The 144,179-nt window shown below is 33.7% G+C and overlaps 7 protein-coding genes and 1 pseudogene across 13 annotated transcripts; 4 read left to right on the top strand and 4 right to left on the bottom strand.

The window, feature by feature from the left end:
- Positions 1–7,704: 7,704 nt before the first annotated feature.
- LOC142617434 (uncharacterized) lies at positions 7,705–24,236 on the bottom strand. 2 transcript variants are annotated; one of them, XM_075790306.1, is made up of 9 exons: positions 24,029–24,234; positions 23,777–23,926; positions 21,371–21,404; positions 21,188–21,239; positions 15,346–15,441; positions 9,177–9,230; positions 9,010–9,075; positions 8,227–8,305; positions 7,705–8,149 (listed from the first exon to the last, which is right to left on the bottom strand). In XM_075790306.1, exons 1-9 carry the CDS (start codon positions 24,179–24,181, stop codon positions 8,072–8,074), a joined length of 762 nt encoding a protein of 253 aa, XP_075646421.1. In that variant the 5' UTR covers positions 24,182–24,234; the 3' UTR covers positions 7,705–8,071. The 2 variants fall into 2 exon arrangements, with proteins under 2 accessions (XP_075646421.1, XP_075646422.1); XM_075790307.1 differs by lacking the exon at positions 15,346–15,441 and having other exon boundaries at positions 24,029–24,236.
- A 2,630-nt stretch (positions 24,237–26,866) lies between these two features.
- Positions 26,867–30,357, top strand: LOC142616767 (uncharacterized). The gene is made up of 3 exons (XM_075789551.1): positions 26,867–27,456; positions 29,269–29,362; positions 30,313–30,357. Exons 1-3 carry the CDS (start codon positions 26,867–26,869, stop codon positions 30,355–30,357), a joined length of 729 nt encoding a protein of 242 aa, XP_075645666.1.
- Positions 30,358–46,455: 16,098 nt separating this feature from the next.
- Positions 46,456–48,189, bottom strand: LOC142616766 (F-box protein CPR1-like; annotated as a pseudogene).
- An 832-nt stretch (positions 48,190–49,021) lies between these two features.
- Positions 49,022–55,320, bottom strand: LOC142614449 (transcription factor MYB33-like). Of its 3 annotated transcripts, XM_075786968.1 has the most exons (6): positions 55,010–55,320; positions 54,619–54,698; positions 53,172–53,308; positions 52,655–53,046; positions 49,954–50,968; positions 49,022–49,640 (listed from the first exon to the last, which is right to left on the bottom strand). In XM_075786968.1, the coding sequence occupies exons 3-6, from the start codon at positions 53,290–53,292 to the stop codon at positions 49,333–49,335; spliced, it is 1,836 nt and encodes a 611-aa protein (XP_075643083.1). In that variant the 5' UTR covers positions 53,293–53,308; positions 54,619–54,698; positions 55,010–55,320; the 3' UTR covers positions 49,022–49,332. The 3 variants fall into 3 exon arrangements, with proteins under 3 accessions (XP_075643083.1, XP_075643085.1, XP_075643084.1); XM_075786970.1 differs by lacking the exon at positions 53,172–53,308; XM_075786969.1 differs by lacking the exons at positions 54,619–54,698; positions 55,010–55,320 and having other exon boundaries at positions 53,172–53,992.
- An 18,693-nt stretch (positions 55,321–74,013) lies between these two features.
- On the top strand, positions 74,014–76,077 carry LOC142614646 (putative pentatricopeptide repeat-containing protein At1g02420). Its single transcript, XM_075787208.1, has one exon. It carries the CDS (start codon positions 74,302–74,304, stop codon positions 75,850–75,852), a length of 1,551 nt encoding a protein of 516 aa, XP_075643323.1. The 5' UTR covers positions 74,014–74,301; the 3' UTR covers positions 75,853–76,077.
- On the top strand, positions 75,994–79,446 carry LOC142614647 (peroxisomal fatty acid beta-oxidation multifunctional protein AIM1-like). Its single transcript, XM_075787209.1, has 6 exons — positions 75,994–77,101; positions 77,338–77,459; positions 77,548–77,669; positions 77,864–78,012; positions 78,706–78,821; positions 79,195–79,446. Exons 2-5 carry the CDS (start codon positions 77,369–77,371, stop codon positions 78,719–78,721), a joined length of 378 nt encoding a protein of 125 aa, XP_075643324.1. The 5' UTR covers positions 75,994–77,101; positions 77,338–77,368; the 3' UTR covers positions 78,722–78,821; positions 79,195–79,446.
- A 14,847-nt stretch (positions 79,447–94,293) lies between these two features.
- Positions 94,294–124,722, top strand: LOC142615797 (uncharacterized). 2 transcript variants are annotated; one of them, XM_075788631.1, is made up of 29 exons: positions 94,294–94,535; positions 94,789–95,042; positions 95,149–95,309; positions 97,877–97,942; positions 99,562–99,679; positions 99,816–99,925; positions 100,029–100,124; positions 106,592–106,715; positions 107,527–107,594; positions 109,380–109,466; positions 109,577–109,729; positions 109,828–109,923; positions 110,097–110,156; positions 110,268–110,386; positions 110,517–110,604; positions 111,463–111,567; positions 111,647–111,748; positions 111,827–111,879; positions 112,015–112,078; positions 112,201–112,335; positions 112,803–112,915; positions 113,001–113,094; positions 115,515–115,734; positions 117,437–117,567; positions 120,141–120,287; positions 120,495–120,623; positions 121,697–121,795; positions 123,391–123,429; positions 124,083–124,722. In XM_075788631.1, the coding sequence occupies exons 2-29, from the start codon at positions 94,805–94,807 to the stop codon at positions 124,218–124,220; spliced, it is 3,153 nt and encodes a 1,050-aa protein (XP_075644746.1). In that variant the 5' UTR covers positions 94,294–94,535; positions 94,789–94,804; the 3' UTR covers positions 124,221–124,722. The 2 variants fall into 2 exon arrangements, with proteins under 2 accessions (XP_075644746.1, XP_075644744.1); XM_075788629.1 differs by having other exon boundaries at positions 111,644–111,748.
- A 4,731-nt stretch (positions 124,723–129,453) lies between these two features.
- LOC142618002 (SAC3 family protein C) lies at positions 129,454–137,534 on the bottom strand. 3 transcript variants are annotated; one of them, XR_012841133.1, is made up of 9 exons: positions 137,053–137,428; positions 136,697–136,797; positions 135,157–135,378; positions 132,371–132,589; positions 132,180–132,265; positions 131,884–131,980; positions 131,149–131,241; positions 130,904–131,051; positions 129,454–129,795 (listed from the first exon to the last, which is right to left on the bottom strand). XR_012841133.1 is itself a non-coding variant. In XM_075790980.1 (9 exons), the coding sequence occupies exons 1-9, from the start codon at positions 137,288–137,290 to the stop codon at positions 129,792–129,794; spliced, it is 1,215 nt and encodes a 404-aa protein (XP_075647095.1). In that variant the 5' UTR covers positions 137,291–137,534; the 3' UTR covers positions 129,454–129,791. The 3 variants fall into 3 exon arrangements, 2 of the variants coding, with proteins under 2 accessions (XP_075647095.1, XP_075647096.1); XM_075790980.1 differs by having other exon boundaries at positions 130,904–131,058; positions 137,053–137,534; XM_075790981.1 differs by lacking the exon at positions 130,904–131,051.
- Between the last annotated feature and the right edge of the window lie 6,645 nt (positions 137,535–144,179).

Below are 144,179 nucleotides of genomic sequence, written 5' to 3'. Positions count from 1 at the left end.
CTAATGCATGGGGAATGCATGAGCATGTGACATGCAAAATAAAAACATCATGGGCTCAGCCCAATCCAATCCTACCAGCACACAAACAATTTGCACACATCTAAATGCATGAGAATACAGTTAGAATGCTAATGTGATGCAATGCATGGAGTTTTTAAGATCAAATCTACAAAACCCATCCCAAAAATTGCAATAATAACTCATCAATTTTGAAAAACCCCAAAACCTAGATTTCAAAACATGAAATGCATATAAATGAAAAAGATTAGATGCTTACCAAGTGAAGAAAAACTTGAATAGGCGTGAGGAAACCTTGGGTAGAGGTTTGGAGTGAGAGAAAGAGGTTTGGGAGGTGAAGAGACAGAGCTATCGAGAGAGAGAGATCGAGAGAAAAGAAGAATTGGATCGCACAGAAGCTATATATTGATCCTTAGTAAATCTCGATAGATACAAGTATCGAGAGGTGTCGAGACATCTGTCGAGGAAGGTGTCGAGGAACACAACGTCGATAGATAGAGCTATCGAGGAGGTGTCGAAGAACAAGGCAAAGACATGAGAACAGATGCTCGATCGATCCACCAGGTGTCGAGAAGCTATCGAGAGGACAAGAGGTTTCTCGATCGATCCAAAAAGTGTCGAGATTACGATAAGAAAAAGCTGAGAAGCTCGACAAACAGCCAGGTGTCGAGGAGGTATCGAGGAGATGTCGAGCTAGCTTTTAAAAACAGTTTTTTAAAGAGGAGAAAAACACAAACATGAATGCAATCATGCATGCAACTCAACCAAAGATCGAAACACCTATAAGACTCTCAAAATCATCTCTTAACAACAAAGAGTTAAGCATTTAGCTCCCAAAAAGAAAACACACTCACACCCTAAACAAGTCTAACCAATTTTATATTTAAAAAACAAGTCAAGACAGTTTAGTGAGTATACATTAACACATGTAAACCTTCTGATGGCCAAATCACATTGTACCTGCACATGTATCAAGAGTAGCAAAGAATATTGCGTATTGTGTGTGTAAAACATCACAAGATTGCATAAGTATTTCTATGTTATGGCGATTTGAGATATGAGAAAATCACTTTAACTCACACACAATCATAACTGTTTGATAGGGACTATCACTTTCGAGGTACATCCTATAACTCTCACATCTCCTAGAAAACACGCTTACATTCATATTTAAAACATTTTTGTTCTTTTTGCTTTTATTTCTTTGCATATTTTCTTTTTATTAAGCAAACCATTCATGGGTATACAAATGAGAGAAAAGAAATGCTCAATTATGTTAAGCTTTTGACATTGCACTTTTGCTATGCCGAAGCATACAGATGTCATATCATGATTGGCGGGTAACATTGGTGAGATGTTATTAATGCCTTTCTCTTAGGATTTTCTAGTCCTACCCGTCAAAAAGAGTGATACGAGTGTTAAGTACAAGAGATCACTTAACCTTATTCATCACAAACAAAGAGCCACAAAACTCACTTGCTTAGTTGTGCATAGGAATGCTCATTTAAGCTACAAGAGATACAAAGTTTGGAAAACTCTGTTTCAAAGGCCATTTTAAGGTTCACAAGAACCGATGTACACAAGCACACACTGTTTTTGTATTTTTCAATTTTTTTCAATTTTTATCTGAAAAACAAAATAAAACAAAAACTGAAAGTAAGCAGACAAAAACATGCTAATCAAAGCAAAACAATGCATAAAACTAGACTGACTCAAAACTGTAAAGCAACACACACAAGTAATGCAAAATAAAACAAGAAGGGCAAAGAGAGAAAAAGTGATTAAATCACTTGGAACCCTTTTCTTTCCACACCTTGGAAGAACCTTTCCTTTTTGCAAACCCTTGAACCGGTGATGAGGGGGAATGATTGAAACCGTTCAAGTTCGAAAGGAACATGAGGGCTTTGTAAATATCTCCAAGTGGAGCAAGAGAGGTTTGAAGTTGATTCTGGTTCCCAGATGCTATCATGCCATTGCTTGGTTGAGTGGCTAACTACTTATAGCAATTTGGTCGAGTATGACCGGCAATACCACAATGATGACAAAGATGCTGCTTCTTCTGTTTAGGCTTTTGAGAGTTAGCCTTCTTAGTCCTAGGGTTTTGAGTTTCCTTCTTCTTAAGCTTAGGGTGTGCTCTTAAGATGGATTTACCCTTGTCTAGGTTCTCACTGGCTAATTCAGTTTTGAAATCATTGTTCTCAACATTAATATTATTAGCAGGAGGAACAAAAACAATAGTACTAGCAGAAGCAAGATTAGAGGAAGAGAATTCATACCCCAATCCTATTCGATCAGAAGCAGATTTCTGAATGTTGAGCATCTCATCCAGCTTTGCACTTGATGTTCTCTCCAATTGAGCTCTAACTTGAAATAGCTCCACTTTAAGCTCCTTGGTCTTCTCAGCCAAAAAATTGTTCTCGAATCTCAGTGCCTCAATAGTCTGATTAGCTTCATCAAACTTAATGGAAATCTCTTCACAGTCAAGTTCCACATCACTGAGTTCCTTGGTGGCTAACCTATAGAGTTTCTCATGCTTCTCAGAAAGCTTGTACAGTTTCTCATAGGCTGTATGGATATCATCTTGATCATCCATCTTTTCAAACTTAGATTCCACTAGTTCCTCTTCTTCATCCACATCTTCAACAATCCCTTCAGTAGGATTGATAGTGGCAGTGAAGGCATTCAAAATTCCGTCATCCTCATTGTTAGAATCATCCACAGGCTCAATGTTGCTCAAAGTAGCAGCAAATGTCTTGCTCTTCCCAATGCTCTTGAGATATGTGAGACACTCCTGTTTCATGTGACTGAAGCCCTGACACCCGAAGCACTTAGGTCCTATAGGAACAGTGTACTGACCGTCATCCCTAGCATCCTTCTTCCCTTTATCTTGGCTCTTGAACTGAGAAGAACTGGATTGCCTACGGCCTTTGTCGAACCCTTTTCCATTGGCATTTTTCATGAATTTCTTGAATTGCCTGGTGATGTAGGACTTCATCTTAGAATCTTCATCGTCTGAAGACTCATCTGTCTCATTGCTCTTGGCCTTCAGTGCCATGCTCTTGCCTTTACCCGACTTGCCAATTCTCGTCAACCCTAGCTCGTAGGTTTGTAGATTACTAACCAGCTCAGTCAGAGGAATCTTGTCAATATCTTTTGATTCCTCTATTGCCGTGATCTTGGCATGGAATCTCTCGGGCAGAGATCTGAGCACTTTTCTCACAATTTTGGGTTCAGGAATGGTTTCCCCAAGATTGAAAGCTGAGTTCACTATGTCCTTGAGCTTGGCATATAACTCATCAAACGACTTATCCTCCTCCATCTTAATTTCTTCGAAGCTAGTAGTGAGCCTCTGTAGTTTCAAATCTTTGACAGCCTTTGTTCCCTCATAGGTTGTCTGAAGGATGGTCCATGCTTTCTTAGCAGTTTTAGTGAAAGATATCTTCTTGAACTCCTCATTTGTGACCACACTGAATAAGACATTCAATGCTCTGTTGTTGAAGTTTTCCGCCTTGAGCTTAGCTTCATCCCAGTCGACCGGCGCTTCTTTAGGCTTGGTTCAGCCTATCTTCACAGCTTGCCACACCTTCTCATCTAGTGACTACAAGAAAGTTTTCATGCGTACTTTCCACTATGCATAGTTAGTACCATCAAACAATGGAGGTATAATAAGAGACTGACCTCTATCCATGACAAACAGGGGTTAATGGATCACTCACAAAGATTAACCCTAATCAGAGTGTGCCTGCTCTGATACCACTTGATAGGCCAAAAACGTATTAACCCTTTGTGATGAATTAAGTTGATTAATTAGCCAAGTTATTAATTAATCAAATTAACATGCAAAGCGTGGTAGCACAAACAAATCACCAATTAAACTAAGCATGCAGCGGAAATTAAATGACACGGTAATTTGTTTACGAATGGGGAAAACCTACACGGCAAAAACCCCACCAGGTGATTTTAAGGTCACCACTCCCGAAAATTTCACTATTATCACAACAAGCGGTTACAAGTAAAGGAATCTCAAGTACCTTACCAACCTACAGTTGAACCCTTACCCCAATACCCAATTAGACTTGTTCTGTAGTGACAATTTCTCCTTTCAATGCACGGCTCCCAAGTACGTGACTAACCAATTGCGCGGATCCCAGTACGCGACTTCAATCACCAACTAGAGAAGATTTTTGGCTACAAAGTTCTTCAATTCATCCACACGATGAAGATCAAGAAGATGCTTGGTTACAAAACCCTACGGTGCAAAGACACAGCAACTTCTTCACAAGAGAGATGAACTAGGGCAAGAACTTTATCTCAAGTCACAATTTGCATGAACAAGGATTTCTCAATGCTTGTGCAACTTGCGTCCACTTTGACGGCCCTTAAAATAATCCTTTTATATGTCTAGGGTTAGGAGAAAAGAAGGTCCAAAGACACATCCACGGATTGGAATCAAAACAGAACTCATAATCTGTTTTTCTTAAATCTCGACAAATAGAAATATCGAGAATCTGTCGAGCAGCTGTCGAGCCACGGGGCTGGAACAGCTCTTTAAACCTCGACACATGCTAGCTGTCGAGATTTAATGAAATTGCACTTTTCAGCTTATTTCTTGGACAAACTTGATGATTTCAACACTTGATCTTGAAACACAGTTTCTTGAAGTATAAATCTCATCCTAATTCTACCAAATTACAAGTAAAGTGCGTTTTGTCAAAAGATTAGCCAATTACATAAATAATGAATGACATATGATCTTAACAAGTGAAACACATATGTCCTAACATATTCAAAATAAAACTTTTTAAAACTCACTATTTTTTTTTTTTTGAGAAACCACTATTTTTTTTTTCTAGCTACACCTTTTTCCAAACAATAGATTTTCAAAAAGTTGAAAAAAATATAGGAAATTCCGAATGGACTCTTAACCAGCATTGATTATCTCACACAAACACACTACTTGAGCCTTGCCACAAGTCCAAAAAAAAACTATTAAATTTTATCTAATCAGCTATTACAATTTCACACCCAACTATTTTTCCTTTTAACCATGAATGTGCTAATCATGTAACCAAACACACATTGATTTCAACTTCCTATTTTCCACTTCCTTCCCTTTTCCCCAAGGGTCGGGAAGAAAGGCTCCCATTGCAGTTAAAGAGATGGGGTTTTATGGAAGGATATTTGATATTAAAGACAGCATCAAGACTAAAGCATGTCATTTGGGTTCTCTTTTTTTCCTAGGGGTGATAGTCGATTCATCTTTGTTAATAGAGTTGTTGCTTTTGTATTTGATTTTTTTTTTTTTGTTGCTAAACTGCTTTTATATTTGATATATGATATGGTTGGGATGCATTTTCATTACATTAATGTTGTGGATTTTTTTTTTTGGAAAGAACATTTGGGGTTCATGTTGATTTGGTTTATGATGTGCTTTTTTTTAATGAATATGGTTCTTTGATTTTCTAAGTGATTTTGAATGTCTAGAAAATCTGGACATTCTTTAGAAGGTTTGGACGTCAAATATCCAAACCACCTTATAATACTCAAATTATGTATAAATTACGAAAATCGTGGATGTGATATTCAAAAATGTGGATATTTATTGGAAGGTCTAAATGTCATATGTCCAAACCTCTAGGATTTTCTATCACCTAACAAAATTGTGAATGTTAATGTACACAACTTTGAATATTCTCTAGAAGGTCCAGATGTTAGATGTCCCAACCTCTTTAGAATTGTGTATCACCTAACCAAATTGTAGATTTAGATGTCCAAACCACATTATGATACTCAAATTGTGCATAAGAAACGTGGATGATAATAAGTCTGATATTCACAAATATGAATATTCGTTGGAAGGTTTGGATGTCAAATATGCAAACCTCCTTTGGTTTGTGTACCACCTAACCAAATGGTGGAAGTTGATGTACAAAATTCTGGATATTCTCTAGAAGGTTTGGATATTATACGTCCAAACTACCTTATGATACTTAGGTTATGTATAACTTAACCGTCAAAGAATGCACTCATAGACTCAGAGTGTTGATTTGTAAAAAAGATTTGCTCATTAAGTCAACCTAGATGGGACTATAATTTCATAAATAAGTTAAATAACCCTTAATTTAAAATAAAAATAAAAAAACAATTAAATTATAGATATTGGTTAATTATACTAGTTACCTAACCTTTTCCCTTTTAAGAATAAAGTATATGCGTGAGAAAAAAAAATTGCAATTTGTATATGCTATGAAATATAGGGATTTTTTTTTTTTATTGGAAATATAGGGAGTTAAATTGGTGGCTAGTTGGGGATTTCATGATTTGTGGACTATCCATCAATCATTTTTTTTTTCTTTTGATTTTATTATCAAACCTAGCTTAAGTATAGTCTCGAGGTCTCCTAGCCTAATTGAGAGTCAAAATCATGACTATAACAAGAAATATGAGTTTTAAGGTTTGATTATGTATAGAAAATGTGTTGGGAACTCTTACAGTGCCCGTCTTAAAATTGTATGTCATTTACTTAGTGGAACATAAAATAAATTTGGCTTTTGGTTTTTGGTTCTTGGGGTAAAATGTCACATTGTGATGTATCTGAATTTCTGCATTATGAATAATGCATAAGGATGAAATGGATTAAGTGAAGTGTGTTTTTGAAAATTAGAAAAAACGTGTTTTCTAAGTTTGGGAAATAATTTTGAGAAAACCAAAGACTGTTGCAATGTAACCTATAACGACCACATGATTACTTTACCATCTGGATCTTATCAAATTATAGGCAATATATTCTATTGCTTGGTGAGGGCATAAGCATAAGGATAAACAAATAAAAATTGGAAATGTGAAGCTATCTATATAATATCTAAAAGTTGAAATGTAGCATTTATAGTTGCTATGTTCTAAACTTCTTTCTATCCACTTCGGCCCATTCAACTTATTTCGGTCTACTTCCACCCATTCTACTCACTTCCGTCCGTTTCAGTTTACTTTGGTTCAATAGATCCATTTCAGTCTATTTAGTCCATTTCAATCCACTTGAGTCCATTCGGTTCAGTTCAGTCCATTTCAATCCTTTCAGTCCTATTGTACTTCATCTCTTTTTTGGAACTGTGAAGAGCAAACAACTCCTCACTTCCTAGCTATCAAGTATACCCGTTGTGTCCAAGATATAGTAAAAGATCACATGGAGTACTAATTTCGATGGTGAAAATCAGCAGTTTACCAAATTAAATTTCAGCACTGCCTTTCATTTACAAACTGATGGCCAATATGCACGAATCACTCATATTTTATCAGTTCATAAAAGAAAGTATTACATCTAGTTAACTCTAATGGTAAAATCTCAACTATAATTTAGTTACTAATTATTAGTATAGATTTGTGAAGAGTTAAAGATTTTAATTACGTTGGTTACTTCATATAAGAATAGAATAAGCAATTAGCCTAGGAACAAGTTCAAGCTTTTTCGATAAGAAAATGAAACAAGTTTGAACATATAATCTAGCTTGATGATGAACACAAACTTAACTCATATTCAAAATAAAATTAAGTGAACCAAACCTGAACTTTTAAGGGAAAAACCAAAAATGCCAATGTTGAAAGAGAACTAGAGTAGGCTCTGTCAACCTAACCTAGTGAGAACAAACATCAAGAATAGCTTTAGCCCCAAATCATCACAACTAAAAATAGTAAATGTCTCCAGGCTTTAAGAACATTTTTAATGCATCATCAAAAGACAAGGGAAAATCACTTTCCTGAGGTTTTCGGACACCATCGTACATTGTAGTGTACTCATTTATGACAACGTACTCATATCTATAGTTGTATAATATCTTTTTTTGCAACAAAATCTACGCTGTACAACAAAATTTGATTTAACAAGAGGCTGAATTTATTCTGCAACAGCAGCAAATAATGATATAGAAAACTAATTGGGACATGAACTACATATAGATGGTGTGATTTAAAGGAAAAACAAAAATGAAAATATTTAAAGAGAACTAGAGAAGGCTCTGTTGTATTAGCCAGGCGAGAACAAACAAGAGCAATAGCTTCAGGCCCAAAGCAATGTCACAACCAAAAAAAGGATGATAGCCAGTGCAAAACAGAACCCAACAATTGCCATGAAAGCCTGGAAACAGTTCAAGGAATGAGATACTTGTAATTGAACAAAACAAGAATTTAAAAAAAAAATTTAGTGTCGCTTACCTTCCCCTGAGTCTCAAACTTAAATTTCACAGTGAACCATGACAATCCTGTGTCTACAAAAGGTGCAAGGGCAAGCGCTCTGCATAAAAAGAACCTCTATAGAATCAAAAGACTGTTAAATTTAACACAAAAAGAACTTCTATTCAATAAGAGCGATTACAATGGCATTTAAATGAAATCAGCAGTTAAACAATATCATTATGAAATAAAAGATGGGAAAAACCTAGAACAATGTTCAAAACCTATAGATAAAATTTGTTTTTTTTACTGAATATAATATGCCAGTATCTAAAGTAGAAATTTTAAAACAATTTTTTCAGCAATAACATTTTTGCCTTGGAATCATCGTATTATCATATACTACATTCTCACAATGTTGATCATGAGATTTACAGCTAAGATTGAAAAGAAACAATCCCTTCTACTGCATCAAAGAGACAACTTATTTCAACAGCACTAGATATAGATTTAACAATTTATTACACGTGGCTTTCCCTTTTTCTCCCATTATTGTGTTCTTGTATCTGCTTCAACCAACAGTATAGTTGAGCAATTATAACTTCAACAAGCATATATTCCAAACAGCTCATATATATATATATATTGACCAATGGTTCACATGACTCAACTTAAAACAATATCATTTTGTTCCATTTTTAGTAAAATAGTAAAGGATATTCCATTATCATACCAGCTGAATTGCTTATTCAAGAATCAAGAAACATCATGATGTCCATACAAATTACTAAATTATTGAATAAAATTTGAGTACTGGCAGCTCACCCGCCAGCTCTTATAAGCTTAGTAACTTGGCTTCCGGCCCACACCATGGCCATTACTTTGAGGAATCTGAAAATGGCCAAAAGATTCACGACATCTATTAATTTTTTTCTATACAACTTCTTGATCATTTATGCTTCAGAAAATAATAATAATATATTAGTAGTCACCTTTCAACAGCCGCAAGATAACCCATCCTTCCAGGTACCGGAGCAACATAAAACCTAAAAGCAAGTGTAGGTTGTAGTTATGACGAGATATATTCAGAACACCTTCCTGAGTACCGTAGATTCTAAACAAAAGAGGTGAGATCCCTACATTTTCCTATTAAGTCTTCAAAAAAATTTCTACTCCTAGAATCAACATAAGTTAAATTTATTCCTCAAAAATATAGGATTCAATAAGATCTTCAGTATTAACAAAATTCCCAGTGAATGGAGGAAGAGTATTTTAACACCTATATCTAAGAACAAAGAAGATATTTAAAACAATACAAATTGCTCTAAGAACAAAGAAGATATTTAAAACTATAAAAAATTGCTGTGAAAATAAACTTATAAGTCACACTATGAAACTTTAGGAGATAATGATCAAACAAAGGTTTTTTTTATTTATAGGTAATCAGAAAGCTTCTATAAATGATAGAAAAAAGAGACGTACAAGAAGTTCATGATGATGAACAACAAGAAATAAAAGGAAAAAAACAGAACAATAAACCGAAGGGATTCAGGAACTAAGCTAAGGGAGGACAAAAATTCAGAGATAGAAGAACAATTAGTAAAACCCCAACAACAAGACCACTCCAAAAAACTACGATGGCATAAAAGCTTTAACTCAACCAATGTCTTCTCTTTGTCCTCAAAGGATCGACGATTTCGTTCCAACCACACAATCCACATTAAGCACCCTGGAACCAAGTTCCAAATGTCCGACTTATGCTTCCCATGCCACTGATACTAGCAAGATAACAAACCCGCCACCGATTCTGGCATAACCCAAGAATACCAAAGGCCTGAAGCATACAAGTCCATAGGGAATGAGTAACAAGGCAATGAAGAAGAAGGTGGTTAACCGACTCCCCATCACTACAACACATACAACACCTATTAGCCAAAGGGCATCCCTTAAGCATTAGATTATCCAAAGTGAGGATCCAACCATGAGCAACAGACCATAGAAAGAACACCACGCGCTTAGGAATCTTTGGTTTCCAAACCCCCTTCCAAAGAGGCCCAGAATTCGAAACACCCCGAATCACAAGGTAGTAAGAACAAGTGTCAAACTTACCATCCCCTTTAAGCCGCCAGTTAAGGGTATCTCTCCTACTACCCTAAGGAATACAAGTTTGGATAAGCCGAAGAAGAGAATACGAAGCAGCCAACTCCCAATCTTCAAAAGCTCTATAAAACGTTAAATTTCACACTCTAACAGTACCCCCTTCTGGAATCCATAAAACCTCAGAGATACAGGCATCCTTGACCGCTGAACACACATAGAGCTCAAGATAGAGATCTTTTAGAGTAGCGTCACCAATCCACCTATCATGCTGAAAGCGGATACGAGTGCCTTCCCCCACTACAAAAAACAGATGCTTAGAAAAGCTCTCCCAACCTTCGGTAATGCTTCTCCATAGGCCAAACCCATGGGACCTCCTGCAAACATTAGTACTCTACCCCCCTTGACACTCACCATATTTTGAGGAGATAACACGACGCCATAGGTGGGTAACTTCATGGCCATATTTCCACAGCCACTTCCCTAATAAAGCTTGATTAAACAGCACCACCTTTCTTATCCCCAAACCACCCATCTCAACGGGTAAACACACCTTATCCCATGCCTCCAAAGGATATTTGAAGCCCCCCTCAGAATACCCCCAAAGGAAATTCCTCTAAATACTTTCCAATCTAGTCGCCACCGCTTTAGGAATAGTAAAAAGAGATAAGAAATACGTTGGGAGACTTGAGAGAGTACTTTTTAGTAACATGAGCCTACCACCCTTAGATAAATAGAGATGCTTCCACCCAGAAAGCCTTTTCTCCATCTTCTCTAAAATAGGATTCCAAATCGAAGCTATCTTAAAAGAAGATCCCAACGGCATCCCCAAACATTTCATAGGTGCAAACTGATTTTTGTTCCACTTGGAGGAATTAAATTCAAAGCAATCACCTGGTCATTATGCAAGGACGTTTAGAGAAGGTGATGCTGTGTTCATCCTTCAATTGGGGTCGAACACACATGGCAAGTTTTTTATGGTTTTTGAACTTCTTCATGATCAACGGAAGGGTAACATTGTGATACCTGAGGGAAGGTTGGGTTGTGGCTAGCACTACTTTGGCCTAAACCTGAGGAAAATAGTAAAACCAGACTCTCTTTTTAGTCAGGGATCATCTCAGAGAATTCAGAGTGCACCAAAGGCTGAGGCGGCGGTGGTGGGTGACAGACCTCATAACCAAGGCAATGCAAAAGATAAAGGTAAACCAACCACAGGTATTCCCAATAGAGATGCCTCATCTTCCTATGTGTCAGTGGTGGCAGGGAATCAGAAAAACACCAGTAGTGGAAGGGTTGAAGGAAAGAAGAACTCTGAATTGGGTGAGGTGAAGACTTTGTCAGATCCCAATCGCTCTACCTGTAAGAAAAGTGTCCTAGGACAAAGGGAGCAAGTTAGAGCGAAGCCTGTGTCAGATCCAAGCTGTGATTACCGTGATTCCTGCAAGGCAAGTACTCTCGGTCAGAGGGAGCTTCTCAAGGCGAAGGTTTTGTCAACGTTATAGGTAATTGAAAGTGATGGGATGAAATCAGAGCTATCCTTGGACCTTCTTATGCGTTTGGAGCGTAAGTTAGATGGGAATTGGGCTATTGTGTGGTCTGAGGTAAATGAAGTGGGCCCAAAATCTTTAAATCCCTCAAAGCCCATTAGACATAATGTTACTCCCTCCAGCCCTTTTATTTCAGCCAAGCCCAAATTAGTGTGGAGGCCACGCCAAACCCCAACAATGTTAAGCCCGGCCCACTGCCAGAGCTCTAAACCTGATCTCGTAGCCCACGTTTTGGGGTCTCAACTTCAGACGCCGATGGAGATCCAGCTTCCGATAGTGAGACAAGAGGGCGCGAGCTCAAGGGGTGAAGAGTTGAGGTCGGTGAGTGCTTGCGGTGACCCAATGACCGAAAAAGATGACTGAGTCTAGTCCACCCTCAGATTGGGTGTCCAAGTTGATGAAAAAATTCTGTAAAATGGTGGGTTTCCCTATTGTGAGACATGAAGCTCAATGTTTGGCTCTTTTTCGCATCCTGAAACAGGTATGTCTCAAAGTGAATGACGAAGGAGTGTCTAAGAGACTTGCTAACCCAAGGGCACGAGGCCTCAGGGAGCTTAAGGGGCTGATTTCTTTTGTTAATTATGATGGTGCCTCTACTAGGAGTAGGATCAGAGTTTCTTTGACTGATTTGGGGGTTGTTAGTAGTTTTAAATGACACTACGACTACTTTCTTGGAATGTAAGGGGGCTTAACAATCCCTAGAAGAGAGAGGTGTGTAAGAATCTTCTAAAAGAGTGGAAGTGCGATATTGTTTGTCTTCAAGAAACGAAAGTATCTTTTATCGACGGGGCGTTTGTTCGGAGTTTATGGGGTAGACCGTTCACTGATTGGACTGTTTTGGATGCTGTGCAGTCTTCAGGTGGGGTCTTGCTGATTTGGGATAAGAGGGTTTTTGAGAAGTTGGATGTTATTGTTGGTCAGTTTTCAGTCAGTGTATTATTGAGAGGAGTGGTGGATGATTTTGTTTGGGCTTGTACAGGTGTGTATGGCCCTAATGACAATGGACAGCGGCCTACTTTGTGGGAGGAGTTATCGCAGGTGCGCGCCAGGTGGCCCATGGCAAGGTGTCTAGTAGGTGATTTTAATATTATCAAGTACCCAAGTGAGAGACTTGGTTGTGAGTCTTTTAGCCCTACTATGTTCGCATTCTCAAATTTTATAGAGAATAATTCTTTAGTTGATTTACCTTTAGAGGGGGCCTCCTTCACTTGGTTTAGAGATTCTGGTCTTCCCTCTATGTCAAGAATTGACAAGGCTTTGGTTTCTCTTGATTGGGAGGAGCACTTTGAGAATGTATCCCAACAGGTGCTTCCTCGTGTTCTTCAAGACCACCGCCCTCTTCTGTTGGAAGCTGGTGTTGTTCGACGTGGTCAAAGTGCCTTTAAATTTGAGAACATGTGGTTAAAAGATGAGGGCTTTGTTGATAGACTTAAGCAATGGTGGGATGGTTACAGTTTTGAGGGCTCTCCAAGTTTCATCTTGGCTCAAAAATTGAAGGCTTTGAAAGCAGACTTAAAAAAGGGGAATAGGGGAGAGTTTGGTGATTTGGCTTTTAGAAAGAAGAACAAGCTGACTGAGCTGATGGGGTTAGATGCGAGAAAGGAGCTAGTGGGTCTTTCAAATGAGGATCAAATTCGGTGCCTTCAACTCAAAGGAGACATTGAACAGTTGGCTTATCTTGAGGAGACTTCTTGGAGGCAAAAGTCTCGGGCCTTGTTTGTGAAGGAGTGAGATAATAATACAGGGTTTTTTCATAGATTAGCAAACTCTCATAGAAATGCTAATCAAATTAAAAGGATTGACGTGGATGGTGTTCTTTATGAGGATGAGCTTGATGTGCACTCTCAGATAGTCCTCTTTTATCAAGGGTTGTATAAGGAAACTGAGGTGGAGCGTCCTACTATGGATGGGTTAGATTTTGCTTGTATTGAAGAGGATGAGTGGGTGTCCTTAGAGAAGGAGTTCACGAAGGAGGAAGTCATCCAGGTACTAAAGGAAATAGAGGGTGATAAAGCCCCTGGTCCTGACGGCTTCACCATGGCTTTCTTTCAGAAATGTTGGAGTGTCGTGGAAAGGGATGTAATGGATTTTTTTGATGATTTCCATCGCCACTCTATGTTTGAACGGTCTTTGAATGCTTCATTCCTCACTTTAATTCCTAAGAAGTGTAATGCCGTTAACATTAAAGACTTTCGCCCCATCAGTTTAGTGGGTAGTGTGTATAAGCTGCTATCCAAGGTGTTGGCTAATAGGATGAGGGTGGTTTTGGATAATCTCATATCTGAGACTCAAAATTCGTTTATTGGCAAAAGGCAGATTCTGGATTCAGTGCTCATTGCAAATGAATGCTTGGATAGCAGGTTAAAGAGCAGAATTCTAGGTGTGGTTTGCAAGCTGGATATTGAAAAAGCTTATGACCATGTGAACTGGGAAGCCCTGTTTTATTTGTTGGGCCGGATGGGTTTTGGGGTGAAATGGAGGGGGTGGATTAAGGCTTGTGTTAAGACACTAAGAAGCACAGACATTCCAAAATCCTCAGCATGTTTGTGTTGAGCATCCCTATCTGACACATGTCCATGTCAGCCATGCCAAGAACACTTCTACACACATGTCCTCATTGTGTTGTGAGGGAAAATAATTTTTTTTTATTAAAAAAAATATTCCTTTGATTTTAGATATGCTTTTAAAGATTTTTATAGTTATTATTTATTTTAAAAACTTGAAATAAACATAAAATATAACTAAGAATGTATATAAATTACATAATTAATTGTCATATCCCCTATACCGAACAAAAAAAAAAAAAATTAATTGTCATATTCCCATTGTGTCATGTGCTAATTTTTCAAGAATTTTCATGCCGTTGTGTTTGGTGTCATGTCATGACTATGTCCATACTTCTTAGTTAAGACACGAAACAATAATATTGGATAATTAATTTAGGGTATGTTTGGATACTGCTTATTTTGCTAAAACTGAAAAATTATTGCTGAAAGTACTGTGGATAAAGGTAAAAATTAGTTGAAATAGTACAATGGGACCCATGAATAGTGCCAAAAAGTGCAGTGAAACCCATGAATGGTAGCAAAAAAAAGCTAAATAATGAAATAACTTTCATTTTTAATCTCTACCCAAACGCACACTTAGTTTTATGTTAGGTTAGTCTACCACAAAAGCAATTTTCTTAGATATCTAATGGAGGATATAAAGAATCCTAGAAAGATCTCCATATGGTTTTGTTGATATAAGGAAAGCATATGATAGAATAGCTAGAGAGATTGTGGTAGGTTTTTGAAAAGAAAAGAATTCCTCTAAAGTATATTAAAGTGATTAAGAATATGTATGATGGAGTTGTCATTAGTGTGAGAACAAAGGAAGTCATTACAAATGAGTTTCCTAGATTTCAAACTAATCAAAGCAATGAATAGGATTTATGCATGTTTTGTATTTTCTGATGTTACTGTGCACACTGAAAGAAAATGGCTAGATATTAATTAAAAATTATAATTTGACTCACCAAACCAAGAGAAACGTTGTAAGATAGTAGGCAGTATTCAACAGCCCATAGGACAATATTCCCGAAATTCCATATCTCTTTAATTTCCTCAATATCCTGCCAAATTGAACTAACAAGATTAAGCTCTTGCTGGCATGCTACACCATAAAGAAACCAAAGAAATTAAACATATATCGAAATATGTATTCCATTTCTTTGTAGTTTTAATTTGTTGTCTTTTTGGGCACTTTCTTCATTATAATGTTCACTGCTCAAAGAAAAGAAGAGAGAGAGAGAGAGGGGCCATTCTCATTCAAAGCAAGCTATAGAATAACACACAGAGCCATAGGAGTTATCATGCACTTAAGAGGACAAGGGGAAGGGAGGAGATATTATGGTCCTCGGAGAATTTCTTCTCAAGCATCTTCCCCCCATGCTAGCAAATGATGTTGACATAATATAATTACAATTGGATTAAGACTAACAAATTGCAAATAATTAGGGGTGATCACAGATCAATCGGGCTCAGATTAAGTGTCAACCTATCAACCAACCCACATCAGGCTTGAAGACATCCCACCCACTATCAACCAAGAAGGCACAGGTCAGCAACCGATCCAAGAAGGTTATGTCACTACCATGATAGGAATATAAAACTATGGTCATGCTTTAAGATGTGTAGGAAAATGAGAGGTTGATCATGAGAAGGAAAACAAACAAAATAGTCATCATAGATCCTTAAAAACAAGACCACCCTTTTTAGATATAAGGCCCCGTCATTTTTTCTTAACCACTAGATTCAAAAGATTCAATATAGGTATACCCTCGAAGACCTTTAGAGAACAAAAGTGCAATAAATTGTCATTGATGAGTTCCAACAATATGTAGAGAGTAATAAGTATAACAAATCAATGCTAAGGAAAATGTATTTTCTAAACATAGAGTGCACTTCCACCTTTTACAAGCACCAGTTTAGTTCTACAAGAGGGAAGAAACAGAAGTATGCCAAATTGCCACATGCTGTACTAGACACAGTTCAGAACAAATTAAATCTACAAACAAGCAAACCCTGGCAATTTTTCCAAGCCAAGAATGTTGCAAATCAACAATTCCAGAATGTGGAAGCCAACAACAAGGAGTTCATCATATTTAAGGTTAAAAAAGAAGGAGAAACAAGGAGTGCAGTTTAACCCAAATCTAAAGTCCCATAGCAAAATTTGAAGAGAATCAATTTTTTTTTTTTTAATAAGTAAAATTTGAGGAGAATTTGTTATGTTTTTCAATCATTCTACTCTTTTACAAATGGATCTGATTGGAAATTTTTTTTTCTTATTACAATATACCAATGAAACAAAACTAATTATTGTGATGAGATGCATTATTGGAAATGGGGGAATCAGCATACCTTTCATGGCAATCAGTTGTACCCTGCTATAACTTGACCTGATAATTTTCCAATTTGCTTTTTTAGTCAACAATTAAGACACTATCATTCTTGAAAAATAAAAGGAAAAAAATGGTCACAAAAATTTATAAAAAAAAAAAAAACCAAAAGTGATTCAAAGGATTCTCTATCAATTTTAAATATAATATGGGTAGTTATTGACAAATAAGACTTTCCCTTGGAAAAGTATTTGGAAGGTGAAAGCTCATTCTAAGGTTGATTTCTTTACTTGGACAACTGCTAAGGAAAAGATCCTCACTTTGGATTATTAGAGGAAGAGGAATATTTGTGTTGTTAACAGGTGTTGTGTGTGTAAGAATGATTGGGAACCGGTGGATCACCTAGTCCTTCATTGCTCTTATGCATATGACCTTGGGACTTTTGTGTTTAGCTTGTTTGGTATTTCTCGGGTTATGCCAAAACAAGTGGTTGAGATGCTAGCTTGTTGGCATAGAGGCACTGGGCAGCATCAAGCAGCAACTGTTTGGGGGGCTATTCCAGTGTATTATGTGAACTACTTGGAGGGAACAGAACAACTGGAACTTACGAAGGGGAGAAGCATTCTATCAAAATACAAATTCCTGGGGTGACTCATGTTCAGAATTTGTTAGTTCCTTAAGGAGTGAGCCTTTGGCAGCATATTAGAAATGGATGGGTACATTTGCTAGTTTCTTTGTTTTGAGGTCAGGTATGGACCTAAGATCCACTTCTGGCATAACCATAGTTGTGGGCATCTCTCAAACTATTTTTCATAGCTGTTTACAATAGCTAGAAATAGAAAAACAACAGAGTCAGATTATCATATGGATTTCTTGGGAGGCACTGTTAAGTGAATCTGTTTTTTTTTTTTTTCATAGCAGTTCAGAGCTGAATATGGGTCCATTCAGCTTCTTGGATGTTTTTTTGATAAGTAATAAGACTTTTATTAAAAGAATTGAACATCATGTTCACGATGGTGAACACTTTGAACAATGACCCAAATACAAGAAAGTCAAGGCCTAAAGGAAATAGAAACTAAAAAATCAGATACAGCAGTACAGTTCGTACACCCCCAAACACGAGACCAAAGAAACAAAGTACGAAAAAGTAAACATTTTAGATGTTCCAAAGTTCTCATCTTATCTTCAAAAATGCGGGCATTACGTTCCTGCCAGGCTAACCACATTACACGTTGGGACCATATTCCAAATGGTGGAACGATGCTTTCCAAACCAGTTTCTCCAAATAAAGAAAAAAGAGTTCACTGACCTTGGCATTACCCATTGAATCCCAAACACTGCAAAAACTTCACACCATAAGGCATGAGAGAACTTACAATGAAGAAGAAGGTGGTCCACTGATTCCCCATCACAGCAACATAAGCAACACCTATTAACCAAAAACTGACCTTTCTTAATAAGGTTGTCAATGGTGAGTATCCCATCATTAGCTGTTGTCCATAAAAAGAAAGACACCATCTCAAGGATCATGCCCACTAGAATAAACCATGAAGGTGAAGATAGTTGGTTTGGACCATCTCAAGGATTCATGGCTTTCGTGTGCACAATTACTACAAGACTTTGAGGGATGGATAAGACAGTAGATTTCCTTGGAAAGCTATACGGCGAGTTATAGTTCCTCAACGTGTTGCTGTATTTACTCGGACAGCAGCCAAAGGTAGACTGTTAACAATTGACAATTTGAGGAAGCTGGAAATTGTGAATACTGATAGGTGCTGCATGTGTAAATATGAGGAATCAGTTGATCATCTTTTCCTGCACTGTCAGGTATATCAAGATCTGTGGTCTCTGATTCTTTTCTTCTTTGGCTTGGGCTGGGTTATGCCTAGATCAGTAGTTGATTATTGACATGTAGGGGAGGGCATTTTAGAAAGAATGACAACAATGCAGCAACATGGAGGACAATTTCTTTGTGTTTGATGTGGAGTATTTATAGGGAGAGGAATGCACACACACTTTGAAGGAGAAGAACACTCAATATTTCAGTTGAAGTACCTGTTTCTACAGTCCTTATATAAGTGGGAGAGGATTGCCTGCCCCTCTACATCAGAACATCTTTTTTTAGATTTTCTAGATAAGCTGAACTTAAATTGATTTTGTTTTCTTTTTGGCTCTTTGCTTGGATACTTCTCATATGCTAAGGTAGCACCCCCTTTTGTGCTTTTTAATGCATCGATATACTTATCAATATATATATATATATATATATATATATATATATATATATATATATATATATATATATGATTAAAGGTTTAAGCGCCACCATCATATATAATGGTGAATTAAACAAACAAATCGATGCATGTAAAACCTTCCTATCGTACTTCAGCAGTAAAATGTACATCTAACCCATTCCATTCCAGTACTTATGGTGATTATTCCTAGTACTTTTTTTGCTTTATTATGACTTAGTAATGCATTCTATTTGCATACTACAACATTACGGTCAATACAAGTTATCCTGCTAGTACCTGATTATAGAACTATCAATAGCAATATGGAAATCACCATTCAAAACATGTTGGAGGAAACCCGTCCCATCAATGCAAATCATAGGAGAGGCAAGAATTTCCTGTATGAGATTGCCAAAGAAGAATCAACTGATCAGCACACTTGTGCTCAATTTATTTGGGAAAAAGAAGAAAAAAAAGTCTCTTGGTAAAGCCATCCAGCTAAGCATTACTGAAGTGTTTCTCTTTCTTTTCACTGCTGTAGATTTCTTTGGATTTATCATCCTTGCCTTTTGTTTTTCACTCTCTTTATCTCTTTTAAGGCAGCACCCCTTTTTTCTGTCTTCTTCAAATAAGTTTTTTTAAACTATCAGAAGGGAAATCTCTCTCTCTCTCTCTCTCTCTCTCTCTCTCTCTCTCAATTAACAGTATTCTTTGTCTTTTCTTTTTTGCCTATATCCTATTCATACAGAAGTATGCACCACCACCATAACAGCAAAGCCCAAGGTGTCACCACGTTGAAATGAAGAAAGAAAGGTTAATAGTCACCACCTACTCAAATTGATTGCCAATATGCTATCTATTATGCAAAAGTAATATTAAGAAACTTTATAAGAACTTTATAAGCTTATACACCTTTAATACATATGCAACTTTGCTCATGTATTGGAAAGATTATAATTTTAAGATTTCATTAGAATAATAAACAGAACCTCCCTCCACTTGAGTTTGGATATCAATACATCAATTGATAAGCACTCCTTTAGGGTCTTACCAGTTCTTTGACTTGTACCTTACCATGCAGGCCCCTCTATCCAAACTTTTGTGTACCAGAATAAACAATGAAATTTCTAATCATTCTGTCTCTTGGCAACCCACCTACCAAAAACATAAGATAAGACATCAACTGCCTCAGGGACCCAGTTGACATCACCATTACCTAGAGAAATCTCCAATGTAAGTACTTCATTTTTCACAGCTCAAAGCAATCCTAGGATCCCAATCTCCTGCTTTAAATCAATCAACTTTCATGGTAGCTCATAAAAGAGAACAATCAAGCCTTTTGGACTAAAGAGTGGGATTTTTTAAGCTATCATAGGATAAAAAGATCTGGTTTCCTTCCATGCATTTTGACTACTAATTATTACGATTGCACCATTTCTAATTCACTTTTTCTTTCATTAATGAATTTACCAGGTCCATTTTGAAGAACTACACTGCTTGTATTTTAATTGTAGGCACAATATTAAAAAGAAAAAAACTCTTCAACATATAAAATTGGTCACGACCTGAGGAAAGTACTAGCCACATCTACGCTAGACCTCAAAAGACTAGTAAACTTACAATTAGGGCTTCTCATAATCAATTATATAGCCCAATTCAACCTAGTAAATGCCTTATGTGTGACTCAACGCATGCTCACACAACACACACTAATCCAATCCAATCAAATCAAATCCACACAATCTAGGGTAGCACAACATGCAATTAGGGAATAAAAATCAACACAATCACCTACCAGCGTGCAATCTGCTTTCTTTTTCTTTTTTTAAGATACAATCTGCTTTCTTTTTCCATGAAGGAAGATTATATAATACTATTAAACATATTGAAGTTCATTGAGTATTCTTATCAAAATCAAGGGGCGAATTTGCTCTAGGTTGTTAATTGTAACATCTTTTCAACAACAACTAAGCTTAAGATATATGGCTCTCTACAAAAATTTATTGGATTGATTTACAAATTCCAGTATGCACTCTGTCCCTTAGGCACATGGAAAACCTCTTGCAACATTTGCCTGCAACTACGTTGACAAGGCATGAAGGTTAAACTATGTATTCAACTCATGAGGTTAGATAAATTTGACCCAAAACACAATAGACTCACCATCATCATGCCATCAACAAAAATCAGTACTCAGTAGTATTCTATTGATCCAAAGAGATTGAAAGGCAAGTAGTAAGTACGTGTTGGATGAGAGTGATCCTCCTTGACTACTTTCATTTCTTTCCTTGGAACCTAAAAAACAAATGCAAAGTTGTGAATTGTTGAGAATTTAATTTTGTAGGAATGAAACAGAAATATCAAGCATCATAATATACATATAAATTTGTCTATCTCAAGTTGAATTAGTTGAAAATGTTAATTACCTTCATCGTTGGGTGGATCCGATACACCATAAGCCTAACCTCACAAAAGAAGAAAACAAAAGTGCATTCTTTTATCAGAATAGGGGCAAACTCGTGAAATCATAATATTACCACCTGAGTGTTAGGGTTGAATATTGTGTAGTCAAAATTGTTTCTTAAAATCTGCACTTATCAAACCATTTGGCATTCTACGGTAGTCTTGGGATATGCCTTCAAAACATGATTAGGTCTAACTAACAACATTGGCATGGCAAGTTTAGAAGAAAGGTGCCTCATTGTGATCGTGGCACAAAGGCACAATTTCATGTTTTAAGTGAAATAATACCTTGAAGCCCTAATTTCAAGACAAATTCACCTGGAATACAATTAAATAGTAAAGTACTACACATCCTAAGTAAATAAATAGCATAAAAGTGCCTTGTCTACTTCACCAGAAATACAATCTAGCTCAAGTTGAAACAGTGTCTTCATATCTTATGTGAGATTGTGTCTTCTGTGTTCAAGACATTGTTTCAACTTAGGTTTAGTGAAACCATATATGATACCTTTTTTTTTTTAACTTGCCATCTCATCACTGCCAGTTAGGCATAAAATCGTGTCTTGAACTCACTGTTTCAGGTGAAATAACGAGTTCAAGACACTAAGGACTGAAATCCAACTTCAAATCTATGATTGAATACAAACAGTCTTAAAAGGGCAATAAGTTTAAGAGTAGTTTTTTAAAACACAATATTTAGCCAAATGAGTCATTAACACCATGTTCAACTCCTTTTCATAGATAAAATCAAAACACGCAAGGGAAGCATACAATCACTACTGGCATACAATAATGCAGATATGGAGAGAGATTTAATCATTGTTTGTACGTATGTCTCAATCTTGGTAAGATCATTTGCTGTGTGGAACCCTTGTGCAATGCCTAATGGGTGAAAGAATTGCAAGTTTAACAGGTTGATTCTTAAATACCATTGGATTAACTCAATTATTGATTTTGGTTTTTTTTTTTTTTTCTTTTTTTTTTTTTTTGAGTCATGATCAATTTTGTAACAAAAGGTAGATGTGTAATTTTATTAAACACTTGCAAATTAAGGGCATTTTGACAAAAGGGATATGTAGACATTGTTGTAATACCAGAATGTGTATTTTACGTAGTTAAGAGGCAAATTTAAAAGCAACCTCAAACCTAAAGGGTGCAAGTAGTATTTTAACCTTTTTTTTTTGCAAGATAGTCTTTTATTAGGTCTTTTGATTAATCATAATAAGTTAAGAGTCAATGAGTCTACTATGCCAAAAGCCTTGTAGCACAACTAGCACTTCATAGCATTTCCAATGGAAACATCCAAGGTTCAAATTCTCCCTCCCCCAACACTAAAAAATATATATAAATAAATAAGTCAATAAGTCCATGAGTCGACATAATAAAGGAATACTTGGTTCACTCTAACAATCACTGTCCACACAGCCATCATCAACAACAAACTTTTCCCTTTTCTCTCTTCTTTACAACTCCAAATCAAGCTCTTCTCCTTACTTAACAAACCTCATATATTTCCCACATTCTATTATTTGCTGCTGCCCAAGAAATCCTACCCTTCTTTGTCAGTCAATCCTCTCTTTCCAAACCCTAACCCCCAACTCTAAAACCCAAAGTCTCAAACCCTAAGCCCACCACAACCAAACGTAACATTAAGACGGATTTAGCATTCCAATCAGCAGTCTTATAAAAACCCTCAAAAACCAATGCTTCATAAACAAATATTAGGCTACAATTACAAATAACACCCTCTAACTTTAATCTATTTTCAATCAAATCCATTAGGTTTCATTATTTTTCATTTATTTCCAGTCTTTTAAATTTTACTCCATTTTCAATTTGTCGCTCCATCTAGTTCCGTCCAATCTCGCCCTTATTTTTTTTTTTTTTTTCACTTTCCAAAACAATGACATGTATATATATATACACAACACACACGATAGAATTCCAACATACAGCATCCGCACCTAATAATTGCTATTTATCATCTGGTCATGACACTAATTAGTATTTGGTGTACAATTACAAATTACACCCTCTAATTTTAATCTATTTCCAGTCTTTTAACTTCACTCCATTTCCATTTTCAATTTGCCATTCCGTCTAGTCCCATCCATTCTTGCCCATAGTTTTTGAATTTTCCACATGACATTTACTACATTGTTTTATATATATACACTAGATAAAATTTCAACATATGACCTCCACTTCTGATAATTGCTCTGTCTTCGTGCCAAGACAACAATTGTGTTTTAGTGCGGGCGGGCGGGTTTGAAACCCAAATCTCTTATTTGACGCCAACAGAACAACAACAACAACAAAAACAGTGGAGATAAAGCGATGAGTTCTTCATAGTTAGGAGGAGAACTTACAGGGTTATCGCCATTGATTGAGCAGGCTGTGGAAATGGATGGTGATGATGAACGGTTGAGATTAAGCGATGAGTAATTCGATTTTTGCAAGCAATAGAGCCTGGAAGGCCTTGGAATTCTAGTCACTGAGGAAAACTCATCGACGAAACCCTTAAAAAAAGTATAGATAAAAGTATGACAAATATAAATAAATAAAGAATGAAAAAATTGAAGCGTAGAGGAGAGTCAATAGAGCGGTTGTATTTTGTTTACCGAGCGGTGATAGTGATGAAGGAGGAGTGAAGGGTGAGCGGTGAGCTTGAGTGAAGCTGAAGCAGACATGAGGATGAGAGAGAGAGAGAGAGAGAGATTTTGTGTGAAAGAATCAACTATGGGCATATAATTAGGCGGGAGGAAAGAAAACATTCCACGGATTTTTCATTTTTTTAGGAAGGTTAGCCAATTAAGACGCGGCAACGCCTGCAAATACACATGTGCATTTTGCGGAAAACTTATATTTAAATGAAGACTTCTATGTTAATATTGAACCAAATGATCAATTGACACATGTTCATTTTGCAGAAATTACTGTAACTTAATTTGCTACAAATTCTTGTCTAATTAGGAAAAAGTAAAATGAATGTAAAATACTTAAATATCATCAAATTTACATAATTAAGTTAGAATAATTAAATAATTAAACATTATAACATGTGTATGTGTGTTACTTCAAATTTAGTTGAGGCTTGATTCTCTGCTTCAACCCTACAATTGCAAGATTGCTACTATCGACACATACGGACAAAATTGTTGCTGAAATCATTGTTGCTGCCTATAACCAAATTGCTAAAGTTATTATTATTGTTACCTGACATGAACTATTCATCTACAGTATTTCCCTCGTGAGATGAATGGTAAAAAAGTCAAATTTACCATTTGCTATTCATATGTGATTCTTACTACTCAAATAGTGACTATTTTTGCCTATAAATAGCCTATTTCCCTTTGTTTGTAATTAAAACTTAATTTTTAACTTTCATATTCTCCCTTACTTTCCCAGTTATTTGCTATTATAATCTTCATTTTTTTCTGCTTGGAAATACTTATTTTTACCACTATTTCCTGTAAGTGTTTATTTTGATAATAATATTTAGTATTCAGGATTTCTTGTAAGTATTTATCAAAATGCCAGTTCATATTGGACTGTTGATTCAAGTGAAGAGTGAGCCTATTTAGGACTTTGGGACCATTTTGTGATTCGAGCTTTGAGCTCATTCTTCAAATTGAGGAAAAATGGTAACCTATGAGCTCAATTAATTTTATAAGGAAAATAGAGATTTTATGTGCAATCCGTGAAGTCAACAAATAATGTGGGCTATAAATTTATTATATAATGTAGAGATAATATAGGTCGTGAGCCCATCTCATAGAGTGAAGAAGTTTATGAACCATGAGCCCAATTCAAAAAAATGTGGATCCTTAATACTAAAATCCAACCCATGTAATTGTATCAAATTTGGGTATGTTGGAACTTCAAAGAAATTTCAAGATCCATTATTTGTTGCTTGAATAAAATAGGTAATGCTAATGTGGGTGTCCAATAAAATTGTGGGAAAAAGGGACCCTAAAGACACATTAATATAATCAAAGGAAAATGGACCTTTATCTAAATGGTGGATTAACTAATGCATGAGGTATCTTAAAAATGAACCTTTATCCAAATAATGGACTAATAATGCATTAGATGAACTTTTATCCTAACAATAGTCAAATTCATATAATATGTTGAAGTCTCCTTGTCTTCGTTTAGGAATCAAGGCAAAGAACCTTTGTCCAAATAAAGTAATAATAATAATTCGTACAAGTATGCTGAATTTTGTTTTTTGTTCTAATTAGTTTATAAAACCAAGGGAAATGAACATTCATGTATTATTGGAAGAATTCATCTTCTTAAAATTCTCTAGAATCCCCGCCCTTGCAAAGCTATTGGATAGTTTATGCTTCACCAATGCCTCTCACAAGCTATTAAATAGTTTAGACATGAATCTATTGGATTGACAATTCAAATGGATAATATTATTTTGCATAAGAAATATTCTATATTGGAGACGATTACTGACATCTTGAACATAATAATGTTTTTTTGGTGAAAAAATCGAAGCCGATTACTGACATCTTTTCCCTCATCAACTTTTTGTCTATTTCGGTTGACTATTCTTTCAATTTTAGCAGTTGGACACTTGTTATCCTAGTATCATCAACAAAGAGTACGCAACTCTAAGATACAAGTACTAGTTTGCTATTCAAGTATTCATACTAGGACTGAGGATGCGAAGTTAGTTTTACTTTGTTGCACATTAATATCATACTACTAGCATAAAGGAAAACCTATTTGGTTATCTTGAATTAGAGCATTATCAGCTCGTGCGAAAACTATTGTTTATTTTAGCATAAAAATCTATTTTTTCTAATATACATAAGGTAAGACATGAGAGCAAGAGGTGAGGAAAAAAAATTAAAATAATAAAATACAAAACTACAATAATCGTAGATATTTACATGGTTATTATCGAGAAAATGGATTTTTGCACAATTTTACATTGATTGATGTAAAAGGTTTTGAGAGTTAATTGGGTAAAATGTGGATTTTTTTTTTTTTTTAAATTTTACATAGACTGATGCAAATGCTCTTACAACGATGTGATAATCTCTCATCTTATCATTACCAGGTCGATACTATACAAGAGAGAAGAGTATATTCCTATAGCTTTGGGGGAGCGTGGTGACCAAAAGCTTATATATTTAACTATTCCTAGTACAATGTAAACTTATTAATAAAAGTCCTTTTATCATTAAAAACCAAAAGCTTATATCCCTATCACTCACACACGGATCTTTGAGTTAGATTCCTCTCAAGAAAAAATGACATACTAACGTACATGAAATACAAAATAAAACGAATTAAATATCATGGCCTGGCATTCTTTGTAATACTTAATGATTTATAATATAGCTAAAGTGATGCTGTCAAATTATTAAACATGAATTATCTATTTCAATTATTATAGGAAAATCACAACTGACCCGATCTGTGAGAGGTGTTTTTCTGTTATGGAGGAGACCGAGCATGCTCTTTGGTCATGCCCGGAGTTGGAAGTGGTTTGGGGAGATTGTGAAGAATGGAGTTTCAGGTCCGAGGTTCAGTTGGTAGATATGAAGGAACTGCTGTCATGGCTGATGGCTGAAGGAAAATCAATAGAGCTGTTTGCATATACGGCTTGGATGGTGTGGAATCAAAGAAATAAAGTCCGTGTGAACCAACTAGCTGTTCCGCTCCATCAAGTGGCTGAACAAGCGAAACAAATGTTGGCACAATTTAGAACTAATCTGCAGAATTCTGTAGTGCAGGTCACGGACAGCAGCTATGGAGTTTCAAGATGGAGAAATCCGCAAGTTGGTTTGGTGAAAATAAACTTTGACGGTGCTGTCTTCAATGATTCTAATCAGTCCGGAATTGGAGTGGTAATCAGGGATAATAATGGAGCTGTGTTGTCTTCTTGTTCAGAAAAAATCCATCAAGCTTACAAGCCTGATGAGGTTGAGGCGCTGGCTGCCTTGAAGGCTGTGTCCTTTGCGCTTGAATTGGGTTTTCGAAGTGCTATTCTTGAAGGGGATTCTCTTAGTCTTATAAATGCTTTGAAGTTAGTGGCGTGTAGCCTATCTCCAACGGGTTTGCTGATAGAAGATGTGAAAAGAGTTGCTAATAGTTATGTAAGATTGTTGTATTCTCATGTTAAGAGAAGCGGCAATAGGGTAGCTCATAGTCTAACAAAAAATGCATTACGCATACCAAATTTTCAAGTATGGATGGAAGATGTCCCATCGCATATTGTTTCGATTTTACAAATGGATGTAGTTGATTTAAATTAATAAAACCAAGTCAGCTTCTTTCTCAAAAAAAAAAAAAAAAAGTACTTTTAAACGTGGCTACTAGTATATCATGATGAAGTAATGATTGAATTACCTGCATTGCTATTCACATCTCAGCCATCTTGCTCATATAAAACATTTACTAAAGACAGCTAATTTTGCCAAATAATATAATTTTTGGAACAAAATTTAAGAGAAATGCTCTTGGCCAAATTTAATTAGTTATGTACTACTTTTTTGAAACTCGAATTTGTCAAACTCAAGTTTCAAGCATTATGTTTGATCAAATTACCTAATATGCATGAAACTCGAGTTTGACAAACTCAAATTCAAAAAAAGTACTACATAACTAATTAAGTTTGATCGGATGCATTTCTCCCAATTTTTTTCTAAAATTATGCTATTTGCGAAAAAGACCGCTAAAGACAAAGGAAGATACACAAATTTTATTACAATGTCCAGCTGATTGATAACCAATGTTCCTAGCTGTCTATCATTGCATAAAAAATCCATCCAATGAACATTATAATAAAACTCACATTCCCACAAGGACAGCTTTCTTAGAGCTTTGTTTTCATCAACCTCTTCATTTTTTCTTGCATAGGACTTGGGCACCATATAAACAAAGGCTAAATTGGATCTCCTTTCAACAGAAGAAACTCCCAGGGTCCATTTTCGGATATCCGAATATGCGCTCAAACTAACATTAGAGAAGCTTTGCATGGATTCACCAGTCACCACCACTATTTTCTCTTATATTTCCTCTAAGCTTTCTATTTATCTGAATCTGTGAAACATTAACAAAATCTTCTGTCTTCTTTGTTTATCTTTTGCATAAAATATCCTCGATCATTTTCCTTTCATGTTAATTTATTCTTGACTTTTTTTTACAAGATTTGAATGAACTCATACCTGCTCAAATTGATAATTGTCAGATATTTATAGCCTTATTGGTTCTATGCTTCTTCTCAGTTAGTGCACATGCATATACCTAGCTAGTAGCTATAAATATGGAGGAATATATGGAGCCATAATGGCATTTCATGCAAGAGAAATTTAGAAGATAGATAAAAAGCGTGTAGTGCAGGACTAAATAATCAAGTGAAACCACTGCATATAAATCTTTGTAGTACTAAGCTAAGTTCTCTTAAGCACTGTATCATATGAAGAATAAATCATGTCTGAAGAGTCTCAGAGGGTACTGGTGATCCAAGATGCATCAAGGGATGTTAGTTATAGCGCAATCAAATGGACCCTGCAAGGCTTATCACTTAAGCCTGGAGATGTGGTTACACTTCTCGGAGTTCTTCACCATGTTAATAACCCTAGTACGTTTTCTTTCATGAGAGGGAAGCTGTGTAAGCATTCCTGCTTCTTCTTTTTCTTCTTGCCAATCATCATCATCAAGCACAATAATTAAAATGATATGAAAGTATATATGAAAAATCACAGCTATATATCACAAAGAACTGATGTTTCTAATATTTCTGTACCCTTTTCTTTTCTCTCTCTCTCTCTCTCTCTCTCTCTTCAGTGGGATACAAGAACAAGACGGATATCAATTCAATGTTTGGAGCCAACAGGAGAATTGTTGAGGAAGAACTTACCAGAAGGAGTGAAGAGTACCATAATGCTGAGGAGATCCAGAAAATTGCTAAGCAGTTTGAAACAGAAAAGGTCAGATTAAAAAGTTGCAGCCAGGCTTCATATTTTCTAGTCCTAACTCATGAAACTAGAAAGCTGTATTATATTGGTATCAGAATCTACCCATAAACTCGAAACAGGAATTTACCCATAAACCCTACCTTCCAAAGGAATATATGGTCATTTACATGTAGTACATGTACTGGCACACATTACTATAACAAACCAACACTATCCACAGTATTCCAACACATTCAAGAATAGAATAGAAGCAGTAAAATTAAGGAAATAATAGAAGTATGAATTACTTTGTAGCAGCCAACCATCATATCATGTTACGTAAGTTTCATTTATGCACATGACACTATACCTTCTGAAATCTCATCATGTATCATAGGTTTATAACCTCAATCTGCAAGCTTCAACAGATTTAAGTGACAAATATTGTCCATAATCATCTTTTAGTGTTGATTGATAGATGGGGTGACCACCATCCTCACAGGACTACTCTGTTCGTAATGGGACCTATAATAATTACGAAACAAGCACCCAAAATAAGGATAATTATTGGGTGCTCCTGAATAACATAAATAACATAAATGTGTACTCCTCTCTTTTACATAATAATGAGTTTCACTAATTAAATTTATGGTGGAACTCATCATTCATGTAAGAAGGGAGAGTACGCATTTATAGTACTCGCAGAGTATTTAATAATTTTCTCTCGAAACATATAGTTAAAAAGTAAACAGCAGCACAATTATTTTTTGAGTTTCCTAAAATATATCACAACTCTACGTCTTTCTGATTTTGAGCAAGATTGTCTATTTTTTTTTTTTTAATAAGTAAGGTTGTCTATTGGTTTCTTTAGAATCTTATATTGTTCCTTCAAAATCTTGTGCAATGGTTTCCGTTTCTATATATCAACAGATAATCAAGTTTGAAATTCAAAACATCTATGATGCTTTATTTCAACTATGCAGGTTCCTGAAAACCTAAGAACTATGTTGGATCATCCTCAAGGCTGATCCAGTGCATCAAATAATTAACTTTCCACTGAAACAAAGTACCTTTAGTAGTCGTAGTAAATCAAATTATTTGGGCCTTTTATGAGCACATGGTAAAGATTGCCAAAAAGGATTCCATAAACTACACAGGCCAATGAGACATGATTGCAAAGAATTAAATTATGTTGCCTCATCTGGATTGCAAATGAGACATGATTGATAATCATGTTCCTGCATAATATGAGTGATAAACTTCCTGCATAATATGAGAACGTGATTGAATGAATAATCATGTTCCTGCATAATATGAGTGATAAACTTCTAATATATTATTAACAGTTCAATAAAGTACTGCCCACATGATTCTTAGTATAGCAGCTTATAGGAAAAGTTTGTTACTTGATCCCCTATTAATCTAAAGGTTGGTTGGATTATTTTTGCACATGAAATTTCAGAGTGAATTCAATATAAAGGTGCATGCTGGACCTTGTCCAAGGACAGTTGCTATAAACGCTGCCACAAAGTTGAGGACCACATGGGTGATACTCGACAGGTCAGTCATATCAAAACTGTTGATCTTAAGCTGATGATTACCCAACCCTGTGTAAGTGATGAAATTGAACTTTAAAATCAACTTCTAAAAGTTATTTCATGGAATTCCAAAAGAGTTTGTACATGCATTAATTACGTAGAAGGTAAATGGTGCAGACACCGAATGATAGCACATATGTGGAGATTACTTTTATTATTTATGTTATCTTTACTTGGGTTTATCTTTAGTATTGGACTAGTCGCAAACCCGCACATTGCGCGAGATAATTTTTTTAGGGTGATCTTATTAAATATATTTGGAGTAATAAGTAATAACACCCTCTCATTTTGTTTATATTGATAACAAAATATTTTAAATTTATTTAAGAATCTGTTTATAAACTTTTAACCATAGTTAGTAAAGACATTACTCATAACTTTAGAATTCAAATTCAAATTTATAAAATACCAAAACATTTGAAATGACAAATCTCCCCATAACTCATTGGGAAAAGAAAAGGGCAAAAAAAGAAGCAAAAGACATTACTTAATATTTTGAAATACACTTTAATTTAAAATTTTAAAATAAAAGAATTTAATTTTAAAATTAAGGATAATTTTGGAACTTGCCTTAAGCACAGACAGGTTAGTACACAATATTTTAATATTAATCTAACAAATTTTAGTCAAACAAATGTAAAGTATGAAAATATTTTTTCCTTTTAAGTTTGGGGTAGAGTGTCATTTCTTCAAACCACAAGGAAGGAGAATGTAATTACCCCTATATTATTATTATTATTATTATCATAGTTGTTGTTGTTGTTGTTATTAATAATAATTGATTTTTCATTTTATTTTAAGTTAATAAAAACCTTACATATACCTTTTTATTTATTTATAAAATATACATTTTTTTAACCTTTACATATCTTTTTAATATGAATCTTTACATATACCTTAAGTAAACTCTATATATTCCACTTCTTTAAATGTGTAAAATCATAAACTACTGCTTCATAATAATAGTAGCTAATTAGTTTTATCACTTTTTTTCATAATTTCATTTATAAAGTTTTTTACTATAATCATATATTTACTGACTAATGATTTTCATAACAAATGTGTTAAATGAGATGTAACATTGTTTATAAGTTTTTTAAATGTAATTGTGTATGAAGATTATATATATATATATATATATATATATATATATATATATATATAAAGTTAAATGAAATGTCAAAAAAGGGGTTTTAAAATTTTCTAACTTTATTTCTTATGTAATTTCTATTATTACATGAGAACGTCTCCTTTTAGTTATGAATTAGAGTTTGATTAGTTTGAAGTTTAAATATATTGCTATGATTGTGTTTAATTATTTATTATTGATTCAATTTTTTAAGTGAATGTAACAATTGATTTTATTGTACTGTAAAGTTTTCAATGTTCTCCATATTGGTCATATTTATTTTGTATTTTTACTTCTCCTTACAACCTCTTTGTTTTCCAATTAATAGTTACTAATTAACATTTGATTTTTTTTCTTTGCCATCTCTCTCTCTCTCTCTCTCTCTCTCTCTCTCTCTCTCTCTCTCTCTCTCTCTCTCTCTCTCTCTCTCTCTCTCTCTCTCTCTCTCTCTCTCTCCATAGGCAACTTACTGTTTTCCAAAATTTGATGATGATTTTATTGCATTAAATATGCATTGTAGTTTTTTTTTCATATAATTTTGCTACTCTTAAGTTAGTATATATAACTATTAGTTTCTTTATATTATATTTGGTTTGATATCCTCACTATTATTATTTTTAATTTATAGTGTTTCCCAATTGGCATTTGTTTCGCACTATATTTTTTCTTTGATGTATTGGGTTTGAGAATGAGTGTGTCCCTAGTATTACTCCACTTTATAAGGACACTTTTATTTATTGAATTTAAGTAAAATTTTAATTTATTTTAAATAAAAAGGAGAGAAAAATATAAATAATTTAATGATATAGAAGATGTGGGGAGATGAATAGTGATATTAAGGTAGAAGGCAGTAGAGAGATGAAAAAGTAAAGATAAGGAAAAAGTTTGGAAAAAGTGTAAATGTAAAATTTAAATTTAAAAAAAAAAGTACAATTTTTTAAGGATAATTTTATTGATTTGAATTTAAATAAAATATTCCATGTTTAATTATTAAAAAAAAAGAGAAAATATAAATAATTTAATGATGTGGAAGATGTGACTGAATTTAAATGTTGAATAACATAAGATGAGAAGAAAAAAAAAGTAAAAATAAAATATATAACAATAAATACCAATAAAGAGAACAATTGCGCATAAAAGATTTTTGTTCTTTCTTATAACTCTAATTAAGATTGATAGTTTTTTTTTATATGTGTTTTAGTATTGTGTTTTTTTAATTTCCCATCAGAAAGTCTTTTCTTTCTCTTTTATAATTTTGGTTTGGATTAATACTTAAGCTACGTTTGGATATGGATGGTGTGTCTAGCGTTTCACGTTTCTGGGTTTTCCTTTTTCTTTTTTTCTTTTTATTGAGAAGAGCTTCATCACATGGGATGTTGTCTGTCAATGGGTCTCGTGCACTGTGCACGGGGACCCACTACCTATTTGACAAGCTTCCACCTCCACTGAAATGTGTTTGTTAGTGAGTACTGTGCACTGTTCACGAAACCCACAAACCTCTTTTTTTACAAAAACTTTCATTTAAAATGAGTTTCACGACACTATTCACACATTTAAAAATTATTTTGCTACAATATTTTCAGTTTTCAGTTTTCAGCAAAATAAGTGGTATCCAAACGCACTCTTAGTTGTTTTTGGAAATAGGAATTTGAATATGTCTACCAATTTTTTGACTAATAAATTATTATAAAATCTATTTTTTATTTCTTTAGTTTTATTTTAATTTTGGTTAAGTTAACATTGTAATTTTGTGATGATTTTTTATTATTATGATAATTTTCTTATTCCTTAAGAGATGAGTTGTATATTAAGCAAATGTAACACACTACAACAAAGTTAGAAGAATATGGTTCACCTTAAAAAATATTAATGAAATACACAAAAAAATATTAAAATGATATATTTGTAGAGATAAAAAGATTTAAAAAAAAGTGTAAAAATCTTCTTCTTCTTTTTTTGAAAAAAAGACAATGCTTGAAGTAATTGTTAATTTTTATATATTACACTTCATTGCATAAAATTTATATTTCCACATATCGCGCGAGTCTGCGGCTAGTTTCCTATAAAAATTGAATGATTCTACAAGTCTTCTATTGGGAATAAATTCTAATCTTAGGCTGCTAAATGCAAATGTAGTAGAAACATGGTGAGAGAGAATAATGAGTTGAACTCATGGTTAGTGTAATAAGCATGTGATATGATTGTGGGCTTCCTTTATAATAAGATCTTTTGTTACTCTTAGAGCAAACAAAATCACGCCCTTATCCCCACCCAAAATGTTTTCCTATAATGACAAGCTTTATCTTTTAACCTCCAAGAAATGCAATGCAATGGCCAAAGGATATGTCCCTTTAATATATTGTCTCTAATCAAATAAACAAAGGCTCTTGTCCCCTTTAGGTACAAGTTTATACGGAATTCAATTGTTTTCATTTTTTTCTTCTTTTCTCTGTAAGAAAGAATCATCAACCTTAACTAACCAAAAAAAAAAAATCATCAACATTAATTAGAGTAATAAGAAAGAACAAAAATAGGATAACATTTAACAATTAAAGAGAAAAAATAAACAATTTTTTAAAAAAATCTAAATGGCATTAACCAATGTGGAGTTTTAAAGAACTCTTGATTTACCTAGAATATAATAGAGAAAATAAAAATGAGACTAATACTAATTCTAGGAAACATATATAGAGAAATAGAAATAAGAATGCTAATTAAAGAACATTGACAATACCATCAATCCCGTTTGAAGCTTAATCATAGCTCCACTAATTTGCTGACTTTCAACTTTTGGCTGATATATATTCAGGCATTCTCCAATGCCGTAAAATTCATTATTGTCTAGTTTTACTTGAATTCCGGCAAACTACCAGATTAAATTAAGTAAGAAAATGAGCATAATGATTCTAGTGTTGAAAAAAAAAAGGAAAAAAAAAAAAGAATTCCCAAAGATTAAATTTTTTTGGCATAAATAGAAGAATGTATAAAAAATTCATCGAAAAATTGAGAGAGAAAGAGAGAGAGAACCTTTTTTTGAATTCCAGCAAACTACCCGATTAAATTAAGTGAGAAAATGAGCATAATGATTCTAGTGTTGAAAAAAGAAAAAAGAAGAAGAAGAAAGGATTCCCAAAGATTAGTAATTTGGCATAAATAGAAGAATGTATAAAAAATTCATCAAAAAATTGAGAGAGAGAGATAGAGAGAGAGAGAAAGAGAACCTTGCACAAAGCGAATGAAGGATGGTGTTTGGAAAAACATTAAATGATATGTTATTCAATATAACATGTTGGGTAACCAATTTGTCCATCGCACTCTTATCTTTCTTTTTGTACATCTCTAAAATGGCAGTCTGACGCAAATCATTTGACATTGAAGTTGACATTTTTTTTTGCTCTTTTCCACGTTGCTTGAATTGGATGCAATCTTAAGCTTTTTACTATGCCCTCCAATTGCTAAATAAGCTTCAACTTGAACTTCATCAGGAACTTTTGTACAAATATCAATATCACGACCTTTAACTCCGGCTAAGTGTGATTTAATCCTTGGAGCACCTCCATCAAAATCTCATTCACAAAAATTACACTTAAAATGACTTTTTTTTTTTTTTTTTTTGAGAAGACCATCTAATCCTTCAACATACTCCCAAAAGTGATCTTTTTTTTCTAACCATATTTCTTTTTCTTGCAATAAATATATAACCAGTATAACATAATTAGAATTAAATATATCAAATTTTGATTTCTTTTAGATTTTTACTATTCAATCCGTCAACAAATTACAGATAACATAAATTGATGACCTTATTTACCCTCACTTTTCAATTGAAATTCTTATTTTATCCTTCAATTCCATTGTCACCACCAATGACATGTTTTCCTTCTCTCTCTCTCTCTCTCTCTCTCTCTCTCTCATCATAATTGAACCCATGATTTAGCTTATACTAGCTCATAATCCATGCTTACGCTACGCAGGGGTGTGTGTGTATCCATTTGATATGCATATTCATGTAGACAACATAACATTTTAAAGAATAAGAAAAAAAAAAAAAAAAAAACCTTAGAGTTTTGCGAAGAAGTAATGAAACATAGATCTAACTTTGGATCTGAAGCACAACTATCAAACGAAGATATGAGGCTTGAAGCATATTAACATCAATTAGAAGTATATAATGACATTTGTATTATTTTTTAAAGAACTATTACATTAGTTCTTTTTCCTATATGACATATATATGAACAATAAACGACACACACATTTTTGTAAGGTTCTCATGCTAAGAATAGTTGAGTAATAAGTATTGTATTAAGATTGAAGTACTGTCATTATTGTGGTTCACTAAAATTAAGAAAGTTCAATTGAACACTTGATGCAAAATTAGACTCCAATTGAAATCCAATTTGGGTTCTAATTTGATTTTTCTCTAAGTTTTGGCTTTAAATATATATATCTAGATTGGTGCTCGTCTGATACTTACAAGAGCAAATGATTTAGTGGTTTGGTGCAATTGAAAACCAATTAGGAGTCTTCTTGTGGATTTTGGAAGGAGGTAACTAACTCTATTCTGGTCATAAAAAGATTATCAAAATGTTCATTCAGGTTATTTTAGATACAAAAGCATAAAGGATATCCATTAGTTATGAAAACTCAATTTCTTATTCATTTTTCAAGAAACAATCAACCTCCCTATGTTCTACTCCAACATACACGCTATCAATACCTATGTTCCTCAGTTTACTGCTATATTTCGAGGTACATGTATCATTGTTATTCCGAAACTTATTTCGAAGTACTCCATGTACCAAGGATGATTAATCTTGACTATCTAGGTTCTCCTTCATTCAGAGCTCTATCTAGAGATGAGCTTGCCACATGCTTTTGTGAGCATCACATGTCTTGGGGTGACACCCTTAACTTTGTCACCCGTGATTTTGCTAAGAGTCCATGGATTCTTAATATGATGATGACTTTTGTTCTCATACCATGGTCTCACTATAACACTATTACTCAACCTCATGCTCATTTTCTTTTTTCTCTCCTAGAGGGTTTTTCTATAGACTTTCCCTCACACATGATAGTATCCATACTAGATATCTATCAAGACATTGCCACATGTGATAAGCTAATTTTTCTTTTAGCTATCACTTGCATTCTCATGCATGCACATATTCCTATTCCTTCTTCTACTCCTTTCTATATGATGGGTGTTGTTAGTAAGGAATCTCTGGTTAGGAGTTTTGCACAACTGGTAGCCAAGACCAAGCAGCCTCGACAAGAATCTGCTCCCACTCAATGGGAAGTGGCTGAGTTTTGTGTTGTGGACGGTGTTGCCTATACTTCTTGACCCACCTTATTGTTTGCTCCACCATTTTCTTCCGGAGTAGAAGAGCCTCTTGCTACCATCCTTGATTAGCTTCAGCTTATTAGGGGTGATATTGGTGATATTCAAGACACTCAAGCCTCTTTTGGTGATCATCTTGACCATCTTATTGATGAGATGTGTTAGATGAACACTCAAATTGGTCAGATAGCTCGTCTTCAATCTCACCTTGGTGGCTTTATTCGCTCACTAGAGTGTGAGCCTTTTGTTGCTTCTTTTGCTAGTGAAGATGATGATAATGATGATGCTTTCGGCTTAGACTTTGATGATGATATGAAACCCTCTTAGTGATTCACTCTTTTTCACTCGTGATAAAAAGAGGGAGTAGTTTTGACTATGAGAGTGCTAGGTGTTAGGGTTAGGGGAAGAGCTAGACTAGTTGGTAAGGAGAGAGGTTGAGGAATGTAGTGAGGATTTTGATATATTGTTTACTCACTACTTGTACTTTTGGTGTTGTAACCATTTTACGTACATTATGCTTTATTTGATATATATATGATGATAATGTATGTGTTTCACTCTTTATCTCACATGTTCTGTTTTTTTTCTTTTTTTATACACATGTTTCTTGGTTTATATAACTTGTCTCTATTTCAAACTTGATGCCTTCATGGATCTTGTTTAGTGTTTCAATTAAGACAAGTTGCAAGTCTTTCATACATTGATCTCTCCTCTTTCAAAGTTTTTCAAGAGCTCATAGAATTTGTTAGACTTATGTACTTTCTGTGTAATCAATTAGGGAGATTGTTTGTTTAATTTTATCTCATAATTGTTTTTATGGTTTTGTCATGGATTGCCAAAGGAGAAGATTGTTAGGATCATATTTTCCATGCATTGGCTTATCCTTTGAAAAAAATGCATGTGGATGCAAGGGAAGTCGAAATGGAGTCACCACCTAGTTTTTGCAATGGCTTAAGAATTATGTATATAGCATCCTTTCAAGGAAGGACCTTTTGATTTTACTACCAAAGATGTGAGTTCTGAGTTAAGGTATGGTCTTGGCAAGGTGTTAGGCACCCAAAACCACCCAATCCTAAGGTTGGCTTCCTATCATTGTGTCTTATGTCTTAATCCTATTAAAGGCGCACTTACTTGTATCTAACTCACGCACAAACTAGCATACATCTAGCAATCAACATGGCATTAAACATCCCTAATCATACATCTATCAAGCTTGCAAACAAAGCCTTACCATTCATCTAATCATGCCATCACATATCCAAGGTCCTAACATACATCTAGCATGACATCAAAGCATAGATCATAAACCCTAGCATTCATCTAAGCATGCTTCATCATATTATCATCATCAAATAGCAACATGTACAATTAAATCAAAGCAAGGATAAATTAAGAGTTAAACAAACGAACGAGTTAAACAATTCAGATAAACTATGCTCGTTAGACAAGTCGAGCTTGTGGTTTCTATTCTCTAAAGCTGACTGGTAAAGCTAACTAGTAGAGCTAACTGATGAAAATATTCCCCATTAATTAGCATGTAGGTAACGAATGAGCATTTATGTGAGGAATGAGCATGTAGGTGATGGGTGCGATTGTAGGTAATGAGTACTTTGTAGAAATATTCCTTATCAACAAATAAGAGTAAAGTTTTCTCAATAGTAGAAGGACTATTAAAGGTAGAAGGGTTGGAATCTTTTCTAGATTCTCCAGGCTTGTGCCACAAAACTGCTTCTTTAAAGCTCTTCTATGGTGAATTGTTGGAGGCAATTGCACACTTGGACTTTGAACTTTGTGGAATATTGCTTATGGAGGCAATTGGACACTTATTTTGAACTTTCTAGAATACTTGAACACTTGGAGTGCCTATGGGGACAATTGGACTCTTGTAGTATTGCTATCGCGAAAATGATTATCACATGAACACTTGGAGTGCTTGTGGGCAATACTTGGAGTTTCGCTTTCATGAAAATGACTTCTCCAATTCACATGGTGACATGGAAATGCAAATATGGGAAAGGATTCTTCGCATTACATGCACACTAGGGATTTTTTGCGTAGGAAATACACATACTTACGTGGGAAAAAATTCTTCTTCACATTTTGGAATAGTATAGGACTACAGGAGCATTTTTTTTTTTTTTTGGAAAGGTATTCTCACTTGAAAATGTTATTAAAAAGTGGTGAAAATCCTTGAGTCCCATATAGAAAAGGAACAAGATAATATATGAGTTTATATGCTCATGGGCTAAACATTAGGTTGGGTTTCAGCATATGTGGACTGCGCCTTCTTGTCCAAATAATAATTTTTTATTTTTTTATTTTTTGAGTCAGTCTATGCACAACAGTTTTTCCTTGGACAATGTGTCTGTTCAGTTTTTTCTTGAACAGTGTGTCTATTCACTAACGTGTGTGTATATATATATATATATTTATAATCCCTCAATCATAAAAAAAATACTTTTTTTTAAGAAACTCTTCTAGAGAGAATATTTTGTGCATTATCATTTGAGTCAAAGAGAGAGAAAGAGACATATTTTAGATTACAAAACACAGACTTTGTGTGCTTCTTCTTCATGCTGTAAATCATTTTACCCTATGAGATAGACGTTCATGAATCTTAAAGCAGCACAAATTGTGTGAGGGGAAAAATCTATTTTAAGGAGATTGTGTCTAACTCAAGACTTAATCTATATCATTCATCCTTTACGCATTTAATCTGTGAGTTTTTTCAATTATCTTGCAAATTTCTTCATATATATAAAGTATCTATTTATTGATTTTGCCTATTACATGTATTTGTGTTATTGCTTATAATTAGATTTGTATGTTACTCCTTTTTGCTTAATCACAAAAGTAAATTGTTGAAATATATCCAACAATTAATTGTAAATGATACCTACTCAACCATAGTGAAAAATATTGTTGTTTTAGTAGAATTACTCAATAAAGAATATCCTATCATAATATAAATTCTACTAACAATTCATCCAATACTACTTCTAAAAATACAACAAATTACTTTTCATATCATCTAGCACCCAAAAAAAAAAATCTTTCATATCAATCATAGATTTTACCAGTCTCAAATTAAGACCATATTTTTCCCAACTATAACAAAATATCACGATAGAATCTCAATCCCACAATAAGGTCACGTTTCCTGACTTGCAGAATAAGATCCCTGTTGTACTTGTGTCGCACTTTGATCTCTAGCACCACTAAACATGTCTCCAGACTAAAAGAAAAAACAAATAACTCCAATTAACATTTTAACACAAATCTAAAAACTACATAAAGAAATACATTTATTTAAAAAATCACATAATTTATGTATAACAAAAAACATAACAAAGTAATAACTTGTCCCCTTAATTGTTGAATCAAAATGGCCAATTGTGATTTTAAAGTGACCATTTTCTTTGTCTGCCATGCCATTTCCTCTCTTTGCTGCTTTAATATTGTATCCTGCTTCTTTAATATTATCTCCTGCTGCTGTAGTAATTTCTTCTGTTGGCATACTCTCTCTTCAAGCTGGGTCTTCTGTTGGCATACTCTCTCTTCATCAAAAGCTATGAAGCACGGGTGCGTTTCCGGATTCAGGCGCAAGTGCAGGTAAAGGTGCAGGACTCGGCAATTTTTGAAAAAATAGGGGGCGGATGCGGCGATTAAAAATTATTTAAAATATTTTTATTTATATTTTCTATATATTGCTAAGCATACCTTTTCATATTATATAAACATATACTAAATGTAAGAGCAATAATAAATAATAACTAAAACATGATGTTCATAAATTTAAACCCAAGTCACAACTCACAACATTACAGGCAGCTTATATAAAAAAAAAATTTTTAAAATCAAATCACAATGAGTAATAGAGTGTGTGAGAGTGTAATGGAGGGTGAGAAACTGAGAAGAAAGCTTTGATACCTGAGTTGAGAGTTGGGTCAGTGAGCTTGAGAGTTGAAACTTGAAACCGAGTGATGCTGGAGACAGAGAGCAGAGGTTGTGAGTGAGTGTGATGCAGGAGACGCAAGGAAATTTTATTTAGTATTATTTATGTTTGCAATTCAATAGTATTTTTTATGTTTTAGGTCCTAGTAGTTTATTAGGCTAGTAATACTTTAATTTGGAAGCAGGGTTATTTTCATAATAAGGCAATTAGGGTTTCCTAACCAATTAGAACTAGGGTTTAGTAGTCCTTTATAAGCAACCTATTATACTCCTTAAGGAGTTGATATTTTGATGAATCAAAAAATGGTCGTTTGGTCTTTCTTTGGTCTGGTGTTGACTCTAGGTCTACCCTAAGTGTTGACTCCTAGTGGTTTCCCCGCTTAGTGCTAACTCCAAGCCAGACCTAGGTTCTGACTCCTAAGTCATATCTTTTATTTCATTGTTGTTTTAATTTTTTTCTGGTTGTCCTGGGTCAATTTTGATATCAGAGCAAACATTGATCTATCTGAAGCATCCCCGCAGTCAATCCAAAACCAGAAAAATCACAAAAAAAAAACCCATCACTGTCTTGTTTTCCACCACTAGAAAGTTATCTTTGTCATTTCCCTACTTAGTACCAAAAAGTTGTCCTATAGTTGTGCTATCCATCAGAAGACTAAATATTCAAGCAATCCAAAGACTCCAATCCAAAAACCCACAATTAAGTCTCCAAATCCCTGGCAACCACGGACAGCTTTGATACCTGAGTTGAGAGTTGAGTCGGTGAGCTTGAGGGTTGAAACTTGAAACCGAGTGATGGTGGAGATGGAGAGCAAAGTTTGTGAGTGAGTGTGAGAGTAAGACTTTGAAATTGTCTTAGGCTCTGAGTATGGGTCTGTGAGAGAGAAGGGAGATGGAGAGCAGAGAGGGGAGGCGGAGAGCATAGAATCGAGAGGGAGAGGAGAGCAAAGATCGAAAAACAAAAGGGTAGAGATTTTAGAGTTTTCCGTTTAAAGCTTGGGTTGAAACGGTGCGTTTCACACCCTTTTTTATGTTTAACTTGAATTTCGGTCTGAATCAACCGTATAGGCGCGGGTATGGACCAAGGTTACCGATACCGTACCGGTACCGGCCGTACCGACCGGTACATACCGTACCGGCCAGTGCACCCGTACCGGTACACTTTTATTTTGTACCGAAAAAAATACCGGCCGTACCGACTGCGTACCGGCCATACCGGCCAATTTCGGGCAATACCGGGCGTACCGGCCGGTACAGAAAAAAGCATTTTTTTTTTTTTTGTAAGAGCATAATGGTAACTTATTTACATTAACTTATTAGTATTATTTGTTTTTTTAGTATGCAATGAACAACTAAGCTTTCTATTTTTTATATTGTGTTTTTTTTTCCTTTTAATTGATACTAAAGTTTAAAATTATGAATAATTTGTTCTGAATTGAGGTAATGTTTTATGATAAACTTTTATATTTACTATAATATAAGTGAAATATTATATGCTTATAAACATAGTTCTAGAGATTTTGGTGTGTGTGTGTGTATAAAATAGCGGTAAACCCGAAACGGTACACCGGTATTGACCGGTATCCGAAATATATTGTACCGGTGGCCAAACCGGTACAGCCTCCGGTACGGTATTGACTTCCTTGGTATGGACTGAATCGGCCTATTTTGGCGGTTTCAGCAGATATGACCCGATTCGGCGCGAATTGGCGCATATCGGGAAACGAAAAAAGCGACGTGGCACCGATGCGTGGGCAGCGGTGTCGCCCACCACACGCCGCATTGAGCAGCGTCGGACTCCGGTGCAGCGGCTCTATAGCTGTGTCAGTGCTTCATAGATCAGAAGTTGACTTAGAAATTCAGTAGCAATATATGCAACAAAAAGCTTAGATAGTTGAGATAAAAAAATGAATTGAACAAATAAGTAAAACTAACCAATATCATTTTAGAAAGCAACCCATTATAGAAAATCCACACAATCAACCATTTAAACCAGAGAAAAAGGAAGTTATGAATATGGATGCAAATAAGTTGTCAAATTTCGTGCAGATTAAGCTGCTAAAGTACAGACATATGAAGGGATGAGGGACTTTACCTCATAGTGAATTCAAAGGAAGAACCTCTCAATCTTTTGGGCATAGAGAAGAGTCAAATTTAGGTTTCAGTTAAAGTAAATTCAGAGAGAGAATCCTCTGACTCTTATGGGCATGAAGAAGAATTTTTTTAAAAAAATGGTATAAAAGCCTACTACAAAAAATAACTAGAAACCCAAGCCCAAAAAGAAATACATCTCTCTACCATCAACTTAACAAATCTCAGAAAACCCACTAAAACCAAGTCGAGGCACTTGATAAAAGAAGAAAGAAAACCTAGGGATAAAAGGTAGCTAAAAAGCCCTATGTGGCTAGTGAGAATTGAACCTAATCATAAAAAATAGAAAATAAAAATAATGCATGAATCAATAAAAAGAATTTGGAAGAAAACTATGTGAAATGAATGTTTAAAAGAAAGAAAAATGCAGATCATTGAGGGTGATGGATTGGCTTCCATACCTTTCATCTGGGGACCTAAATTTGAAGCAAAGAAATAATAAGTAAATGTGCAATGCGACCACTAGACAGAGAAGAGTAAGATAAATTGTCTTGCTACGAGAGATGGTCACCGGAGACTAAGAGTTAGAGAACAATGAAAAACAAAATAAGGTTATTACTGAAGCGATAGAGTGGATTTTGTGGAAATGGAGCCCTACAATAACTTCAAGTTTGGCAGCTCCTTATTTGGTGTTTATTGCCCATGAAATGTCTTGATAGCAAACTCAGTAGCATTGTTTTTGGAGTACTTTGAAAGTTGAACACTGAAATGATATAAGATCATGTTAACTGGGCTATTTTTATATATGTAGACAGACACGATTTTGGTGAAAATGGAGGAAGTCGGTTTGGTTTTCTATTTGGACAATTGGTTCTCAAACATGGTTAATAGAAACAGAATTGGCTTTCCCAATAGTTCAAGAGAACTAAGACAAGGAGATCCTTTCTCCATGCTTTTTTAATTTTGGTTATGAAAGTACACAATGGGATGTTACATAATGTTGTGGGCTGCATTTCAAGTTGGGAAAGAGTAAAAGGGTTATGGAAACTCTCCTCTCTTTTTTTGTTCATGATACAATACTATACAGAGGTAGTGTACATGGGTTGTTAAAGTCATTGAAAAGTACAAGTCTAAAAAAATCTAGCATAGTAGAAAATGAAGACTGCTTAAAGCAGTTAATTTCTTATTTTATATCACTGCCCTCTATGCACTCCCTCAATTCCCCACTATCTATCCCAACATGACCATTCAAGTCTGCTCCAATAAAAACCTTTATCCTTTTTGATATCCCTTGAATATACTCTTTTGTATCGCCCAAAATTATTTCTTAATGGAGTCTTCTAAATCTATTTGAGGAACATAAATGCTAACTGAGTTTGTTGTCACTTCCCCTAGACGAGTTATATTAAAAAAGGTATATCTCCTATTTTCTTAATTTGACAACTTCCACTTTAAAGCTTTTCTCTACAACCATCCCTACCTGAAATCTATTGCTATCATTCCCTGTATCTCACAATTTATACTTAGTATGCTCAATTTCTCAAGATTTGTCACCTACCCACTTAGTCTTCGAGACTATCTTCTTTATATACAACCCTAAATTAAAGTGTGGGAGCATTTGCCCACTTCTCATTGCACCTACATCCAATGTCCATTCAGCAAGGAGGTTTGGGTATTTGAAGCTTGGTTCATTTCAATCAAGCCTTGCTTGGGAAGAGGCTTTGGCGATATTTGACTGAGAAGAATGCCAACTGGTGTATAGTAATTGCTACGAAATATGGAGCATGTGGGGTAATTGGATGACGGATGACTCAACAGTGTCGGTGTCCCCTGAAATTAGCTTAGGGAAATACATTTGAAGTGCGTGGAATAGGCTGGCCCCCTTTTTAAAGTTCGTCGTGGGGAGTGGTGCTAATATTCTTTTTTGGTTCAATTGTTGGTGTGGGGACATGATGCTTTTCCAAACCTATTCTGGTTGGCCAGGGATAAAAATGCTGCAGTGGCAGAGATGTAATGCAGTCACAGGATGGGTCTGTTTTTTGAAATGTCATATTTACAAGGTCCTGTCAAGACTGGGAGTTGGAATCTATGCAGTCTTTCTTCAACTATTTGTATTCTGTGAAAATAGGAGCTGAAGAGGATCTTTTAAGATGGCCCCTGACTACAAGTGGAGCTTTTGAGGTTAAATCTTATTATAAAGCTCTATCTCCTACTGGTTATTATTCTTTTCCATGGAAGCCTATATGCAAGGCAAAGGTCTCAAGGAAGATAGCTTTCTTTGCGTGGACAATTACTAAGAGGAAAATTTTAACCATGGATAATCTCCATAAGCAGGGATTGTGTGTGGTAAATTGGTGTTCCATGTGTAAACGGAGTGGTGAGTCTGCTTATCACTTGTTACTCCATTTTTGTTTTGCTTAAGATATTTAGTCTATGGTGTTTAGTATGTTTGGGTTAGCTTGGGCGATGCCTCAGAGTGTTCTGGCCTTCCTAGTGTGCTGGACAGGAAGTTTTGGCCGTCATCAAAATGCAGTTATTTGGGGTGCTATACCATCATGTGTCATCAAATTGCATCATGCTATACTTTGTTTAATCTTACATTAAAGCAAAACATGTCATGTACAAAACAGAGTATCAAAAGGCAAACGCAGATCATATCAGACAAATCTTAGCATGTCTAGTGAAATGGAAAGAGTAAAACACATTTGATATTAAAAAGGGATTAGATGTGACAAGTTCAGCGTATGAAAAAGGGAATAACACCAGCCTTTCATTTATATTTACCGATTCCAGCTTGCAAATGTTTAATCTCATCATGAACGACAACCAAAAAATTGTAATTAACAATTCTGCCCACTCTTTATAGCAAGCCGACAACAAATGAACATCCAAGAGCAGTATATTAACTTCACGTTTACTAATAAGTTATAACCACACAACAATATCTAGTATACATAAAGAATAAGATCAAACTGATAAAAGTAAAATGCTGAAATTTTGAGTTGAATCAAGCTTATACCTGCATTTCCTCTTCCTGCACTCCCCTTTCAGAAACTGCATCATTCGGTTTGTTAAGTAAGACAAGGTTCTCCACATAATTATCAACATGAAAATAGTATGGCCTTCCACCTATCCCCAAATTCTCAACTTGTTGGCTCTTAGGGTCATATGAAGAGAGCCCCCAACCTCTTGTCAATTCTGCCTCCACTAATATACTGCCATTCTTCCGGAGACCTAAAAGCCGTATAATTTCTTTGTTGACATCAACGGCGAACAGTTTAGTCCAAGAATCAACGACGCCATAATCTTTCATCACCCAAATGGCACAACAGTTGTCTACATGCCTATCATCAGCAAAAAATAATAGAGAAAGCGACCCCCCAATTACTGAGGTCTGAACAACACTGTCTCAATGCAGCATTTGGCAATGATATCAAGCGAAAAATCTCGTCACCCAAATCAAACGACAAAACTTATTGACAACTACTTTTGCACTCATCATATACCCCAAAATAGACAGCCCCATTTAAAGAAGTTGCCGGTCTACGCCAAAAGAAAAGAGGCATTGGTAATTCTCCAACAGCCCTCATTGAGAGAGTAAATCTCAATTAGAATTTAGAGGTGGTTTGTCCTCTTCAGACATATAGTTTCTACAAGGAAATGCAATCCTCACCACCTTATAATCATTAGTCCGCGAATCAAACCCGAATGCCGGACGACACGTAACGCGGCCGTGTGTCTTGACAGTAATGCAAGGCTTTGGAAGGGTGATACATTTTCTAATAGAGGGATTCCAGAGAACAGAGCGCTCTTGTTCGAAAAGACTGAACAAGCCATTGGCGGATACAATTAGCATAAAATGCTGGATACGGCGACTCGTGAGCGGGAACTCAATGTTTTGAATCTGATCAAACGAGTCGTTGTTGTCTTCAATTAATTTGTAGTGCTCTACGTAGGGACTATCGACGCAGTGCCTAACAAATAATTTGTTGGAGTTGGAGGGAAGTGAAAGCGATTGAGTGTGAGTGAGGTGGGAATCGATGAAGGCAGAGCTTGTGATTAGAGAGTTCCATGATTTTGAAACGCTCCTGAATTGAATTAAGGATTTGACGGGAAGTCTGTGCAGAATTTCCAGCACCACTTCCTCTGGGACATGACATGCTCCTTTTGGTTCGGACTGTCTCTGCTTTTCTGCGCAGCGGTTTTGTTTTGTTGTATCTGTAACAGGCAAAAATCAAATCAATTACCATATCTTGTATTTTTAGACTTTCCCACTCAAATGAAATAGTTTAGTGCCATGTTTTTCTAGTTAATACAAGTTATACTATATTCCGTTTTTAAACAAACGTGTAGGGGTATCTCATGGGTCAGTCTAAGTCGGGTTTGTGCCTAATCCGCGATTGACCCAACCAAGTCAAGTGGACATCTTTCAAACTCGCCACTAATCGGTGAGAGAGTCAGTTCGGATTGGTCGGATCTTCGTCAAATGACAATCAGAGGAGATTTGGCCGAAACTCAGTGGATTTGGGCAAAATCCAGCTGTGTCTGGTAAGATCTCCTGGATCTATACAAGATCTCGATGGATCTCAACAAGATATGACCAAGGAATTCCTCAGACAGTGGAGAATGGCAGCCTTTTGGTGGTGGAATTGATCGAGTTGATTGAAATTGAGTTTCAATGGAATGACTCGCCAACTGACGACTTGTCGGAATCAGGTTTTGGATGTCGAAAACTGCCGCCAACCATCACAGGAGTCGAATCGGGAAGTTTTCAGATTTGGTCGATCAAATTGGGCGGGTGGGTCGAGTCCATGGGCAATTTGGACCACCCTACTTATGTGTCATTGTCTTTGCATGGGTGAGGTCTTTATTTAAACTAAATAACCCGTTTCCAAACAATACATCAAACAATATTCAATCTCACATTTTAAAGATGCAATTTTAAAAAGTGTCAAATTATCTTTCTAACTCTTGGGTATTTTTACATTTTTATATTTATAATACTATGTCTTGTCAAATTAACCCATGAGAGTGGATTAAGATGAGCTTATTTTCGCCTTATTTTTTTTGGTTAATGTTGTTTAAGAAATAAGTTGGTAGCTTATAATTGTGCCTAAAAAAAGGTTTAACAGCATAAACAAAAATAAGTGGGAAAATAGAATGTGCTTCCTATATTACTCTTAACCCGCAATAAATATTAATGTGCTTCCTCATAAATGTCCAGGAGGTTGCCATGCCAATAGGGCATTATCACTTAGTTGAAATATTTTAATAAACGTTCAACTGAAAATTCATTCACTAGAACTCACGTTTAGAATGAAATAACTTCTAACTCTCATGTATATGCGGATCATTGGATCCTTCAGGCTTCAACATGTCTTCAATTGATGAAATAATAGCACCATTTTGAACCACTTTTTGACATCTCTCTCGCCTACTGGCAATAGATATTTGATCCACAATTTCTATGACAGATAAAAAAAGAGGTAATAATTAAGAATATTTTCCACAAAATATGTTAAAACAATTGGTAGCATGAAGAGGAAGTGAGACCACAGAGAAATCCATGCAAATTGACGTTGACAAATAAGAAACAAACAGGATTACAATGTTCCACACTTGACATGCGTAGTTACTTTACAATTCTAAAAAAGAAAGCCTTGATGCATTTTGTATACCTCATATAGTTCAATATTGGCATACATGCACTGCACTACTTGAAAGACAAAGAAATACAAAGCCACAAACAAAACACCCACAACACAAGTGATTCATAAATTTGAAGTTATCCGCTAGAGACATTTCTCAGTAGCCTTAAACCCACATTAAACAAATCAACAACATGAATGAAGAGACAAAAGTTTCAAGTTCATAAAATTGACAGCATTTTTCAAGGACGATCAGACATTTGACAGACAGCAGGCATGTTATTCCACGGACAAGAATTAAGCCCCCATCCTTGACTTGATATAGAAGTTCCAGAAGCCAGGTGCTTGTAGTCAGTAGCAAGATCATCACCAAGAAGTGTTGCAATAGCATCCGACATTATGCTTTGTTCCTTAATATAACCAGAACTCTGCTGAAGCCAGTCTGATGCAAGTAAAACATCCGGCCGACTAAAATTCAACCTAGTTGTGGTTTCTTTTTCCATATCTAGTGTCGACGCTGGGTCCACTGGTTCTGATTTCACAGCAATACCTGGGGAACAATCAAATGTAACATAAGAAACTATAAACAAAATAAGTAAAATATTCCGAAGAGATCTATCCTGCTTTGGAAGAAGTTTGGAAATCAGGTGTTCAAAGCTTTAACGTATATATTTTTTTTCATATAATTGTCTTGGAGGACACCAATTATGGATTCCAATTTTCAACTGCTTAGACCGGGGTGGGGTGTGGGAGATGAATTTAATAATATCAAGAATAATTCAAACATACATTTCCTCACAGTTTTGCACCAAATATAGATATGATGAACTTTGTCACATTTAAGACCACGTAGAGATGCTCACCAGTAAAGGTCTCAGCAGGCTGTTGCTCATCCAATGAACTTCCACATGCACTGATAGGAGTGCGCTCACTGAAAAGTGAAGTTGCAGAATGACCAAGTGGAGAAATAGGATCCCCACAATCTTCCCATTCTGTCTCACAAATGTTCAAAGTGGAACTGTCCGCTTTATCACCAGGAGTAGCACTGGATGAGTTTGAACTCTTGTCAGATGATCGATTCTTTACACTTCTCAAAGTCTTTGACTCATGAAGTAAAGCATCCAGCAGACCACTATTACGTGGGGAAGAACAATCTGCCTCAAATGCACCAGATGGTGGAGGAGACTGAATAAAAGCATCAACTGACTCGAGCAAAGGACGTGGGAGAGACGTGCCCCAGCTACCTAAATCAGTTTCTGGATATTGGAGTGAAGGGAGCTCCAACTTCAAAGCCCCATAAGTGGGCTCAGAAGCAGAGGAATTGCCATTTGAGAGGGAATGGCTACCCTGAATTACATCAAAAGATTGTGAGTTCTTAGTGGTAGGATCAGAATCAAGAGGAGAAGACAATCCAATTGATCGAGCAACTTTATGACAAGTGTCATCACGAAACTGCTCAAACGAGTGGAACCCATTTCCAACACTACCACTTGAACCATGGAATAAATCAGTTGATTCTCGAAAACGCTTCTGCCGAGGCAACATTGGTGGCAGGGTACAGTAAGGAGAAGAACCAACACCCTTTAACAGCATGTTACTCACAGAGATATCAGGAAGTTCAGGGACATAAGGTAAGATACCCTGATTGGCCGACAAATTGTCAAATATGACATCAGGTATGTCATAACCATTACTTTGCAAAGGATCATGCTGTCCTCTATCCTCACCATCAACTCCACCAGTGTTTTGGTCATGTTGACCCTCCTGAAATGCTTGCACATTAACTTCAGGAGGATAAAGAGGTAAGCCAGCCCGTTGACGTCTCTTAATTCGAGTATTCCAGTAGTTCTTTATCTCATTATCTGTACGACCAGGCAACTAAAAAGAGAAAAAGAGACCATGGATTATGTTAGATGAGAATTTTACATTTTTAAAGAACAAAACTTGAAAAACCTATAAACCATTCATGGTGACAACAAGATCATGTTGGATATGCAAGACTAACTGGTGAACACGCCAAACAAATCACATATGCAAAACATATAGTGAGAACAACGATTTTATAATTGAACTAACAGACCGTGGGTGTATTACATGTATATCCAAACAGAAAAGTTCCTAAATTTTCAGTACTCACTGATTATTTTGGATTAGATGAAAGGATTTAGATACATTAATCATTATTTTTTATTTTTACTGTTTGACTATATGCTCAATTTTTTACATATATAAAGAAGATGAGACAAATGAATCCACAGATGCAGAATAGACTATCATGATATCATCAGCTCTAGCAATAACACAAAACCAGGATAAGTCATTCACCATTGTATCCGCCACAGGACTAAAGTTGGTGTGCATCCTTCATCTAGGTTTGGGTCATGAAATTTACAATACAAACCCGCCTAACCCAACCTGACCCACCTATATTTAATTTATATTTAAATTTAAAAATATATATTAAAAAATATATTATATAATTTTGTTATTTATTTTTTTCCCCTCTTCCTAAATAAAACCCAAGCCCTAAGTGTTTCTCATATAGTTTGTGTTTATTTGGCGTTATGCTCATGTTTATTTGGTTATAAATTTGCACTTGTGGTGGTGTTGTTCTAATTCTCAATTTAATAATAATATTAGTATTTTTTTAAAAAAAAAATGAAACCCATGGGTCCAACCCGATCCACGAGGGTTGGGTTGGGTTGAGTTGGGTTGGGTTGGATTTTTTTAACCCACCATGGTGGGTTGGGTTGAAAAAACTTCTCAACCCGACCCGACCCGACCCAACCCAACCCATGCACACCCCTACGCATGACTATGTGACCACTTCATCTAGGCAAAGTCAACTGCTATTACTCTTACTCAAGTCCCAAATTGACATATCCTATCTATCATAGTTTTCCATGAAGCATAAATTAACGGTATCTATGAAGTTTTCAAATTATTATTGAGATAAACAACAGTAAACTGTAGTAATTAAAGACACTTGTTGATATTTTTGAATTAATAATTTTTATTTTATTTTATTGATAGGTAAATCGAGGGAGGGGACTGATGGGGTTTGAACCCCAATGCCCAAGCATCACCAAAGGTGTTGTAACCACTGGGGTATCCCTATGGTTTGAAATTGAAAATAGCCCAACTCTCAGTATTTTGGGTTTTATCACTACTTAGGGTTAACGAATACACAAAATTAATTGGGTTAGATTAAGATGTGTGTGTGTATATGTACATATAACTGAGGAGGAGGGTGGGGGAAAGATGATGTGGATAAACTAAATAAACATATCACATGAAAAGTAACATGTAATTATGCATGATGGAGGATTAAACTAGAGTTCACCAAACAAATCAAAAAAATATTTATCAATACCATTAGGAGCATAGCATATATCCTTATAATGTCTAGAAACAAACATGTGATATAAGCATTTCCCTTGTTAGGAATCTCTACATGCAAAAAGTACAAATATATTAAACCCCCCCCCCCCCCCCAAAAAAAAAAAAGAGTGAAAAAGGCACAGTTATACCATATCAAAAACAAGAGAAACATATTACGCTTACATGTGCCGCCATCCGTGCCCATTTGTTTCCCATCTTGGCATGGAGTTCAATAATCACTTGTTCTTCTTCTGCTGTAAATGCGCCTTTCCTCAAGTTTGGCCTGAGGTGATTTGCCCATCGCAATCGACAACTTTTGCCACATCGGAACAACCCAGAATGCTTTTGAACAGCATTCCAATTCCCCTCCCCATGCTTCTTGACATAGTCCACCAAAATTGCATCTTCAGCAGATGTCCATGGCCCTTTTTTCAGAACAGATCCTCCACCAGAACTTCCTCCACTACTTTCATTAATCAACGGAGACTCAGCCTGATCCGTAGGGAGCATCTCATCATCACTGTCATCTCTTTTGCAAGTCATTTCTCCAATGGTGACAAAACACCAAAACCCGCCTTTCCTTCCACAAAAAGGGTATGATGAGAACCAGAACAAAAAGGGAGGATAAGAAACAAAATTTAACACAAAAGTGTATCATCTATATCCTTTTTCCACTTTACAATACTTGCACTCCTCCTACCACACGCTCTATTTTTGCTGTACTCTCTTTGCCAAGCAGGACAAACTACAAGTCGAGCTAACATAAAAGCACTGCTTTGAATGAAAAGCACTTTCATATCATAAAAACAACTGAACATCATTCATGGATAATCACAGCTGGAAATGGAAACAAAAATAGTTGTTATGATTGCAAAAGCAAATTTAGGTGGAAAGAGTCGAAATAAGACTAGAAGACATGGCAAAGAGAAGGTCAAAACAGAAACATTAAAAACTAATGCAGAGTAATAACTCAGGAAGCATTCATTATGAGTAATTAAGCCAACATTGTAATACGAATCAATGATGGCATCATAAACCACAAAAGTAAGAAAAAGATCTCTAAAACCCAAAACAACAACAAACTCATCTCCAAAATCATGAAAAAACCAACATAATTCTTAGTAGAAGTCAATTTTGTTCAACAACCTAAACTCCCTTTTTTTTTTGGCAAAGAGAAGGTCAAAACAGTAACATAAAAAGCTAATGCAGAATGATCACTCAGCAAACATTCATTATGAGCTAACAATTCTAATATGAATCAATGATGGCATCATGAACCACAAAAGAAAGAAAAAAAAAATTCTGTAAAACCTAAAACAAATACAAAACCATCTCCAAAATCTTGGAAAATCCAACATACTCCATAGTAGAAGTCCATTTTGTTCAACAACCTAAATTCCCATTTTTTTGGCAAAGAGAAAGTCACAACAGTAACATTAAAGACTAATGCAGAGTAATAACTCAACATGCATTCATTCTGAGTAATTAAAGTTAAGATTCTATTATTGAATCAATGATGGCATCATGAACCACAAAAAATTAAAATAATAATAAAATAATAATAATAATAATTTTTTTTTTTTTTAAATCTGTAAAACCCAAAAAAAAACAAACCCATCTCCAAAAATCATGAAAAAAACCAACATACCCCTTAGTAGAAGTCAATTTTGTTCAACAACCCAAACTCCCATTTTTTGGCAAAGAGAAGGCCATAACAGCAACATTAAAAACTAATGCAGATTAACAACTCAGCAAGCATTCATCATGAGTAATTAAGCTAACAATTCTAATACGAATCAATGATGGCATCACGAACTGCAAAAGAAAGAAAGAAAAAATCTGCAAAACCCAAAACAAAAACAAACCCATCTCCAAAAATCATGAAAAAAAAAAACCAACATACTCCTTATTAGAATTCAATTTTGTTAAACAGACTAAACTCCCATCTTTAATTACACAATAAATAAAGTCAGAAAAAAGTGAATTGCACTCTGATTTATATAAGATCATATAATACAAACAAAGAAGTTAACAAGTTCAAAGATCCGAATTCTCATATAAATTGCCCAATATATCATTTTAGCATTTTACAAATCCAATTCCACCAAAAGGGTATCGAAATGAAAAAAAAAAAAAAAAAAAATTACCTGAATTAGACACAGATTGAAAAACTCAGATTTGGCGTCCGATCAAGCTGAGAGCTGAGAAGAAGGTAACAATGGAAGACCTACAGAATTAGACAAATTGGAATCAAAAAAAAAAAACCCAAAACTAGAGCGAAAGAAACTAACAAATCAGCTCAGAAACAAAAACCCTAGTACAGATTAAAAAAAAATGAATAGCTAAGAACCCTAATTTTCAGGAGGAATTAGCTCAGCTTAGCTAGCTAGCTAGCGAAGCTCAAAGCCATGAATAGTAAAAGACAAAAAAAAAAAAAAAAACGAAAACAAACGCCGAGTGACTGTAAATTCTCTCATGGATCAACGAAACGGAGCTGAAGAGAGAGAGAGAGAGAGAGAGAGAGAAGGCGGTCCTGACCGAAGAGTCTGGAACAGTTCGTAGAGGATCCGAGCGCTGAGTGAACAAAACATCGAGATCCGAACAAACACGCACGAACGCAGTGACACACACACAAACAAACACGAACACAGTTTTGAGAGAGAGAGAGAGAGAGAGAAATGAAAGATAAAGAAAAGGAAGGGGGGGTGTTGAGTTGATGAGAGAGTTTGCAGGGGAGAGGGAGGGAGATTATAGAGGCGAAAGAACTGGACACGGAAGGATCTTGGGGAGATATCAGGATGACCGAGTACAAACTTCTACTACCCCCCTTTTTGCCTTTTTGCCTTTCCACCACCTTGCCTTTTGTTGCCTAGTTTTTCCTTATTTCACTTTCACTTTATTTTATACCATGTTTTAAACATTCTTTTCTTTCCTTTTTTGGCTTTGTTTGCCTTTTATAATAAATACAAAGTTTAGGTACGACTTTCTCGACATATTTTTATTAGAGGTGGGTTTTGACAAATTCAATATTAGATTTTTTTTTTTTTTTATCTTTTATACTTGTAAAATTTTTAGAAAATTAAATATTAATAAATTGTTTAAATTGCAAGTTTTTGTAATTTAAAATTATGCATAAAATATAAGCTTATTAATCGGATAATAAATAATATCTGATTGATACAAAATCTGATACGTGTATTGAAAGTGTAAAGAACGTGCAATTCAACGATTAGATTTTCAAAATATGTAATAATATTTATGTTATTGAGTAAAGTGTTAGAACAAATTTTATAACTAAATTTTGTCCTTATAATAATTTTAATTTTTTACTATTTTATAAGCGTTTTTTTTATAATATTCACACCCATATCTCTTATTTTATTTGATAACAAAATAATAATAATAACTTTATTTGTTGAGTTAACTTAAATAAAATTGGGTCTAATATTTTATGGCACTAGACCTATCCAAAAAGTCAAAATCTTGTATATCCTTAGCAAATAGAACCTAGCTATATGAGGCTGACATGGGGGCTTTACAATCATGGGGCTCACATGTCAGTCTCACATAGGCTTTATACACTAGGTGTATAAAGATATCTTCTTGTCTAGTACTTTAAGCCATCGAGGCATTATTTGGATAGGTATTGGACCTATGTTTTGCTTTGTTTGTACTGGGGATAGTAAGAATTTTTATTAATAAATTTAAGTTTTGATTTTAAAGAAGAGATAAAGATGATATATTAGAAATTGAAAATTTTATTAATTTTCATTTTTAGAAAAAATATTTTAGTTTCTCGACGTTGAAAGGGGGGAAATTAATTGAGATAAAAGTGAAAGTCTTTTTTTTTTCTTTAACTTTAAACCATTTTTAGCCAATTATCAATATGTGTGAATAAATAAACATATGGTAATATTAGTTTTAGTTGCTAAAAAGGACTGGAGGACTCTTAGATCTAATCATTATATGGAAATACAAGTATTTGATTAGTATAAGTTTATGTAATTAATTATTTATTGTAATTTTTTTCTAGAATAATTATAAAAAGGCAATGAACGTGAGGGAATCTGATACATATTTATGGGAATATTAGTAATAATTCTAGTCCCTAAGAGGGACGAGAGGAAATTCTCTTTTTTTTCTAAGTAGTTATGAAAGGGCAAAAAACTAATGAGGGAATTATTGAAAAAACTTTATTAAGAGTGTGGTAAAACATCGTTCATCTAACTTAACTAACATCAGCTAAAAGTAAATTATTAAGGGTGTGGTGAAACATCCTTCAACTACACAGAAAAATAACTAACATATCTAGCATGTTTAGCAAAGTTGTGAGTTAAAGCATTACCTAATTTACGAGCATGAGCAAAAGCGACGTGACCAAAGGCAACTAAAAAAGACAGGATATTAAAAATCAAAGTGAAAGACTCCTCCTTACTCTTCAATTCTTTAATACATAAACTGACTCCATTGTATTTTTATTATTATTTATAGATAAATTTAGCATTCGCACTAGTTTAACTTTGCCTACCTAATGCACGAAAATTTTATTTTTAACAAAGGTTGGCATTTGTACTTTTGTAGTATGGGAAATCGTAATGTTATATCCTCAATAATCAATTACTTATTGTGTTCAATTCTAAAAAAGAAAAAAACTTATTGTGTTCAAACTTCAAACAATTAATTAATTACTCAGTTACTCTCCTATAAAAAAAATTACTTAATTACTCAATCTTCCATTAGAGCACTAGCATCCGGAGTTGCATAAAAGTTGCTATTTTACAACCTAAAAAGTTACTTTATCTATTATATCATCCCACTTTACAATACACTCAACATCCTAATTTTTTTTTTTCCATACAACATAATAAAATAATATAAGTCAATACAATAAAATAAATAACTACACCATAAAATATTACGTATAAAATACTTTACTAGTAACCAGAAGAGAGAGATGAGTGAATAAAATAATGTCTTTTAAGTTACATTAACCAAAAGAGTGAGATGAGTGAATAAAATAATGTCTTTTAAGTTTACATCCAAGTGAATAGCAGGTTGTAAATTAAGCAACTACCTATAATTGGGTTATATATTTTTTTAGATATACAACTTTGGATGTGGCATGATTTGGGGCACAGAAAATATACAACTCTGGATGTGGCATGTTTTGGGCACAAAAAATATATATCTCTAGATGTGGCATGTTTTGAGCACAAAAGAATGAAAAGATGTAAATAGCCCCTTGGGAGTTTTACACCCAATGCCAATGCTCTTAGAAGAAAGAAAAAGAAAAAATCAATCAATCAACCATTGTTGGAGGTGAGGGTGTGTTTGATATTTCATTTTGATACGTGGGATGACTTATTGCAAATCTCTAATAATGCAATACACTGTACAATGTAACACATGCATGGCCATGGACTGGGCCGTGTGATGCAAACGCCGTTAAGCATTGACCAAACGAAGTTGGCTTTATTCTTTCCTTTCCTGTGCAGAACTTCTACTGATCTATTTGTATAATCTTTCCCAAAATATTAAATTAAGTACATGTCCCCTTTAAAAAAAAAAAAAACAAACAAACAAACACAAATTAAAGTACACTTCTTCCCCCTGAAAGATTGGTTTTTTTTTTATCAATATTTTGTTTTTATTAAAAAAAAGCAGTGTATTAATAATGACATTGAAAATAATTGTATAATAAAATGTATAATTTGATATTGTTTTCAAGTTAACTTTGATAATATTTACGTATAAATGGTTACTATAGAATTATAGTTATAATTTGATAATTTTGTGAGTTTAACGAAGATTGACATAAGCAATAAATTAATGCTTGATGTTTATCTAATTATTAGAAATCAACATAAGCGGTGCTCTTCCTTTATTCTTGAAGGTGACTCTAAACTTGGGATCAAGACTCTCAAAAGTGAAGAAGACTCTTTCCCCTTTCGAGTTTCGACCATAACCTTGGTTTAGTCAAGGCCACCACATAAGCTAGTTGTTGTATTTCTTTTTCTCATATCCGTAGACAAGGTAATTCTATTGATCACAACTTAGCTAAACATGCTAGATTTTTTGGTGTGGATGAGAAATGTTCCTCCACACCTCTTTTTTTTTTTTTACTTTTAACTGATAAAGGTTGATTTTTTTTTAATGAAATTCCAAGATTTTATTCTCAAAAAAAAAATCAAGTTAAAAAAAATGTGAGATTGTCATTATCAATATAGATTGTTGCATTTGATAAGTACGAAATTTATATTCTACAATGCTACAAATGTCAAATATGTGTGTGTATATATATCCTACAATTTGAAGGATAAAGATAGGAGACTAGTAAAAAAAAAGTTAAATATATATTTTTAAAGGAGGGTAGGGCAAGTTATAATAATTTACTAAATGCAGATATTCTCTTAATAAGCTATATATATAATATTTAAGATTGTGGATTCCACATCAATTAGGGATTGTTAATTTGTAACATGGAACTTGTGGGGGGTAAAAGCTATTGAATAAGTGTTTGGGTTTTGGGCCTGATTGACTGTTACCAGTTTATTTTTATCAGGGCCTCTAGGCCCACAAGTCGATCTACACTGCAAAGGTCTGAGGAGTTGTCTGAGGAGGAATGTCTCCTCAGACAAGCTCGGCAATGACCCTGGGACTTGCTAAAGGGGTTAAAGGCAAGATTCTGGAAAAACTGATGAGTAAGAGGGCGATCCAAGCACCCTTTAGAAGCTAGGATGTGTGAGAAATATCTGAGGAAAAAGCTGCTGCCACCACATTAAAGACCCTGCATCTACCTCCCTAGCCACATTAATGGGGAAATGACCTTTGAACAGTAGAATTCAGTCTTTCTGCTATTGTTTGAAGACTTCAAGAAGGTGGCGGATGGGACAAGTATCTAAGGGAAAGATTTGTATGACACGTGGATGAACTAGTGAAGAAGAAGTATATAAGGAAACGAGAGAGGAAAGAGAGGGGGATTTGCACCTTCTGCTGAGAAAAATAGGAACTAAGGATTGTAAACTTTGGCATAGAAAGAGAATATTTATATAACTCGTCCTTGGCTTACGTCCAATGAGGTCTCTTTGTCATATTCGTTTATTATTTGCACAGATTGTGGCACTCTAGCCTGTTAATCAAACTTCCAACATCTCGAACCTAGATTTCAAATCCATACTCTACAAATTTTATTGCATAAAGCTCATTGGGCCAAAGCTCAACACTTGTTTTTGGGTCCAGGTACAATTGTGCACTTACAGAACCTATTGAGTAACATGAGGCTTAATTTTATCATCGAACATTATAATCTTATTGAGAAAATTATTACTTTCATTCATGGACTCTTTGTATCTTTTCATATATGGGTGGACTGTATGCATTGATCTATATGTGGAAGCGTGGAACTAATCTCATGTAAGAGAGAAGAGAAGTATATATTAAGCATATCTAAATATAGTTCCTCCATTACATATCACTAAAGTGAATGCTTTCGTTCTTCTATGTCTATTTTTAGATCAAAATGTGCTAATATGATTCCCTTGACATCAATGCATTGATGATATTGATCCCTTTGGTCAAGTTGGGTGGCAGAGTGAGGTCATTCAAACAAAAAAAAACAATTGCTTTCGGAGAAAAATACGACTCTCTCTCTCTCTCTCTCTCTCTCTCTCTCTCTCTCTCTCTCTATATATATATATATATATATATTATAATATGCAGAAAAATTTATTTAGAAAAGAAAATAAGAACATGTTACATATAAAAGATTTTGGGTTCAATCCCCGCTTACACCGAAAACTGATTAATGTCTTGATCTGATTTTAAAAAGCTATCATCAAGAGCAGATGCTATAGGTTGAAACCTCTCTAAAAAAAAAAATGTTACATATACACTTATATTTACGACTTTTTTAATACTATTATACTTTATACTCCTACTTGAGTATATGGCCTCTCTATTTAACTTGTGTGTGTAGTGCATTTGGTAAACCAAAATTATCAAAGATTGTGAAATGAGAAAGACATCATTTATTGAGTATATGGAAGTGTCTCGGACATGGCCGAATAAGTACAGCACAAATTCCATGTCAATATAATCATAAATACAAACATATATGAATTAAATTGTAGTGTGAATAATATGAGCTAAAACCTTTTTTATTTACTTATTTTTTTTAGTTTTGATATATGACAAGCATGACAAATATGGAGGTCATACAATTCACAATATATTGCAGTTATAATATATGATGTTTTAACTTGAACCCATTCTTTTATATGCATAGTAGAAAGATAGAGAGGAGAAACTTTGACAAGGTGGGACAGGAAAATCCCTAACGACTTCCTAGCTATAATTATCCGGTGGGTGTGGGAGTGAGAGATTGAATGCACTCAGAGAAGTAGTCAATTATTTGAAGAATTCTATACAGTCTCATTTTTTTTTTTAAAGTATAAGGAATAATTTCATTTCTTTTATAACATATAAGGAATAATTCCTATTATATAATTTCTTGTAAAATGTCCAAAAGTATGTTATAGGAAGTGTAAGGTCGAAGCAAAGGTGTGGGGTTTTTTTGTATATATAATGTTGGAAAAGAAAAAAAAATTATATATATATATATATATATATATAATTAATCTAATTGATATTATTATAAGAGAGAATATCAATCAAGACAATGTCAACAAATTATGGAATTATATGACCATTATTACTTGAGAAAAAAAGACTCATACATAAATCGAGCGAACAGTTTCTCTTGTGACAAAAAAATATAAAAAGTTGCAATATCAAACACTGAAAGTTAGGCCTTTTTGTAGTGGCACTTTGATTATGTAATGTATCATAAGTCTATTTAAAAAACTTTACATATTACTTTTGTGTTTGTGTGTTATAATAAAACATTACTGTTTCCATATTTTTTTTTAATTTCTAATTAACAAAAAAACACATGCAAAACGGCATCGTTTTAGTGATTCTAACGGCAGCACTAATTGAGTTGTAACGAAGCCCTAAATTGACAAAAATTGAAAGTTAGAGGACTGAATTGATAAAACTGAAAGTTAGAGGATTGGAATGAAAAAAATGTGAAAGTTAAAGGTCAGTTTTGCATTTTTGCCAAAAAAAAAAAAAAAAATTTGTACTTATAATTACTCAATCTTCCATTAGAAAAAAGAAAAAAACAATCAATCAGTCAATTATTGTTGGAGGTGAGGGTGTGTGTGATATCTCATTTTAAAGCTAGTATCTCATGCACCAGGCGCATGAGACTAGCCTTTCACAAGTAAGTGGGTCCTACATTGGCGTATGAAACCAGCATTTCACAAACAGGTGAGTCTCATACGTGTGAAGCCCACCTACCTATGAGAGGCAGGTTTTATGCACCTGGCACATGAGAGGTTTTTCTCTCATTTTGATTAGTGGGATCACTTATTGCAAATCTCCAATAATGCAATACAATGTTCACATGCATGGCCATGGACTGGGCCGTGTGATGCAAAAGCCGTTAAGCATTGACCAAACGAAGTTGGCTTTATTCTTTCCTTCCATGTGCAGAACTTCTACTGATCTATTTGTATAATCTTTCCTAAAATATTAAATTAAGTAGATGTTATTGTCCCCTATTAAAAAAAGCATAAACATAAATTAAAGTACACTTCTTCCCCCTGAAAGATTGGATTTTATTTGCTTCTCTTTTACTTTTCAAAATTTTTATTTGAACCTTTTATGTTTAATTTTGTTTTTTTTTTAGAATTTAATTTTGTTTTAATATTAGCCATATTGTTCATTTATTAATAATATGACAATTTCATACTAGTTTTAAACCCATTTGTATTAGTAATTAAGGGTTAAATGTCAATCATTAAAGACATGTCATCCGTAAAATATCAGTTGTCAAAAATGAATATTTTGAAACATAAATGTTCAAAAAAATAATCTCAAACTTTAAGCGAAAGTATACTTTAATTGTTATTTTCATTTATCTTTTTGGTTGGGTGGAGTAGTTTTTGCAGCACTTCAGTAATTTATATAAAGAAAGTAAAAAAATATATGGAGAAAACCTTTTTTTTTTAACTTTTATTTAATTTTTTTTTATTGATGAAAGAAAAATAAAATAAGGTGTGGAGCCACCAACCTTGACCTAAGACTAGAGGCAACTAACCCTCCAAACATTGCCCCCTCATATGGTCTAATTTTGTACATTTTTAGGTTTTTTTTTATTGATATATATATATATATATATATATATATATATATATATATATATATTATGTCAAAAGTTATTGGGGGAAATGCTATTTTTTTTTATCAATATTTTGTTTAAGAGTCAATATTTATAAAAAGAGGAATATATAATTAAACATTAAACATAAGAAGCAATATTTGAATTGAAAAAAAAATGGTTACCTTTCTAAAGTTTTAAAGCTCAAATAAAGTGTTAAGAGTTCAAATTTTCTATGTAACAATTTGTTTTTGTCTTTATTAAAAAAAGCAGTGTATTAATAATGACATTTGAAAAGAATTGTATAATAAAATGTATAATTTGATATTGTTTTCAAGTTAAACTTTGATAATATTTATGCATAAATGGTTACTATAGAATTATAGTTATAATCTGATAATTTTGTGAGTTTAACAAAAATTGACATGAGCAATAAATTAATGCCCGATGTTCATCTAATTACTAAAAATCAACATAAGCGGTGCTCTTCCTTTATTCTTGAAGGTGACTCTGAACTTGTGATCAAGACTCTCAACAATGAAGAGGACTCTCTTTCCCCTTTTGGCCATATCCTTACTTCAGCCAAGGCCACCACATAAGCCAGTTGCTGTATTTCTTTTTCTCATATCCGTAGATTTGGTAATTTTGTTGCTCAAAACTTAACTAAACATGCTAAATATGTTAAAGGTTTTTCGGTGTGGATGAAAGATGTTCTGTACTTTTAACCGATAAATGTTGATTTTCTTTTAATGAAATTCCAAGATTTTATTCTCAAAAAAAAGCAAGTTAAAAAAAATGTGAGATTATCATTATTAATATAGATTGATGTATTTAATAAGTACGAAACTTATTTTCTACCACGTTAGAAATGTCAAATATGTGTGTAGATATATATCTTATTATTTGAAGGATAAAATAGGGGACTTGTAAAAAAAAAAAAAAAAAGTTATATATATATATTAGATCAATTCAAGTGTCTCATGTGAAGCGTCAATGCGATAAACCTGCATATCTTCTAGCAAAGTTTGCCAAAGAAATAGATAATATTGATAATTATGTAACATGGATAGGGGAAAATCCATCTTGATTGAGTCAGCTATTGTTCATGATGTACTGAATTTATCTTCTTCTTAATAAAGTTACAAGTTTCTCATATAAAAAAAAAAAAGAAAAAAAAGAAGAAGATTGTGAATTCCACATCAATGAGGAATTGTTAATTTGTAACATGGAACCTATTGACTAACATGAGGCTTAATTATATCATCAAACTTTATAATCTTATTGAGAAAGTTATTACTTTCATTCATGGACTCTTTGTATCTTTTCATATATGGGTGGAATTGTGGAATTCATCTCATGTAAGAGAGAAGAGAATTATATATTAAGCTTTAAGCATATCTAATAGTTCCTCCATTACATATCCCTAAAGTGAATGCTTTCGTTCTTCTATTTCTATTTTTAGATCAAAATGTGCTAATATGATTCCCTTGACATCAATGCATTGATGATATTGATCCTTTTGTCAAGTTGGGTGGCAGACTGAGGTCATTCAAACAAAAAAGCAATTGCTTTCGAAGAAAAATACGACTTTCATCTCTCTCTCTCTCTCTCTCTCTCTCTCTCTCTCTCTCTCTATATATATATATATATATATATATATATATATATATTATAATATGTAGAAATTTTATTTAGAAAAGAAAACTAAGTGCACGTTTGGATATCGTGTTTTGCACTATCCATGTGTCTGCGTTTCCTTTTTTGGTGGGTTCTGTGCACTGTTCACAATACCTGTAAGTACCTTTTTTTCTTTTAAAACAATTTCAAAACTGGGTCTCATGGTACTATTCACACATTTAAAAATTATTTTGTTACAGTATTTTCAGTTTTTATTTTTTATTTTCAGCAATAAGCAGTATCCAAACACACCTTAAGAACATGTTAAATATACACTTATATTTATGACCTTTTTAATACTATTTATTATACTTTATAGTTTATACTCCTACTTGAGTATATGACCTCTCTATTTAACTTGTGTGTGTAGTGCATTTGGTAAACCAAAATTACAAAGATTGTGAAATGAGAAAGACATTATATATTGAGTGTATGGAAGTGTCTCGAACATGGCCGAATAAGTATAACTCAAATTCCATGCTATATAATCATAAATACAAACATATATAAGTTAAATTGCAGTGTGAATAATATGAGCTAAACCCCCCCCCCCCCCCCTTTTTTAGTTTTGATATATGACAAGCATGACAAATTTGGAGGTCATACAATTCACAATATATTACAGTTATAACATATGATGCTTTAACTTGAACCCAGTCTTTTATATGCACAGTAGAAAGATAGAGAGGAAGAAACTTTGACAAGGTGAGACGGGAAAATCCCAAATGACTTCCTAGTTATAATTATCCAGTGGGTGTGAGAGTGAGAAATTAAATGCACTCAGAGAAATAGTCAATTAGTTGAAGAATTTTAGACACTCTTGTTAAAAAATATATATATAAGGAATAATTCCATCTTCTTTTATAAAACATAAGGAATAATTCCTATTATAGAATTACGTGTAAAATGCCCAAAAGTATGTTATAGGAAGGATAAGGTCAAAGCAATTAGGTGTTTTTTTTGGATATTTAATGTTGGAAATATATATATATATATATATATATATATATATATAATTAATCTAATTGATATTATTATAAGAGACAATATCAATCGAGACAATGTTAACAAATTATGGAATTATATGACCCTTAATACTTGAGAAAAAAAAAAAAGACTATCATGCATAAATTGAGTGAACAGTTTCTTTTGTGACAAAAAATAAAAAAAAGTTGCAATATCAAGTATTGAAATAAATAATTTTTTTTTTTAAGAATCTTGAAAAAAAATATGGATCTCGCTCTCTCTCAAAAAATCAAATAGAATACAACTAGGATTGGATTGAATGGCCTATACTGTCATTTTTTTAGCTTGTCATGATATAATGTTCATGAATCATGAGAACAAGAACACTAAAAATGAAAGATGATGCTGCCTATATTATAGTTTCCTTAGATTTTTCCTAGAGTTGATAACTTAAAGTGTTTGTTGAGGCTTAACTCTTAAGGATAAAAAGAAAAAGGAAGAGACAATGATCACACATTGTATTGTAAGGATATGTGTGCAGAATAATTAAAATTTAAAACATTGATATCATTCATACATATAGGACCAAACTTGTTGTGATGAAAGCCAATATGTATCTTTCATTCTTTCCTACAAGATGCATTGTCTTTGACTGCATCCCACCCAACTTGGAGGGAAATGATGTGAGCAATGCCGAAAATGCTTAGCCCCCTACATATATTACGAGGTTTTGTGCTAAGATGATGAAGATAATTCATTGCTTCTACCAAAAATAAGCCATCACTACAAAAAAAAAAAAAAAAAAAAAAAAAAAAAAAAAAGGTCCAATAGCGCATAAAAACATGGTTATAGGATGATTTGGCCTATAGCCGCATTTTTTTGGGCCACATTTATAACCTTGGCCTAAAACCCGTGACTATAGGCCTTAGGGGTCTGTGGCCGCATTGATTGCTTAATGCATACAATTTTTCTTTATATGGCATATGCATGGATTTATTCGGTTCATAGTCAATCTTCCTTCTAAATTAGATGGAGTTTGAATTCTTTGCTCCAAAAATAGGAGAGAAAAAAAATATCAGCTTGTTGGCAACTTGGTTTTACGAGTAGTTTCAAAGAACATGAAGATAATGTTTTGAGAAGATTCATTCTTCTTTCATCTGAAAACTATATATTAAGTATTAACTTCCGAAACATATTTTGCTAGGGGCGGCTCTACTCTATATTCAGCGATTCAAATGAAACCCCCTGACTTAAAAAAAAAAAAATATATATATATATATATATATAGATAATATTATTTTTTGATAGTTTAATATTTTAATTTATTTTTAAAAATATTTTTCCCCTATATATATGTGTGTGTGTGTGTTTCTCAAAAAAAAAAAAAAAATTTTGCATTCCTTGACTTAAATTTTGCACACCCTTATTACAAGTATTTCCAACTCTAAGAGTAAAGTGTAAGAGTTTGTGAATTGTGAGTATCACTATTTTTTATAAATTTATATTATGTGTGTGATTGTATCTAATATTAATTGTGCGCATTACTTTTTGTTATAATGCTATTTGTGTGAATTATAATGAGTGTGAACGTTTGTGTATACAATATAAATAATTAAATATAATATAAATTTATATAATTTAATAATTAGGAAATAGAGATGGTTTGTTACATGTATGTGTATTGTTATCATGTTATAATAACTTTTTGTTATAAAGTTAGTAAAATTTAAGAAAAAAAATTGTAAAGTTAATGATTGTCCAAGCATTTGATTGGTTAAATAGACACATAATGTATAAGTTTATGTATGAATGAGTATAGTTGTGTGTGTCAATAATTAATACAAAGCTAATGAGTTTAGTTTCGTCATTTAGTTTTAAAATTTTTTATAAAAACAATAACAAATAGATAATACCAACTGCATAAAAATAAAAATGTTAGAAAAACTTAACAAAATAAAATAGCCATAGGCTCATATCTACCCACATTGGCAATAGAAACTCATAATGAACTATCATATAACAATTTAAAATTTTAAAATTTGTAGAAGAAAATTTTATGTATTAATTTTTTTTGTCGATAACTCAATATATTCAAGTTTTTTTTATTAAAATTTTTTAATGACTCCCCTAATCAAAATTTCTGGAGCCGCTACTGTATTTTGCATTAAAAACAACAAAACTTTAGAAAAAATTAAGATAGATAATATCTATTTGGTTTGCACTCTTGTGCGCAAATGCGCGTAGAGAGAGGGGGGGAGAGAGAGGGTATGTGTTCATTTAACTAGTTTATTTAATTAAAGTTAGCTTTTTTTGTTTGAGTTATTTTTTAAACAATACCTCAATACACTTGTTGAGGTGCTATTCACCTAATAAAAATATTTTTTATTCATTCTCGCTTACTCTTTGTTGTCGTGATCTCTCTCTCTCTCTCTCTCTCTCTCTAAGGTCCTTCGGCAATGAGAAGTTGCCTTGTCATGAGATCGACGAGGTTCGTCATGGATGGTCCTTTGGAGGTGAGAAGTTGACTCGTTGTGAGATCGATGAGGTTCATCTTAGATTTGAAGATGTTTGCAGAATTGGGACATAGATCAGTGAACCTTAGAGCTAGGATTTGGTGGTGTTTGGGTTGTTAAGATCAAGTTCTTCAGGTTGATGGTTGGGTCTTTGGGTTGAATTTGGGCAAGGAAGAAAAGGGGGAAAAATAGCCTTGATAGAGACATTTTAATTAGACCAAAATATAAAACTCACCCTCTAAGTTTCACTACTTTACATTTCACTCATTTAACTTTGGTTTTTGTTATTTTAGTCCTTTAAGTTTCATTTATTCTCAATTAAGTCCTTCGTTAAACTACCATCCATTGTTGCCGTTAAGACCACCAAAACGATGTCGTTTTGGCAATATTTTAATATTTAATTTTTTTTCTTAATTTAAAAAAATAATTAAAAAAAAAAGCGTAAATGCACTTTTGGTCTCTACATTTTGGCTTTTTTCCATGTTGGTCTTTACATTTTTATTTTACCACTTTTAGTACCTAAACCAATTAGCGCGTGACATTTAAGTCCTTATAATCACCCAACTAACCAAAAAAGCTGACGTGGTTGACGGAGTGCACTTCTGGCACATTAAATGCTGACGTGGTCATTAAAAAATATTAATTGGCATTTAAAATATGCCACTTCAGCATTTTAATTTTAAAAAAAAAAAACACATCAAATAAAAATAATAATAACTTCAAACCGAAAATAGTTAAATTAATTTTTTTTTCTTTATTTTTGGGAAGAGCACATGTGTTCTTCATTTTCTTCCCCAATATGAAACTAACCCATACCCACAAATGCACATGACTCTTCATGTTGATTTGAGAAATTAGAGAGAGAGAGAGATAGTGGTGGTGGTGGCCAGTGTTTTCGCGACGGAACAATGAGGCTTCACGACGCCGACCACGTCAAGTCCTCTCTGATTTCCTCTCTGCCAAGTCCTTCACTCACAAAACTTTTCATTTCAATTTGGAGGTAAGCAAATGGGTTGTTGTTGGTTAAGAGAATCAGTTTGTTGCTGGGTTGAATTTTCAGATTTGGTTTTGGAATTTTTGGCCTTTGAGACCTGATGATTAATGAATTTTTTGGTTTGTTTTTCTTGTGGGTATTCTGGATCTTTTGGGTTTGTTGGAGATCGATTTAATTGTGGGTTGTTGGTGGTTGTGAACAGAGCCCAGATTTTTAAGCATTTTCTTGCCATTTCTTGTCAACCAAACACAAAAACAACAAACACAAACCCAAACATCAGCAAGAATACAAACACAAACCCAGCAATCCATTTTCAGCAAACCCAGAAAACTTAAATCCAAACAAAGCAACCAAACACAAACCCAAACCCAAATTTGACCCCACCCACCCATCCTATCTTGCTAGAGCTTTCAATCTCTGATCACTGGCTGAAGAAGAAGAAAAAGCACTTTCTATTGTTGGGGAAGAAAATGAAGAACACATGTTCTAAATTTCTAATCTTTGTGCTTTTCCCAAAAATAAAGAAAAAATAATAATTTAACTATTTTCGGTTTGAAGTTTTTTTATTATTTTTATTTGATGTGTTTTTTTTAAAAATTAAAATGCTGAAGTGGCATAATTAAAATGCCAATTAAAATTTGTTCATATTTTTTTAATGGCCATGTTAGCATTTAATGTGCCAGCAGTGCACTCCATCAACCACGTTAGCTTTTTTAGTTAGTTGGGTGACACTAAGGACTTAAATGTCACGCGTTAATTGGTTTAGGGACTAAAAGTGGTAAAATGAAAATATAAGGACCAAAATGGAAAAAAGCCAAAATGTAGGGACCAAAAGTGCATTTACGCCTTAAAAAAATAAAAAATAAAAAACAATCCCAGATAGTTTGAAGAACAAACGCCCACACACAAAAACAAACCCATAAATTAAAACGTTAATCTGAAAAACAAAAAAATCAAACCCAAAAAGTAAAATGTTAATCTAAAGAACAAAAAAAAAAAAACACCCTTAAACAGATCCTTAACCCAATCGTTTGAGAGGAGGAGAAAGGATTGAACTTACATAATGGTGCTTTTGGTGGATCTAGGAGGTTGAGAGTTTGAGATCAACAGCTTCAGGAAGTGTTTTCGGTGGCTCCGGCCAGTCTTCAGCACTCCGGCGAATCTCTCAATCCCTCCTTCTCTCTCTCTTGATATCTCCTTCTCTTACTCACTCTCGTTCTCCTTCTCATCTAACCCGTTCTCAATGTCTTTCTTTTTCTCTCAAAATAGCAGGTTAGGGATTTGTTTTTTCTTCAAATATGATTATGTTTATGGATTTGTTTTTAATTTTTGGGTTTTTTTTAAAAAAAAAATCATCTAGCACATCACTTGTAACTTCATCTGTTACTAATGAATACAAAGAGTCTACTTCTAGCAAAGCAATCAAAGAGCATGCAAGTTCAATTGATGCCCTGGGATTCCCTCACCACAAGCCAATAGATGCAAAGATTTTGAAACCATACACATTGAGCTGGTTGTCAGGCGGGGATTGATTTTTGTTCTTCAATGTTTTTCTCTCCATACATTGCTATTTCTTCACATTGATTTATGGGTTTTTTAAAAAAAAATTGAAAATCTTTTTTTCTTAAAATTAATAAATAAATAAATAATAATTTAAATTAAAAAAAAAAAGACAAAACGATGTCGTTTTGCTATACATAACGACAACAACTAACAAATTGTTAATAGAGGACTTAATTGAGAACAAATAAAATTTAGGTGACTGAAATGACAAAACTTAAACTTAGAGAGTGAATTTTGCATTTTAACCTTTTAATTAATTAAAATGGAATAGTGATATAAGATTAAGACCAATATTCGTATTGTTGGATAGAAACATGTTTGTATCGCATACAAAACATAAGTAGCAGAAAATTAACGGATTTACTTCATTCGTAATTGTTAAGATGTACTATGCAAATTTCAGAATTCAAGAACAAGAGAGTGTACCTTGGTGTGGTGAATTTCAAAACAAAGATTAGAAATACTTTGGAACACTTTTAATCTTCACTCCAATTCCACCAACGTCCAAGAAGTGTAGTTTCTCAATCAGTTGTATGTGTTAGTTCAAGAGAGAATGTCAAAGTGTCTAACACTCACATACACACCATTTCACAATGATGTCACATCGCTAAAAATTTTGTACGTTTCTCTCCTTATAATTGATTATCTAATTGGGCTAGCCTTGTGAGCCTTTCCAATTGGGTTTTAATGTGTGGCTTGGAGTGGGACCAAAAGGGACCAATAAGACATTAGCTCCAATGGGTCTTGGGCTTTTTCGTCAACTCTTGACAAGTCCAAAGTTATTATTAACTATATTTAATACCACTATATAAATATAGTTGCACTCTAGGTCTTATTTATAAATTATATCTCAAGACTTATTATACATGCAAACCCTTCATAAAATATTCGTAGTATACAAAGTCATGAATATAGACTGTCACTTTGTAAATTACTACATCTTAATCCTTGAGTACTTAGTTTAATCATTTAAGTTATTCATCATATATTTATGAAATTCAATTTCATAAATATATACTTTAGTAACTCCTTTACTAAGTTACTAAAGTGGTTAGACCTAATACTCTAAATAACCAAAACTATTAAACTTATTTCAAGGGAATATTTTATATTTTATTTGAGAGATTATGAATTCCATCTTGAGAATATATGTTCCATCAACACTAAATGTGACTGCCCAACATACTAAGGTTTTGATCGTGACTTTAGATCTCACTCCTGATATATCAAAACAATCTACATTTCATGATCAAGTTCATTATCCTTTCAGGATTAAGAGTTCATGTATATAGAAATCATGAATTTATTATTCATTTGACAGTTGTTAGGAGAATAATAAATCTCATAGTAGTCTAGTTCAATATGTTTTAACTCTTAAAACATATCCACATACCAACTAGAAATCTCTATTTCCATGATCAAGCCAAATCATCTTAGTTGATATGTTATAGTCTTCGTAGATGAATTGCTCAATTTCATCACCGACTACGAACTAAAATTCTGAGTTTACAAAGAATTTATGATTTATATTCCTTGTGACTAAATCATATACTATTCATCTCATGGACTATACGGTAATGTCCAAATATTCATGTTACCATTATTTTTAGATAATAATAAAATAACTTTATTAATTATAACATAATGTCATACACAACATCATACAATAGGATTTAAGGGCACACATCCTATCATGTATGTGATAGTAGATTAGCAAAAGTGACAGAGTGAGGTTTTAAGACCAAATTCAGTTAAGAAAGCATCGAGGTTGAAGTAAATGCTCTCAAGCAAGCTATTTATCTGTCACTTCCAAAACACTTTCTAAAACCTTATATTAAGTAGATAGGTGACCAAAATATTCTTATTTCCTATATGAATATTTCATAGTTGGTGTAATTCTTACTATTGTAATTACTTTTTTTTTTAGAGATAATTACAATATGCTGCTAATCTTGCAGCTCAAACCATTTTCTCCCAAATTCTCCAAGCACTTTATGCATGAGGAAGTGCTAATTCAGCTCCAAGGCCTTTGGCACTGTTGTTATAACTTTGACCCTAATTTTGTGAATTTTAGTTCCACCGCAAGAGAGAGGAAATAATTGAAATGATTTAATTTTTCAAAAATATAGTAAATTGAAAAGTGGAAAATTTTAAAAATAAGAATAATAGGAAGTCATGAGATTAATAAACTTTAGAGATCCTCCACCCCAACTTTTTTTTTGGTGGAGCAACTTTAGCCTAGTTTTAGGATATAGAGGTAGAATGTATTGTGCTAGTCGTCGACACCAGCACCATGTAAGGCATTAATGGATAGATAAATTTCCACCTTCTCTCCAAAAAAAAAAAACCTTCCACCATGAACCTTCCCTTTTCTGAGATTTTGTTTATTTATTTTTATTTTAGGCAACTTGACTTAGGTAAAACTCAAACAAGATAAAAAACATATCATGGCCTTTGTTTGATGTCAACACTCATTATGAGTTACCTAAATTGTTCTCTAGTAGATATAAGTTTTAGGCCCAATTATCAATATTTAAAAATAATTCAATCACCGTGCACCTTTGGTGTCGTGGTCACTTCACAAGTATGAATGCTTGTGGGGTGTGGGGGGTAAGGGCCGTAGTTCAAGTCTCTAAGAGGGAGTTTCACACATATATACACTTAGATTAGGCTAGAATAAATATTATATCTTGTATAAAAAAAATTTAAAAAAAAATAATTCAACCTATTGTAAAAAAAAAAAAAAAAATTATGAGGGCCATGAATTAGTTAGCAAATCAATAAAAAGCAATAATTAATAATAAGTGTGTGTTTGGCTCCAAATTAAAAGGCTAGGTTATTTTACTATTCATTTTATTTTTGCGACTATTCATGAGCCTACTACACTTTTTGGTATTATTTATGGGTCTCATTGTACTATTTCAGCTAACTTTTACTTTTATTTACAGTACTTTCAGCAAAATTAGCGGATTTTAAATAGACCCTAAATATTTTATATATATATTGATATCAAACATTTTGTAAAGACAAAAAAAAAAAATGAAAATCTATTTTTTTGTGTCTTAGTGTGCGATTGCTTAGAAATTATCAGGCGTTTTACGTTTTCCGTTTTTGGCTGGGTCTCACGGCACTGTTCACGACCCAGCCAAACTTCAAAAAACGCACATAAGCAAGTTAGATCCTTAACGTTTTGCTACAATACTTTCAGTAAAAAAATTTCAATTTTTAGCAAAATAAGCGGTATCCAAACAGATCTTTAACATTAAAATCCCGCTATAAGAGCATTTAGCAACCAATCCCCTTAAAACTAAAAACAAAAAATAATAATGTTGGAGTATTATAAAATGGGTCATTAAAATATAAAAAGCAGTTTTTTTTTTTAGTTGCTAAATGCTAAAATTTTTAACTCATCTATCTCTAAAAAGACAGACACGTCAGAAAAAAAAAAAAAAAAAAAAAAAAAAAAAAAAAAAGCAGCTAATGGGCTATGCTTGTTTGTCAAAGTACTCAAGGGCCTAACGTCCAACATGAGCTATAGCCCATTAAAAAAAAACACACACACACACACGCACAACAGCTTCGACACGCACCGCACTGAACCATTCAATGAGCGCTGACCATCCTTCTGTTTCACTTCAAGCCGACTACACCCTTAGCAATTGCAAAAAGCCTCATTCAGTAAACACTGTCGCTCACGCTGTGTCTCATATCTGTGCCACGGCGCCTCTTGTCTTCTTCTTCTTCAGATCCAATCCTATTATTGTCTGCTGGTTCGCTGATTCCTCTCTCTCTCTCTCTCTCTCTCTCTCTCTCTTCAAATCATTGTTTTTGTTTTGGTTGTAAACCATATCAAAGCTTTTGTCTATCTTAATTTCAAATACTAAGCAACCTGACAATGTTTATTACTAAGCAGCATCTCTTATTTCATTATTCACAATTCAAGTACATTCCCAGACTCCCATTTTCCTCTAGACTATTTTGCTCTGAAAACCCATCTATAAACCACGATGTTGAGGCGGTTTTTCGTATAATTAATAGCTCTCCTTCTTCAAAAAACTTGAAGGAATCGTTGAAATCTAGTGGGGTTTTCCTCTCAAATGATTTGATTGATAAGGTTCTGAAAAGGGTCAGGTTCAGCCATGGAAATCCATTACACGCATTAGAGTTTTTTTACTACAGTGGGGATAGAAGAGGTTTTTACCACTCTGCTTTTTCATTAGATACAATGCTTTATATACTCGGTAGAGGCCGAATGTTTGATAAAATTTGGGAGGTTTTGATTGAAACGCGGCGAAAAGATAGGTCATTGATTTCGCCGCGTACTGTTATGGTTGTTTTAGCTAGAGTTGCCAAGGTTTGTTCAGTTAGACAGACTGTGGAGTCTTTTAGAAGGTTCAAGAAGCTAGTACCGGGGTTTGATACGGCTTGTTTTAATGCCTTGTTGAGGACTTTGTGTCAAGAGAAGAGTATGGGAGATGCGAGGAATGTTTATCATAGTTTGAAGCATGAGTTTAGGCCAAATTTGCAGACTTTTAATATATTGTTGTCGGGGTGGAAGTCCACGGAGGAGGCCGAGGGGTTCTTTGAGGAGATGAGGGAAATGGGTGTGAAGCCGGATGTTGTTTCGTACAATTGTTTGGTTGATGTGTATTGTAAGGGGAGAGAATTGGACAAGGCGTATAAGGCGGTTGAGAAGATGCGGAACGAGGATATAATGCCGGATGTGATTACATATACTAGTCTTATTGGAGGGTTGGGGTTGGTTGGTCAGCCGGATAAGGCTAGAGATGTTTTGAAGGAAATGAAGGAGTATGGGTGTTACCCAGATGTTGCTTCATATAATGCTGCTATAAGGAATTATTGTATCGCGAAGAGGCTTGGTGAAGCTTATAGTTTGATGGATGAGATGGTGAGTAAGGGTTTAAATCCAAATGCAACTACTTATAATTTGTTCTTTAGGGTTTTTTTTTGGTGGAATGATTTGCCAAGTTCATGGAATTTGTACCGGAGGATGATGGAGACTGGATGCTTGCCAAATACACAGTCTTGTATGTTCCTGATTAGGTTGTTTAAGAGGCAGGAAAAGGTGGAGATGGCTGTACAGTTTTGGGATGACATGGTGGAGAAGGGTTTTGGGTCTTATACATTGGTATCTGATGTGTTGTTCGATTTGCTGTGTGATATGGGAAAGTTGGTGGAAGCAGAAAAGTGTTTCTTGCAGATGGTAGAGAAGGGGCATAAGCCAAGCCAAGTTTCTTTTAGAAGGATCAAGGTGCTCATGGAACTTACAAACAAGCATGATGCACTACAGAACTTGTTAGAGAAAATGGCCATTTTTGGGATGCGTATTCCTAAATGTGTAGATAGCCCAACGGAGACATTAGATTTGGACTCACTTCCAGTAAATCATACTTTTGTGACCAATCTTAGCCCTAGAAGGTGCTAAGAACTGATGGGGCAGACGTTGGATTGAGTCCTTTAAACCATTTCAAAAACGCAAAACTCAATGTGTAGAGATTCAGCAATTTAGTTGTTACTGGCCACTTGGTTCTCTTTGTATTATACACAAAACTCATGCAGAGGCAATTGTTTTCTTGATCATTTAACTTGCCTTTTTTCTGAATTGATCATGTAACATTGTAACTTAACTGATTTGTTTATCTTTCATCTACTCGGTTCTTGTTTCCATTGACAGTAGAAAGAATGCTTTGAAATTGAACAAGAAAGAGTGATGAGGAGATTGGACAGCAACTGATCATGCCTAACACCATTGCTGCTAAATCAATCAGTTGGCTTTGCAAGGATACTTAGTTTTGAGTTTACAAAAATAGGATGGGGCAGCTTCCAAATACAGCATAAAGCCTTATTTTGGAATGAGCTTCTCATCTGACTTGGCCTTGCTTGCTAATCTTCCCCTTACATCAAACATGACAGTTTTCAAGATCTGCTAATCTGTTCTCACTCTTCCATTTTGAATTCTCATTTCAAAGCCACCAAATATGGTAAATCATGGTTCCGCAGGATTGGTTTTTACAGGGAAAAGAAAAGGCATCAGTTGTCAAGAGCTTGCACTGAAACCTTGACTGCCTTTTTTCATCCCATCTCCATTTCTATGGTGGTGTGGCTTTCACTGCTTGAGCAAGAACGGAACAAACCATGCTCATTGGTTGGTCCACTAGACTCACTACTGGCTCCCCCAATGCCATCTTCCTGAATGGCTGGTATCATCGTCTGAGCTTGCATAAGAACTTTATAGAGTTGTGTCCAAAAAAGGTCTGATTCCTTCATTAAAAGATCAGATAGAGAGACTTCTTCAATAGCACAAACAATCTTCGTAGTTATCGTATAGAGTTGAATTCCTTTATCATAAATCCAATTGAATATAAGTGCAGTTATCCAAACCAATCATGTCAGAAGAAGGGAAGAAGCTAGGCCTTATTGATTCTCTTGTGGCCTCTGAAGAGTTTCTAAAAGTATCTCAGCAATGGGCTTTAGACATAGCAAATATGCGCAAACCATGGGTCCGTTCCCTTCACAGGACAGACAAGATTGGTTCCCTTTCTGAAGCACGCAATCTAATAAATATTGCAAGGCAGCAAGCCAGAAAAACTGCCCCAAATATGCCTCAGCATCAGGTCTGCCTTGATAAGATTGAGGTGGGCATTGTTCAAGGAGGATGTGGTGGAGTTCCACAGGTATTTTTGGTTTTGGGATATTGTTATACATGTGTAAATTAAATCTTCCTTCGAAGTAAAAAGTTTGTGTCCTTTTTTTTAATACTAAAAATTTGTTGTCTCTTGTTATATAATAAAAAAGTTTGTGACTGCTTCCTGGTTGGGCCTTAAAGCTCTTCATCGTCACTACATGGAAAGTCTAAAAAATTAATCATTTTGAAATATGATGTTAATGTCCTTGTGTCGTTGATTTGCAGGCTTCAAGACGTAGCTGGATATGGAGTAGCCATGGCAGCTGGGAGAGTACTTGCTAATGCATTCTCTGATCGCTCATTTACGTCGCCATTGGTTGAACTTTTGCTGAAAAATGGAAGAAATGGTAATAAGGACTTCTGTAACCACACATATAAATCTTATTGTTTCAAAGTTGCTAATGCTTTTCATGTTTTTTTTTTTTTTTTTTGAAGGTAAAAACAATGGGAAAGGATACTACATTTTTGAAAGGGGGAGCAAGCCGAAACCTGACCCATCCGTGCACCCAATTATTGAGGAGTCTAGACGGCTAAGCAAAATTTTGCCCGGTGGAAAGGTACTATTAGTATACATAAGTATATGACATTCCATTTGCATGAAATAGCATCATACTGCCTCAAGTTGTCATTGGTCCACTTGTGCTACTGTTAATCTTTGCATTCCTTGTAAGACATAATTACGATAATCTCTTCCTGAGGTTTGGTTGGAACTGCAACTAATGTGTTTGCGGGATTATTTTAATGCTGGCAGCCTATATCTGTTACTGACCAAGAAATAGTGGAGATGATACTCTTTCCAGTGGTTAATGAGGCATGTCGTGTTTTAGATGAAGGGGTAGTTGTTCGAGCATCAGACCTTGACACTGCATCTGTTCTTGGAATGAGTTTTCCATCTTTCCGGTGAGTGACTTTATGGCCATTACCTTCCTTCTTTCTAGTTGGACTTTTGAATAATTTCTCTTCATATTGCAAACTTTTCTAGATGCTCATTCCTAAAATATTTTCATTATATATGCATCTTAGTCGGTTGATGTTTACATATTTTGCAATACTATTTATCTCTGTATGCTCAGCCAAAGATGCATGTGTCACCACTCCAGTCTGCTCATTTTGAGTTCATCCATAGAATATCATAGTTATGTCCACTTAATATATTTTTCCTCGAGGCATCCCTGAATCATAATTTAGACCTTTTTTTTGTGATTAATTACAAATTGCTGATTTGTCCTGTGGCAATAACTTGTATATATCTTGTGTGTGTGATAAATTTATTGGTAAACCCAGCCATCTACTAAATCTGCAGACTTATAAAAATATGTTTACTGCATAAAGAGGGGCCATCTATGGATGGTTATTCTGGAAAAATGAGAATTGTATTGTCAGGAATAAGGATTTACAGACTACCATAAAATTCTTATCTAAAAAATGGGATATTGAGATATAATTGGTTGCATATAGCATTGTTAGATGTATTATATCGAATCATAAATATGGCATCTTACAACTCTTACATTGCCTTTGCTTAAAAATTAATTATCTAATAATCTTATGGCAATCATCTCTTTGTTCCATGGTGGTATTGTTTTTGGGCAGATACAGCTGGGCCTAATTAAATTTATGCTAGTCTGAAGAAATGGTCAAAACTGTATGGAAATTTTTTTGAACCAGCAAGGTTTTTGGAAGAAAGAGCAACAAGAGGCATCCCATTGGTAAGAGCCCTATTATCCTTCCTTTTCTTTTAATCTTTGCTTCTTCACATCAACCAATTCAAATTTAAGTAACAGACTATTCTCTGGCTGATGGGAAGAGTTTAATTCACCCTGGCATTAATTTTGATGCCTCATGGGTCAGGTTGTTTGTTTCATTGTGATTTAAAGTTACCTAGAATGGTTAACTGACGTTGAACAGGGGAAAAAATTCGTATGCTAATGATATTATCTTCCTGTAATGACAATACGTCGTTCTTAAGAGAATACAGACTTACAGTGCTTCTGGTTATAGTGGAAGAAAACTGATAAACTATTCCTCTCTCTCTCTCTCTCTCTCTCTCTCTCTTAATGACATTGTTGCCTTTTCTTGCAGAGTGCGCCTTCTTCACCATCTCCAACATCGAAGTCACGCTTGTGAGCAGTGGTTTTACATCCACTCTGACCTGAAGCAAGCACACTGAGTATGAAGAAGAGAAATAAAGGTGTTTTCTATTTTTCGGGCTTGTAATCTTTTTACGGGAAGTTCAGAAGTAATAAGACGTTGGTTTCCCAATGTGTTTGCTGCTTTCCACAACAGCAAACACATTGTCTTTCTTTAATAAAATTATTATTATTGTTCCTGGAATCAGGGTGAGATTTTCCTCATCTCTATTGTCATCATTCTCAACTGAACCATAACAAATCTCCTCCGTCCAATTAATCCTATTAGTTTAAAGAGAAACATCGGGTGAGGAGGAAGGCTCTGGTATTGTTTATCATTAGTTACAAGTAAAATGCAAAGATACAGGTGAAAGGAGGTTTCTCGTTAGCTTGAAGTGGAATGTAGAGATACAGGTGAAGAGGATGATGCATGTTTGTGATGGAATCGTAATACTATTTGTAGCCATAATATGCTCAAAATTTCCTTATCAAGAACACTTGGTTAAAATGTTGAACAATCCTTTCTACTGATTTGTTTGGTTGTTGGGAATTCAGGTGGTCTAAAACAAAGCCACCTCGAAATGTAATTTATTTCAATTTAACCCGAACCTTCAGCAACCTCCCTTGCAAACCCACAGCCCATACACCACAGTCCTTGGCAGCGGAGCCATCTGGAATTTCTACTTAGAAACATGACAGTTGCATCCTTCATAGATAGTACAGATGGATTAATCTATAGATTTTATACTGCATGATTATATGCAGATTCTTCGACACCAACTAATTACTCTCCAGTGAGTAATGAAGCGAGGCCAAGTTATAACTTCTATGAGATAAGGCTTTGTATTAACACAGTCAAAGGGGCAATGTGTTTTATTTGGCTAATTTGCTGTAAATGCTAGAGGTTCGATTACTTTGAAGTGAAATGGAGCGAAACCCACAAAAGTTATGTCTAAATCTGAGAGATCCAAAATCTAGGAAGTGAATTTTTGGTGAAATTCATTAGGAAGAGGAATGGAGCAAAACCTAGATGGTGAAAGTGAGTTTTCAAGTATTGAATGAGAATTGGCTAGACCCATATAGAGTTTCTGTGGATTTGTGCAAAAAATAGAGATGGCCCAGAAGAGAATTGGGATTTTCCACATGATATTTTGAGATTTTTTTTTTCCTTACAGAAGAGCTGTAACACCAATAGCTTTTCGGAATGACCTTCTTAATGAGTTGGGTTAACCCAATATGACCATTTTTTCTTTCATGTACCCAAAAGAAAAAAAAAACTAAAATATGCTTTTTTACGCTTGTTGTTGTATTTCTTTCTATACAAATAAATGAACAAAGAAATCACTTAAAAATATAAGTTGAATAAGATATAAATCTTTACGTTCATAGTTCAGTAATCAATTCTAATAATCTATTAGTTATACATGAAACATAAAATAATGCTAAATCACTTATAAAAAAAGAGAATAAATATGTAGAATTTTAAGAATAAATATAACAAGCTAGCTAAAAAAAAAAAAGTAAGTAATTATGAAGGAAAAAAAAAATCTATATTGAACTTTTTTTTGTTGTTGAGAGTTTCAACCTATGGCATCCGTACTTGATGATAGCTCTTTATCAATAGATCAAGACACCAATCAGTTTTTGGTGTAGGTAGGGATTAAACTCCAGATTTTTTATACAATCACCGGAGACTTTACTAGTTGAGCTAACTGGAACCCACAATTTTATAATGAACTTAAGAAGTAAATCTAACACTAAAATCATTTATATTTGAGAGTAATGTTTGGTCTCAAACTATTAACTTCCTATTAACAAATCTCACTCTAGAGAAGCTTTCTTGCTTAGGAGTATTAGTGCATGCAAGTAAGGTTTTTAAACCTTTCTCTTTAATGATGCCCTAGTTCTTTTTAATTAAACATGCTTCTATTTTCTAGTTCTTCACAAGTTCTTGAATGTTCGCATGCTAAATCTAGGTTGTCCTTAGTTTTCCATCTTAAACATGTTTCAAGTGTTTTTCAATTCAAATACCATGCTCACATACTCTTAGATAAGGGTCTATCAAGTGGCACACACATATTCACCTTGCTTTGATGTTTTGCATGCCTAGAATAGGGTTATCACAATGTCTATGAAATGTTTGTTTCGGATGCTATAAATGTTGTTGAATGATGTGATATGCAATTGGCCATAAAAGTCTAGAAGACTGGTTTCACCAAGTAAGAAGGATATCTAACACCTTCCCATCTTGTGACTTAGCCTCTGAACTTAGATCAAGGGTTGGTAAATTATGTTTTTCCTTGTAATTTTCAAATTTTATAATGTAACTAGGAAACAAAGTAATGTACTTTTTCTTAGACTGTATCTAGGGCTAAAGCCATGTATTTTTTTAGTTATTTTCAAGAGATGTATATTCAATTTCACTCATCAATAAAAATGTACTTTTCAATTTTAGTTTCTTATTTTTTTCCTATTACAATAAGTGGCGACTCCATTGTAAAAACCATTGACTTAGGAGGAATGATAACATTAGTAAAAACTCCATTGCACTCATGAGAGACACCAACACGACCCTACCCATTCTCATGGGCTTGGCCCAACACAACTAAGAGATAAGATTGGGTGTTGAGGGCGTAGTCTCTAGTTCATAATCACATGTGATTTGAACTCAATTCATGGAAGTTCACATTAATTGTTAAAACTTATATATATATATATATATATATATATATATATATATATATATAATATATATTTCAATCTGATTGTTTGATTAAGACTCATGAATTGTCATCTTGATTGTTATGACTTCAAGATTTATTTTATGCAACACATTTGAAATCAAACAGACAAAATTGTAGTTTTACCCCTATTATGTGATATGGTGATGGTATGCAATGAGATGCATGTGAGGTGCAATGAGATGTGAGGTTAAATGAGAGTTGCAAAATGAGGTGTCTACACCCACTAACTGTTTACAATGCACTGCGAGGATTATCTTTAGTGTCCTCAATCATTTGCATTATCATCAACAATATTTTGTCTTAGCTGCAAAATTTTCATAAGGTTGAGATTTTCCATAGTAGGAGAGAACGCAACAAACCAGCTCATAAGCCCTAGGTTGCCAAAACTATTTAGGATTCAATAATTTGGATAGAAGAATCTCCTCCTTTTATTTGTTATGAATTATCTTTTGATATTGTCTTTAATTAAATATTCAGTTCCTATTAAAAAAAATTCAATTTACATCTATTTCTTTAAAATTAATAAAAGATAGTCATACATGATTGTCAATTTATATGGTCATTCTCCTCCCCTCTCTTCACACTACTTAATTTCTTGAAACATCCATCCAAATATAGGGAATGAATTTCTATTCTCCTTCCCTCTACTTAGTTTTTGAAGCATCCAAACAAGGAAATGAATGATCATTCCCCTCCACCCTCTACCCTCCTATCCTTTGTCCTCTACCCTTTTGTCCTTCCAAACTTCTAGGAAATTTTTTTTGGGGTAATGATACTCTCCTACCGTGAGGTTTGTAGTGTGAGATTTGGGTGCTTGTAAGGGCATTTATCTTTTAGGGTAGTGGTGTGGAGTCATCACTTATTTTTTTATACAAAAAAATAAGAAAAAATTAAATACAAAATACATATTTAGAATACTTTGAATGTCATTAATTGAATAAAAAAAAATACAATTTTGGTAAATTAAACCTTACAAGGCTTTGGGTCCTAGTTACAATCTATGCAAAAGAATACAAAACTTTGGTCCTAGTTACAATCTACCAAGATTAAAAAGACAAAGTACTAATCTTCCTATCCAAAAATTCTAAGCTTGGGGGCTAGGTTACGGAATGGGAAGGTGTTAGAAACCCATTCCGCCTAGACAGAGTTGGGTTTTCTAGACTCTAATGACCAATATACCATTTTTTGCATGATGTTAAATGATATGTTGAACACACATGATAGACACTTGACAAAAATTGATCTAAATAAATTTGCCTCATGAATATGTCCTCTTTTTAAAAAAAATTCAGATTTGTTTTGATAATTAAAAAACTAAGACTTTGTTTGGTAAAAAAAAATCAGATCCGTTTTATAAAGGATAAAAAGAAAGATTTTATCAAGAAAAATCATATCAGTTTTTGTGTAAAGTAAAAAAAAAAAGATTTTATAAATAAATAAAAAAATCAGATTTGTTTTTGTAAAAGAAAAAAAAAAGAGATTTTGTTAAAAAAGATCAGATTTGTTATGAAAAGTAAAAAAAAAAAATGGTTTGTATAAAAAATTAGATCTGTTGTTAGAAACAAATAAAAAAATACTTTTGAAAGAGGATTCACATTTATGAGATAAATTTATTTTGCATGCATCACATTTAAAAAAAAAAAAAACAACTTCAACCTAATTTTGAATCCCTTCTACTAAATTTCCAAATTTGCAATTTTGTAACAAAAATCACATTTGTATTTAATGAAAATACAGATCAGTTTTGAGTCTTGAAAAAAAAAATCAAATCTGTATTTAATGAAAATACAGATCAGTTTTGAGACTTGAAAAAAAAAATCAAATCTGTATTTAATAAAAATACAGATCAGTTTTGTGTCTTGAAAAAAAAAATCAAATTTGTATTTAATGAAAATACATATCAGGTTTGAGTCTTGAAAAAATTAGATCTGTATTTAATGAAAATAGAAATAATTTTTATAAAAAAAATCAGATCTGTATTTAATGAAAACACAGATTAGTTTTATATGTGAAAAAAATTACATCTGTATTTAATGCAAATACAGATCAGTTTTATATTAGAAAAAAAAATCAGATCTGTGTTTAATGAAAATACAAATCAGTTTTATATTTGAAAAAAAATTAGATTTGAAAAATACAGATCAGTTTTGAGTCTTTAAAAAAATTAGATCTGAAAATACAGGTCAGTTTTGAGAAAAAGAAATCTTTATTAGTCATTAGTAGCTTTTGAAATTTAAAAAAAGATCACAATAAACAATCATCTAAGAACATGTTTAAGAAAATTCTAGCAAAGCATACTAATTATTTTAGGAACAAAACATAATAAATCATGTCAAACACAATCATGCATCAAACAATAAAAACTAATGGAGAAAGGAAAGAGAGAAGAAAAATTATTGAATACCTCTTGCATGAGCGTGCTCTTCTAATAAAAGAATATGTTAGAATTCAAAGAAGTTTGTTCACCTTTTTGACGCCTAAAATACTTTACTTGCAAAAAAGAAATTCCTAAAGCAAAGCCTCTAGAATGTCTTTAACGTAAGGGGAATTGAAAATTTAGAAGAGGAGAGCCAGAAAGAGGTGGGTCAGAAAGTGTGTTGAATTTTGAGAGGCATCCTCTATTTATAGAGGTTGGAATGCTTCGAAAAATTAATTGAATGATCAAATACAAATTAGGACGCGTCCTTATCTCTAAAAAATTGAAAATGGTAGGGTTTATCTCAAACCAGGAGTCCTTGGGCTGAGCCACGATTTTGTGCCAATCGGCACTTGGGAAGTACCCAATGGCTCTCTTGGGTGCCGTGGTCACGTTTAAATTTTGGTCCAATTTGGACTCATTTTTTGAGGATTTTTGAGCCGAGAATTGCACTTAGATGCATTTTTAATCCGTATTCTAAAAATTAATACATTTTTGGGATATTCAAGTCTTTAAAGTGATGATTATGTTGTAGATAAATATTCCAAAAAGTCTTGATTATCCACAATTTCTTTGTTATCTGTTTATCCACTTTATTCTCATGCAAGCAAGTCAATTTTTGACACTGACTAGCAACCAATCACAAAACTATTTAATTAATTTTAATTGTCTAACCAATAAGAATTAATTTAAATTAATCATACGTGGTCGGTTCCATCCAAACAAAATGCATGCAGACTGTGCAAACTTGATCATGTGATATCTTTTAATTCGACGGTCCGATTTCGAAATTAGACATACCATTGTGACTGTTAGAACCTCAAGATCATTTTTATGATATGCAATGAATGAATTAATGCATGTAATGCAACTCTAAATTTTGGGTATATGAATGGTCACTCTAGTCATCTTCCATGATCATTTATAGGTGCAAAATTGAGTGTTTACATGGAGGAATGATACTCCACCTCAAATGTAAATGAAAAAACATTTCCCTCCCTTAGGTTTAAAAATAATAATACCCCCCGTTCCGTTAATATTAGTAACTAACTATTCCAAATTTTTAAAAGATTGTCTTTACCAAAATTCAACCGTGGTTAGTAAAAAGAGCATATAATAAACTCAATTCTATTTAGTGTGTAAGCAAGTTGACTTTATATATTTATATACACTTGGTGTAACTTTAAACAATGTTATACCACTCAAAACATATATCTTAACAATTGTTTCTCCCTCAAAACACATACACAAATTTCAATCTAAAAAAAGGTGATAAGTATTGATTTTTCAGTCACACCTTACCAATGGGTATATTAGTTTAGAAGTTTTAACTTTGAAAGGGAGAGTAATTTTGAAAATCTACCCTTAGTCAAAGGGCAAGTTAATACAAAACAATTTTAACATAAATTCAATAGAGTTTAGGGATGTTGTGAGTCGAAAGTTTTTTTTTTTTCTTTACGTTTGTGATGAAGTGTCGTTCTCTCAAATCTCAAGGTATGACTCGTATGAGATTTAATTCCCTTTTTTTCCCCTTAAACTCCATCTAAACACATTTTATTTTATATTTTTATTGTTTACCATTTTATGTACACTTTTCTTTCTTTAGGCTTTGACCTGGGTTAGGGTTTTGTTTTGTTTTGTTTTCTCTCTCACTCACTCACTTAAACAAACTCACACACACGCCCTTCCTCGTTTTGAGTCCAAAATTCATTTCCTTTATTTAGGGGTGTAAAAAAAACTAGTAATCCAAAAACAAAATGGCCAAAACCCCCCGAACCGAGTCAAATTTTTTCAATTCGGTTTTGATTTGAAACCAAAATATTTCGATTTCGGTTTTGGTTTCAGTGTCCCACACAAAAACACCAACCCGACCAAAAGAACCAAAATATATTAAATATTAATATATACATGTTATATAGAGAAAGTTCTTGGTAGCATAGTGGCAAAGAAGCGTGTGTTCACACTTTTAACTTAGGTTTGACCCATGGTAAGTGCATATTTATAACACTTTTAACTCAGGTTGGACCCATGGTAAGTGCATATTTATTTTTTCTCATCTACTTCCTTAGAGAATTCACAATAAGGAAGCTATAAAATATAGCTTTTAGCAACTTAAAAAGCAATTTTATCTATTTTAATAACTCACTTTAGAAAACACCCAACATCAAAGACTCTATTATGACGTTCATCTTATTAAAATAATATAAAAAAACTTATTGAAATAAAAATAAAACTTCCCCCACAAAAATTCACAGCACCTAGCCACCACAGCCCTTTCACCACCACTACCACCACCATCGTGACAGCCACAACCCACCACAAAAGTTTTAAAAAAAAAAAAAAAACCCAACATCAAAGACTCTATTTTGACGTTCATCTCATTAAAATAACCCCACAAAAATTCACAGCAACCAGCCACCACAGCCCTTTCACCACCACCAACATGACAGCCACAACCCACCACAAAACAAAAAAAACCCAAAACAACGACAACGACAACGACAACCACTATTATCAACAACCAACCACAAAAAACCCACCAAATCATACCATTAAAACTGGCACCATCGATACAAACACCAAAATCCGATAAAAACACCGATACAAACACCAAATACGAACGCCAAATCAGACCATTAAAACCCACCAAAATCCACCATTAAAACTGGCATCACCGATACAAACACAACCAAAACCCACTAGCCAAGACCACCACATAAGCCAGTTGCTGTATTACTTTTTCTCATATCGGTAGATTTGGTAATTTTGTTGCTCACAACTTAACTAAACATGCTAGATACATTAAAGATTTCTCAGTGTAAATGAAGGATGTTCCTCCACACCTCTATTTTATACTTTTAACCGATATCGGTTGATTTTATTTTAATGAAATTCCAAATTTTATTCTCTAAAAAAAAATCAAGTTAAAAACAAAAGTGAGATTATCATTATCAATATAGATTGTTGCATTTGATAAGTACGAAATTTATTTTCTACCACGTTGCAAATGTCAAATATGTATATATATATATATATATATATATATATATATATATATATATATATTTATATCTTTTTTTTTAAGGAGGGGAGGGTAAGTTATACTAATTTAGTAAACTATATAATATTTAAGATTGTGGATTCCACGTCAATGAGGGATTGTTAATTTGTAACATGGAACCTATTGGCTAACATGAGGCTTAATTATATCATCGATCTTCTATGTGTATTGAGAAAATTATTACTTTCATCATGGACTCTTTGTATCTTTTCATATATGGGTGGGCTGTATGCATTGATCTATATATACGTGGAAGTGTGGAACTCATCTCATGTAAGAGAGAAGAGAAGTATATATTAAGCAAATATCTAATAGTTCCTCCATTACATATCACTAAAGTGAATGCTTTCGTTCTTCTATGTCTATTTTTCGTGTGTGTAGTGCATTTGGTAAACCAAAATTATCAAAGATTGTGAAATGAGAAAGACATCATTTATTGAGTATATGGAAGTGTCACGAACATGGCTAAGTATAGGACAAATTCCATGTCAATATAATCATAAATATAAACATATATAAGTTAAATTGTAGTGTGAATAATATGAGCTAAAACCCTTTTTTTTTTAGTTTTGATATATGACAAGCATGACAAATATGGAGGTCATACAATTCACAATATATTACAGTTATAATATATGATGTTTTCACTTGAACCCGGTCTTTTATATGCATAGTAGAAAGATGGAGATGAAGAAAGTTTGACAAGGTGGGACGGGAAGATCCCTAATAACTTCCTAGCTATAATTATCTTGTGGGTGCGAGAGTGAGAAATTAAATGCACTCAGAGAAATAGTCTATTATTTGAAGAATTCTAGACACTCTCATTTAAAAATAAATAAATATATTTCCTCAAAAAAAAAAAAAAGAGTATAAGGAATAATTCCATTTTCATTTATAACATATAAGGAATAATTCCTATTATAGAATTACTTGTAAAATGCCCAAAAGTATGTTCTAGGAAGGGTAGGGTCAAAGCAAAGGTGTGGGGTTTTTTTTTGGATATTTAATGTTGGAAAAACAATATATATATATATATATATATAATTAATCTAATTGACATTATTATAAGAGACAATATCAATCAAGACAATGTCAACAAATTATGGAACTATATGACCATTATTACTTGAGAAAAAAAGACTATCATACATATATTGAGTGAACAATTTCTTTTGTGACAAAAAATATAAAAAAGTTGTGTGAGGATAAATGAACCGAGAAGGAGTGTTAGGTCGTGGGCCGTGCCCGAGAATATATAGGAGCCTGAGGATGGTTGAAAGGTTTGATAAGTTTTGGGGTGAACAAGCTGAGGACAAGAAAAGATAATAACAAACTAGTGGTAGTTCTCAAGGAGCCGAGCTTCCTCGGGAAAGCATTGTGGAAGGTTGGAACCCAACCACCTTGAGAATGCTATGCAAGAGATAACCATTCTTTTGAGGATAAATTTCAAGGAAAGAGGCTAACAATAAAGAAAGAAATATCTGAGAAGAAGGTTGCTACCACCACATTAAATGCTATGGAAATGACACATGAACAGTAATATCTCAGTTTACAGCTATTCACAAAGCTTTCAAGAGGTTTTTGAAGGGACAAGCATCTAAGAGATTACCTATAAGATCAACAAATGGAAGGTTGGGATGAAAAATGATAGACTATATAAGGAAAAGACCCCCATACAAATTGGGGCATGTAATCTTAGAAGGAAAAAAAAGAAGAATACCTTATATTTAGATAAACTTAGTGAATATAAGAACATCTCATCCTCGGATTTGATGGAGGAATGTTATTTCTATTAAATTGTGTCTTTTGTCTTCTTGGCATGAATCCATTCAATTATGGCCCATACTTAATTTGCTGAGACGTTTTCCTCTAAAATTCATTCTCTAACAAATATATTGTTTTAGGTTTGTTGGGCTATCATCCATTGTTGGTGGGCTAAGGGTCTAATTCTAGTCCTTACAAGTTGCAATATCAAGTATTGAAATAAATAATTTTTTTTGAGAATCTTAAAATAAATAATTGGATCTCTCTCTCTCTCTCTCTCTCTCTCTCTCTCTCTCTCTCTCTCTCTCTTAAAAATCAAATAGAATACAACTAGGATTGGATTGCATGGGCTATACTGTCATTTTCTTAGCTTGTCATGCGATAATGTTCACGAATCATGAGAGCAAGAACACTTAAAATGAAAGATGATGTTGCCTACATTATAGTTTCCTTGGATTTTTCCTAGAGTTGATAACATAAAAGTCAAAAGAGTTTGTTGAGGCTTAAGGATAAAAAGTAAAAGGAAGAGACAATGATCACACATTGTATTGTAAGGATATGTGTGCTGAATAATTAAAATTTAAAATATATATGTCATTCATACATACAGGACCAAACTTGTTGTGATGAAAGCCAACATGTACACCTCTCATTCTTTCCTACAAGATGCATTGTGTTTGACTGCATCCCAACGAACTTGGAGGAAAATGATGTGAGCAATGCCAAAAATGCTTAGCCCCCTACATATATTACGAGGTTTTGTGCTAAGATGATGAAGACAATTCATTGCTTGTACCAAAAATAAGCCATTCATTGCTTAATACATACAATTTTGCTTCATATGGCATATGCATGGATTTATTTGGTTCGCAGTCAATCTTCCTTCTAAATTAGATGGAGTTTGAATTCTTTGCTCCAAAAATAGGAGAGAAAAAAATAATAGCTTGTTGGCAACTTGGCATTACTAGTAATTTCAAAGAACATGAAGATAATGTTTTGAGAAGATTCATTCTTCTTTCATCTGAAAACTATATATTAAGTATTAACTTCCGAAACATATTTTGCGTAAAAACAACTTTAGAAAAAATTAAGATAGATAATATTTATTTGGTTTGCACTCTTGTGCACAGGCGCGGAGAGAGAGAGAGAGAGAGAGAGAGAGAGGCTATGTATTCATTTAACTAATTTATTTAATTAAAGTTAGCTTTTAGTTTATCTAAGCAAATAAAGTAGTCAAAAAAATGCGTATATGCGTAGAGTACTATCATCAGCCTTAACAATTTGATATTTTAGGAAAATATCGGCTAAACTCAACCAAAACATCTTGCATCAATCTCAATAGTTTGTTTGATTTTTTTTTCGTGAACAATACCTCAATACACTTGTTGAGGTGCTATTCACCTAATAAAAATATTTTTTATTCATTCTCACTTGCTCTTTGTTGTTGTAATCTCTCTCTCTCTCTACGGTCCTTCAGCAGTGAGAAGTTGCCTTGTCATGAGATCAACGAGGTTCGTCATGGATCAACAAGAAGTTGACTGCTTTGTCCTTTGGAGGTGAGAAGTTGCCTCGTTGTGAGAACGATGAGGTTCATCTTGGATTTGAAGATGTTGGAGTTGGGAAGTAGATTAGTGAAGCTTAGAGCTAGGATGTGGTGGTGTTTAGGTTGTTAAGATCAAGTTCTTCAGGTTGATGGTTGGGTATTTGGGTTGAATTTGGGCAAGGAGGAAAAGGGGGAAAAACAGCCTTGATAGAGACATTTTAATTAGGCCAAAATGCAAAACTCACCTTCTAAGTTTCACTACTTTTCATTTTACTCCTCTAACTTTGGTTTTTGTCATTTCGGTCTTTTAAGTTTCATTTATTCTCAATTAAGTCATTCATTAAACTACCATCCACTGTTGCCGTTAAGACCACCAAAATGACGCCATTTTGGCATTATTTTAATATTTTTTTCTTAACTAAAAAAAAGTTAGTTAAATAAAAATTAAAAACAAACCTAGATAGTTTGAAGAATAAATGCCCACACACAAAAACAAACCCATAAATTAAAACGTTAATCTAAAGAACAAAAAAATCAAACCCAAAAAGTAAAATGTATATCTGAAGAAAAAAAAACCCTCAAATAGATCCCTTATCCAATCGTTTGAGAGGAAGAGAAATAGATTGAACTTACATAATGGTGTTTTTGATGGATCTAGGAGGTTGAGAGATTGAGATCGGCGGCCCCAAGAGGTGTTTTTGGTGGCTCTGGCTAGTACTCAGCACTCTAGCAAATCTCTCGATCTCTCCTTCTCTCTCCTTCTCAATATCTCCTTCTCTCACTCACTCTCCTTCTCCCTCTCGCTCTAACCTGTTCTCAATTTCTTCTTTTTCTCTCAAACTAATGAGTTAGAGATTTATTTTTTCTTCAAATAAGGTTATGTTTTTGGGTTTGTTTTTCATTTTTGGGTTTTTTATTTTTATTTTTTTAAATCATCTATCACACCACTGGTTACTTCATCTGTTATTAATGACCACAAAGAGTCTGCTTCTAGCAAAGCAATCAAAGAGCATGCAAATTTAGTTGATGCACTGGAATTCCCTCACCACAAGAAAATAGATGCAAAGATTTTGAAACCATACACATTGAGCTGGGTGTCAAGTGGAGATTGATTTTTTTTTCTTCAATGTTGTTCTCCATACATTGCTATTTCTTCACTTTAATTTCTGGGTTTTTTTTTTCATAAATTATTTAAATTAACAATTTCTTAAAATTAATAAATAAATAATAATTTAAATTAAAAAAGACAAAATGACATCATTTTACTTTACATAATGGCAGCAGCTAACATATTGTTAACGAATGACTTAATTGAGAATAGTTGTAATAGTGATATAGGATTAAGATTGATATAATTGTATGTGATAGTAGATTAGCAAAAGTGACAAAGTGAGGTTTTAAGACCAAATTTAGTTAAGAAAGCATCGAGGTTGAAGTAAATGCTCTCAAGCAAGCTATATACATGTCACTTCCAAAGCACTTTCTAAAACCTCATATTAAGTAGATAGGTGACCAAAATATTCTTATTTCCTATGTGAATATTTCATGGTTGGTTTAATCCTTACTACTGTTATTACTTTGACCCAAATTTTGTGAATTTTAGTTCCACTCGAAGAGAGAGGAAATAATTGAAATGATTTCATTTTTTAAAATAAAATAAACTAAAAAGTGGAAAATTTTAAAAATACGAATAATAGATAGTCATGAGATTAATCAAACTTTAGAAATCCCCTAACCCAACTTTTTTTTTGGAGTAACTTTAGCCTAGTTTTAGGATATAGAGGTAGTATGTATTGTGCTAGTCGCGACACCATCACCATGTAATGCTCATGGTTTGTTTGGATTAAGGGGGAGGGAGGGAGAGTAGAGTAGAGTAAAGTAAATTTTACCCAAAATTAGTCTATTTTCAACCAACTCTACTCTACTCCATTCTCCCTCATTCTCCCCTCAATCCAAACGGGCCCTTATTCTATGTTTGGAAGTTTTGAGAAAGAGGAGAGTAGAGGGAAGGAGAGTAGTGGAGAAGAGAGTAAAGGGGAATGATTATCCTCCACCTTGTTTGATGTTTTGAAAATTAAGTAAGGGGGAAGGAAATAATTAGTCTTTTCATTTGTAATTTTTTTTAATACAGTAATGACAAATTTGGTAATTCATTTGGTCAAGCATTTTTACGCTCCACTCTCCCTCCAAATTTCTCCAATTTAGGGGAATTAAAAATGAGAGGTTAGAAATAGTTCAAACTCCTCCAAAACCCTCCAAAACCCTCCAAATCTCTCCCCCTCCTTCTCAAACAAGGTAATTTAATCACTCACTCTCTCTCTCCCTCTACTCTACTCTCTCTCCTTCTCCCAACATCAAAACATAGCATTAGAGTTAGAGAGGTGTGGTACTCATGTTCCATAGTTCTTAGGAGGCATTAATGGATAGATAAACTTCCACCTTCTCAATTAAAAAAAAAACCTTCCACCTTGAAGCTTTCCTTTTTTGAGACTTTGGTTATTTATTTTTATTTGAGACAAATTAACTTAGGTAAAAATCAAACAGGGATAAAAAACATATCATGGCCTTTGTTTGATGTCAACACTCATTATGAGTTACCTAAATTGTTCTCTAGGATATATAAATTTTAGACCCCAATTATCAATATTTAAAAATAATTCAACCTATTGAAAAGAAAAAAAAAATTGTGAGGACCATTGATTAGTTAGCAAATCAATAGAAAGCAATAATTAATAATAAATATTTTCCATATATATATATATTTGTAAAGATGAAAAAAAATGAAAATCTATTTTTTGTGTTTTAATGTTAAAGTTCCGTTATAAGAGCATTAGCAACCAATTCCCTTAAAGCAACTTCTATAGCAAAGAAGCCAAAGTTAAAAAAATTTGAGTCTCACCTACAGTGGGCTGCTATCTATAGCAAGCAGCTGTAGCTTAAATCTCAAAACAAAAAATAATTTTATAATGTAAGGTATTAGAATTTTTTTAATGTATTAATGGTTGTGATTGTTATTTATTGTGTTGTTTATATTATTTTAATGTGTTGAATATTAAAATAAAATATTTAATGTTAGGTGTATTGTTAAAATAAATAAAGTAATCTTTTGAGTTGTTAATAATATTAAAAATTTTAACCTCTATGAATGCTATAAAAGAGTTGGTATCTCATGTACTAAGCGCATAAGACCAACCTCTCACAAGCAGGCACGTGGAGCCTACTTATCTGCGAGAGGTAAGTTTTATGCGCCTGGGCATGAGAGATTTTTTCGCCGTAAAAAGACAGATATGTAAAAGAAAAAATAAACCAGCTAATGGGCTATGCTAGCTTGTCAAACTCAAAGTACTCAAGGGCCTATCGTCCAACACAAGCTATATAGCCCATTATAAAAAACCACACCCACACCCACACCCCTTCTTTAGGTTCCAACTGGACCGCACCGCACTGAACCATCCAATGAGCGCTGAGTGACCGTCCTTCACATTCACTTCCAGCCGAAAAAACTCCCACCCCTCTCTCTCTCTCTCTCCCCCAATCGCTCATCTAATAAAAAGCCCAAATCCTCCCAAACCAAAACCAAAAACCGCAAAACCTTTCTCTCTCTCTCTCTCTGGCTCGCGTCGGTGTTTCCTATTTTAATTTAGAAAACGCACCTCAAATACACACACTATTAGCTGGAAGAAGAAAAGAGAAAAACAAAAAAAAAAAGCTTTGGATCTCAGATACACTCACCTCTCAGATCATCATATAGATCCCAAGCTATAAGGTACTCTCTCTCATTTCCTCTCTTTCTTTCTCTGATTTCATCGGTGAAAATACCGTTACCGCGGTTTCTCTTTCTCTTCGCCGCAATCGGTTTTTCATCGATAAGGTTTTTTTTTTGTACATAGCGGTTTTCGATTCCTTTCTGTTTGGTTGCCGAGAAAATGTTCTGAATCGTTGATTCTGCGATTGTTTTTTTTCGTTTTCTTTGCATCGAAACAAAAAAAGCGTATATTAATAATAGAGTTTGTTATCAGATTCTGTGTTTTTGCAATGGAGCTCGCGCAGCTAGAGGCATTGTGCGAGAGGCTGTACAATTCGCAGGACTCGGTGGAGCGAGCTCACGCGGAGAACACTTTGAAATGCTTCTCGATGAACACCGATTACATTTCTCAATGCCAGTACATTCTCGACCATGCCTTGACTCCCTACGCGTTGATGCTCGCGAGTTCGAGCTTGTTGAAGCAAGTCACTGAGCATAGCCTGGCTTTACAGCTCCGCCTCGATATCCGTAAATCAAATTTCCTAAAATTCTGTTTCACTGAATTGCAATTTTGTTGTTGATTCTGGTGAAATTTGAATATATGAACTTTTTATTTATTTATTTTTATCTGTAGGTAACTACCTTATTAACTATCTGGCCACCAGAGGACCTGAATTGCAGCCTTTTGTAACCGCCTCGTTGATTCAACTCTTGTGTCGAGTTACGAAGTTTGGTTGGTATGATGATGATCGTTTCCGTGACGTGGTTAAAGAGTCAACCAACTTCTTGAGCCAGGTTACTTTGTAGTGCATTACATTAAGAACCCTGTCAATGCGTGAGCGCGTGCTTTTTTTTGTGTGTGTGTGTGTGTGAATGCGTCTTTAACTGCTCTGTTATATTGCATTTATGTATGCGTTTTTCACGTTTTAGATGTTCTTACTGCGTAATCATTAATTGAGTCAATTACCTAATTAGTATATGCTCTACTGTCAATGTATTGTTTTTAATTAATTAGTTAGCTGGTTGGCAATGCTTGTTTGAAATATCTTTAAGATTTCGTTTTTAATTGGTAAGAAGAAATCAATTTATACAAGGAAAGTTTGTATCAAAGACATTTATTTAACTTTGTATACGTGCATATAATGTTATTTTAGAAATGCTTGGGAAACTATACATTTTGGTTGTATAAGCGTGGAAACTGACGTGGCTGCTAAAGTGTCATGGCGCGTGTATCATTACTCATTTATCCGTACAAATTTGACATGTGGAGGGTGCAACTCGAGGGTATTGCATATTCCACTTGGCACCATCACAAAATCAATGTAAAAGGGCAAGCTAGGTGCTTGTCTAGGCACTCGGGTGAGGTGAGGTATTTAGCTAGTGCCTTAAGCCCCTTGAGGTGAGGTGACGCTATTGCCTTGCCCTCCTAATTGAGTGCTTTGCTTGAGGCAATAGACGCCAGAAGTTAGCTTCTCATTGTACTAATAGCTCTATCATTTAATGTGTATCATACTAACACAGAAATTTGCCAATTTAATACTCATTTATATTGGCCATTCTTATACATGATAATATACCTTCCTAAACCTATAAAAAAACGATAATATACTTATATACCTTCCTAAGTGGGTCAACGTATTATTATTATTATTATTATCATTATTGTTGTTGTTGTTGCTGTTATTTTCTGCTTCAATTCAAAGCCCAAAAAACAAATTAGTATTTAAAGAATTATAATTATTTTTTTAAGGTAATTATTTGAAGACTAATGATCTTTTGTGAACATGTAGGCCCTTTAAAAATTTACGTAATACATTGCTGTGCTTCTATATCTACTTGTTGCATGCGGTTATCGGGTGTTATCTTTTAAGTGATTTTGTTTCCATCTTTTTGACTTTTTTATTTTTATTTTTTTATTTTAATAATAAAATTTATATAATTAATTGCGATAAAAAGTTACCAATTGAGGTCTTGAGCTTGAGGGTGAAGATTATGATAATGATGCTGAATATGAATTATTCTGATAGGGTTCATTAGTAACTATTTTATTTTTTTGGTTTCCTCTGTATCTATCTATGTTTATTTTTTTTGATAAATTGGGGAATTTGCCTAGGCGTACTTGTGGTGGGTTTGGTGTAAGAAGGTGGTAATCTTTCAGTGATCCCCCCATCTCTAAGAAAGTCACTAAGAGATTACCGCATCCTTGCCTAATGTGCCCCCCTAATTTCCTGTCATGCACTCATGCACGCAGTGGAAGTCTGGCATGGTGGCCTTTTATCCTTTAAGAAGATGATGTAGGATAATTTCGGGAATTTACCGACGCTTGTGGTGGGCTTGTGTTTTGAGAGTTTTTGAATGTAGGTTTAGTCGTAGAAGAAAAGGATACTCAAAACTTGACTAGATTTTGATAAGATGAGGAACACTTGATAAGAATATACCATATATTGAAGCAAAAAAGTTTTTACTCCATTGTACTGTGGCCTGTGAGCTGTGTTCCTTTGTTTTCTCAGACTGGGGTACAATGGGTAATGCTTAGGAGGGTTGGGGAAGTACTTTGTGGGTGGAGGAATTGGTCTGGAAAGTGTAGTGGCTCTATTTGGAATATGATCCCCATTTGCTTAATGTGGGTAATTTGGAGAGAAATTGTTTGAGCTCCCAATTGGTTAACTGAAATTATTGATTGTAAGGTTGTTTGGGCCTAAACACTTGACAGCACATATGCATGTTTTGTTGTACTGTTTATTGTTTCAGTTTTCTTTCATAATGTATTTTTTTAGGGGTGCCTTATGTATACACAGTGTACATGAGGCTTCCCTTTTAGCAGTAAATTAAAAAAAAAAAAAAACGCTAAGGAAAAAAAATATAGCTGAACAGTTGTTTCCCTTGTCCTTAATTGATATCCTTCACCTTCTTGGAACGCATTTGTTTACTATCATCCTACATTTTACTGTGCATCCATGAATTTTCTGCTTCTTGTGCATAATTTTTTTTTTTTCCTTGAGTTTCTTATATAGTACATTGCTTTTCAATTTGTGTAACCATAATCTTTAGTGCCTTCTTGCAAAATATTTGGTTCTCATATTGTATACTTTCTGTATGCTAGGGTTGCACCCCTTTTTGATGGAATGCTTACTTATATAAAAAAAGATAGCATCTGACATTTTTCTCATCATCCATCTTGGCTTCTCTGCTTTTTAGTCATACTTTTAATGCCCCGAATTGTTTCTTTCCTATCCTGTTAGATCAATTTTCATAATCTTTTAGTTTAGTTGATTTCTTTTCATTAAGGGTGTTGCTACTAATTGTTCCCAACTGGTGGTGTTTACATGGATGGTCACTAAGAAATAATTTATTTTTAACAGGCAACGTCTGGTCACTATGCTATTGGTTTGAAGATATTAAATCAACTTGTGTCTGAGATGAATCAGGTAAGTCTACAACTATACCGAAGTTCATATAGTTAATAATTGCTCCCATGTTATAAAGCTTTAAAGATATGTTATTCTTATCCTTATCAAGATAATATTTTAGGATACCTGGAAATGATTGCACCATACTCTTTTTTATTTTTTTTTGGGTTATCAAAGAAGAAAGGTTGTGCAACCATTTTGATGCCTATTCCTTAGAAAGTCATACTAAAATGAAAACTAAGACTATATGTCTTTGTGAGAATGCTGATGACCTTTGGCACTCTGATTTCGCGTTACTTTATTTTGATGTTTGCAGAAAGTGAAAAAGTGAGTCATGGCTGCATTTATTGGTTATGGTCCCTTTCCAAGATTAGGCATTATGTTGAAAATGTTGTTTAATAATTCACTTTCTCCTTCTTAAATTTCTCATGTTATTACAAATGCTATCGGTTCTGTCATGACCAAACTAACAATAAACAAATGAATGCATGAATTTGATGTTGTTCTGTATTATTTTAATGAACTATTGAAATTTGAAATTGTTCTGTTTTTTTTTTTTAATTATATATTATTAAAATTTGATGTAGTTCTTTATAAAAAAAATAAAAAGCAGTGATTGTTATACTAAATACAACTAATTTCCAGACTCATTAAACCAAGTTCAATTGAATTTTTATGAGACGTTTCCAATTTTTCTTTGTGGGAAGTTGTGGTTACAAGGTTAACAATGACCCTTTTGTAGCTATTCCCTTCTAACTTTATCCCGATCATTTGGATGCTAATATAAATTTTAGTCCGTAGCCTAGGATCTTCAAGAAGATTTTCTTAGTCAATCAACTTCGACACGGTTTGCTTTGAATAACTTTGTTCAGTACCATGACTACTTGTTTTTTAGGCAAGTGGTGTTTGCTCTGATGTTTGTTTTCTTTTGAGAAATTTATCCATAACTGATTAAAAGTAATAATATAATCAATTTCAATACTTTTAACACTAATTTCAATAAAAAAAACCTAACATGAATGTTGTACTAACTAATAAAATGTCTACCAGCATTTGCTATCTAAATTTGGATAGCATGCTTGGATATTAAGTTCTAGGTGTCAATGTGAACTTTTAAAAATTGAATCAACCACATATACCTTACTTGGTTGAAGGCATATTATTAATCCAGTATAATACATGCATTTACAAGAATTTTCATCTTTCAAGTCAACCACATAACATTTACAGAACAGCTGCAGCAATCTGCTGATCTACGTGCTTTTTATAAGCATGTTTTAGCTTAAAATTCTATGATACATCTCCCGATGTTATGACAGATTAATTTCATCGTCATGTGTACAAAATTGTGATTGTGTCTAACATTAGGAAGCATATTGTTTAGATTTTTAGTATTTGTTGCTTGGTTTTTGCATTTCTGTTCTCATAGTTTGGGAATATAAGCAATGCATTTTCAATTGTTGTGAGAACCAGTATTGTCTTAAGTAATCATCTTTGTTTAGGTTTGCTGGTCATAAAGGCTTTTCATAGATTTTCTTTTTTCCTTTTTCTTTGTGCCTCATCCCTAAATATTATTTTAATTATTTTGATCTAATTACTTACAACTGCTTGTATGTTTTTGACTTCTAAATCCTTAGCCAAATCCTGGTTTGCCTTCAACACACCATCGAAGGGTAGCGTGCGCATTTAGGGATCAATCTCTTTATCAAATCTTCCAAATATCTTTAACATCATTGCGTCAACTGAAGAGTGATGGTAATTTGCTAAATACATTTAAGCTGTGATGAAGACCCTCCATCCTGTCTAAAGTTTTCATTTGCTGCTTCATTGGTTGAATTTTTTTTATTTTTTATTTTTTTTTCTGATGGTTTTGCATCTATGTAACTTGCAGTTGTAAGTCGATTGCAAGAGTTAGCGCTCTCTCTTTCACTTAAATGTTTATCATTTGATTTTGTTGGGACATCAATTGATGAAAGTTCAGAAGAGTTTGGCACTGTCCAGGTATTTGCCTCTTCTGATTTATTTATTAACCATTTGATGGTCCTTCAAGTTCTTTTTGAATCAGATTGTTAAGTAATTGTGGAACATGGTGGTGATCTGACAGATTCCGTCTTCTTGGAGACCAGTTTTGGAGGACTCTGAAACATTGCAAATATTTTTTGATTACTATGCTATTACAAAGGCCCCCCTTTCCAAGGAGGTTAGTAAATTTCATGCTTCTTTTAAATTCAATTTGTGTTTGTGTGTTTAAAACCTAGACATTTATTTAAATTCAATTAGTCCTTAATTTGTTGGAAAGAGGTTCTTAGACAACATTAAATTTTGAAATTGATCTTTACATGCTCCATAAAGATACATGAGAGAATAAATGGGTACCTAGGTATGTATATATGCTACTGATATCATTTCCTTTGTATTTGATTTTTTTTTTTTTTTTTTTTGTGTGCGTGTGTGTCTGTGTAAGGAGGTGGGGGAGGGGGGTTTGATTGTATTCTTTGCCTTTGTGCTTTTTATTTATTTATTTTAATAACTAATACGTTTTATTAATAAAAAAATGCATCAAGTACAAAGGGGTTATTCTAGATGAATAACATAATTAAGTTGTAAGAGTACAATGATCTAGGAAATTTCAAAATTAGAGAAGGGAAAGGATATGCCCCTGAAGTCAGCATCCACCCAAACAACGTTCTAAAAAGTTGCATCTTTAAATCTAAAATAGTATTCTCACACCCCTTGAGGGTTCTAGCATTTCTTTCATGCAAAAGACACCACATTAGAAAATGTGGAACGGTATTCCATATTGCAATGTTTCCATGGATAGAACTAGTGGGGTGGTTCAGGAGAGTTGACACCACTTGGTTGGATGGGACAAGGTGTGCAACCTTATGGCTAATGGAGGGTTGGGGGTTTGGTAACTTATTCTTACTTTGGATAATCTCATGCTTAGGGGTCGCTCTTTGGCAAATCGGTGTTTCATGTGCCGTTGCAGTGGGGATCTATGGATCATCTCCTTCTTCATTGTCCTGTAGCACTCTTTTGGTATTCAGTGGGTCTTGCCAGGCTCAGTGGCAGGATTTATGATTTTGTTGGAGTCACTGGTTTGGGAAGTATATTTCAGATATTTGAAATTTAATCCTAGGCTGTTTGGTGTGGACTATTTAGATGGAACATAATCACTGTTCTTTTGAAGATTCTGAGAAGACGTTGGTTGAGTTGAAAGACTTGTGCCTGCATAGTCTTTTTGATTGGTCTCGGTGCTGGGGTTTTACAAATTGTTTTTCTCATCTATTGTTTTTTTCTTCTCTTAGATTAGCCTCTTGATCACTTTTCTCTTTGTTTTCTGTGTTCATCATCATGAACACCTTGTTTGTTTCTTTCATCTTTTTTCATCAATAATATTACTCTTATTACCTATATATAAAAAAACCATTCTTTGTTTGGAAAGTGGTTATGGAGGTTTGGGTTGGAGGAAAAAAAATTGTGGAGATGGGTAGTTAGTGTGAACTATGGGGAGGAGTGGGGTGGATGGTACTCGAAACTTGTTCGAGGAGTGCAGCTGGATGAGCTTTAGTGTTAAACTTCTTTAGTGCGCTATCCCAGTTTCTAATAGAAATAATGAATTGATATAAATTTTTATTTTGATAAGTTAATGAATTGAGAAAAAGAGAGAGCTAAGCTATATTTATGATTGGAATTGAATTCTTTGATGTCCATTTTGTGTTTTGCCAAAATTAACTTCATTATACAATTAAGTTTTTGTAAACAAATATATATATATATATATATATATATATATATTTTCCTGATAAGTTTTTTGTAAACAAAATTTAATTAAAGATGACAAATTGACTCTAAACATGGGGTGCCCACACGTTGCAACAAACATGATTTTATTTTTTTTAAATTTGAAATAGTAATAACTTCTTTTTAAGAGATAAATGACACAATTTTAATAAGTTCTTATTGATTATATCACTACTTTAAAATTTAAAACGGTCATTTAAAAAGCTTCTAAACGCACGTGTAACTCATGTGAAGAGGCTAGTAATAATAATAACCATTGTCCATTAGTTGAATTAATTGGGTTCAAGTGTGACTATACAAAGCAAATTATTGTCTCCAATTTTGTCATTTCTCACATCTTCAAGTGTTTTATCAATTGGTTACCAAATGGTGGTTTGTCAAACACTCTAAACACTAAAGCACTTTAGTCCAAAAGCTCTACAGTTAAAGATCTAGTTCCTACAGTAATGCCAAATGTGTCCTTAGTCTAAGCACCTAGCTAACATGGAACTATTTTTAGAACCTAATGATTGCACTATATGGATGGAACTAGTGCTGCTAAAGCTTGATAGCAAGGATAGTTCGAAAAGAAAGTAGTGCCTATCCATTGAGAGCATTTGTTTCTTAGTAGGGCCTGTCAAATCACTGAAAGGCTTTGGTGATTCTCCAATTTGGTAATTTGAAGATTTGAAAATGGTTGAGTTTGCCAATGGTGAGTGTCTCGAGAAGTTTAGAAATGGAGTTGAAAGACATTTAAATGACTATTAATGATAAAAATAGCCAAATCAAGATTCTAGGAAATTGGCATCAGTGGCTTGGGAAGCATAATTCAATCATTTGGAATTTGATTCCAGGGTGCTTAATGTGGATTGTTTGGTTGGAATGAAATCATCACTCCTTTGAGGACAATGAGAAGACGCGGGATGAGTTAAAGGTTTTATACTAGCATAGTCTTTTTGAGTAGTCTCGTTATTGGGCTTTTACTGATTATTCTTCTCTCTCTGAGTTTATGCTTTCCCTTAGATTAGTTTCCTGATTACCCTCTTTTTTTGCTGTTTGTTTTATCTTTTTTTTGTTGTTCATCATCATGAACAACTTGTACTCTTCCTTATTTACTCATTAATAATAGTTATTTGATTACCTATTAAAAAAAGATTCTAGGAAAATAGAGAAAAGGAACAAAAAAAAAAAAAAGAGACTTCATACTCTAAGAGTTTCCACTACATTTGATTTTTCATTCTAACATAGCATCAAATTTACTAGTGTGCATTGGTCATTTTACCAAACAAGACTTAGCAAGGGGAAAAACAAATTTCTATGGAAGAATATATGGAAAGGGTGGGTCAAATTTTCTCGCTTCATTAACATTGAGGTGGGTGTGGGCTTTAATATCAAGTATTGGTGTGACTCTAAGGTGGCTTTTCCATAATTATTTCATAATGATTGTAAGGAGGAGGCTTTAGTGGTTGATCACTTGATCTATTTTGAGAATACTTTCCATTGGAACATTAGTGTATTTAGAGCAATGCAAGACTAGTTATTGGAGTCCATAGCATCTTTATGGACAATTTACTCGATCAAAGTGAGAAGAAGTGGCGTTGATGAATTATGTTGGAACCCATCTAAAAGAATCACATTTGAAGTTAAATCATACTAAGCTACACCTTCCATGTTTGTATTTTCCTTAGAAGAGTATATGGAAGCCTTCAGTCTCAACTAAAGTGGCATTTTTCCTTTGGACATCAACATTGAGGAGGGTGGGGATCAAATGTGGTGCGTGTTGAAGAAGAAAGGGGAATTTGATACTCGTTCTTACTATAATGTACTCAAAGGTTCCTCTTCGGTCATATTTCCCTGGAAAGGTATTTGAGGGGTCAAAGGTACCTAGACTGGTTTCATCTTTTGTTTGGAGTGCGGTTTGGGGGAAGATATTGATTGGTGATAATTTAAGGAGAAGAGGTTTTTCTATAACAGATTGGTGCTGCATGTGTAGGTGTAGTGGAGACACTATGGATCATTTATTGATTCACTGTGTGAAGGCGTATCAATTGTGGTGTTTTTGTCCTTAAAATCCTTTGGAATCTCTTGGGCTTTGCCTAGTAAGGTGATAGATCTTCTTTTTGGGAAGAATTGGTTGGAGAAATACTTGTCCGATATTTGGAATTTGATTCCGTTGTGTTTGACATGGTGTCTTTGGAGGGAGCATAATAGTCTCACTTTTGAGGATGTGGAGAGCTCAGATGATCAGCTGCTTGCCTCCTTTGTTGGCACCTTGTTTGATTGGTCTTGGGTTTGGGGTTTCTTACCTGGTGAATTTGTCTCGATGTTCGTAGATTCGCTTCTTTCTTGTACATAGTTGTTTTTTTTTTTTTGGTAACCTTTGGCTGCTAATGTTTTTTTGCATATAGCAGACCTTTTATAATACTTTTTCTTACCTATCAAAAAAAAAAAGAAAAAAGCTATCAACATTGAGGAGAATTTTAGCTGCCTAGAGCCTTGTAGCTCAACTGGTTGGCAACTCTTGGTGTTTTCAATATAGACATCTAGGGTTCAAATCCCCCCACCCCCAACTATTGAATTATCAAAAAAAATGGGGGAGAATTTTAGCCATAGATAATCTCATAAAACGAAATTTAATTGTTGTACATTGGTGTTGTTTGTGTAAAATCGGTGGGTGAAAATTGCAGATTGCCTTCCTTTTCATTGTGATGTTGCTAGAGAGCTTTTGAGTATGGTTTTTTAGTCTCTATGAAGTTCAATGGGTTATGTCATATGGTGTGGTGGAGCTGTTAGCAAGCTGGCTGGTAGATTTGGTAGATTTAGTAGAGATTTGGAACACAATCCTTCATTGTCTCATGTTTTGAAGGATGTGAGAAATGTCTTTGACCTAAATTTTTTATATCTAGAATTTTCTTGAGATGCTTGGCACCTGTAATTTTGGAACTTAAATGTAGGTGTGCTTCTTGTATACTGCCCATGTATATGGGTTGCTTTGTTTTGCACTTGTTAAATGAAATATTTACTTACGGAAAAAAGGTTCCTTTTGTCATCCACATAGACATACTACCTGATCTGATTATTCACCATTTTCCTGCAGTAATATTCTCTCTTAAACTATTGTTAGGTCCAAATAAAGTCATCTTAGGTTAGGTAGCAGTACCAAAATACTAATTGAAGGGGCAGGTTTAAAAGTGAAGCCTCTATAGCCTTAGGGTTCGTGCCCTTCCCTTCTGAAACATAGTAATGTACATAATGTGGTGATAAACTCAACTAAAGCCAGCTCAACTAAATTTTTAATACCAAATAATTGGAGTTGGCCTCATGGATCCTTTATGCCGCTTGGCATTGTCTAGGGTGACGTTGTTCTCATTTGCTTCATTAACAACCATGTTTTTCCTTGTAACCACATTATTAAAGTGCATATTGTGGATATATGAAAAAGTTTCAATGGTATTCCCTCTTGTTATAAGATAAGAGGTTATGGGATGGAAGACTATGCACTTTTAGGGGAATAGTCAGCTGCTCGAAAAGCTTTGGACACCCTCGTTAGCAAAAAAAAAAAAGAAAAAAAGTGAAGGTTGAGGTTGTACGTTTAAGACCCACTGGTTGTGTGTGTTACTTACCAATCAAAGAAAAATTAAAGGAAACAATAATTCTAGTGCACTACTTTAAAGGCTTGTGCCATTGGAAGAAGGTTAGAAAGTTATGGAAGAATAACAAAAATAAGTTGAGCTATTTTTGATAAGTAATAAGCTTTATTGATATAAAAAAAGGGACACCCTAGTACACAAGGAGTGTATAGGGGTCAGCAATCAAAACCAGAAATTACAAGAATCAAGAAAAACAAGAAGAGGAGAGAATGATTGGTCTCTCATTATCTTCAAAACACCTACTATTTCTTTCATTCCAAAGACACCACATTAAACAATGGAGAATAATTCTCCATATATGTCCATTTTGATGACGACCAAACTGGTCTAGCCAACAAGCTAGAACCCCACAACTGATTGTCATATAATTTTATTATAGTCATTTACTTATATGAAAGAAAAAAGTCATTTGTTTGCCAAAATGAAAACTGTGCTTTTTATCATTTTGGGATTCAGAATTGCTTGTGCCTTTTCATCATTAGGTGCACCTGCAAATAAGATTGGCTTTACCTTTAGAAAGTCTTGACCTTGGGCTAGGTTGGACTGGGAACTGCTGAGTAGAATTAGAACTTAGAACTCTAGAAAAAAGCACCAAGTGAACTCCATTTTGGCATTGGTAACATGTTGCGAGTGCAACTCCCTTCTTGAACAAACCATGTAACAAACCACCTTAGCTGACTATAGATAACAAGTAAGAAATGTAATCTTCAAAGTCAACTTCAAGCAGTTTTCTCAAAGCATGAACTTTCTATAGGTTATACTTGTTTTTAAATTGACAAAATGTTTAAATATGAAATATGGAACTGAAAAAAATTGTACCAGATAATCCAATCATATCTATCATAATCCAGTCATATCTCTTCTTAGCATAAATCTCAGATGTATAGTACTTAATTTCTTTACTAGTCAGTTTACAATGTTGAAAATTAGTTAGGATATATTTTTGATGGCTCCTTGTGCTTGCTATGAGTGGATTGCCATTTGCAAAGTATTTTTGGATTATATGAGCATATATTTGCTTTTGATAATCGTGTCCACTTAAAATTTGAGCAATGATGGTTTGCTATTATTCTTATTTTGCTCTCCAATTTACTTGGTCTGTTTTTGTTTAAAGTAAAGAATTTCTCAGCCCGTCTCTCTCTGTCTTAAACTGGAAAGTTTTTCTTGTTGATTTGTTCTTGAGTGCGCTGCTTTTAAACTTTTTTTCTTAGGGTTAAAACAATTTTCTTTCCAGGCACTGGAGTGCTTGGTGCGACTAGCTTCTGTAAGACGTTCTTTGTTTACGAATGATGCTGCTCGTTCTAAGTTTTTGGCCCATTTAATGACAGGAACCAAAGAAATCCTGCAAACAGGGCAAGGTGTGGTTGGCTTGTCATGTCTTTTTATTTCTTTTGCCTTTTTACTATATTGATTCTGAGTGGCAATTGAATGGTTGTTGATACTCTCTCTCGCCCTCTCTGTGTATGACTGCCCATGTGCATGTCTATGTTACTGCCTAGACATAATTGATTTTTCTTTTTTATTTTACCTTTGTGTTTTCATATTTTGTATGAGAAAATTGACTACTTGTTTGGAAAAGTTTTATTTGACCTAGTTCTAGTAAGCAATGGTTTGCCTTTAACAGCTTTGTCATCAGGTTGTTTAAGCTGAAAATTTTCCACGTTAGGTTTTTGAGTTCTATATCTGGTATCAATGGAACTTGTGTTTTTGAAAATTTATTTATGGCTTTCTAGGGTCAGTGCTTATTTATGTATAAAATATGGTGAGAAAATAAAGTTAATTGAGGTTCAAACTAATCTATCACCATATCAGGAGCTAAGTCATAAAATTATAGGCTAAAATTCTATTATAGAAAAAGGCATTCAGTAGTGGATATCTGCAGCTGTTATGTATGTGTTATGTGGTTGAAACTTATGAATTCATTTTTTGTTAAAGTTAATTAGTAATAAGCTTTTAGCAAGTCAGTTTGCTTCACTGTTAAAATGTTTACATTAATGCCTGGAAGTTTGCTGTTCTACAAAAGTGAATTAAGATTCAAATGTAGTGTTGTGATCTTCATAGCACCACACACAGCTGTTAATTATTGGAACATTTTTAGTTTATGGTTTTTTCATTTCTCTTCACTTTTCACTTAGTATTTACAATTTTTTGATTTGATGGGGGTATCAGGTCTTGCTGATCATGACAACTACCATGAGTATTGTCGTCTTCTTGGACGTTTCAGAGTGAATTATCAGGTATTTTTCTTTTAATATTCTGGACATCTGGTACTCGTTTTTGGGCTCTGTACGCATATTGAGTATGCTCAATAACTAAATTTTGTCGTGTAACTTTCTATTTGATAGCAACATACAAGCAATTACTTTTCTGGACAGAGAGTACTTTTGTGCATTTGTTTTGAGTTTGTATGTATTTGCTTTTTTATGTTCATAGAACAACTACACTGCTGAATTTCTATGAAATATAACGCCATATTATCAAATCTGATGATTTCATTTTTCTTTTTATTTCCAGTTAGTAGATGTGGCATTGTTTACTAACTTACCTGTTTGCTCTCTTCTATGGTTAGATATTCAATAAGAAATACATTTATCATGCTTTCTGTGGTTGGATTTGAATCCTTATACTTAAGATACACAATGACTACAAAATAATAAACTTAACTCATAGTGTCTTAGCTTTAGTAATTAGTAGTACCAGTTAATTACATTAGTCCTTTTCTGCATGCTTCATTTATGGTCATCTCTTCTAATGTTTGGGCAATCACAAAATTTAAGTTGTAATGAGTTATGTTGATTTCAATTAGCTAGGTTGAAAAGACAAATTGAAGAAAATTGTATAGGAAATTTCTAAAATTAAGTTGGGGCAAAAGTTTTTATAAATACTTAGGAGTAGATAATCTTTTACCAAAAAAGTAGCAAGGATCACTAGAGATACTCAAATGGCTAGCCTTAACTTCCTGCTAAGAGCTTTGTGTCATGTTGCAATGATCTTTCAGTTACTACAAGTAGTACTAGAAGAGTGAGGGGCTCCCTTGGCATCTATTATTGGGACTATTCCTGCAACTAGATGCATTTCTATGAGTAATTGGTGGAACACCTGTTTAAGTCCTGATGTGAGCTTGCATCTTTTTTAGTGAGGAAGATGGTCTTGGCCATTGACTTGTATGAGGGCCTATTTGTATTCTACTTTTAAGCCAGCAGTCGAATTAGATTGCCAGTTGTCTTGACTGTCTTCTTTACTCTGCAGCATTCATGGGACACATTGGTTTGTAGTCCTGCAATCTAGTTGCATTAAAATCTGTGGCCATGGGATTGCCACCAGCACTAATATTAGATTTGAAAATCTTTTTGTCTACTTATTAACACTTTGTTTATTTTGTTATAAATTTGTTACAAAAAAAAAGGATGATTGGATAAGCAACACCCATTTCTTTTTTCATCCCTCCTTTTATCACTGCTGCTTTGTGTTAAAAGGTGTTGAAGTTTGTTGATGGATGTCTTCAATTTTAGAGAGGAGACCCTGGAGATTCAATTTTTTCTTTTTACAACAATTCTTTTATGTATGTGGAATCTCTGCGTTGAAGCTCATTTGGGATTCATATTTGGTAGCATTCTTCATACCTGGCATTTGGCACTGTATGTTATGCATATGCATGATTGAGCTTTCCATAAGCTTATACTGTTAGAAATTCCTTTTTGGAGCCTTTGCTTGTGATTTGGAAAATTTTTGTAAAAAGGTTTCTTTTCCCCTATTGAACTGTCCAAATTTTCTGTGGACATCTATTTGATGAAAATATACTGGAATTATTTGTCTGAGTGATTTGGTGGTATGATACTTGTTTGTAATTTTACTCTTTTACTAATGGATTTCAAGTTATATTTTCTTCTCTTGATTTGGTGATGCAGGCAGTGCATATATACAGTGACTTCTTCAAGTGACACGTTAATGAATTATTATGGTTCTATAAAATAATGAGCACGAATGCTCACGTTTGTTACATTTGTAAAATTGTGTTGCAGTTGTCAGAACTGGTGAATGTGGAAGGCTATAGTGATTGGATTCGTCTGGTAGCAGAGTTTACTTTAAAGTCTTTACAATCTTGGCAGGTTGGTTGGTGTTTATTACTTTCAATTGATTCTGTAAGAATGCTGTCTATAAGTGATTCTAACACCTTCTGCAACTAGTATTACTGATTATGTTTATGCTTATTTGCCAGTGGGCCAGCAGCAGTGTCTACTACCTATTAGGGCTGTGGTCCAGATTGGTTGCATCTGTACCCTATTTGAAAGGTGATGCACCAAGCTTGCTGGATGAATTTGTCCCTAAGATTACAGAAGGTTTCATCACATCAAGGTTTAACTCCGTGCAGGTATAGCAACCCATGCCTTCTTTGGGGACTGGTATTTTGGGTAACACTTGAAAAGCAAGGACAGCAGCCTCCCTGTTTCTTCTGTTTGTATTTTGTAGGCTGGATTGCCCGATGATCTTTCTGAGAACCCATTAGACAATGTTGAACTTCTTCAGGATCAATTAGATTGCTTTCCTTACCTTTGCCGATTCCAGGTTAAATTTCTATTTATGGTTTGTGCTTGTTTTCTTGTCAGCCTAAAGTTAATTAAGTTCTGTTCACTGAAAGAAGTGTTTTTGTTTATTGAAATACTCTAAAATCTATCTGCGGATCTTATTTTGTTGGAGTTGTATTGGCATAGTAACAACATTGTTTTGTTAAGTTGCAGTATGAGAGCAGCAGTTTGTATATAATAAACATAATGGAGCCTATTCTGCAAGCATACACGGTATGGCCATTTATCATCAGGATGGCCTTTTGTTTTTGAAAAGAATAAATTAAAATACTATGGGCTACTGCTTAGCTGATCATAATTGTTCTTTTTGATTGACTAAAATAGGAAAGAGCTCGGCTACAGATCGCTGATAACAGTGATCTCTCTATTATAGAAGCCAAACTTGCTTGGATAGTTCATATTGTTGCTGCAATTGTTAAGACAAAACTAAGTACCGGTTGTAGGTAAATAGCCTTTATATTTTTTAGTAAGTTTAAATCATTGTTGTTGTTACTTTTATTTTTGAATTAGTCAATACCATGGCATGTTTACTTTGGCAATCTTTGAATGGTTCTTTACTCTTCTAATATGCAGTGTTGAGTCACAAGAAGTGTTTGATGCAGAACTTTCTGCTCGTGTCTTGCAATTGATAAATGTAACTGACAGTGGACTACATGGCCAGGTAGACAAGCAAGAATCACCTGCCGCCTACTTAATTTGAATATTAGATGAAACATAAATTTTCTAATGCCAATAGTTGTATTTCTATTAATAAACCATCCTTGGTGCTTGGAGTCTCATGCATGGGATTTCAGATGAAAGTGAGACCTTCGTTAGTACTGCATTGGGTTTATTAATAAACATCTGGTTCATGCCCTCAAACGTGGAAGTCTGTGTCACAATGATCTTCGTTTTAAAAGGTTGAGAAAGTACAAAAAGTGTGTGCAATACTTTACTAATGTTACACAACTTAATAAATTTATTAAGGTAACATTGGTTTATGCTACCTATTTGTGTACATAGGAAAAAGGAGACCATTTAGATAAGTCTTACTTTTAGTGGAATGAGTACTTGGAGGCTGAAAATTAGGACAACTATGTCATGATTATATGTCAACTTGTTACAATTGCTATTGCATCAATTGTATGCTTCTTCTGCACTTTGAAAAAGAGTGCCTTAAGAATATATGGACATGCAGTGATTAAGATCCTCCAACAGTAGCTAATTCTTTCAAGTTTGTTAAGATATAGGGAATTTAATCATTTACCATTGTTCAACACTCCCAGCATTTGTGGCCCTAGACTCTCCCACAATAAGTAGGCCCAACACATAATTTTATTATTTCAATGGGAAGTAGAGTGGAGAGGGTTTGAACTCGAAACGACCTGTTGATAGTTGATACTATGATAAACTAGCATTTGTCCAAACTCCCAAAATCTGAAGTTGTTAGGAAATGGTGGAGTTAATCATTTAACCATTATTGTAACAAATATTTTGATACGTTTTTCATTATTGATTTCATCATCTTGGCATTTTGTAGAGGTATAGTGAAGTAAGCAAGCAGAGACTGGATCGAGCAATTCTTACGTTCTTTCAGCATTTCAGAAAGTCCTATGTAGGTGATCAGGCCATGCATTCCTCCAAGGTAAATAAGTTTCTCTTCCTATTTAAATTAAGTTTGGTTGCTGCATATTTTTTTGAGATCTCTTTTACTGTTGCAGCAGTTATATGCCCGGTTATCTGAGCTTCTTGGGCTCCATGATCATCTATTACTATTGAATGTCATTGTTAGCAAGATCGCGACAAACCTTAAGTGTTATACAGAGGTGAAAGGTTTATTCTTATTTTAGTTCTTTATATTTTTCTTGGATAGTGTATTATATTTTTATTTGTGCTTATTTCAGAGTGAGGAGGTAATTGATCACACCTTAAGCTTGTTCTTGGATCTGGCATCAGGGTAAGTTTACTACTTATATAATTGGATGAAACATTTGGAGAAATTGTTTTTTGTTTGTTAAAATTCATTGTTTATTGATTTTTTTTCCGATTACAAATAATTGGTTGACCAGTGTGGAATTTTTTTGGGTTGCAGGTATATGACTGGGAAGCTGCTTTTGAAGTTGGATACTGTTAAATTCATAGTGGCAAATCATACAGTAATTTCAGCTCTGAACTACGTCTTTCTTAAAAAAAAAAAATTCCACTTTTTATTTGACTGTCTATGAAATGAATCTTTATACTTAATGTAGTCGCTCTTTCCCCACATTTCTGATTTCAGAGGGAGCACTTTCCATTTTTAGAAGAATATAGATGCTCTCGAAGCAGAACAACTTTCTATTATACTATCGGCTGGTTAATTTTTATGGAGGACAGCCCTGTGAAATTTAAGTCATCAATGGATCCACTTTTGCAAGTACTCACCTCTCTCTCTCTCTCTCTCTCTAAATATGTGTATTTTGCACATATCCAACATGTATCTTAAACAGGATTCTGCCCTGATAGTGTATATGGTAACTGTGCTTCAGTACTTGATCCTGTTAATTTTGGCACTCAATACATGCCTTTTTGTTTCCCATAGTTAAATGAGACACTTACCCCTTTGGCTCCTCAACTTTTATGGCTCTTGTTGTTGTTACTGTTGTTGTTATTGGTATTGTTGCAATCATTGATGTTAATGTTACTGTTATATCTTTACTATTATTGTTGTTGTTGTTATCATTATTTCTTTCTTGTTTATTTACTATTTGTTGGAATTGTTCTTGTGAAAAAATATAAAAAAGATCGTAGTTGTTACTGACTGAATAGATGGCATGACAATGAAAAAAATTCCTTTTATATATATTATAAATTTTCACTGATAGAATGTATATGGGATTTTAGGTTCTTATCAGTTTAGAGTCAACTCCTGATTCGCTGTTTCGTACTGATGTGGTGAAGTATGCATTAATTGGCTTAATGAGGGATCTCAGAGGAATTGCAATGGCCACAAATAGGTAAGTATAAATTGAATTTCTGAATTTGTTTATGGTCAATGAGCGCTTAACTATACTACTGTGAATGCTTTTGGATATTTTTCAGTCGCAGAACTTATGGGCTTCTATTTGATTGGCTATATCCTGCGCACATGCCACTTCTCTTGAAAGGCATCTCGCACTGGACTGACACACCAGAAGTAAGGAAAAACTGTTAGTTTCTGCCCATATTCAGATTTTTTGAACAGTACCCGCATATCTATGAATAGTCAAATCATACTAGTTTTTTTGATAAGTAATAAAAATAAATTAAAAGAAGAGGGGTGTCACCTGAGTATACCGGAGGTATACATCAAGGACTTTTGCTTGTTTGGTATTTGTTGGGTGATGCCGCAAAGGGTAGTGGATCTATTGGATTGTTGGGCTTGCAATTTCAGGCATCATCACAATATAGTGATTTGGAGGATGGTGCCGCACTGTTTGATGTGGTGTATCTGGCGGGAACGGAATTTTAGAAGTTTTGAGGGTCGCGATCGGTCCATTCTTGAGATTAAGTCTTTTTTCTTTTTTACTCTTCTGGAATGGTGTTTAGTTTTACCATCTTTTTCTTGTCTTTCCCTTCCTATTTTGCTTGATCATTGTAATTTGGTTTCTTGATGTTTTTGCCTCTTTAGTACATTTCCTATGTACGGGGCTGTGTTCTTCTCTAATATATTTTTATCGTTACTTATCAAAAAAAAAAAGATCTGAAACTGATTTCTCTAAATCCTCCAAATGCCGGTTATTCCTCTCCCTCCAAATGCTCCACATCAAACAATGGGGCACAACCATCCAAATAGCAGAATTCCAATGCCTCCCAAATTTTCCTTGCCAACAAGCCAACAACTCTACCACTGTTCTCGGCATAACCCATTGAATGCCAAACAGAGAAAACACCATTGATCATAAATCGAAAGCACTAGAGCAATGGATGAGGAGGTGGTCAACTGATTCCCCATTTCTTTTACACATACAACACCAATCCAAAATCAAAATTTGCCGCTTCCTAAGATTATCAATAGTCAAGATATTCCCCAAAGCTGCAGTCCACACAAAAAAAGCAACTCTAGAGGGGACCTTAGACTTCCAAACAGTCTTCCAAGGGAAGGACTGATCGAAACTTCTTGTCAGCACTTGGTAGTAAGAACGAATAGTCAAATCATACTAGTTAGAATTGGAATCCACATGTATCAACTCAACTGTCTTAATCCCAATGATATTGGGTTGGCTCTATGGATCATGTTAACTATTTTTCATCATATGTATATATGTTAGGATCAGATGAGAATGTTACACTAGTCCATAACTTTTTATAGGATTAATAATTTGAAAATTTGACTGTTGGATTATATATTTTCATTACTCTTTACTATGCACGCCAAATTTTGTGTTTTGTGTATAGTTTGAAGGTAAAAACTTGAAATTTAAACAATTTATGATGAGATGGTTATTGATCTCCAATAATCTTGATTTTTGCAACCATGAAGGGTATAAGGAAATAATTTAATCTAATAGTTGATTTGTCAAAATACTCTTTCAATGAAAAATTATTGAGTGTTGTAAAATTGCATAAAGTTACACTAGGTGTAACTCAAATCTAACCATATATATAAACCATGTCTCTCTGTTTTTTGTTTGGTAGTTTTTCATTTTTAATGTTTGCATGAGATGGGGGGGGGGGGGGTGCTTGCCTGATGTCTCTCTAGTCTGTTGGTTGAAAGAAATGGATAAGAATCTCTTGCGTACTCATCTTTTTGGATTATGTTATTTGACACTACCTAAGTGCAGCGGTGATGGCAATGGCAACCCAGCCTAGTGGCTGTATTGATGATTAAATAGTGAAAATGCCCATGGGACAAGATTGAGTAGGCCTAACTCCCTGTTGAATCTTTTCATTTTGTGGAAATTGATTTACATTGAAGGTTGCATTGTGCCTGTGATTGGAGAAGAACACCTACTCTAATACGCACACTCATCTCTGTGAAATTTTTGGTGGACCTTTTCCATTGTAGTCATGACCAACGTTCATGTCTTCTGATGAATTTACTTGTAAAACATGAGGGTGTATGTTATTATGATGGAATTTGGAGTTGATCAGACGTTCCCTCTTGTCTGCATTAGCTGCCATATGTGTTATATTTTTGGGTCTATCCTGACTGAGTTCATTTACATGATATCAAAATTTTGATTTCTCTTAGTTTTGGTTTGTGGAATCAATTGGAAAAAAGAATTATTTATTTATTTATTTTTTTTTCTGTTTTCTAAGATCTAAGCATATTAGCTTCTGCCCCTCTATTTGCATCTGCATTTTTTTAATAAGTGAAGGATAAAAGTTAAATAAGTAATGACTAATGAACAATGTATGCAATTGAAAACATACATGCAGACATATATCAATTGTTTTATGATATATATATATATATATATATTTTTTTTTTTTTCCTATTTGTTAGTTTCATTTTGAGTTTTTGTTTTTGTTTTTGTTTTTGTCTTTGTTTTCTCATATTCTTATTGGTTGGTTCTTAGATCTTTCTCTTTTCTTTTCTCATAAGGGTCTTTTCTTACTCACTTAATAATGCAGGTTACCACACCATTGTTGAAATTCATGGCTGAATTTGTGCTAAACAAAGCCCAGCGTTTGACTTTCGACTCCTCTTCTCCAAATGGCATACTTCTTTTCCGTGAAGTCAGTAAATTAGTTGTTGCGTATGGGTCAAGGATTTTATCTCTTCCAAATGTTGCAGATTTATATGCCTTTAAATACAAGGGTATATGGATTTCCTTAACCATTATTTCAAGAGGTAAGAACGTAAGCCTTGTTTTACTTGATTTGCTTGGTGTTTTCAGTGTGATGTTGAAGTTTAATAGGATCTTTTGTTGGGTGACTAGTAGTTTGGTTTGTGTATGATTTGGTTTTTGTAATTTTGCTTAATCTAAGAATGGAAATTATTTTTGTTTCTTGATTAGCTTTTTGTGCAGTTGTACTTTTTACGAAGGACAAAACTTATATACAATACCTTAGGTGCCTGTTCCTTAGGTTCCGATGCTTTGCTATACTAGCATTCTATGTGCTTATGAAATCTTCTTCCTCCCCCCTCTTTTATGATAGGTTCATTTGAACTTGCTACTTTATTTGATAATTTTTTTTAAAAAAATTTTCTAAACAAGATCTTTCAAAAATTTATCTTACCTAGCAGTGCTGAGACTAATGAGAAAAGTTCAGATTTTTAATTCATAAAAATGAAATAAAGACATTTTATTCGTATACATCTTGCAAAAGTCTTATCTTTCCTAGTTATGATGAGATTAATGAGAAAAGTCCAACAGTCATTTTTTTAACCCAGAAAAATGAATTTTTTTGGATTTGCTTTTTTTTTTTTGGGGGGGGGGGGGGGGGGGGGGGGGGGGGGGGGGTTGAACTAATGTGATGTTATTATTAAAATTTTAAAATTTCTTTTGAACGGGAGGGGCTACATGTCTTAAATAAGTATTATTAAGTTTGTTTTACTTTATTAAAATGCTCTATATTGTAATGTCTTAGTTAAAGGCAGATTCTGAATATCATTCATGTTATGTTTTTAATTATCTAACCAAAATCCCATTGCTCTATTTAGAGTCTTGATTTACCATATAATTACAATATGGATCCATCCTTCCTAAATTTCGTTTTTGGTCACAATGTCCTCTTCTAGATTCCATAGCCTTTTGTACCTTTGCTAATATCATTCTTTGCATCATTGTCTGTTGCTATACCCCGTGCACTGGCCAGATCTACTAGTTGCCAATTATGGCATTAGTTTATGCTTTTTATGATTAAAAAAAAAAAAACTTTTTTCATAACAAAAATTTTGCTTCAAAGGATGGCTGCTTCCAAGCCCACCTCCTGGTTGTCATTGCTCGATCACTTCCTTTTCCACTAAGTGATTGCTTAGGGACCGTAGTGTACGATCTGGGCTGTTTCCCTCTCAACTTTGGATCTTAGCACCCTAAAAGTCTGTCTGTACAAACGATCTAGGCCTGTATTCGGAGTTTCCCTGGGGTTGGTAAGGTGAAATGGGGCCACCCTAGCCCATTGAGTGCTCTACCTTGGGCCATCGACATCATATGCTCTATTGAAATAGATTTCGCGGAACACCAGCTATATCCGATCTTGGTTGGCCTTTCACCCCTAGCCACAAGTCATCCCCGTATTTTGTCACATACGTGAGTTCGGTCCTCCAAGGCCTGTTAGAGCTCTCTTCAACCTGCTCATGGCTAGATCAACCTGTTTCGGGTTAATTTTCCAGTTGCATAGCATACGGAAAGATCCAGCTTTCAGAGTTTTAGCCATATTTGAGATTCTGGCACAGTATAGTTGAAATTAGTAAGAGCTAGTACTGGTGGTTTGGAGCATATAGTAATAAGTAATTATGCAGCACATAGGTCTAGTGTTATTAAATATTTTGTTTTTTGATGAAAGATATATGTGATAAACTGATTTTTTATATCACCACCAAATGACAGCCCTTGCTGGAAACTATGTTAACTTTGGTGTGTTTGAACTATATGGCGATAGAGCACTCTCTGATGCACTAGATGTTGCTCTTAAGATGACACTATCAATTCCTCTGGCTGATATATTGGCGTTCCGTAAGGTATGTGAACTTCATTTCTCTACAGGTCTTGCTGGAAACCATGTCAACTTTGCTGCGTTGAATTTTTCTACGCTATATATATGTTGTAATTGTTTGAAGCACAGAGTGTTCACCATTGTGAACATTATTTTATTCAATAAAACTTTGATTACCTATCAATATATATATATATATATATATTTGTGTGCTTGTGTGTAGGTATTTCTTTTGTATTTAAGTTGATTTTTAATTATAAAAATCAATTGACACCTCATCCAACAGAATCAATCATTAATCTGGTCCTAACCATCTGGTGTTTGTACCAACTCTCCCGAGGTGCGGAAGGCTTGACCCTTTGAGTGAAGCACCTGGCGGCTCTGAAAGTACTCATACATGTCATGGTCTAGCTACTGTAGCTCAACTTTGGTGATCCATCCCTTCCGACGAACTAGGTAGAATTGAACTCCTTCATTCCTAGTGGAAACAATGTGCTCATCCAAAGTACCATCAATATGTTACTTGTCAACAGTGGGTTTAGCAGTGCTGGATCTGCTATAGGATTTTCAATTGGGTTATAAGAAGGCTTATAAAAAAGTCGCATGATAACTGTTGGGACTCTTTAGAGGTTCACTAGCCACTCTTATTGCTAGGTTTGGCTCTAGGCTGAAGTGAGCTTTCCATTGGAGTTTTACTTGAAGGTTACTCAAGGAGTTGCAGGTTTTACGGTGTCTTGCTAATTGGTGCTTAGTGACTAGTTCATAGTTTTGAATTAGGGTGTATGTTTGGTCTAAAGTTGTGACCTCACGAAGAGCAAGCTTCTTCATGACATCTATAGTGAAGTCTTTTCTAAAATTTTTCAAGGTCATTCTCTTGTCTTCAACTACATTGCATCATTGAATTGTGCCATGTAGTCTGTAGTGAGTATGTTTCCTTGTCTTAGACTATTCCGCTAATCTAGAAGTTCACCCTAATAGGGTTAGGGTAGGTATTTTTCCTTAAGCCTCTCTCACCCCAAAAAGATTTACTTATTTTTAAAAAATCCAATCAGTTATGGCAGGTTGGTTTCTCCTAAAGAGGAGCTGTTCAGCACTTTGCCAAAAGTGTTTGGCACTACATGAGTTTCATCTTGGCGAACTTAACCCTCTTGTTCTTAGACAAGTTGTACCATTCAAGGAAGTGATCCATCTCATTTAAATAGTCAATGAAGGCCATTGGTCAAGTTGAATGTTAAAATTAGATGCCTCAACTTTGATACTGCTTATTGCCTTTTCATTGGGGTCTCTAGGTTCCCATGATTCTGACAGTCTAACTCATGTCTTAGAGCTGGGTCCATATTGAAATTGGGCTAACGGTTTTGCTACTAGTTCTCTTTTAAAGGGAATCATATTTCGTGCCTGTTTGCCATGCCCCTCTCTAGTTTAGAAGCATAATGTGCCATCACTTACAGCCCTTTCCTCTGTTGGGGACTTTCACGATATGAAAATGGGAGGCATCTTCTATGTTGTTAATAGCAGGCAAGCAAGAGATTTTGCTACAACTTATTTTTGCCTTTTGAGAATGGAAAGAGCTATACCTAGAAAAAAGTGAAGTTAGGAAAACTGAGCTTTGAAAAAGTGTGGTTTGAAATAGTATTATCAAACGGGTACTTAATTGCTTCAAAAGTGAGACAAACATTAGTAAGATAGATTTTGTCCTTATGTAATAGTAGAAGTTGTAAAAATTGAAAGATGATAACATGAAATAGCGCAACCACTCAACCTAGGTTTGTGGTATTTGATATTTGTATTGCAACATGGAAAAATAACAGAAGATATTTGACAGAGAAACCTAGAACTATGTGGTGTCGTATGAAGGGAGAGAAACAAGTTGTGTTTAAAGATAGAATCAGAGAAGGTTGATGAAGATATTGATAGGATGTGGAATGAAATAGCTAGTTTTATTAAAAGAGTGCTACATAAATACTTGGAGAATTTAAAGGATATGGGCTATTGAATAAGGAGAATTGGTGGTGGAGTGAGGAGGTTCAAGCAATGGTTATGTTAGAGAAATCTATAGAAGTCCTACAATGTTGTGACAATGTTGCTTTGTACCCTGTTCGAGTGGTCTCAGGCTTAGGGTTTTACTCATTATACTGCTATTTTTGAGTTCCACACTTATCTTAGCTTTGCTGTGTAATCTTTTAGACAATTTGTGTCCATCATCAAAGCAACTTATCACAAAAAAAGAAAAAGAAAGTATAGTCCCTTGGAATCATGCTGAGAGTCCTAGGCAACTCAAGAGAAGATGGTAGCCAATATAAAGTTTCACTTATCAAGGCCTACTAAAACTCGCCAGGACTAATAACTAGTCTAGCTAAACAAACACGTTAGCCCAATAAAGGTGCTGCTAGAATGATTATACAGAAATTGTTCCAGTCCCTAAACTGGATCTATTTTCATATATATCAAGTTGGTGCTTGGTTTGTCCTTTTAATCTGAGTTTTTATTTTATTGTTGTGTTCTAGACGTGCTACTGTTTAGTTTTTTATTTGAAGTTTTTTCTCTCACCAAGAATATTTAAGCACATTTTTGATTAGTTTTTTACTTTTTTGGCAGCTAACAAGGGCCTATTTTGCATTCTTGGAGGTTCTTTTCAGCAGCCACATCATTTTTATATTGAACTTGGATACAAACACTTTTAGGCATATAGTAGGATCCCTTGAATCTGGTCTCAAAGGTTTGGATACAAATATCTCATCACAGGTGTGTTTTATGTCTCTTTTAAGGATGGGATTATTCTGTTCTTTATTTGCTACATCCATTTTTTTCCACTTTAAAATATGTTAAATATTTTGATTGAGCGTGTAATTTAAGCTGGTCTGTTTCTTATGTAAACTACATACGTTAGTGTGTATTTGCTTATTTCTGATGTACTCGTTCAAGTCCAAAGTTTTAAACTTTCCTTTTCAGTGTGCATCTGCTGTTGATAATCTGGCTGCGTACTATTTCAACAATATCACTATGGGGGAGGCACCTAATTCACCTGCTGCAATGAATCTTGCTCGTCACATTGTGGATTGCCCCAATTTGTTTCCAGAAGTAAGGCATTTTTATCTTGTGGTACAGATTGATGGATTTATCATTTGCAATTGAATGCTTAAAAATATGATTTGTGCGAGTGTGTTTTTGGTTAAGTAATTATTATGACTTCCTCTAGGATTGCAGTTTGTTGTTGTTATTATTATTACAATTTTTTTATTCTGGAACATTATTTATTTATAAAAATATTTAGATATAATCTTTGATTGACATAAGCTTTTTCCTCCATTTTTCTGATTTTAACCTTAAAAAATAATGTATGCTAATCACTATCACATGGTCCATACATCAATTCAAAAAATAACTGTTCCCATTAATTTTCATTAATTAATTAATGCAATGTTGCGACTGCGTGGCTGGTTGCAATAGCTCTTGTAATTCCCTTTCTTATGGTTGTTAATATCCTTTTATAGATATAAATGTGCTTCATTCTCATGTATTTCATTAGTGAGTCTTTTAGGGTGAGTCTGAGTTTCATATTTCCAAATGTGAAATGACTATAAATATCTTGGTCAGTCTCCTTTATGAGTAGCAGAGAAGGTCCATTAGAACAATTATCTATTTCTATATCATGGCACCTCGACTCTCTTTTATTTCTTTCCTCTTCTTTATATATATATATATATATAGAAAAAGTAAAATTGTGTTAATTGGCCCTAGAGGGTTGACAGGATCAGCTGCTCGTTTTAGGATACCGGCTGCCCATCCTTGTTTGTTCAGATTGATTGTGTCATCGAAATGTTCATATATGGATAATCGTTCCCCATCATTCTAAAGAATTTGTATGCTTGTTTATGCATTATTGTATTTCAACATCTACATTTGATTGAAAAAAATTGGGTATGTGTGTGCGCGCCCGTGCATTCGTGTTTTGTTTGTTTATTTTTCTATCTGGCTGTTTGGGAACTTTTCAAATGTTTAACTAAGTGTTTTTTCCAATATAAAGATATTGAAGACTCTTTGAGTGTGTGCGTGTGCGTGTGCTTGCATGTTTTATTTGTTTATTTTTCTATCTGGTTGTTTGGGCACTTTTTGAATGTTGAACTAATTAAGTGTTTTTTTCCAATATAAAGATATTGAAGACTCTCTTTGAGATTGTTTTGTTTGAGGACTGTGGCAACCAGTGGAGTCTTAGTCGACCAATGTTGAGCTTAATACTAATAAGTGAGCAGGTGATGCTTTTTTATTTCAACTTGTATATATCCATTCTTTATTTGATATATACGTGTATACAAACTTATCTATATATGTAATCACATATTAGGTTCGAGTTATACTCTTAATTCCTTGCTTAATTTGTTAATATGAATATTTTGCCAAAAGGATTGTTGGATTAAATGTTCTCCATAAGCTCATTCTGCATGCCAAATTTCGAATTAATTGAATGTTATTTACTATCAAATTTATAGATTCATGTTCTTAGTATAAATCGAATTTTATTCACTATCAATTTTATAAATTCATGTTTTTGTTATATGCTAAAAGTATTAAGAGCTATAAATTTAACCATTTTGTAGATGAGACAGTTCTTTGGTGTGAAAATTTTACTTTTTCACTCCCCAGTCTTTAAGCAAATAAACAAATAGCTCCCTCCCCTTCACATTTTCATTATATTTAATGGTTTTTTTTTTTGCTAAACATTTGGGGTGAGTGCTTGATTTAATGCTTAGTGGGGGATACGTGGCCAACACCCCCCCCCCCCCCCCCCAAAAAAAAAAAGAGTACAATTTCCCTAGTTTTTTTTTTTCATGAATAATAAAAGTTCATTTTAAAAAAACCCTCATTACACAAGAAATATGATAAGAGAGCAACAACACCAAGAAAAAGAACAGCTATCAACGAAATCAGGCAAAGTAAAGGTAGACTGGTTGGGTATCACAGCCATTTACTCATACAACAACATTAAGAAGAACAACTTCAACTCTGTCGAAAGCCTCTCTACTCCAAATGCTCCTAAGTTATAAAATCAATCACTTCAGACACAAGGGTATCGCTCACTACACGTCCCAATACCACTTCTAGTAAACCTCCCTTCTAATAAGTCAAGACATCAAGGATTGTTTGAGGCTAACCCACTGAAACCAAGGGACCGCATCTCACTAGTATAATCACAGTGGAGGAGAAAATTGTCAACACTCTCCCTAGCCTTCTTGCACCATGTAACACCACTCAATTCCATAAACCTTACGATGGGCAATTTACCCTGATTTTTAATTTCGATCATTAGATATTTCCCTAGTGTGAGACATTGGAAAGATATTGGTCAATGGTAAGTATTGACAAAAAATTGATAGATGGGCAATTTTCCCTGGTTTTAATTTGTGATCATTTGATATTGGCCAAGCGCGAGACATGAGAAGGATGTTGGTCAATGGTAGTATTATGGTAAGAAGTTATTGAATGGTGTAACCTGTATCAAATTAATTCTTTCTTGTTCAGCGTCTGCTGTGCAACAGTATCTGGGAAGGATATAAAATATGATAAATTGGTACTATTGTGGATCTACTAGGCAGCACGGACACTTCATTTAGGATGCTTTATCGTTTCATATTGGTGTCGTACCAGCTGTTTCATGTTATAATTTTCCAAAAATTGCTCGTGTCACCATTGTACCCATGTCTGTACCTATGTCCGTGTCTGTGCTCCCTACTTGTCTTCATCTATATGGTCAATTAACTTTGTTTACATTAAATCTTGCTCAGGCTCTTATAGTTTCTTGTTGAATGTTTTGAATCATTATCATTTCTGACTGAACATTCACCTGCAGATATTCACCGATTTGAAAGCTCAGATTTTGGCTTCACAGGTTAGTTTTGTCTATTCGTTGAATGCTGTTGCAACTACTAATGTTTTATGTAGGAAGTTTTTGAGTGTTGAACTTCCTATGAATTCATCAAAAAAATTTTATCAAACAAACTGTTCAGATAATAATAAAGATAAAGCATATCAAAATAATAATAAAGATAACAAGAAAAGTTGTAACTCAAACTTTAGGTCACAGGTCAATGAAAAATGAAATCAACTAAAAAAAAAAGTGCACAAATTTATGGCTTTTGATCTAAAGCTTTATAATGCAAAGTAAGTGGAGGGAATAGCCAACAGAATGAAGACTTCTCACAGGATGGGTTCAGGTCTTTAGAGGTTGACTAGCATACTCTATAACAGTGTGGATGTATTAGTGATGCAATAATTGTCTTTTATATTTAATAACAACTTATGATATCACATTGTAACTTATTAAATGAATTTGAAGTTTGTGTAACATAAAAAACGAATATCATCATCAAGCTGAGTTGGTTGTTACTTTCATATTACATGTATCTTTAAAAGTAAACATTTGATGATGGTTAAAACTATTAAAACGAAGTCTACCAAATGTTCTTTTTGCTCTCTCTCTCTCTCTCTCTCTACCCACATTATCAGCCCTCAGTTGACACCCTTTTTTGCATCATCTTGCAGCCTGCAGATCAACATCAGCGGCTTTCCTTGTGTTTTGACAAATTAATGGCAGATGTTACTAGAAGCTTGGATTCTAAGAACAGGGACAAATTCACACAGAATCTTACCATATTCAGGCATGAATTTCGTGTCAAATAATTCAATTTAATGAAGTAGAACTTGTTTGTTTGAAAATTGAATTATATACATGGAAGTTGTTCGTTCAAAGAATCCACTTTACTCCATAAACATCAAATCTCTGGTCATTGGGGGAGGACCCTGTTTCACACCAATTACTCAATCGCGAACATGAAAGAGAAGCAGGTTCTTCATAGTTGATCGAATTGTGGAGTGGGAAAAGTTTGATATGAATCTTTGTAGTGCTACTGTATATTTTCACTTTGTCCTTGAATAGGGGAGATAGACACTCTAAATTTGGATGTTGTAGTATTAAGAGGTTTTCTAAGGTTTGCAAAAACTAGTGGTTGGTGGATTACATTAGGTTTGGAATTGGCTAGTGCTCGATTTAGAAGAGCAATTCTTTTTAGAACAAGGAAAGATGTAAATCATTCATCAGGTTTTATATTTCTGTATATTTTACCTGTTGTATTCTTTGTACTGTTGATAATAGAAGAAAAAAAAAATTACCTTATTGATCCTACTTTCCTCTCTTCTTCTTTAACTTTTGAGCATTTTTGTAGCATAGCGAGAACTGTTACACATGTGACACAACCTGTGATGGTTCTAGTACTAATACTCATAACAGAGAACAACCAATGCTTTTGGAAATTGACAAAAAATCACCCTCTGAAAAAATTGGGATTTTGCCTTGTCCAAGGATCGATTTCTGATTGGTTTTAGGTTTTATATTGCAAATTTGAATGTTACTTTAAGATTTGTTTGGTTGAAAACACAATTGGTGCTAACATACATTTCCGCTTTGAATTTATTTAATTTTAGGATAAATTTTACTAATATAGCCTGAGGTTTGAGCAAATGTCAACTAGGTTTAAGACTTTTTAAAATTGACCAATTTGGTCTCTTAAGTCAATTTATATTATACATGTTTGGCTCTCATTTTTAAGAATAGTTTCCAAAATACTGAAAAAAAATGATGTTTATAGAACATTTTGGGCAAATTTAAGAGATGGAAGAGTTGGACAAATTTATGGAGTTTATTATTTTTAATTTATTTACAACTATAACAAAACATTTTAGTTTCATGAAAACAACCTATTAAAAACAATATTTTAGCTGTTTTCAAAATCTTGTTTTGAACAGTGAAAATAGGAAATTATTTTCTCAAAATTGGATATAAAAAACATCAATTAAAGAATATATTTAAGTGTGAGATTCACTATTTCTGGTTTTCAAAACAAAAAAACTGTATTTAAATTCTCCTAACAATACAAGCCCTCTTAAATATTGAAAAGGGTTATTTTATTAATTGCTGTAAAAATTACTACTTATTTTCACATTGAGCTTGAAGTTTTTATTTATTTATTTTTAAATTTACTTTACAAAAGTAGTGAAAGTATATTTGAAAGTTGTTTAAATTACTTTAGATATTATTATAGTCAATTTTATTAATATTTACAAATTTAATACATTTATTTATATTTCAATCAAATATTAAATTATGTATGATGTTACGGTTGAAATCTAGTCAAACGTCAAAACCTTGAACCCGTCCTCTTAAATTATTATTTTTTGAATGGTTTAGTTTTTAAAACCAATTGTTGCCCATAGCTGAGGGAATTCACACAAAATTATGATTTTTTTATCACATCCTAATAAGGATTCAAAATAAGTCACAATTCAAAGATGTTTTGTGTGAGAGAAGTAACCTACTTACCAAATCCAAAATTGAAGGTAGCTCTTATTATATTGTGTAAAAATATCAAGGCCTTTTGATATGAAGTTTGAACATTTCATGCAAACAATTTACGAAACTAAAGTAATGCTTTGGTGAGTCCGTAGTCTTGTGCTTGTTGCGACAATAATCCATGATACGTAAAGTCTTTTTATACACTGTTCGTGCTCAAATTTCTTGATGCAGACTTCAAAACTCTCCATAATACAATTTGCCAGTTGTTTTGGGTCTTTATCTTTTGACATATTTTCAGTCTTCAATCTCTTCTTCAAGGCAAAGTTGAATTTTGTTTTTACATGATCAATTTGAGAGTAATATGGAAACAAGATTGGACATGAAGAGGGATGCAAAGATGTAGAGGTAAGGTTAATAGCTTGCATTTCTACAAGAATAAGGAGAACCAAATCAATCATCACTATCATAAGTTTTCTCATGATTTGTATCGGCATTGATCTTTCTTACTAATGAAATATCTTATTTTGAAGTAAATTCAAAACAATAAGTAGGGCTTAAACGCTTATACCGAATAATTATATTTGGAATAAATTATTTGATTTATAAATTTATTTATTTTTTTTAAAATTATTTGTTTATAGAAGTGTGGTGTAAGAAAGGTTATTTTTAGAAATATATATATATATATATATATATATATATATATATATATATATATATATATATATGAGCATAAATAATGTCTTTTGATCGGGATCAAAAGCTTTCATAATACTTTTATGTCAATATGTGATCATAATTTATTAGATCAATGCACTCATTTTACAAGTTTGGTAATAAATATTGGTGTAAAAAAAATGATAATCAAGTCATACTTGAATAAAATTAAAAATTCTATTATTTATCAATGGAAAAAAAACGTAACGGTCAAGTGGAATAACAAGGAGGGATCCCCAATCACCCCCTATATTAGTAGGTTATACTCCTAAATAACGTAGACACCCCACCCCAAATCATAATATATAATATTAAATTCAAAGCTCAATTATAATCCAATTTAGTTTCTAATTTTTTTTTTCTAATTTTGAGTCACAAGTCCTTAGGTTAATTTGGATATGTAATTATTGGAATTATTGTTCCCCGTTGTCCATTGAGTCTATTTTGAATTATGCCCCCTTTGCCAGATTATTGCTGATGTAATCATAAAAAGCCAAATTTTTAGGAATTTTAGACCAAACTTTGATAAACTTTGATTTTGGTTATCCCAGTGCCAACTCTTTGATATATTTCTTAATAGAAGTATCATTGATCCCATTGATAATGAGTGCCATTATTCCTACTATTGCAGCTATAGGTTTGCACTTTTACCTGATATGGAAAGATGCTTCCATTGATGAATGGTTGGGTCAACGTAAGTTAGTGATGCTTTCGGTTATTGGACTTTCCCCATCTAGGGTGTAGCACTCTACCGCTTCGCCTAGCAACAAGATGCTTGTATTGCTCTCCCACAACTTGTTTTCACAATTTAGGTTGCTCCCATTTCACTCACCGCTATTATGGGAATCGCTTTTTAATTATTTAAGGGCTAAGGGTTGAGAGAAACATCTCCCCATGTTTATTTCATTAAAGTATTCTCAAAGGTTCTTGGAATATGAGAATGTAGTTGGTATCAAATGATACCGTGTTAGCTGTATCAGAATTCAATAAATGAGAGACATGTGCATAAAAATAACCACCCCATTAACACTCCTTATAAGAGTGGTGGAAAAAGTTGATATGGTTATTTTACACACGTCTCTTAAAGATTATTAGATTTTGTTGACGTGATATAGTGATATAATTTGATACTAATAAATACTTTTTCATGGAATACACCCAATTCAATCAACTTGTCTCTGTGAGATGATGGACTACCACCCTGCCCAAAGGATAGTGGCGAACCTGGTTTCTTTGATACGCTTGTTACTTCTTTAAAGCTCCACTTCTTCTTCTCTAGAAAAGAATCTCATTCTCTCACATCTTTTAGCACAGTGGGTTTTACTCAATGTACTGCATCATTCATTTTCTTTTTTCTTCTTTCATGCTACAAGCCTTTAGTTTTTGTATATACATTTTTTTTGCCTTCACACGAATGGTTCATTTTAAAGACTAAGAATCTCTCGCAGCCTTTTCAAACCCTCATCTAAACTTTCCCACCCCAAGCTCTTCCGCAACTCTCTCTCTCTTAGAACTCCAACTCAATCCCCTGAGGTGTTCTTGAGTTTGGGGAATTTGTATACTCTCTATGATATGCTACATGATAATGAAGTTGTTGGGTCCCCATATTATGTAGTTGAGTCCCCCTTGAGTGTCACATTGTTGCAAGTTTTTGTGTGGGACAAGGCTAGAGTGGTATTAGGGGGATATGGAATGCGACTCCTTTTTGTCTTAATTGGTGTCTTCGGAGAGAACAGAATGCTTGGCATTTTAAGGGGCAAGAATTAAGCGTGGAGAACCAGAAATTTTTATTTTTTGAGTATTTATATGAGAGGTCAGAGAGATGATTGGGTGGTCATACCTATCCATTTCATGGTCAAAGTTTTGTTTTTGTATCAAAATAGTGTATGTGATATCACATTTTTTAAATTGAATATGAATCATGAAACTTTGAGAAAACATTACAGAACACTTAATTTGTAAATGAAAAGGAGGTGCGACTACCTAAGTAAACAGATTAGGGTAACGTAGTAAGTTCTTTCAAGAGTACATAGGAATTGGTTTTACCCTTTGGTACATTGTGGGATGTGTAGATACTAGTTTTTTTTTTTTCAACTGTTCCAGCTTTTTTATTATCTTATAGTCAGATTCCAAGAAACATGAACACATGATTTCGATTCAGCTTGGCAAGGTCGGTAATAATCCAAGACTTGTAAAGCTAATTCAAGGTTTTTTTTTTTTGATGAAGCTAATTCAAGGTTTTGTGGCCAACTGTATAGCTCAATCACATTATTTGATAGCATTGTCAACGGTGCTAAAAATATGTTATTTTAATATATCAAAAAATTATTCTATTTCTTTTAACACAATTCTAACAATGCATCCTATATTACATCTTCAAATCTTTTATTATTTTACTATATTTAAATATTATTTCTTTACTCTTTCTTTATCCTCTTTAATTTCTTTATTAATAAAAGAGAGAAAGTAATAAAATAATACCCAAAATTTCAGCACATCAGTCCTACCCTTCTAATAAAAGTAGAACATCACTATAGTATGTGCCAATTTTTTTGGTATTTGGCACATCTCATATAAGTATTTTTTTTTTTTGGTGCTAAATGCTAAAATTTTAGCACTTGACACTTTTGATGCCAGTGCTCAAGGGGAACCTTGGATTCAACACCCCCCCCCCCCCCCCCAAAAAAAATCCTTGTTCTAAGCCAAAAAGTTTGAAGTTTTGTGACAATGCCTACTAGTTATGGAACAAAGTTTATCAGGTTTGAAATAAGGCAAAAACTTCATTGTTCCAGATTTTTGAGTGATTATTCTTTGGTAGGACTTGAAAAAATAACTGCTGAGTACACCTTTACCAATGTTAGAAGGTTTAGAATTGACTGCTTGCGATGTGATATTGCGTTGGCGGACACTTTTCATACATACAAATTGTCCTTGGCCAAAACAGTTTACAATAGGAATTTCGTACCCTCAACTACTGCTTAGAGTAAAACATGGTAGCACTCTTGATGTAAAGTTGATAGAAATATCAAATTCTATTACGACATTTAATAAATCATGTTCAAAGTACATCTTAATATACACAACCCATCCAGCAGCCACGAGTGCATGTTAATAAGTCATCGAGTGAGACTTAATTGTCCTCTCTTCAGTGTGCAAATTATTTGTTCTATTGCTCAAACTGCAATTTACCTGCATTTTATAACAACAGCAGATAAACCCATTAATATGCAACAAATACAAGTCAATAATTCAATCAGCAGTGAGTAATATTACAGTGAGTAATATTAATAATAGGGTCCAATTAACAGGTGCCCTTAGGACATTTGTTAAATAGACCATTTTAGGAAAGCTTTAATACTACTTCTATGGCAAATATAAAAAAATTGTAAAAAAAAAAAAAATTTTATTTTCCCATAAAAAGTTTCTAAAAATATTTCATAAACTAATGCCTTTAGAACATCCATTAAATTATAACATAATAAAAAAGAAGTCATGTAAATCTTATGTTGTTACAAGAAGTGATATTAACATATCTAATATTATTAACATGGATTGTATCTATATACTTTTATAAAAATAATTTAAATGATATATTATTTCGTGTAAATTATTTTATTATTAAGTATTAAAGTATATTATTTAGTAGGGATCATTTTAAAATTCATATTTCACGGAACACGTCATTTATCAAAAATGATTTTTTTATTGGTAAGTTACGCATCCTATGAGTCTTGAACTCATAACCCTACCCTTCATCCCATTATTTCCATTTGAAGTAGAGTTCATTGGCATGTCAGTTTCCAAAATATCAACACTACAAATGTGTGCCAACAGCCAGTTTTATGAATCCCATCCTAAATAACCCAGTCTTGTACTTTTTTCAAGGTAAATCAATCCAATCAAATATACTCCTGTCCTATCCTGTCAGTTTATGTTATCCTATCCCCATGCCAAACCAATAGTTAAAAAATGCATCATTATAAGCACACTTATGGTTAAATCTATAGAACACTACAAACCGAGACCAAAGCACATTCCAATATATACAAAGGTTGCTATGTTCTCTTGAGTTGTATAGAATTTAGTCTTTCTAGATTATAACATCAAATATTGAAAACAACACAGAACTCAGAGTGGTATCTTTATAGCTAGGCAAATGAGTGAGATGGTTCTATGAACTATGCTAAATATAGCTTAAGCATCACACAATCCTCTTCCCAACCTATGCCCTCCCCCCAACCCATGCTACATACAACTGATATAGGAAAAATGGGAGAAAAAAACCCTTTAAAATTACCTCTCAAATGGTTCCAAATTCAGAAAGCCATAGCTCTGAGAGGCTCCCTTGGGAGAACAAAAAGTTGTTTGCTTGGTGAGTAACGACTTATTTCCTACTTCATCTGTGACCATTTCAAGGCCACAAGCACCGCAAAATGATACCAAATCTGATTCCTAAAAGAACCATGTGAAGCTTTCTAAACTCTCAACATTTTATTCATTCAAACAATGCATATCAGAAAATCCATATAATGCAAATTATACCTTCATCATCAAGAGTTTGGATAAGTGTGTCAGTGGATATGGATGAAGCTTGTAGCCACCATTATTTATACATGACAGAGCCAGTGCTCGTACCTTTCATGGTCAGCGACAAAGGTAAGAAAGAAATATTGAAGAATGTGAAGAAATAATTGTGGAACTAGAGATACTTGAAAGCAAAAACTTCTAACATGCCACATCAACAAAAAGAAATTTATAAAATATGCAAACTAATTATGAAACTTAAGATGAATAAGCAACAAAAAAACTAAGCCAGATTAGGAAAAAGAAGAATTGAGAGTGGCAGACCTCCCCACCCTCCCCACTCAACCCAAGAAAGAGGGAGGGAGAGGATGGGGAGGGGCATATGTGTCTTGATTTCCCTTTTGGAATGTCCCAAAATAAGCGTCCACTTTCCAAAAGTGGAAGCATTTACTATGAAATTTATGATACCACCCTCACCTTAAAAACAGAAAAAAGAAAGCAAGAACATTTTCATTAAAAAACCGAGTATAAGACAATTAGAAAGATTACTGCAACTTTTTCCTTTTCATTAATACTTTGGCTATTTAGAACCAAGACAATTATTTTGAAACGGAGGTAGCATATTAATTTAATATCAAGTCTGAAGGAATATAAATAGTTCAATCTGTTCAAAGTGATCGTTGTGGTTAACAAAGATCCAAGTTGCCAAAATGCCAGAAAGAAGTTTCGGATGAAACTGATACGTATGGTTACCTCTATAATATATGGTTCAATGATGCAATACTGTAGAAAGGATGCCTCAGCTGCAGTAGTTAAAAGGAAACGCTTATAATTGCCCATTCGAAAAAATCTGTTTCAATAAAGAGATTAATCATTTACTCCTCAAAAAAAATAAAGAGACAATCTTTCACTTTACAGAAACTCATCAATTCAAAGAAAGAGATAAGCAATTAAGAAAATGGAAAAACAGAAAAATCCTCCTAAACAAGTTAAATCTAATTAAGCAAGACACTTCAAAAGCAAATGGAATCATTGCAAATGGGAAATACCGCAAAATTCTCCGGGCAAAACCCATTTCCTTTGACTTGATTATTGGAATAGGCACTTGACGAAACCATAAAGAAAGTGATTCTCCCTGTGGATCAGAGATAGCTACATTTCATGTCTTTAAGGCTCAGCACAAGGCTGCAATTAAGAATGAACGAAATGAATTGACCACACCAATGAAGTAGAGATCAACCGTGGGTTGGCTGTTAGAACCAAGATGAAGAAGCACGTAAAATGAACAAAACTCAGCTTCATTCTCATTAATAGATTCAGAACTTCTATTTACATCATAAAGATTAAATAGAGTTGTCAGAGCCTTTGTAAGCTGCTCCATGTTGAGGTAGTGTACTGAAGATATATTTTCATTGGTACAACTTCGAAGCTTGTGAAGAGACCTAACGTGAAATCTAACCTGTATGATGACACAAATCAGGGCTTCATTCAGTACAAAAAGTTTTAAATTGTTTCCATGGTTTCAAGCTCCTAACACAAAAAATTTATGGTGTTGATACATAGTTTTTCTGCAAAGCCATGTAGACTAGATGCGTTCCATGGTCTGAAGTTTCAAATACAGTGAAAAGTATGTATAATAATGCAAAGGTGTGTATATGCCCTTGCCAGCAGTTCAGAAGGAGATGCTCCCTTTTTGGTCATCTGACTAGGGCAACTTGACAATGACAGTGCAAATTAATCCTGGTACTTGCACTGCTTTAAGGAAATTAAATAAACAAAATTGACCATATTTTCTTTTGTATCTTTTTAATCATGCAGAAAAGACACTTAGATTGACCCAAGAAGAAAAAGGAGAGAGAAAAGATACAGAATTTTTTTGCTGATGTTAGGAAATGGCAGCAATGAAAAATCAGAATTCCTATCATTTACTAATGAGCTAAATCAGCACGGATATATGAAACTGATTTATTTGGTAGCAGTTTTGGTTTAAATCTATGGCTTCCATGGCATGACTTTCATCCCTCAAGTCAGCCTCTCTACCCATCCTCTATTTTGTCACAGCCTCTTGTTCTCTCCAAAAATATGGCAGTGGCATGATGTTATAAATGGCATCTACTCCATCAAAGATCAAAAGATTACTATTGTGTGGATTACAGGATTTTTGTTTACTCCTCCTACTTTGCCACATAGGGTTGGCAAAAGTACTGCCACCTTGCATTTTATCATGTCCCTTCTAAAGTTTTTGAAGAACAACTTTGAACTTTAGGCCTTTTTGTTTGTCATTTAAATAATTGATGCAAATCTATTAGAATAATATGGAAATTTATGGTTTCAGTTCCAAAATTCATATCTAATTTGGGAAGTAGATTCAATTTTTTTGTTGGGGGAGGGGGCTTACAACTTAAGTGGAAGTGATGAGGAAGGAAAAAATCTTCCCCTCCCGGTAGCCAAGCCCCATATAACAGTCTCCAAAGGAAAATTTTGGAACAAAACGTCATTCATTATTTTTTATAAGTACAAGCATTTGTTCATTATAATTTACTCTATCCTGCAGATTCCCACATAGATATCCCAATAAACTCAACTGTAGAAGAATGGTTCACCAGACCCTCTTAGGGAAACTTGTCTAAAGACACGTCATCCATTTGGATAATCATTGATATTCTTGCAAGATTACACGTGTTTGTCAACTGCCAATAACATCAAAATAACAAGCGATGCAATATCAAATCACCCCCATCTCACCAAAAGAAATAACCTGTTAAACAACAAGAAAAAGTTTTTTATACTGATGAGAAAGCTCACTTTTGTTTTAAGTATGAGGCTCTACACACGGGATTCATGAATTTTAAATATAAGAGCTTCACACAAGCCTTCTTATCCAAAAAATAAGAGAGAGAGAGAGAGAGCGCTTCACACAAGCCTTATAATTTTGCAGTTCAAGCCATTGCAGCAGCGGCTGTGATAGTTGGTTTGGGTTGCAGAGAGCAAAGGAGCAGCAATGGTGGATAAGGCCAAGAAAAGATTAGAGGAGGTGGTCAACAGAGTGTATGCTATCAATGTCCACAAATGCCTTCACGGATGCACTTTCAAAAATGGCTTTGAGAGCCATATAGGAATCTGGAAGAAGGCAACGGGAATGATGGATATCAGGGTGGATGTTAAGCTGAGTGAACATGTCTGGAGCTGAGGGATTTGGAGTGTGCCAAGGATAATTCGTTTACATTGCGCAAAATAGAAATGATGAAGCAGACGCACAGTTCGAGTTATACGTACTAGTCGCTGTTGCAGAGATACATCCAGAGGGTACAGGGGTTGGGCACCAAGGTCATTGGGGAAGGATTGAACTAGCCTATGATCATATAGCTATATTGCTCCAATTTGACTACATATTTCTTAATAAGAGATATTTTAGTTTGCATCTGGAATTTCTTGGGAATTTCTTCAGCAGAGAGAGCAATAGGAAATTTTATTTGATCTATAAAGCAGAACACATTTATGTTCTCTTTAGTATGAACAGGTAAGCACCAACAAATAGGTATGAATACTGGTTTGGCTGATGGAAGGTGTGTTCTTTATCAAGAAAAACAACTAACAACTACAATATAATCTTATATAACTGTTCTTTTTTATTGGTAAGTTATATATGTACCTAGTGAGCTTTGAACCCACAACCTCGCCCTCCACTTTATTCTTATAAGGGGAGGAAGCACCTTTTCACTAGCTTAGTGGCTACAATACCTATTTCATTTAATGACAACAAAAGTCAAAGTGAATGACTTTAGCAGGTATCTATTACAAGAAGAATGAATTTCTTCCACAATAACATAGATTGAGATTTTGGAACTAAAGCTTGGTTGTTGTTGTTGTTGTTGTTGTTGTTGATAACATGGATTGAAATGGTTTAGAAAAGGAAAATGCTAATATTGGGTAGATACATATTTAATGAAGGGATACACTAATGTTGAATGGCTTATGGCAAAGATGAAGGTTTAGAATTGAGAGGTTTTGGCAAGAGAGTCATACCATTTTCTCATACATGTAGATTGCTTTTTCATTGTCAATATTCTGCATGCTGAGATCTTGCCTTATTGACCTTGTTCTATCGAAGATGAAGTCATGAACCACTTCAAAAGGATGTTCTGAAGAATCCAAGAAGCTTAAAAGGTAGTCTAAAGTGTCTTCCAATACTGGAAGAGGCCGCAAATCTGATGTTGGCATATCTCTGATGGATATAGTCCTGCAAAACTAGTAAGAGCATGGAGGATAAATTGTTTTCTTAAATCCACAGTATGTATTACGTACGTACTACAGCACTACAAACCTCAAATGGCAATGCGTGGAATAAAGAATTCCACAAAAATAAACCTCTATTATTCATGCATCAAATATATCAAGCAGACTAAAAAAAAACAGACAAAAAAAAACAGACAACAATGAGGCCATAACATCAGGCATTAGCTTTGCAAAGTGATGCATCAAAGAAACTGTTATTTCACTTCGATAACGTTACAAATATAATACTAAATGTGATAAAGCTGTTGCAACCAAATAATACATGAGACAACCAAGTAGCAACTATGAAGATACAAAAAACATGATTCCATAAGATACAGAAAAAACATTAGAAATACAACTATGTAAAACCGATGACTTTGCAGAAAGGGCTGCACCAAAAAAGGTGGACTCCAGCTAAGTTGCAGGCTACTTCCAACTAATTGAAAACACTTAGATGGTAGAACTGGTCCAGTGACCATATTAACAAATTCCTAGTTTCTATTACAAGGCTTCATAACTTACAGGATCCATTAAAACCAACATTAAAGTAACTGGAGGAATGCAAAAAAGCATAAAATTGAACAGCATATTGAGACTGCTCCATCAACTCATGTCTTAATGGAAAGAAATGTGCTAGAGCCTCAGATAAAATATCAAAGCACAATATTGGCCGTGTTTGAATTTCAATAAAATTAGATATCAACATCTTATAATAGCCAGCTAGCCTTAATATCAATTAAGTATTGAAACTTTTATATATATTCCAACATACAAATTTCATGGTACAGACTATTGACAAAGTATAATTGGATATTAATCTCAGAATCTAGGGGAGGGGCATCTAAAAGAGTGACTTCAAACATTATTTGACATCAGCAACAGAATTATTTATGTCATCACTTAATGACCAGGTTTGAAGTTTGTGCAAAAGTAGTAATGACAATTTATGGATGTGACAAATTCAGCAGGAGGTAACAGTGGCTACAGGGGTTTTGGTGGACACAATGTTGTCCATGCAAAATTTTGGTGGGGAAGATGAGTAATTATTCAATACTCCGGGAGTACAGCGATGAGGTACTCCCTACTCCCACATCATAGCGAATTCCATTAATTAAATTCATAATAGGATGCATCATTTATTGTGAGAGGAGAGAGAGTACCACGTTGTTGTACACCGGGAGTGCCTAATAATATTTTAATGTAAATGTTTCTGACACAGCCAAATTATTCACAAGATATGCCATTGTAAATAACAACAAATTTCAAATACAAATACATAAGAGTCTACCTTTTTGACAGCAAGGTCAGAGGATGTTTTTCTAGGATTTCCATCTACCCTCTCAAACACAGCTAAATCTCGGAGCCGCTCACGCTGGGTCCTTTCAGCCACTATTATCACAAACATAACAACAACAACAACAACAACAACAACAACATAGGAGTAAAACAGCTATCAACAAATATAACAACAAAAGACAACTAGGTAAAATAATTGAGACCAAAGTTTCATATTTTCATATTTTATGACTTAAACTGAACCAAACCCATAACATGATTTAGCAAATTCGGCACACTTGTGCTTGTGGTCAATCAATGTAAGATATATAGCTATCTGTGCATACATAGATTATTACAAGTTTTTACCTGGGCACATAAAGGGACAAGTTCCAAGCAAGACAGGAAGATTGGAAGAATCATCCACATGTTGCTGTGTTTGTTGGCTAGCTCTTCTGGGTTTAACAAAGTCTTCACGAGCATTGGGGTTGTTATTCTTTGTAAATTTGCCATCTTTGGTGGTGGGGCTAGAACGGAATTTCTGTGACCGGAACTGGGTCGAAGAAGAAGAAGAAGGGTTTGGACGTTGACGGTGGCTTTTCTCCATTGCTTACACGTTTTTTCCGATTTGTCATTCCTGGTTTTGACATCAATAATTAGTATTAGACCTGATCATCGGGTCGGGCAAATTGGATCCAGTAACCAATTGCACCCGGCTTTGTAAGGATTGCGACCCAAATCATTTTTTGCCATCATCATTCTAGTACACTCAACCCAAGCTATACCCCATAAGTCATCGATCGTGTCAATCTGCAATGGACCCAAGCTGGGTCCCGTAGGCTATTGGTCGTGTCAATTGGGTTTGCTCCATTTGGTTTGGAAGTATCCCTTTCAACTTGGTAGGTGTCGAACATGTATGTATATTAATAAAACTAGCTTGTAATCCGTGTATATTAATAGATATACTTAAAATATGCTAGCGTTATTATATGCGTTCTGCATGTACGATGGGCTCTTTTATTTATTTATTTTGAATATAATACAATTTTTTAATTTGAATTTATTTATTGTTAGTGAGGTTACAAAGAAAAAGATTTTTATAAAACTAATATTTAGGATTTGAAATGGAGTAAACTGTTGGATTTAGTGTGTGGTAGTTGTTAGGAAAAAAAAAAAAAATCAAATGTACGTGAGATATGTTCAGATAGAAAGTGCGCTAATTTTTAGGAAAATGTTTCTCTAGTAGTTTTTTTTCTTCGAATTTTGTTGGATTAAAATTTTAACCCTGTTTTTTCTTTTTTAAGAATAAGGATTATATAATTAGGGGTATTTTTGATATTTTATGAAACTATAATTAACTTTTTTTTAAAAATTTTTTAAATATAAGATAGAATTCTACTCTAGTATAATTTAAATGTATATGTGTGTAATGCTCCCTTCTGGAGACTTGAACCCCAGCTCTTACCCCCTATACTTCACAAGCATTTATACTTATGGAGTGACCACCACACTAAGAGTGTGCGGTTGTCATAATTAATTTTTTGAATCTTCTTAATGTATAGAGATATATTAAGACCTATAGTATAATTCATATATATATAATTTAAATATTATTGATGAAAAATCATTCTTATATTTTGTTAATTCTTTAAAAAAATTTGTAAGAATATTATTAGGTAGAAAATGTAAATTGTCCATAGTTTTTTTTAAATTTTTTTAATTAATTCTTTATTTTATATATATATATATATATATATATTTTTTTTTTTACGGTTCATTAATTCTAGACTCTTTAATTTTTGTACCTAATAACTCACTTGGACGGATGTTTATGACATGGTCCCACATTTGAATCCAAAATTAAGATATAAAAATCTTTAATAATAAATAATTTAGGACATATGGCGTAGAATTGGACTTCAATTGTAGAATCTAATTAGATTTTTTTTTCTAAATTTTGTCTATTAATATATATTAGCTTGTAACCCCATGTATATGCATTGATATATTTAAAAGATACACATTAAGATGAATAGTATAATAACCTTACATATATAATTTAAATATTATTGATAGTCATTCTTATATATATATTTTTAATCTTTAAAAAGTCTTGTAAGAATGTTATTAGATAGAAAATATAAATTGTCCATTTTTTTAAAATATTTTTATGTTAATTAATTCTAGACTCTTTAATTTTTGTATACAATATCTCACTTGAATGGATATTTGTGATATGGTCCCACATTTGATTCCAAAATTAAGAAATAAAACTCTCTCTAAAATAAATAATTTAGGACATATAACGCAAAATTGGACTTCAATTGTAGAATCTAATTGGATTTTCTCTAATTTTTACTTATTAATATATATATATATATATATATATAAAATAAATAATTTTTGTGCAAATGAATTGTGTTTAGTTATAAAAAAAGGCTCATAAATATAAAATCATTTAATTGGATGAAACACATGCCGTAAAATTAACTTGTTTAAAATTAACTTGTTTATTTATATTGTATTCCTCATTTTCTAAATTAACTCATTTGACACAAAAATTAAAAAATTTCAATTGGATGGAACATATGCCGTAAAAGTAAATTCTAATTTAAATCCAATTTTTACACTGAACTAAATAACTTGGTTCAAAAATTTAAAAATTTTGATTAGATGGGATGCGTGGCACAGAATTAGATTCTAATTGTATTCCAATTTAAAATCTAATTAGATTTTCTCTCAGCTTTACTTATTAATAAATACTAGTGTGTAACTCTGTGCATATGCACAAACACATTTAAAAACAATTACAATTAAATATATATAATTTAGAATCTAATTAGATTTAGATTTTTCTGTTTTTGCATTCAATAATTTACTTGCCATAAAAATTAAAAAATTAGATGGAACACATGCACAAAATTGAACTCCAATTAAAATTCAATTTAGAATCTAATTGAATTTACACTCTTTAATTTTTGCACCTATGAATTTACTTGAAACACAAATTTAAAAATTAGATGAGACATGTGGCGCAAAATTAGACTTTAGTTTAAAATTTAATCGGATTTTCTCTTAGTTTTGGCTATTAATATATATATATATATATATATGTATGTATGTATGTATGTATGTATGTATGTATAAACTTATTAACTTAAATTTTTTTAGTAGTACAAGAAAAAAGGATCATAAATATAAAATCATTCAAATTTATCTTTTTTATGGTTTACTTATATTGGACTCCTTGTTTTTTACACTAAATTAACTCATTTGACACAAAAATTAAAAAAACTTAGATTAGATGGGACACATGACACAGAATTAAACTTTAATTGAAATCCAATATTTACATTGAATTAATTCACTTGGCAAAAAATTTTAAAAAATTGGATTAGATGAGACACGTGACGTAAAATTAGACTCTAATTTAATTCCAATTTGAAATCTAATTGGATTTTCTCTCAACTTTACCTATTATTATATATATGACTTATAAATTTGAATTGTTTTTAGTTCTACAAAAAAAAGGCTCATAAATATAAAATAATTCAAAAATTATGTTTCTTTTATGGTTTACTTACATTGGACTCCTCGTTTCTTACACTAAATTAACTCATTTGGTACAAAAATTAAAAAACTTAGATCAAATGGGACACATGTCGCAAAATTAAATTCTAATTGAAATCCAATTTTTACATTAAATTAACTCGCTTGGCACAAAAATTTAAAAACTTAGATTAGATGGGACACGTGATGCAAAATTAGACTCTAATTGAATTTCAATTTGAAATCTAATTAGAATTTCTCTCAGCTTTACCTATTATTATATACTAGCTTGTAACCCCATGCATATGCATGAATATACTTAAAAGATACACATTAAAATGCATAGTATAATTCTTACATATATAATTTAAATATTATTGATAGTCATTCTTATTTTTTTTAACTCTTTAAAAAGTTTTGTAAGAATGTTATTAGGTAAAAAATGTAAATTTTCTATTTTTAAAATATTTTTATGTTCATTAATTCTAAACTCTTTGGTTTTTGTACACAATAATTCACTTGAATTGAGATTTATGATATGTCCCACATTTGATTCCAAAATTAAGAAATAAAACTCTCACTAAAAATAAATAATTTAAGACACATGATGCAAAATTGGACTTTAACTGTAGAATCTAATTGGATTTTCTCTAAAGTTTACCTATTTATATATATATATATATGACTTATAAATTTGAATTGTTTTTAATTATAAAAGTAAAAGCTTATAAATATAAAATCATTCAAACTCTCTCTTCCTCTAATTTTATATATAGTGTTAGATATATGATTTTTTTTTTTTATGATTTATTTATATTGGACTCCTACTCTTCTACATTAAATTAACTCATTTGGCACAAAAATTAAAATTTTTTGATTAGATGAGACACACACACACACACACACACACACACACACACACACACACACACACACACATATAGATGACTTATTAACTTGAATTATTTTTAGTTCTATAAAAAAAATGCTCATAAATATAAAATCATTCAAAAATTATGTTTTTTTTTATGGTTTACTTATATTAGACTCCTCGTTTTTTAAACTAAATTAACTCATTTGACACTAAAATTAAAAAACTTAGATTAAATGGGACACATGTCGCAAAATCAAACTCTAATCGAAATCCAATTTTTACATTGAATTAACTCAATTAACACAAAAATTTAAAAACTTAGATTAGATGGGACACGTGGAGCAAAATTAGACTCTAATTGAAATTCAATTTGAAATCTAATAAGATTTTCTCTCAGCTTTACCTATTATATATATATATATACAGACTAGTCATTAACCTGTGCGATGCATGGAAGGTAAGCTATTATGAAATTTCAATAAATTGTATGTTTAAAACTTAACGATTAACATAATGTCTCTAGCATAATTCTCCCAAACATGTAATTTTTACAAAGTAGCAATTGCTCGATTTATATCTTTAGTATCACTTTTAAGATCATGAGCAATCACATCCCTTGTCCTAAGATCCAATATCGAATAGCCATATCTCATATATATATATATACACTAGTCTCATCACACGCGCTTCGCGCGTGCGATGAGGCTTTTTTTTTTAGTGGTGGTAGCAACAAAAAAAATATGCGTTTTTATTTTATTTTATATATATAGTTTTTATATTGAGAATCTAATTTATAAGTGTATATATCTATTTAGTAGTTTAGTTTTCTTTTTGATAACTATTAGTAGTTTTTTTATTATATATTTTGTTTTGTTTTTGGATAAACATAAAGTTTTTTTTTAAGGAAAAGAACAGTGTGGGTTGTTTAACTTATTATTCTATTTTTTTTTAAAAACAATAAACGTATAGTTACTTTGAAGAAGTGAGTTAGTGAATGATTAATTGGATCCTTAACAATAGCAATAATGTTGTATCTACATATTTCTTTGCTCAACTTAGAGCAACCACATCAGTTTTTCTATTTTACACATCCATTTTTACAAAACACCCATATTAGTTCATCTATTCTATCACCTCTTTTAATTAAATAATCAATTCCTCAAATTTTTTATTATTTCTCTCAATTACCCGATATATATACGCGCGCTCTCTCTCTCTACCCATTTATGATGTATTTCTCTCTCTCTCTCTCTCTCTCTCTCTCTCTCTCTCTCTCTCTCTATACCCATCTCTCAACTCTCCCTCTCGATCAACTCTCCCTAGCTCCGATCCACAAGCAATGACTTGGAGTGAGGTGTCATGTGATTGCAACAAGCAGAATCCATAAGCCAAGAGGAATGAGACATACCAGATAAAACTGAGAGAAAAGAGGAATAAGATACATTACCAACCATACGAATGACATTAGCGATGATATTTTTAAGGTCATCTGTGGTCATGATGAAAGTGCGACCTGAAGACTTAGACTTTGCAGAGACGGGAGCTATTAGTTGGACACTCTCAGTGTTAGCAATAGTAGCAGTAGAAATGGAAACAACTGATTTATTGCGCTGATAGCAAGTCTCAATATTATGACCAAAATGTTTGCAAAAATTGCAGAAACGTTTGCTGGATTGTTAGCGACGATTGTTGCAAAAGGAAGAAGACATGTCCTTATTCTTCATTTAGAAGCAAAATATGCAAAAATGGATTGCAAAAATGAAATCTACTTGAAAAACAAGATAAGGAGCACTTGGGCTGCAAAAAAGTCAACTCTGACAAAAGTCAACGGTCAAATCACCAGAGTCTAAGTCTCTTGAAGAAAAAGGACCGTCCTCAAGGATCAAGCTGAATCACCCTCATGACGTTATTGTTGGAAATATGAATAAAGTTACACTAAGAAAGCCTACAGTTGATAAATGTGTTGCTAACTTTGTGTCTTATTCTTGCTATTTGTTGCAGGTTGATTCCACCAAGGTTGAGGATGCTCTCCAGGATGAAAGCTGGGTTGAGGCCATGCATGATGAACTGCTCCATTTTAAAAGGAATTATGTCTAGACCTTAGTCCCTAGACTAGAAGGAGAGCACATCATTGGCACAAAGTGGATATTTCGCAATAAAACTGATGAAGAGGGAAATGTCATCCAAAACAAGGCTCGTCTGGTGGCCCAAGGATACTCTCAAGTGGAAGGAGTAGATTTTGATGAAACATTTGCTCCTGTAGCTTGTATGGGATCCATTCGGGTTCTCCTAGCCCTAGCTTGTCACTTGAAGTTCAAACTTTACCAAATGGATGTTAAGACTGCATTCTTGAACAGGTTCCTTAAAGAAGATGTCTGTAGATACTTGATTTTGTACCCATGATTTAATCAAGGAAGATGACTGCAATGACCTTCCATGTACCCCAAAAATCATCATTGCATTACATGCATTAATTTGTTCATTGCATATCATAAGTTCATTTCATATCATAAAAATGATCTTGAGGTTCTAACGGTTGCGGCGGTATGCCCAGTTTCAAAATTAGATCGTTGGATCGAAAGATATCACATGATCAAGTTTGCATGGTTAGCATGCATTGTGTCTAGGTAGAGTCGACTGCGCATGATTAATTTAAATTAATTCTGATTTGTTAAAAGATTAAAATTAATTAAATAATTTTTGTGATTGGTTGATAATTAGTGTTTAAAATAGGATTGCTTGCATGGGAATGAAGGGATAATTGGATAACAATAAAATTGTAGATAATCTAAATTTTATCAAGATTTATTTTAAGGTATTTATCTACAAGATAATTGTTGATCTACATCTTCATTAGATGTAGATTTGAATTTTTCTTAAAGTAAAAATTGGTTTGTATCTTCATTAGATACATATTTGATTTTTTTAACATGGCAGATTTAGGAAGTAAAAAAAGATCATGAATGGTTGTGTTAGTTGTGTTTGTTTTATTTAATACATGTAGAATGAATTTATTTCATGAATGAAATTCTCTTCCTAAGAAATCTTTTTTCATATTTTTTTGAACATATAA

This window comes from Castanea sativa, chromosome 11, assembly GCF_040712315.1.
Source record: "Castanea sativa cultivar Marrone di Chiusa Pesio chromosome 11, ASM4071231v1".
Classification (NCBI taxonomy): Eukaryota; Viridiplantae; Streptophyta; class Magnoliopsida; order Fagales; family Fagaceae; genus Castanea; species Castanea sativa.
Note: the sequence above shows the minus strand (reverse complement) of the source record. Positions and strands in the feature narration are given on the sequence as shown.

Coding starts and splice junctions, on each gene's coding strand:
- LOC142615797 (XM_075788629.1), top strand. CDS start 94,805: ATGGAGCTCGCGCAGCTAGAGGCATTGTGCGAGAGGCTGTACAATTCG. Junction 106,716..107,526: donor AATCCTGCAAACAGGGCAAG/GTGTGGTTGGCT, acceptor TGGGGGTATCAG/GTCTTGCTGATCATGACAAC. Junction 109,924..110,096: donor CTTACCTTTGCCGATTCCAG/GTTAAATTTCTA, acceptor GTTAAGTTGCAG/TATGAGAGCAGCAGTTTGTA.
- LOC142617434 (XM_075790306.1), bottom strand. CDS start 24,181: ATGTTTTCTTTCCTCCCGCCTAATTATATGCCCATAGTTGATTCTTTC. Junction 21,405..23,776: donor CAATCAATGGCGATAACCCT/GTAAGTTCTCCT, acceptor TTGTGAGGTTAG/GCTTATGGTGTATCGGATCC. Junction 21,240..21,370: donor GGATCCACCCAACGATGAAG/GTAATTAACATT, acceptor TTTGTTTTTTAG/GTTCCAAGGAAAGAAATGAA.
- LOC142614646 (XM_075787208.1), top strand. CDS start 74,302: ATGTTTATTACTAAGCAGCATCTCTTATTTCATTATTCACAATTCAAG.
- LOC142614647 (XM_075787209.1), top strand. CDS start 77,369: ATGGCAGCTGGGAGAGTACTTGCTAATGCATTCTCTGATCGCTCATTT. Junction 77,460..77,547: donor GCTGAAAAATGGAAGAAATG/GTAATAAGGACT, acceptor TTTTTTTTGAAG/GTAAAAACAATGGGAAAGGA. Junction 77,670..77,863: donor AAATTTTGCCCGGTGGAAAG/GTACTATTAGTA, acceptor TAATGCTGGCAG/CCTATATCTGTTACTGACCA.
- LOC142618002 (XM_075790980.1), bottom strand. CDS start 137,290: ATGGAGAAAAGCCACCGTCAACGTCCAAACCCTTCTTCTTCTTCTTCG. Junction 131,981..132,179: donor TTTGCCCGGAGAATTTTGCG/GTATTTCCCATT, acceptor TTATTGAAACAG/ATTTTTTCGAATGGGCAATT. Junction 131,059..131,148: donor CCAAACTCTTGATGATGAAG/GTATAATTTGCA, acceptor TGGTTCTTTTAG/GAATCAGATTTGGTATCATT.
- LOC142616767 (XM_075789551.1), top strand. CDS start 26,867: ATGGAGGAGACCGAGCATGCTCTTTGGTCATGCCCGGAGTTGGAAGTG. Junction 27,457..29,268: donor AGTCTTATAAATGCTTTGAA/GTTAGTGGCGTG, acceptor TGGAGCCAACAG/GAGAATTGTTGAGGAAGAAC. Junction 29,363..30,312: donor AGCAGTTTGAAACAGAAAAG/GTCAGATTAAAA, acceptor TCAACTATGCAG/GTTCCTGAAAACCTAAGAAC.
- LOC142614449 (XM_075786968.1), bottom strand. CDS start 53,292: ATGATGTTCAGTTGTTTTTATGATATGAAAGTGCTTTTCATTCAAAGC. Junction 53,047..53,171: donor CAGCAAAAATAGAGCGTGTG/GTAGGAGGAGTG, acceptor GTGGAAGGAAAG/GCGGGTTTTGGTGTTTTGTC. Junction 49,641..49,953: donor GCCTGCTGAGACCTTTACTG/GTGAGCATCTCT, acceptor ATTGTTCCCCAG/GTATTGCTGTGAAATCAGAA.